The sequence below is a fragment of the Schistocerca piceifrons genome, chromosome 8 (genome assembly GCF_021461385.2).
Source record: "Schistocerca piceifrons isolate TAMUIC-IGC-003096 chromosome 8, iqSchPice1.1, whole genome shotgun sequence".
NCBI lineage: Eukaryota > Metazoa > Arthropoda > Insecta > Orthoptera > Acrididae > Schistocerca > Schistocerca piceifrons.
In genome coordinates, this window is record NC_060145.1 from 390,794,734 (window position 1) to 390,936,349 (window position 141,616).

The 141,616-nt window shown below is 43.3% G+C and overlaps 1 protein-coding gene across 1 annotated transcript; it reads left to right on the forward strand.

Annotated features, from left to right (window-relative positions):
• Nucleotides 1-39,026: 39,026 nt before the first annotated feature.
• Nucleotides 39,027-121,540, forward strand: LOC124711794 (probable G-protein coupled receptor No9). The gene is made up of 6 exons (XM_047242015.1): nt 39,027-39,447; nt 101,913-102,108; nt 109,194-109,432; nt 114,822-115,157; nt 117,205-117,434; nt 118,946-121,540. The coding sequence occupies exons 2-6, from the start codon at nt 101,936-101,938 to the stop codon at nt 119,753-119,755; spliced, it is 1,788 nt and encodes a 595-aa protein (XP_047097971.1). The 5' UTR covers nt 39,027-39,447; nt 101,913-101,935; the 3' UTR covers nt 119,756-121,540.
• The last annotated feature ends 20,076 nt before the right edge of the window (nt 121,541-141,616 follow it).

A 141,616-nucleotide genomic window follows, 5' to 3' on the forward strand; every position in this document is an offset into this window, starting at 1 on the left:
TACCGGATGCAGATACGGAGGAGCTTGTGGTCAGCACACTACTCTCTTGGCCACTGTCAGTTTTCGTTGCCAGTGCCGCTGCCTAATCAAATAACTCCTCTATGGGTCTCACAAGGGCTGAGTGGACTCTGTTTGCCAACAACACCCGGCAGACCCAGACGGTGAACCCGGACGGTGACCCATCCAAGTGCTAGCCAAGCCCAAATAGTGCTTAACTTCATTGTTACCACTGCAACAAGGTCGTTGGCCAAAATACAGGGTGTTTATAAATGAATATCGGGCTTTTGACGCTTTATCATATTTATTACATTAAACTTACAGTTATAAATGATATGTCAAATGAAAGAGCAACTCAAACAGTTGTGTTTGGCACCAGTGCGCATGCTCAGCGCGCAATGTTTTCGCCGCAATCCGCTAGACAGCGGTAGTAGCGAAGATGGCGACTAGTGAACAAAAAGCGTTTTGTGTTTCGCAGTTTGCAAAGACCGAATCTGTAGTTACTATGCAACGTGCTTTCCGGCTGAAGTTCGGTTGTGATCCTCCAAGTGACAATAACATTCGTAGATGGTATCAGCAATTTGAAAATACCAGCTGCCTTTGTAAAGGGAAGAGCACAGGACGAATAAGAAGAGACTGTTGAGCGAGTGAGAGAGTCGTTCACTCGAAAGCCAAGAAGTCAGAACCGAAGGCTAGTCGTGAATTACAAGTTCCCGTGTCGACTGTTTGGAAAGTTTTAAGAAAACACGTTCAACTATGCCCTTACCGTTTACAGTTATTACAGGCTCTAAAGCTGGCATACCATGGATTACGTGCCAACTTTGCAAACAAAATGTTGTTTCATGGCGATGAAGATTTTCTGGATCATGTTGTCTTCAGTGATGAACCGACTTTTCATCTTACTGGACACGTTAACACTCACAAAGTACGCATCTGGCGCTCAGAAAATCCTCACGACGTGGTACAATGCAACTAGATTCCCCTAAAGTGACTGTTTTTTGTTCTGCATCCCAGCGGGAAGTTTATGGGCCTTTCTTTTTTGGTGAACCTACTGAAACTGGCACTTCTTACCTTGATACACTAGAGGAATGGCTCTTCCCTCAGTTGGAAGAAGATGAGCGTTTTCCAGCAAGATGGTGCGCCACCTCACTGGCATAGCGACGTATGCGATTGGCTGAACTTCACTGTACCCAAGCACTGGATAGGCTGCAGGGGGCGCAATGAAAGGGCTTGCTTTTCATGACCTCCATGTTCACCCAACCTAACGCCATGCGATTTTTTCCTTTGGGGCTTCATCAAGGGTCGTGTGTATGTGCCTCCGCTACCAGCAGACCTCCCTGAATTAAGAAACCAGATTCAAGCAACTGTTGCTACAATCACTGAAGACACACTTATCAGCGTTTGGGAAGAACTCAGCTATAGACTTGATGTAGGTGGGTGCCATCAGAATGTTTTCGCAATCAGAGGAGAAAACTGGTGATTGAAATTTCATGAGAAGATCCCGCCGCAACGAAAAACTCCTTTGCTTTAATGATTGCCACTGCAGTTCACGTATAATGTCTGTTGCACTATCTCCCCTATTTGGCGATAGTACAAAACGTCCCGCCCTCCTTTGGACTTTTTCGATGTCATCTGTCAGTCCCACCTAATGCGGATCCCACACCTCACAGCAATACTCCAGAATAGAGCGGACAAGTGTGGTGTAAGCAGCCTCGTTAGTAGACCTGTTGCACCTTTTAAGTGTTTTGCCAAAGAACCGCAGTCTTTGGTTTGCTCTACCCACAACACTATCTATGTGATCGTTCCAATTTAGGTTATTTGTAATTGTCATACCTAAGTATTTAGTTGAATTTACAGCCGTATGATTTGTGTGACTTATCGCATAATCGAAATTTAGCGGATTTCTTTTAGTACTCATGTGTGTATAACTTCACACTTTTCTTTATTCAGTATCGGTTGTCACATCATTTTTCAATTCGTTTTGATCATATGATGACTTTATAAGACGGTAAATGAGAGCAACATCTGCAAACAATCTAATAGGGCTACTCAAAGTGTCTCCTACAGCACTTCCTTGCGGAACGCTAGATATTACTTCTGTTTCACTCGATGACTTTCCGTCTATTACTACGAACTGTGACCTTTTCGACGGGAAATCCAGAATACAGTCGCACGACTGAGGCGATACTCCATAGGCACGCAGTTTGGTTAGAAGACGCTTATGAGGAACGGTGTCGAAAGCCTTCTGAAAATCTAAAAATATGGAATCAATTTAACATCCTCTCTCGATAGCACTAATTACTTCATCAGTATAAAGAGCTAGTTGTGTTTCACAAGAACGATGTTTTCTGAATCCGTGCTGACTACGTGTAAATAAATCGTGCCGGCCGGGGTGGCCGTGCGGTTCTAGGCGCTACAGTCGGGAACCGCGTGACCGCTACGGTCGCAGGTTCGAATCCTGCCTCGGGCATCGGTATGTGTGATGTCCTTAGGTTAGTTAGGTTTAAGTAGTTCTAAGTTCTAGGGGACTGATGACCTTAGAAGTTAAGTCCCATAGTGCTCAGAGCCATTTGAACCATTTTCAATAAATCGTTTTTTTCTCAGGTAATTCATAATGTTCGAACAGAGAATATGTTCCAAAACCCTACTGCAAATCGACGTTAATGATATGGGCAAGTAGTGAACCGAATTAGTGAGAGAAGAAGTTTATGTTGCAACTCGTCTAAAAGACAAGACTGATCCATAGGACAGACCCTGAGGCATCAAGGAATCGTCAGTTTGGTAATAGAAGCGAGAGGGGATGGGGTGGGGTAGGGTAACCACAGGTTGACTACAGTAAGGAGGCTCAAATGGGTCTATGTTGCAGTAGTCAAACTGAGACAAAGAGACCTGCTCAAGATAGCTTGGAGAACTGCGTAAACCAGTCTTCGGATTGGGGATAATAAACACGTCTTACTACCTCACCACCTCGTTCGGTGCTAACTTAGTGTTTCTTGTGGAAGTGACGGTCAAGGTTACCCTCTTAAGATTGTCTAGCCTGCAAACCATGATCGTCTCAGGGCTTTAGTACCTGTAGGTTTGAACAACACGCCAATACTACGGAAATGCTTCTACTCAAACGGAAATCTCTCAAGGGAAGGCGACGTTCTTTTCGAGGAGTACTCTTGAGAAAATTTAAAGAAGCGGCATTTGAGACTAAGTGCAGAACGATTTTGCTGCCGCCCAAGAACATTTCGCGCGTAAGGATCATGAGGACAAGATCAGAGAGATTAGGACTCATGCGGAGACATGTAGATAGTCGTTTTTCCCTCGCTCTATTTGCGAGCGAAATAGGAAGGGAAATGACTAGTAACGGTACAGGGTTCCCTCCATCACGCACCATACGGTGGCTTGCAGGGTGTGCATATACATGTAGATGTAGATGTAGACACACTTCATGTAACTTACTGGTAGCCTCAGTTTAACTTTTGGATGTGGTCAGACGCGGTTGTTCGACATAGATCTGGTTCAAATGGCTCTGAGCACTATGGGACTAAACATCTATGGTCATCAGTCCCCTAGAACTTAGAACTACTTAAACCTAACTAACCTAAGGACATCACACAACACCCAGTCAGCACGAGGCACAGAAAGACATAGATCTAATGCGCGTCGTTTGTTATTAGCCTTATTCTATAAAGTGCTTTTTAAGGGCAAGTGTACAGAAAAATTTATTTATTTCCTAGTTCAAACCGCAGTTCCTCTGTTAGAGGGACTATTGTTTTCGGAAATTCAAAAGAAAAATGTTTTAACGTTTTTGGTTACGGTGCTGTTAATAATGAGACTAAGAATGAAGACTTCATTGACTCATTTCCTTGGATACTGCACACGATTTACTAATTATAAGCTCGCCTTGCGAGGCAAGTCACTGTTGCCCTACTGCAGTCCGAAGAAGGCGCTGTCTCGTTTCTCTCCCTGAGGAAGTTACTTTCTCGTAAATCGGATAAGGTGGCGCTGTATGTCAGAAATAGACTTTGCTTGAATTACTCCTTCGATGTAAGTTTTTCCATTAAAACTCTGCTCCCTTTTTAATCTAGACATGAAAGTTTGCTTTAGTAATGTCTTTATCCTGAAGCTTCTGCTCTATGAGATTTACATCAAAATTCGCTAAGGGCTGAAGGCTCCGTCATCACAACTTCTGAACAGACTATTATCTGCAGACAAGGTATTACACTTTATACTTGCGGCGCTCTGCTCACCTAATACCTGGGGAAGTAAAGGGAAGAGATTGAACTTTACGGACGGTTACATAACGAAACTGCTGCAGGAAAGAGTGAATAAATAGAAGAAATCGTCGTTGGAAAGACAAATTAAGCGTGTAGGAAACACAAAGTAACGTTCTGCGAAATTAAAAGCAAGAGCGGCAAAATTAACAATGCAAAAGGAATTCCATTGTTAAATGCAGAGGAGAGAAGCGGTGGATGGAAAGCACTCAATCAGACCCTGTACGAGGGAGAAGAACTGACTGCTGACGTAATAGAAGAAGTGGTTGTCTATATGAAGGACATACGGGTACAAATATCACATGCAGAGGTTGAGAGAGTTATGGAAAACTTGCGATTAAACATGGAGGAAGGCATAGATAACCTCCCTTCGAAATTTCTAAAATGGTTGGGGAAGTGGTAACCAAATGATTATTCAGTTTGGTACGTAGAATCCATGTGACACGAAACCACCGGGCTTATGGAAGAATATCATCCAAAAACTCCCGAATATATCAAAAGCCCATAAACGCGAAAACTATCACACGAACGGCTTAACAGCTCACTTACTTAAGTTGCTGACAAGAAAAATATACCAAAGAGTACAAACGATAGGGTATATTAGCTGACGATCAGTTTGACGTTAGGAAAGGTAAGCCGCCAGAGAGGCAAGGTTTTAAAAGAATCAAGACAAGTTCATAGGATTTGTCGACCTCGAAACAGCGTCCGACAGCTTAAAGTATTGCAAAATGTTTAAAAAATAAGTACAATCTGTCAACAAAGACGGGCAGTATACAGTATATGTAAGAACCAAGAGGGAACAATAATTATGGAAGACCAAGACAGCAGTGCTCGGATTAAAAAGATGAAATACGTCAGCCAAATGTTGAGCGGATAGGTTTCATGTTTCTCTTTTGTTGTGCTGATTGATAGAAATCTGTATGACTCTTTCATGACTGACGATAACTATTGCAAAGATCGAGCCACTATTCGTCATCTCATTTTTCCACCTATTTAGCTGCACGTTCTTTTTTAATGACTTGCATGTCTCCTTAGAGGAAGTGGATGAACCATGTAATAGGTGGTGTGGGAAGCCATTTGCGACCGCCAGAGGCGACTCTAGGGACGGAACGATTTACAAAGGGAGCTGCTTGGACAGAGAGATGTCAGAACCCTGAGCGGTTATCACCAGGTGGAATCTGCGGCCATGTATTACTCAAGGAATAGGGGTATCTTGTAAAACAAAAATAAAACTGTATCTGTCAATCCGAAACAGTTCCGATGTTGATGCTACAGCACATTACAAGAAATACTGCAAAATATTAAAGACTGTAATACGGATATCAAAGCAGATATCTTACAAGGAAAAGATAGTTATATCAGATAACAAAATAAAGACTGTATGGGATATAGTGAAGGTGGAGTCCGGTAGAACCAGACATGAATAGGGGCAAATAGCGTTAAGAGTAAATGATACGTTGATGACAGATGTGTATAGTGTTGCAGAACTTTTTAACAAACATTTTATAACTGTTACTGACAAGATGGGGCTGTCAGGTTCTGTAGATGCTGCTATGGAATACCTCAGACCAGCCAGATATGTGCATACGCTGATGACATTGCTTTAGTAGGAAGAAATACCAATACACTCCTAGATACATACCGGGCAAAGGAAACAGAAGCCTTAAAAATTGGCCTCATAGTAAATGAAAACAAAACAAAATATATGGTAATGTCACAATCTGAGGCCAGAAGAACCCCTAAAAACCTAAACATCAATGGGAAATGCTTCAATGGAGTGTCCTCTTTTAATTACTTGGGAGCCCTAATAACAAATGATAACAGTATTGGAAAGGCTATAAGAGAAAGAATACAAGCAGGAAACGGAGCTTACTTTGCAAATATGCAACTTTTCAAAAATAGCTTTGTTACAAGAAAAACTAAACTGCTAATATATAATTCCCTAGTCCGCCCAGTTATCACATACGGCTCAGAGGTATGGACGTTGACAGAACACGATAAAAATGCTCTAAGAAGCATTGAGCGGAAAATACTATGCAAAATCTATGGGCCAATAAGGGAGGAAGAAGGCTGGAGAATACGCTACAATGCCGAATTACAAGAGTTAATACAAGACAGGGACATAGTAAAATTTGTGAAATCACAGCGAATACGATGGCTAGGACACTTGGAGAGAATGGCAGAGGATAGAATTCCAAAGAAAATGATGAAAGGTATGATCCATTCAGTTAGGCGAAAAGGGAGACCTAGAAGAAGATGGATCGATGAGGTAATAATGGATATCACCAATATGGGAGTCCGGGGGTGGAAAAGAGCAGCAAATAACCGAGAAGTGTGGAGGAAGATTGTTGAAGAAGCCAAGGCTCACCAAGGGCTGTAGAGCTACTGAAGAAGAAGAAGAAGAAGACATTTCAAGTAACTTCCATAATATGAATCTGACCCTCACTACCCCAGCAGAAATAATGTCCATCATAAAATCTTAAAAATCAAAAACATCTAGTGGATATGATGAAATATCAACAAAGTTAATTAAATAATGTGATTCTGAGTTAAGTAACATATTAAGCTATCTGTGTAACCAGTCATTTATCAGTGGAATATTTCCTGAATGGTTGAAATATGCTGAAGTTAAGCCACTGTTTAAGAAGGGAGATAAAGAAATGGCACCAAATTTCCGTCCAGTTTCACTTTTGCCAGCATTCTCAAAAATTTTAGAAAAAGTAATGTACAATCGGCTTTATAACCATCTTATTTCAAATAACATACTGTCAAAGTCACAGTTCGGATTTCTAAATGGTTCTGATATTGACAAGGCTATCTACACTTACAGTGAAAATGTGCTTAATTCATTAGACAAAAAATTGCAGGCAACTGGTATATTTTGTGATCTGTCAAAGGCATTTGACTGTGTAAATCACAATATCCTTTTAAGTAAATTAGAATATTATAGTGTAACAGGAAATGCCGCAAAATGATTCAAATCTTATATCTCCTGCAGGAAACAAAGTGTGTTATTGGGAAAGAGACATGTATCAAGCTATCAGGCATCATCCAACTGGGAACTAATTACATGTGGGTTCCGACAAGGTTCCATTTTATGGCCCTTACTTTGTCTTGTGTATATCAATGACCTTTCATCAGTAACATTACCAGAAGCCAAGTTCGTTTTGTTTGTCGATGATACAAACATTGCAGTAAATAGCAAATAAAGTGTAGTCTTAGAAAGGTCAGCTAATAAAATATTTGTGGACATTAATCATTGGTTCCTAGCCAATTCTTTGTCACTTAACTTTGAAAAAACACATTACATGCAGTTCAGAACTTGTAAGGGGTGTCCCAGGAGCATATGCCTAACATACGATGACAAGCAGATAGAAGAAGTGGTGAGTGTTAAATTCTTGAGATTACAGCTTGATAATAAATTCAACTGGGAGGAGCACACGACAGAACTGCTGAAGCGTCTTAACAAATCTCTATTTGCAATGCGAATTGTGTCAGACATAGGGTATATAAAAATGAAAAATCTGGCATACTATGCTTACTTTCATTCCATAATGTCATATGGGATTATTTTTTGGGGTAATTCATCAAGCCAAGCTAAAGTTTTCCGGGCACAAAAACGTGCAGTAAGAGTTACATGTAGTGTGAACTCAAGAACATCCTGCAGAAGCCCGTTTAGGGAACTAGGGATACTAACTACTGTTTCCCAATATATTTAGTCCTTAATGAAATTTGTCATTAAAATATATCACTTTTTCAAACCAACAACTCAATTCATGGAATCAATAATAGAAATAAGAATAATCTTCACAAGGATTTAAAGTCACTTAGTCTTGTACAAAAAGGTGTACATTATTCAGGAATACACATTTTCAATAACTTGCCAGCAGCCATAAAAAGCTTAACAACCAATGAAATTCAATTTAAGAGAAGCCTAAAGGATTTATTGGTGGCCAACTCCTTCTACTCCATTGATGAATTTCTCAGTAGAACCAACTAGCTTATTTGTTTTGAGTTGTAAATATTTGTCATGTATTGTTGTTTTTCTGACATGTTCTACATCCTGGAGGACCTCCTCACTACGGATCAATTGAAATGAAAGTAAATCTAATCTAATCTAAAAACCTGCTTTGTGCACTATGACGCCGAGTTGTGATCTGAGGCCACCTTCTATAAGAATTCTGTTTGAGAATAATGTAGCGTGCCAGATCAAAGCAAAATAAATTATTTTACGAACTGCTAGCTCTGTTAAGGGGATATGCCACCCGAAAATTTAACTTTTCCTCTGCTTTGTCGATTTCAGCCGAATTTTAAAACCATGCCTTTCATGTAAATATGTAGCAATACCCAAGCTCTGAAGATCAAAGCTTTACTGGTTTCTGACTTTTAAATTTTCAACATGATTCTATTGATATTTTCAAAATCCAGCTTTGGAACTCAGACCGTAATATTCACATTCCAGATATTTTAGGTACTTTCAGAAGTCATTATTCAACAGTTCTGCGCATTCATTTTATGAGAAATATTTAATTCACTTTCAGCACTTATTGAAAGTTTGAAACTTAAATTTTCTTTAATTACCGGTACATAAATGTGATAATAAAATATACAAACTACATTTTCGATAATATCAAGACTACTTTCTGAAAAAATTGGTTAATGCTTAGAAAAACACAGTTGGCACTGGAGTTAGAAAAACAAACTTACGGGAAATTTCATTTTAAAATTTTATTAATGAATAAATGCTAGTACAAAACGCATATCCATTAACATTCGGCAGTACCGTGCGTTTTCCCTTCCTGTTGCCGTAAATCTTCTTCTTGTAATATCAAGACCAGGACAGCCTTTTTCTTGAATTTTTACTTCTCCAAGCAGTATCTTGTGGACTACTTGATCCATCGTTGATCGCTAGATAAGCAGGTTCTTCTGCGTGTTTGATGAAGGAGTGCTGGGACTCCTGCTTTCTTCAGTCTTCAAACGTTCCATAATGAAATGAGAAACTGCTTCTACAAAACCAAAATTCTTTTTTTCTTTTTCTTTGGGGCAATTGGACCGTATCACACTGTGAAAACTTAGATTTCTCATCACTGTACGCTGCCAGTAGTGTATCAGATGCAAGTTCTTAGAGACAGGTACTATCTTCACCACTTTGGCAACTGTCACTGTGCCACGAACCCTCGCACTGTTATATTTCAGATATACACGTACTTTTAATCTGAATACAGCCAAATCGTTTTGGGCTCTAAAAGTAAACACTCCAAAGATGTGGATTATCCATTATTTTTAAAAAAAAAGTTTTAGAGCTTACTCTCTGCTTAAAAGAACATTCGTTGACGAAAAGTGTTCTGAGAAACCTGAAGACAGCTCACGGTTTTCACGTGACAATGCTGTATGGCAGTTTCTATTAAAGTTTTTCTCCTTTCTGTGGGAGAGGAATAGCGCCAAGCGGACACTAGACCATGTAAACAACAAAATTTCCACTCCCCCGATGAGAGAAAGCACCTCATTCGATGGCTTAAAACTTTGTACCATGTGGAAGGTCGGAGCTCCGTTTCCTAAAATATCATTGGATAAACACTGGTCTATCTTTCCCACTGGTGGAATAAGGTTTGTGAGGACCTTTTGTGGAAAACTTTGAAGCAGAGAGGCAACGTAAAATTTTCGTAACCCTAGGATTCAGTCTTGCTTCCGCTGTGAACCACAACGTCAGAACTGCCTCTCTGGTGCCTTTACCTTTCATAAACCCAAACTGATCGTCATCTAACACATACTCAGTTTGCTTTTCCTTTCTTCTGTATATTATTTGTCTCAGCAACTTGGATGCGTGAGCTGTTAAGCTAATTCTGCGATAATTCTAGCACTTGTCGGCTTTTGTTTCCTTCGGAATTGTGTGGATGATGTTTTTCCGAAAGTCTGAAGGCATATCGCCAGTCTCATACATTCTACACACCAATGTAGATAGTCGTTTTGTTGTCACTGCCCCTACGATTTTAGAAATTCTGATGGAATGTTATCTATCACTCCTACCTAATTTGATCTTAAGTCTTCCAAAGGTGTTTTAAGCACTGATTGTAATACTTGATCCCCCATCTCTATCTTGTCGACTCCTGTTTCGTTCACTATCCAAGCACATTTAGGATGTCATTAAATTACCCCGATATTCATTGCTTCATTTTCTTCTTTTTGTATTTACAAATCACGTTAATGTGTGCTCCTGTTAGTAAGTGTGGTCACAAAGAGCGAATAAAACTGGGGTTAACCTAGACCAATATTATCAGTTCAGTAGACAGATAACTTTCCTCAGTTATTAACCGTCAATGATTTTGTAAGAACCAGCAAAAAGGAATTGCTTACGAGAGTCTTTCCTATATATTATGCGATCCGTTGCGTGAGAAATTTGATTGCGTATTTGAGTTTATGGTGAGCAATCTTTCTCCCAATCGGTCCAGCAGGAACAGATTACAAAAACAACCGAAAGGTTTCGTTAGCTCGAGTCATTGCCTTGCAAAGAGTATAAGGCACGTACGCAGTTTCTCATTTCCTGTTAGTTCTGTACATTGAGGAAGCAATGACAGAAATAAAACAAAGATTCAGTAGTGGTATTAAAATTCAGGAGAGTCGCTGATGTCCGCAGCTCGTGGTCGTGCGGTAGCGTTCTCGCTTCCCACGCCCGGGTTCCCGGGTTCGATTCCCGGCGTGGTCAGGGATTTTCTCTGCCTCGTGATGACTGGGTGTTGTGTGATGTCCTTAGGTTAGTTAGGTTTAAGTAGTTCTAAGTTCTGGAGGACTGATGACCATAGATGTTAAGTCCCATAGTGCTCAGAGCCATTTGAACCATTTAGAGTCGCTGATGATATTCTTATATTCCATGAATGTGAGCAAGGATTATAGGACTTTTTGAACGGAAAAAAAATGAAATGATCTTATGGCATTTATTGGCCGGGATATCCCCTTCGGGGTTCGGCCGCCGTATTGCAATTCTTTCTAGTTGACACCACTTCGGCGACTTGCGTGTCAATGATGATGAAAGACACACAACACCCTGCCGGAAATCGAACCCCGCCCCTTTGCGTGGTAGGTGGTAAAGCTACCGCTGCGCTACGGGGGTTTTGAACGGGATGAACAGTCTACTGAGCACAGAATATGAGTTGAGAGCAGAACCAAAAAAAAAAGGTATTAGTAATTAGGAGTTTCAGAAATAAGACTGGTGAACTTAACATAAAGAAATGTATTCGTGACCGAGAATACAGAACCGCCACAGCTGTTCAGTTTATTGGAAACAAGTGAAAATTTGCATCGGGCCCTGATTCGAACTCGGATTTCTTGCTTTATGCGAGCGGTCGCCTTAACTGCTTCAACTACCTCGTCAGGATACATTGGCTTTTGCAGGAAGTCATTAGAGCAGTGTCTTTGAAGGTCGATGAAGTGTTCCGACTGAAAATTACAGCGAAATTTACAGACAATGTCAAACACAGACGTTGCACTAATGTATTTCATCCCAAAGCTTGGAGAGAAAACAAAAAAATAATAGTAACTGTCTCCCTACGCAGGAATCACATCATTGTGTGAGCAGACACGGGGACATAAGGAAGTTTGTGTCTGTCCGTGAAGCATGCTCGGACAGCCGAAGCTATTAAGGCGATCGCTCGCAGAAGGCAGGAAATCCGGTTTCGAGTCCCGGTGCACCACAAATTTTCATTTGTTCCCAGTAAATTGTGTAGCTGTGGTTGGTCCTGTACTCCCAATCTGCGAATACATTTCCTGCTTTAGTATGGCTCTATATCCTCAGCAGTGTGTATTCCTTCGGACAGGTATGCATGTACGAAGGACCAGAAAGGGGCATAAACGTGTTCAGAGTTGCAGTGCAGGTAGACAGCGCAGATCTCTGCCAAATGTGCAGGCTAAAGGACAGCCTACCAAGGCTCTCTGATTGGCTCATAATAATTATTTCTGTAGGAAGCGCACTTTCACACATGTATCTATGTGTACCCCATTAGATAGGGAACTGTTAGAAACCTGCCGTGGAAAGAGATTTTCTGCCTTCCTCAACACGCCAGGCCATCATTGGTTAATCATGACAAAATACACGAGAGTAGGAGTTTCTTTAACTCATTTACAAAATTATTATTTCATGGAATTCGCAAGGTATGTTGCAATTGGCTGACGAGATTCCTATACCAGCAGAAACAGCTGAGTTCCGAAAAGGTTAAGTTAGAGAATCCATAAGTCTGATAGAGATAAGTAGAGGAGGAACCATTTTTAACCGTTCACTGCAGTACCTAGCCTACGCAGACGTCATGGCATTACTCGCACGTATCACTGCTGTGCTGGCTGATGCCTATCAATAACTGGAGAGAGGTTCAAGGGAACTTGGCCTGGTAGTCAGTGTCGAAAAGACCAAAAATATGGCCATGACCTACCAGCGAGACCTACCATATCTCAGGATAGCCGACAAGGAGTTTGAAAGGGTGAGAGACTACCTCGACTACCACAGACGCAAATGACATCATCAGCTAGAACAGCAGCAGGCAACAGATGCTACTTTGCCACACTACCCAAGCTTAGGAGCTCACTTCTATCAATAAAATCTAAAATCCTCATTTACAAAACAATTATAAGACCAGTTGCTATGTATGGTGCCGAGACATGGACCATGACTGCAAATGAGGAAAGGATCCTTAGCATTTGGGAGAGAAAGGTTCTGTGTAAAATATACGATCCAATATACGATCAAGGAGATTGCCGCATCTGTACGAGTGCAGAATTAGAACAACTTTAAGAAGACTGCGATGGGCAGGACACGTCCTGAGAATGGAGGAAGATAGAACATGTAAGAAGATTTTTTATGGCAAGGCTGGGGGCAGACGACGGAAGGGACGCCTCAGAAAGAGATGGGTGGACGGAATTGAAGGAGACATGAAAAAGCTGGCTGTCAGAGGATGGAGACGGAAAGCCATGGACCGGATAGAATGGCAGGATATTGTGATGCAGGCCAAGGCCTTTCAAGGGCTGTAGATCCAAGGAGTAAGTAAGTCAGAGAATACTTGTGAAGGTAGTAGTCAAGAGAACACTCTGGCTGCCAGGAGATGGAAGAGTACTGCTGCCAAGCGACCATTAAGACCTGATTTGCTGTGTAAAAGAAGGATATCTCATATCAGAACTGAGCATAGAGATCGAACCGGGCTCAGAAGTTACAGCCGCTACTGACGTCTTCCACAGGCACACCATATAGAAATGGCAAGATGATATTGTGATGCAATCACTGAATCAAGGACACGATGCCAGTTACCTCTCACCAGGGGTTAATTTCGCAGTCCTAAACTTCTATATTTGTATGTATTTATAAATATATAAATAAAAATATGTAATATTACAAATAATACATATAAAACCTATCGAAAGTAGTGTCGTTAAGCTATTAATGCACAAAGCGAAATCAGTAAATCTGTATGTCCTAGCCAAGTAAATTCAATATTACTTTGTATTTGTAAAGATTACATTGCGGCTCTTATTTCTGTCACTGTCTTAAACTTCCGAAAATACATCTGGCACTGAGTTAAAAAACTAACAGCACCCTCTACCGGTTCTGTGGTGTACTACGAAACTATCAGCGCCATTTATTGGTTCTTTGGTGTATTACGCCGTTACGATTAAACATCCTAACTGTTAAGATGAGCAGAGTATATTAGATAAAACTTTAAATTACGATATCTTTTTTTCGTGTTGCGATTTTGATAAAATAACGCCTACGTATTGTTCCAAGCTGCGCTCAAGTTACCTATAAAAAAAACTGACAATTCGTCTAGTGCTTTTAGAAATTAGCATGATCAGACAAATAGACAGACACGACGGATTTAGGTAAAACTGTAAATCACGCTGTCTTTCGTTCTATTATGCGATTTTAATTAAATACAGACCACACGTTGCCGAAAGCTACCCTCCATGTATCTGTGATAATCCTATGAAAATTCGTATAGTAATTTTGGAGATTAGCATACTCAGATAGACAGACACGGTGGTTTTACAGTTTTATTATTAGTATACATATACACTATATGTCATGCACTTTCATATCTTACATTGCGACCTGATGATGGTTTATGATTGAAACTAACAGCGAATAAAAATTGTCGGCATAACATATTTTGACTGTTTGAAAATGTCAGTCGTAAATGAGTTATTTAACTCAAATTTTATGAAAGCACTGACACAGAGCTTAAAAGAATTCAAAACGAAAGAAGTGAAGGAATGCATTAACATGAACTGAAATTGTGAACCTACGTGTAATGGTACATATTGCTTCAACATGTTTAAAAAAATTGGAATTAAAAACTGAATTATTGTAGAAAGGAACACAGGCTGCTCGTTCGCTAAAACACTGTTTGGCTGCGAAACACGGTGCCTACTGTAGCAAATACGCTGTTTACCAAAAATCTTTCGACTTCTACTGATCGTGAACTTGAAGGCAGAGACGTAGACTATCTTCCTTTGTTGGTCATAGTATCTAGGAAACACGTCGTGTTCTGCAATATAAATATTGTTATACAGAACTTGCTAATTCAAAAGAACGCAACGGAGATTTAAAAAAAAGATAGTATCGGTTTATGTCTCGTGACAGAAAAATGCCTGCTGAAGCACTATCACATCGACAAGAATATTCAGCCATCTCCGATCAAAACGGAACTTGTAGCGATCGGTACCACGCCGTGCATCATTTATGAAGCGTTCTAAGTTCCTCCTCGAGTTCTCCTGTCCCCACATTTGGCTTTTCCAGACACCGCGTTTTTTTGAGTTTATCGGCTTTGATTCAGGCAAACTGCAAGAACTTCACTCTACGGTAAATTTAACCGTTCGAAACATAGGAAGGCAATACGCTTTATATTCGTGTATTTCTGATATCCGCAGTGTGTGGACCTGCTGATTGGTGAACACATGTCATTATACACACATCCGGAACCTGTACAGAAAATTGGAATAGAGATCAACATATACATCATGTCCGCCCTTTTTATTGCTCATCAAAACCACACATTGCATGATGCACCACCATACAGCGAGACCTTCAGAGTTGGTGGTCCGGATTGCTGTACGCACCGGTACCTCTAATACCCAGTAGCACGTCCTCGTGCATTGGTGCATGACTGTATTCGTCGTAGCATACTATCCACAAGTTCATCAAGTCTCTGTTGGTCCAGGTTGTCCCACTCCTCAACGGCGATTCAGCGTAGATCTCTCAGAGTGGCTGGTGGGTCACGTAGTCCATAAACAGCCCTTCTCAATCCATCCCAGGTATGTTCGATAGGGTTCATGTCCGGAGAACATGCTGGCCAGTCTAGTCTAGCGATGTCATCATCCTGAAGGAAGTGATTCACAAGATGTGCACGATGGGGGCACGAATTGACGTCCATGAAGACGAATGCTTCGCCAATATGCTGCCGATATGGTTGCACTATCGGTCGGAGGATGGCATTCACCTATCGTACAGCCGTTACAGCGCCTTCCATGACCATCAGCGGCGTACGTCGGCCCCGCCACATAATGCCACCCCAAAACAGCAGGGAACCTCCGCCTTGCTGCACTAGCTGGACAGTGTGTCTAAGGCTTTCAGCCTCACCGGGTTGCCTGCAAATACGTCTCCGACGATTGTCTGGTTGAAGGCATATGCGACACTCATCGGTGAAGAGAACGTGATGCCAATCCTGATGTTGTTGGTCCCATCTGTATCGCGCAGCATGGCGCCGTGGTTGCAAAGATGGACCTCGCCATGGACGTCGGGAGTGAATTTGCACGTCATGCAGCCTATTGTGCACAGTTTGAGTCGTAACACCACGTACTGTGATTGTACGAAAAGGATTATTCAAGATGGTGGCGTTGCTGTCAGGGTTCCTCCGAGCCATAATCCGTAGGTATCGGTCATCCACTGCAATATTAGCCCTTGGGCGGCCTGAGCGAGGCAAGTCATCGATAATTTCTGTCTCTCTGTATCTCCTCCATGTCCGAACAACATCGCTTTGGTTAACTCCGAGACGCCTGGACACGTCCCTTGTTGAGAGCCCTCCCTGGCACAAAGTAACAATGCGGACGCGATCGAACCGTGCTGTTGACTGTCTAGGCATGGTTGAACTATAGACAACACGAGCCGTGTACCTCCTTCCAGGTGGAATGCCTGGAACTAAGGGGCTGTTGGGCCCCCTCCGTCTAATAGGCGCTGCTCATGCAGGGTTGTTTACATCTTTGGGCGGGTTTAGTGACATCTCTGAACAGTCAAAAGGACTGTGTCTGTGATACAATATCCACAGTCCAACGTCTATCTTCAGGAGTTCGGGGGCCGGGGTGATGCAAAACGTTTTTTGATGTGTGTATAAATCTGGAACCTGAAACGACTTTCAATTCTGGTAGTGGTCTGTGTGTATTACAAATATCACGTTGCACTATGTTTCGACTTCTACATTAGACTACGAGCTCGATAAGCCGGTTTCAAAGTCCGGTAGGATTACACGAACTATCTGGGAGTTCATGGAAATCTTCGTGTTCGTGACTGATTTACGTGCCTAGAAACTAATATGCATCTTCGCAAGCTACGCTCGACTCCGATGAGCAACGTCGTACAGTGGTTAAAGTAATATATGCGTATTTACATCATACTAATTTAGGTTCCCTTTGATAATCCAGTCGCTGAGCTGCTTCTTTTCACAAACCTACGTCCTATTACTTCGCACATCCAGATATAGCTGAAATAGTACGCAATAGACCCTTGATTGACCAAAAGTTCAGTTCTAAAATTTCCTTCCTTTTGCTTGCTTTTCCTTTGTTATCGATTTTCAAAACTCTCTCGGAATGGAACGATGTTTTCGATATTAACTGCAGAATGTGGTTTGCAAAATTTGTTGATATTTTAATTATTTCCAGACTTCGTCTCAATGGCAGTGAAGATTTCAACCGTAGTTCCAGCTGAATTTGTTCTACATACGCCAGAAAGGGCAGTGTAATAAGACACATGGAAAATTCGCTGTTGCGTTCACAAAACTTTTGAAAATGATTTTGTAAACAAAGTATGGATTTGATTTGTTAGGTCAGTCTATGAGCACTGAATGTAATATTCAACAATCAAGGCTCAGGTTCCTGAACGTAACATAGTTAAACATCTTTACTATCTCTGAGACTTATATGTCCCACAATATATTATCAGCATGTCATTGCTATGTATGCCACACTAGTAAAGAGAAACCTGCCGCCAGTTTGAAGAATTCGTAGAGTAACAGGTCGCACGTGTAATTTGTGCTTCTTCAAGTTTCCTTGTTAACCGCTGCTGCGGATCGTCGCATAGATTAGTTCGCGCCTGCTAATAGGCAACCTAATGAAAGATTTTCAAAGCGAGCTGCTTACGCTCCTTCCCAGACAACCCGTGCAAACTAAAGCGTAGAATGTGATAACGCTGTGTAAACTAACAGACGGCCGGCCTAAGGACAGCACACACATCCATGCCCGAGACAGGATTCGAATATGCGACCGTAGCGATCGAGTGGTTCCAGACTGAAGCGTCTAGAACCGCTAGGTCACAACGGCCGGCCAGCCCTCAAGGGGTGATACAAAATACCGCTTTCTCTAGGGTAATGATTCACAGACATTTCACGCCTGAAAACGGTAGTTTACAGTGCGAAGAGCAACAGGAAGATGTCCTTGAGAACTTTGGACACTGCTGACACGAGCTGACGTTTCAAGCCTTCCCTTTGGACACTGGAGGGCTGCATCCCCAATGAACATGATTGCTCCCCTTCAGAGCGCAGCATGATGGACGGCAATTTTTGTTCTCGTGCACTGTTTCGAACGACTAGTGACCGTTCAAAGCCATTCAACGAAATTTTAACGTGATCCGATGCACCAAAGGATAGTTATGCTTTACCAGCCCACCTCTTTTCCGCCCCCGCCACTGTAGCGTGATCACGTCGGGCTGCAACATTAACGTGTGAGTGAATAAAACGGCAAAAGGCCCTTCTATGATCCCGCCCCCCCCCCCCCCGCCTCCTCAAGCATCCTCGGTGCCACCCAAGCAACTTTCTTGAGCAGGTTGCAAATTTACATGACAGGAACGTGACTTCAATTCAACCAGACGGTTGCTTAGCAGCTGAAGGTTGGCAAACCCCATCAAACAGGTTTCGATGGGGTTGCCCAACCCTCAATCACTAGAGCAGCCATCAGGCTGCTTTGATGTCGAAATTTCTGAAGATACATGTAAGTGATTGTTTCATATCTCCACAAATCCTTACACAAAGGAGCCTGTGTGAGTTGACTGATCCCAACTGAAACACACTCATATAGTATACCAAATTTTTTTCGTTGTGTGAAGCGAGCAATTTCACATTTCTGTACATTTAAAGCAAGTTTCCAATCTTTGCACTGGCCAAACATTTGTGCTGCTTCACTCAGACAGTACTTCATTATAGATAACTATATCATCAGCAAAAAGCTGCAGGATATAGTTATTAATAATATTATAAGGTCATTAACATACAACACGAACAGCAGGGGGTTCGAACTCGCTTTCCTGGGGCAGACCCAAGTTACTGCTACATCTGTTGATGTCGACAGAAATGGACTCAGAATTTAGAGCCATTACTGCTGCCATCTTCCACAGCAATCCTCTCTACCAAAAAATCGACAATCCAGTCACAAATATCACCTGACACTGTCAGATGGCAGCTTATTCCCAACCTGTAACACAACACATTTCATAACGTTATATGCACAACCCCATGGTTAATGTAATCGAACCTTTTACACTGCATCATAACAGCAGACAGTATTCAATACTACCAGTGACGGGCCCGCTAATCCGTTCCATTTAGTACTGCGAGGGACTGTTATTTTCAGCAGCCTTGTAAGCTTCCTAACTAGCTCATGTAACGTATAAGTAAAGAACCAGGAGGGGCTATAAAGGTGTCCAGAGTTGAGAGCTGCCCTTCAGTAGGACCAGGAAGGGATATAAAGTGCAGTGCGGGTAGACATTGCAGAATTGACTTCGGCTGATTTCTGCACAATGGGCAGCCTAAGGGCCAGTCTATCAAGGCTTTCTGATTGGCTCATAATAATGATTTCTGTAGAAAGCGCAGTTTTGCACCTGTATCTATGTGTACACCATTAGATAGGCCACTGTTAGAAACCTGCCGTGGAATGGGACAGATTTTCTGCCTTCCTCACCACGCCAACCTATCATTGGTTAACCATGACAAAATCCACGAGAGTAGAAGCTTGTTTAACTTATTTGCAAAATTATTATTGGATGAAATTTGCACGGTCTGTGCAATTGGCTGATGAGATTCCTATACTGGCAGAAGCAGCTGCGTTTCAAAACGTTTAAGTCAGAGAACACTTGTGAACGTAGGATTCAAGAGAAAACTCTGGCTGCCAGGAAACGGAAGAGTACTGCTGCCAGGCGACCAACAAGACCCCACTTGCCGTGGAAAGGAAGAACGTCTCCATATCAAACCCCACTTGCTGTGGAAAGGAAGAACGTCTCCATATCAGAAATGAGTACAGAGATCGAAAAGAGCTCAGACGTTACAGCCGATACTGCTGTCGTCTTCCACAGGCACACCATACAGCAATGGTAAAGATGAGCTGGTGATGCAATCACTGAATCAAGGAGGACACGATGCCAGTTACCTCTCATCAGGGGTTAGTTTCACAATTTTAATGTTCGCAGCCACCTAGTTGCTTCCATCACGCACTTTGGCAATTCCACTGGTGTTCACACCTATTTTTCCACATTCCTTCTCTAAAAAACCACAAACCATTCTTCCAGTCACTGAACATTTTTGCGACTTAGTTTCATGATTATGCTTTTATTCATGATTATGCCTTTATTTTGTCCACTCACCTGTACCAAGGTTAAATTTCGTAATTACAATGCCTTATCGATTTATTAAATGTTCACACACATATCTCAGTGGTTAATTCATATGTTGAAGCTTTCTGATAATAAATCAAATTGTTACAGTGACCACTTGCTTCAGTTGTAGATAGATGAGCTTCTTCAATAATATATGTATGTGTGGGATGGTACCTGTATTATCATGCTTTCTTGGGTCACCCCTATAATTTATCCTTCTTTAAATTTGTGTGATCTTTGGGAAGCTTTCCTTTTCTGTAGGTCACCAGCGATCAGACTCAGAGCATCTTAAGGATAAACTTAACAGCTCAATCGGCACCTCACATTACCCTATACAATCACAATTTTGAAAATAAGTGTAGACGTAGTAGTGAGTCAAATCGGAAATCGATAAATAGCGCAACTAGCTGACAGCCTTTAACCATGACTTTCACTTCATCATGAGCGAAAAGCACAAGGTCGGTTTCGCAATTTCCCGGCGGGGTCAGGGATTTTCTCTGCCTCGTGATGACTGGGTGTGGTGTGACGTCCTTAGGTTAGTTAGGTTCAAGTAGTTCTAAGTTCTAGGGGACTGATGACCATAGATGTTAAGTCCCATAGTGCTCAGAGCCCGAGCCGGTTTCGCAATATTGCTTTGATACATAGTCCCTCAGTTAACATCGAAAATTATTTATCGGTACTAGGTGAGAACTCCGTCATTGCCAGGTTTTGTATTTGTTCTAGTTTTGTACTAGTCCATCTTCTTCTCTCTCCTCTCTCTGTTCATCTCGTCCTCCCCTCTCTCTGCCATCCTTCTCCTCCTCTCTATATCTACCTCCGCCTCTCTCTCTTTATCCACCTTATCCCCCCTCTCTGTCCATCTCTCCTCCTCCACCCTACCTCGACCTTCTCCCCCTTTTTCCATCTCTTCCCCCCCCCCCCCCCCATTTCTGTCTTTACATCTCCTACCCCCTCTGTATCTGTCCATCTCCTCATTTCCCTTTCTCTGTCCACTTCCTCCTCTCCCTTCTTTGTCAACCATCCCATTTTCTGCCCTACCCTATCTTCATGGAATGTCGGCGTCTTTTAGCCACACGGTATTTCTTCCCACATAGTAAGTAATATTTATATCAAGTTTGGTTGAAATCGACTCAGCGGTTTAGAAAGAGACGTTGAACATATGCGTATGTTACATATATTGCACACATGTATGTCTGTTACACTCCTATTTTACATCACACGTCTCCAGATAGGATGTTAAATAATTCTGTGGTACTGAGCCATGTGGGTTGATCTTAGGTCCCGAAATACTTTGGCAAAATTATTCGTTCGCCACAGTGCTCATTCTCGCGACCTGGTTGATACAGGCACCACCACAAACAAGAGACAAATTGCACTCCACATCTTCAAAAGTATACCGAGTCACCTAAATAGAGGAAATATCAACAGGTCCTCCTTGATTTTTTTTAGGTCACCGCTTCTCATCCACCATCCCCCCCCCCCCCCCCCAACAATGACAGTGGGGAATCTTACTTCTACGCGTATTTTTAGACAGGTGATGAGACATTTACGTATCAGATGCGGTTAAAATTGCTCCAGGCATTCCTGAGCTGTGCTTCAGTGTCACCCACATTTCATTTGCACATGCATGGGATGTAGGTGGTTCTTAACTCCACAATACGTCTTTTCAGACAGTAAGTGACCAGTTAACCCCCTATTGTTTAAAGAATCGAACACCTCTGTGTGCAACAGCTTCGAATTTTTAATTTCTTTACAGTTCAGTTATCGTGTTAAATATTGGAAATTAAACATGCAAGCGAGAAAACAAAATAGAAAACGTTTCAGATTAAGTTTAAAGTTTGTCGGCCGTCGCCAAGGCTTCTGAACTATGTGTCGTACAATGTTATAATATTGCAGACACATTTAGTAGAATATGTAGTTACTATCTGCAAAATGAGTTGCAAATAGAGTTAGTGGTAAAGATTAATACGTCATGCCTGATGCAGCAGTTGTGCTGTACGAACAGCGAAAATGTGGTAATATAAACTATTTACTTTCATCATTTTGTGGAGGGGGAGTGGGGTGTCAGCAATAAAAAGTTTCGTGTCGTTTTAAATGACTTATAAAGTTTATTGTAAGTCTCCAAGTGTTCTCAGATACTGGATTAATATAGTCCGGCTTTGTGAACGGCTCGTTACGCTTATTTTTTACCCCTACCCCTACCCTTTGAGAGGCAGCGGATTCTTAACCCCACAGTGCCGGCTGATGTGCCCGAGAGGTTCTAGGCGCTTCAGTCAGGAACCACGCTGCTGCTGCGGTCGCAGGTTCGAATCCTGCCTCGGGCATGGAAGTGTGTGATGTCCTTAGGTTACTTGAGTTTAAGTAGTTCTAAGTCTAGGGGACTAATAACCTCAGATGTTAAGTCCCATAGTGCTTAGAGCCATTTGAACCATTTAACCCCACAATGGTTGTTTACCGACAGTAAGTGATATGTGGTCCAAATTTGGCTGAAATCGATCCAGTAATTTATGTGGTTTTGTTGAACATACATACGTACAGACACCCATTTTACCGTGTTTTTATTACACTCAAGGACAAAAAAAAACGATGCATCACGATGGAATTATCCGAATGAGACGGAAAACGGTAGTTGTGACGTACATGTGCACACAAACAAATTATTACAATTTCATAAAAATTGGATGATTCATTCAAGATAAAGAGCTTCACAAATTGGGAAAGTCAGTGATTCATTGATCTACCTCTGATCCTCATGCAAGCAGTTTTTCGGTTTGGTATTGATTGATACAGTTGTTGGGTATCCTCGTGAAGGATATCGTGCCTAATTCTGTCCAACTGGCGGTTTAGATCGTCAACATCTTGAATTAGTTTGAGAGTACTGCCCATAATGCTCCAAACGTTCTCAACTGGGTAGAGATCCGGCGAGCTTGCTGGCCAAGATAGGGTTTGGCAAGCACGAAGGCAAGCCGTAGAAACTCACCATGTGCAGGCGAGCATTATCTTGCTGAAGTGTAATCTGAGGATGGCTTACAATGAAGGGGCGTAGAATATCGTTGACGTACCAATGTGCTGTAAGGGTGCAGCAGATGACATCCGAAGTGATACTGCTATGAAAAGAAATGGCACTACAGACTGTAACGCCTGGTTTCGGTCCGGATGGCGTGCGAGAGCCAGGTTGGTATTCCACCATTGTCCGGAGCGTCTCCAGACATCTTCGGGCTGCAGTCTCACTGACTGGAGTAAAATAATCTTCATTGGTTAGTCCCGCTTCGAAATGAGCCCCGATGGCCAGAGAGGATGATTTCCGTCCCATTCGGGTGATTCTTGCGTGGTACGACTCTTTTTTTTAGTGTATTTTGCTTTCACTTCTGTCCGTTCAGTACAATTTTTGTTGGTTTAAAGCTAACATCTGGATAAGGCGGAGACTTAAACATTTCACCTAGTTCAGATCTGGATAACAGTACAACATTAACTCGCTTTCTTGTCTGCTGGTTGGCGGAGGGTACTTCGTTTACTCTCATCATTTCGCGATGAGCTGGTTACTTGAAACTTTCAACATATCTCAGAACCGTATGCCAATGCAATATTAAATCTAATTCTTCTCTGGCGTGTGGCGCATGGTACTTTTGTGCACCACTACCATTTTCTCCTTTTCATCAATGGTTCACGGAAAGAACAATTTCCGGTAAGCCTCTGTGTGAACTCGAATCTTCCTAGGTTTTACCTTCAAGGCCTTATCGCCAGACATACTTAGGGGGAAGCAATATACTGCTCGACTGAGGTGAAGAGAAACTTAAATAAACCTGAAAGTTAAGTCAACTGTCTCGTAATCACACGAAAATGTTTGAAATCTATTGAAAAATCTCACACACACAAGACTAAAACGCAGAAAATAATTGTTTACATAACGATTTTTAAATCGGACAAAAAGTATAAAATATGTATTCCTGTCCCCATATAGATTCCTAACCCCATACAGATTGCCCTGAACATCTGTGAGTGTTAATTTTTAACAGGCCGGAAAATACTTGTGATATTTAAAACGATAACCGTGGGGTGAATGCCATGCATAATTCATGCATGAGTAGTTTACCTACCCCCCATGAACCATGGAACTTGCCGTTGGTGGGGAGGCTTGCGTGCCTCAAGGATACAGATGGCCGTACCGTAGGTGCAACCACAACGGAGGGTATCTGTTGAGAGGCCAGACAAACATGTGGTTCCTGAAGAGGGGCAGCAGCCTTTTCAGTAGTTGCAAGGGCAACAGTCTGGATGATTGACTGACCTGGCCTTGTAACATTAACCAAAACGGCCTTGCTGTCCTGGTACTGCGAACGGCTGAAAGCAAGGGGAAACTACAGCCGTAATTTTTACCGAGGACATGCAGCTTTACTGTATGATTAAATGATGATGGCGTCCTCTTGGGTAAAATATTCCGGAGGTATAACAGTCCCCCATTCGGATCTCCGGGCGGGGACTACTCAAGAGGACGTCGTTATCAGGAGAAAGAAAACTGGCGTTCTACGGATCGGAGCGTGGAATGTCAGATCCCTTAATCGGGCAGGTAGGTTAGAAAATTTAAAAAGGGAAATGGATAGGTTAAAGTTAGATATAGTGGGAATTAGTGAAGTTCGGTGGCAGGAGGAACAAGACTTCTGGTCAGGTGATTACAGGGTTATAAATACAAAGTCAAATAGAGTAATGCAGCAGTAGGCTTAATAATGAATAAAAAAACAGGAGTGCGGGTTAGCTACTACAAACAGCATAGTGAACGCATTATTGTGGCCAAGATAGACACAAAGCCCATGCCTACTACAGTAGTACAAGTTTATATGCCAACTAGCTCTGCAGATGATGAAGAAATAGATGAAATGTATGACGAAATAAAAGAAATTATTCAGGTAGTGAAGGGAGACGAAAATTTAATAGTCATGGGTGACTGGAATTCGAGAGTAGGAAAAGGGAGAGAAGGAAACATAGTGGGTGAATATGGATTGGGGGAGAGAAATGAAAGAGGTAGCCGCCTGGTAGAATTTTGCGCAGAGCATAACTTAATCATAGCTAACACTTGGTTCAAGAACCATAAAAGAAGGTTGTATACCTGGAAGAATCCTGGAGATACTAAAAGGTATCAGATAGATTATATAATGGTAAGACAGAGATTTAGGAACCAGGTTTTAAATTGTAAGACATTTCCAGGGGCAGATGTGGATTCTGACCACAATCTATTGGTTATGAACTGCAGATTGAAACTGAAGAAACTGCAAAAAGGTGGGAATTACAGGAGATGGGAACTGGATAAACTGAAAGAACCAGAGGTTGCAGAGAGTTTCAGGGAGAGCATAAGGGAACAATTGACAGGAATGGGGGAAAGAAATACAGTAGAAGAAGAATGGGTAGCTCTGAGGGATGAAGTAGTGAAGGCAGCAGACGATCAAGTAGGTAAAAAGACGAGGGCTAATAGAAATCCTTGGGTAACAGAAGAAATATTGAATTTAATTGATGAAAGGAGAAAATATAAAAATGCAGTAAATGAAGCAGGCAAAAAGGAATACAAACGTCTCAAAAATGAGATCGACAGGAAGTGCAAAATGGCTAAGCAGGAATGGCTAGAGGACAAATGTAAGGATGTAGAGGCTTGTCTCACTAGGGGTAAGATAGATACTGCCTACAGGAAAATTAAAGAGACCTTTGGAGAGAAGAGAACCACTTGTATGAATATCAAGAGCTCAGATGGCAACCCAGTTCTAAGCAAGGAAGGGAAGGCAGAAAGGTGGAAGGAGTATATAGAAGGTTTATACAAGGGCGATGTACTTGAGGAAAATATTATGGAAATGGAAGAGGGTGTAGATGAAGACGAAATGGAAGATATTATACTGCGTGAAGAGTTTGACAGAGCACTGAAAGACCTGAGTCGAAACAAGGCCCCGGGAGTAGGCAACATTCCATTAGAACTACTGACAGCCCTGGGAGAGCCAGTCCTGACAAAACTCTACCATCTGGTGAGCAAGATGTATGAGACAGGCGAAATACCCTCAGACTTCAAGAAGAATATAATAATTCCAATCCCAAAGAAAGCAGGTGTTGACAGATGTGAAAATTACCGAACTATCAGTTTAATAAGTCACAGCTGCAAAATACTAACGCGAATTCTTTACAGACGAATGGAAAAACTGGTAGAAGCGGACCTCGGGGAAGATCAGTTTGGATTCCGTAGAAATGTTGGAACACGTGAGGCAATACCAACCTTACGACTTATCTTAGAAGAAAGATTAAGAAAAGGCAAACCTACGTTTCTAGCATTTGTAGACTTAGAGAAAGCTTTTGACAATGTTAACTGGAATACTCTCTTTCAAATTCTGAAGGTGGCAGGGTTAAAATACAGGGAGCGGAAGGCTATTTACAATTTGTACAGAAACCAGATGGCAGTTATAAGAGTCGAGGGGCATGAAAGGGAAGCAGTGGTTGGGAAAGGAGTGAGACAGGGTTGTAGCCTCTCCCCGATGTTATTCAATCTGTATATTGAGCAAGCAGTGAAGGAAACAAAAGAAAAATTCGGAGTAGGTATTAAAATTCATGGAGAAGAAGTAAAAACTTTGAGGTTCGCCGATGACATTGTAATTCTGTCAGAGACAGCAAAGGACTTGGAAGAGCAGTTGAACGGAATGGACAGTGTCTTGAAAGGAGGATATAGGATGAACATCAACAAAAGCAAAACGAGGTTAATGGAATGTAGTCGAATTAAGTCGGGTGATGCTGAGGGAATTAGATTAGGAAATGGGACACTTAAAGTAGTAAAGGAGTTTTTCTATTTAAGGAGTAAAATAACTGATGATGGTCGAAGTAGAGAGGATATAAAATGTGGACTGGCAATGGCAAGGAAAGCGTTTCTGAAGAAGAGAAATTTGTTAACATTGAGTATAGATTTAAGTGTCAGGAAGTCGTTTCTGAAAGTATTTGTATGGAGTGTAGCCATGTATGGAAGTGAAACATGGACGATAACTAGTTTGGACAAGAAGAGAATAGAAGCTTTCGAAATGTGGTGCTACAGAAGAATGCTGAAGATAAGGTGGGTAGATCACGTAACTAATGAGGAGGTATTGAATAGGATTGGGGAGAAGAGAAGTTTGTGGCACAACTTGACTAGAAGAAGGGATCGGTTGGTAGGACATGTTTTGAGGCATCAAGGGATCACAAATTTAGCACTGGAGGGCACCGTGGAGGGTAAAAATCGTAGAGGGAGACCAAGAGATGAATACACTAAGCAGATTCAGAAGGATGTAGGTTGCAGTAGGTACTGGGAGATGAAGAAGCTTGCACAGGATAGAGTAGCATGGAGAGCTGCATCAAACCAGTCTCAGGACTGAAGACCACAACAACAACAATAGTTTACCTACTTAGGACTATCTGTTGTAAGACCCCAACGTTTTTCTTTTTAAATGTTACAAGTATTTTCATAGCTATTAGAAACTCACAAGCACAAATTTTCCGACTATCTGCACGGAGTTAGGAATCTGGGGCTAGGAGAAATTATTTTGTATTTTTAGGTCTATTTAAAGACATATTATATTAATAGGTTATTTTTTGTAAATTATTATTTACAACTAGCGAATGCGGCAGTACTTCGCAGATGCTGAATATGTATAGGAACTGAATTTATGTCATAATTTCCTCCTCCCTCTCTCTTTGTCCATCTCGTATCGTCTCCCCTTTCTATTTCTATCATCTGTTCCCCCTTCTCTCTGGCCTCGTGGTCTAAGCCGATTTGTCACGGTTCGTGCTGCTCTCCCCCGTCGGAAGTTCGAGTCCTTCCTCGGACATGGGTGTGTGTGTCGTCCTTAGCGTAAGTTAGTTTAAGTTAGGTTAAGTAGTGTGTAAGCTTAGGGACCGATGACCTCACTAGTTTGGTTCCATAAGACCTTACCACAAATTACCAATTTTTTTCCCTTCTCTCCGTCAATCTTCTCCTTCTTCTCTCTCCATGCCCTCCTGCCTCTCTGTCTATCCATCTCCTCCTACCCCCTCTCTATGTCGATTTCCTTCCGTCTTTCTCTGTCCTCTACGCCTTCCCCTTTTCTCCGACCCTGACCCTTGTTTATTGTAATTGCAAATTCAGATTTCATTGTAGTATTCTAATCATAAGCTGATAAGCTGTAAATACAACTTTCCTATTTTGTGTGGAAACCGACTGCGAGGATGAAAAGAAAACAACATATTATTGTGTATACAACTTTTGTTTAGAATTATAAGTCATGAGAAAGAATATGTATGGGAGAAAAAAATTCTTCGAATGGTATAAATTCCCTACTATAGCTTTAATTACATATCTGTGAGTAGCTGCACTTTAATCATAACCACCCAGTGTATTACATATCAAAATATTTATGTAATACATGAAAGCGATACGTTGTTAGCAAAAATCTCGGAAAGTTCTTGACCAGTTTACTTCATATTTATACACATTACTTAAATAAACTTATATATATATATATATACATATAGCGAGAGAGAAAACAGACAAGCACATATTCCCAGCAGAGCAAAGCACAGCAGTCGGTTTTAAGAGAAAACATGTACTTGGGTTGTTTAAAAAATTTATAGCCATCCTCCACATGACGAAATGTTTATTAAATTAATGTGTATAAATATAATGTAAACTGGTCAAGAACTTCCCGATATTTTTGCTAACAACGTTTCCCTTTTCATATTATTACGTAGATATTTAGATATGTAATATACTGGGTGGTTATAATTAAAGTTCAGCTACTCACAGAGGTGTAATTATCGTTTGATAGCGAAACTTGGTAGATATTCTAATGCATTAATACGGAACCGATACATGCTGGGAAAAAAATTGTTTCCAACTTTGGCTACCAGCTGTAAATCTGGCACTGTGAATGCAAAAAAGACATACAGAAATGTTTCCATATGCAATGGATTACGAGCAGGGTGTGGGCAGAACACGTCAAACAAGTGAGAAAGGCTTAATGTAGATTTTAAGAGCTGCTGCTCACACAGTTTTTTTTTACTGTAGGCCTAAGCACTGTAGATGTCGAAGAGGTACTGTACAGCGCCAGATTTGCACCCAGAGGCCAAAATTGTAATTCTTTTTTTTTTTTTCAGCGTAAATTGGGTCCGCGTTAACGCATTAGCGTATCTAGCAAGTTTCGCTGCCATACGATACTTACAACCCACACTGGAACCCTGTGAGTAGCTGTAGTTTAATTATAATCATCCAGTATTTAACAAACATAGAGTCTACATCCATCCGAATGTTCCTTCGGAATCAGTCAGTACTTTAATAACAACATTTTCTCTTCCTACATTAAATATGAGGGGCTCGTCAGTAAACAATGGCAAGGGACAGTCTGCGAAAAACAGAGATATTAATTGTAAAATGTCAGATATGGCATGTTTCATTGATATTAGTAAAAAGTTTCACGAAAAACCGATAGTTGGCACCACTTTGTCAACTTCCAGATTTTCGCTGTTGGCAGCTTTTTCGATTCGTGTACAAGTGAACAATGGCAAGTGCCTAAAACATGACGGAAAGTGAGAATGAATTGTCCAGTGTTCGTGTGTGTGTGTGTGTGTGTGTGTGTGTGTGTGTGTGTGTGTGTGTGCGTATGTGTGTGTGAAATCTTATGGGACTTAACTGCTAAGGTCATCAGTCCCTAAGCTTACACACTACTTATCCTAAATTATCCTAGGGACAAACACACACATACCCGTGTCCGAGGGAGGACTCGAACCTCCGCCGGGACCAGCCGCACAGTCCATGACTACAGCGCCTGAGACCGCTCGGCTAATCCCGCGCGGCAATGTTAGTGTGAAAAACAAACTTTTCAGTGAGTTTTTGAACGAGTATGGATACTTATGACTCTGATAAAGACCCGCAATACGTTCCTGAAGTTGAAAGCACCTCCAGAGTTGTTGATAATCAAACAAATATGAATATTTATTTCTGCAAGTAAACAGTGTTAAGTTGCGTCCCTTAACATTATTTACATGAATTTACTTGACCAATAATGTTAAGGACTATCCTTAACAATACTTACTTGCATAGTAAGGAATCAATATTAGTTTCTACGAAGTATTACGGTATCTGTAAATATCTAGCCGTCTAACAGCAATCGGTGTTAAGTTACGGATCTTTTATTATGGAGTTTCTCTATTCCACATGCTTATCTTTTTCAAGATTTTCTTTCTAGAGAACATGTGTGGGAGAATGTCAATGCATATGTTACATAATGAAAACTAGAGTGGATGTGTACTTTTAGGCGTTTCATTATTCTTGGAACTGTGCAGAATGTTAATCTTATGACTTTGATTTTTATGTAGGTTCAGATGTTTCTTGGAGGTAGATGGTCCCCCGAAGATACATGCAGTGGTGACAATGATGAAGCAGACACTAAGCATATTAACGATCAACAGAGCATACGGAAATGACGAAAGAGGCTAAAACGTGGGAACGTGCAAGAGCAAATGAAGAAAAACAGGAATGAAGGAAAGCAGTATATGAAATAGTACAGAGGTAAGGCTACTGTTGTTGAAGAGAAAAGGATAGGCCCGCCATGCGAATGCTCTAAAAAATGTTTTCAGCTTGTCATCGAAGTAGATAAATAACAATATTCCGAAATTTCACGGAAATGAATTGCTATGATACTCAAAATGCTTACGTACAAGGTTGTTTGCGATCAAAAACTGTTATCCGAAAAAAAGAGTAAACAGGAGATACCTAGACACATCATACAATTCTAAACACATCAAAACAAGTTTTGCGTCACCTCGGTTCCGAGAGTTCCGCAACCTGTACAGAAAATTGAAATATAGATCAACATAAACATCACTTCCGCCCTTTTTATTGCTCATGAAAACAACATATTGCATGTTGTACCACCATGTCGATGTCGTTTACTGAAGGAGGTCATTCACAAGATGTGCGCAATGGGGACGCGAATTGTCGTGCATCAAGACGAATGCCTCGCCAATATGCTGTCGACATGGTTGCACTATCGGTCGGAGGATGGCATTCACGTATCGTACAGCCGTTACGGCGCCTTCCATGACAACCAGCGGCGTACGTCGGCCCAACATGATGCCACCCCAAAACAGCAGGGAAACTACGCCTTGCTGCATTCGCTGGACAGTGTGTCTAAAGCGTTCATCCTGACCGGGTTGCCTGCAAATACGTCTCCAACAATTTTTTTGTTGAAAGCTTATGCGACACTCGTCGGTGAAGAGAACGTGATGCCAATCCTGAGCGGTCCATTCGGCATGTTGTTGGTCCCATCTGTACCGGGCTGCATGGTGTCGTGGCTGCAAAGATGGACCTGGCTATGGAGTTTGGGAGTGAAGTTGTGCATCATGCAGCGTATTTCGCGCAGTCTGAGTCGTAACATGACACCTGTGGCTGCACGAAAAGCATTATTCAACATGGTGGTGTTGCTGTCAGGGTTCTTCCGAGTCATAATCCGTAGGTATCGGTCATCCACTGCAGTAGTAGCCCTTGGGCATGTCATCGACAGTTCCTGTCTCTCTGTATCTCCTCCACATCCGAACAACATCGGTTTGGTTCACTCCGAGACGCCTCTCACTTGTTGAGAGTTCTTCCTGGCACAAAGTAACAATGCGGACGAATTGTCCGTTTAGACATGGTTAAACTACAGACAACACGAGCCGTGTACCTCCTTCCTGGTGGAAAGACTGGAACTGATCAGTTGTCGGACCCCCTCCGTCTAATAGGCGCTGCACATGCATGGCAGCTTATATCTTCGGGCTGGTTTAGTGGCATCTCTGAACAGTCAAAGGGGCTGTCTGTGATACAATGCCCACAGTTAACGTCTACCTTCAGGAGTTCTGCGAACCGGGGCAATGAAAAACTTTTGATGTGTGTATATACAGTGAAAACTGCTGGAAAGGATGTCATTGTTTGCAAAATTGCATTTCTTAACATTCATGGACTTCAGAAAAATAGAGGTCGTGTGGAGAATATCGTGAAACGATTGAAAAGTGGTGCCGTTTCACCTAATTCTAATAGCAGAGGTAAGCATTCCAGTCATCCTAGAAAATATTCAAAGGATGGCATCAACGATGTGGAAGCACTTGTTGACAAACTTCCAAAGTATAGGAGTCACTACACACGCAATGATTCATCGCGGGAGTACCTAAGTATGGACTATTCAATGCAGCTCTGTTACGACAAGTACCGGTACGTCGAGGAATGTCAGTCGGCAAGCAAATGTTTCTATAGACAAATTTCGACGAATATTTTCTGAGGAGTTCAATATAAGTTTCAAGAGCCGTAAAATGGACACTTGTCAACAGTGTGATTCAATTTGGGTAGCAATCAAGCACGCTGAGAACTGTTAAAACGAAACTGAAGTACATGCATTGCGAATAAAGGAGGAGAATCACCATCGAAAAGCAAAAGCTGGGCAATCTGCAATACATGTAGCAATGAAAGTAGCAAAACAAGACAAAAATGTGCATGTAATCACGTTAGATTTGCAACTGACGCTACTCAGGCATAAACTGACTACTGGGCCAATGTTTTATAAGCGTAAAATATGGTGCTATAGTTTTTATGTTCATTCTTTTGCAGATTGCCAAGGACGTTTTTTTTCCTCTGGAATAAAGCAACAGCTAAAAGGGGACCGGACGAAACAGAAAGCTGTTTAAAGATGTGTTTTGAAAAGAATGACATCAAAGGTGAAAAGTTGATTGCGTTTTCCGACAAATGTGGCGGACAGAACAAGAATGGGACCTTAGTGGCGCTTTGGCTATACGTGTTAAAGTCTGGTCGTTCCAGATACATCGAGCACACCTTTCCTCAGGCTGGACATAGCATGCTACCCAGTGACAGAGACTTTGCTCAAGTGGAGAAAAATGTCACCTCACGTTATCAAAGTGTTTATGGACCTGATCATTGGGAAAAAGTTCTAAGAGCATCCAAGCGACAGAAACCATTCAAGGTAGCTCGTATGACTCAAGAGTGTTTCTACAGATTCTCTTCACTGAAACAGCTGTTGCACCAACCACAAGCATCAACTGCTCCAAGCAAATTCCGTATCCGAAATTCTGTTCGGTTCGTATTTTCTGCTGAGCTACAAAGTCCCACCCCAACATTAATGTTTGGTGATACAAACAATGGTTGCCTAGAATCTATTGCCTTAACGTAGAAGACCTGCAAGCAGTTCTTTCCTGACAGAGCTTAAACCGAAATATTCTGGACCTCTTCCTGTTCTAAGAGACATTCTCTCAAGCTTCATGTATACCATGATTGGTCAGCTCACTCCAAGCAGAAGGAGGTACTGCGCTTCAGCAACAAGAAGACGAAGAAGAGAGATGGACAATCACGTACTGAGAAAACAATGTTTTAAGTAAAATAATAATGTTAAGTAAATGCATTTAGAATAAAATGTTTTCATGTAAAAATAAAATGTTAAATAAGTGTGTTGAGATTACAATGTATCGAGTAAATAATGTTAAGTACGTATTTCTGAAATTTTGAAAAATGTTTTTCGGGTTGTTATTACATACTAAAAATATGCAACTACTGACACTGTGTAATAAAGCAATGCTGTACCAGAAAAAAAATATGATTTTGTATGTATTCCAGATATCTGATTTAGCACTCCGTCTTCAGGCCACAAGTGGCCTACCGGGACCATCCGACCGCCGTGTCATCCTGAGTGGAGGATGCAGATAGGAGGGGCGTGGGGTCAGCACACCGCTCCTCCGGTCGTTATGATGGTATTCTTCACCGAAGCCGCTACTATTCGGTCGAGTAGCTCCTCAATTGGCATCACGAGGCTGAGTGCACCCCGAAAAATGGCAATAGTGCATGGCGGCTTGGATGGTCACCCATCCAAGTGCCGGCCACGCCCGACAACGCTTAACTTCGATGATCGCATGGGAACCGGTGTACCCACTGCGGCAAGGCCGTTTCCACTCAGATATCTGATTTATGGGATTGTATTGAAATATTTGTGGTACGTTTTCTCAGAACTATTGATTTGTCCCTTACCATTTTTTACTACCGAGCCCTTCATTTGTTTTTATATATCGTAAGATGACGCTGCAGTGAATATATAAAATAAGCGCGTATTCGAATGCAGTGTTGAGTCAAAAGTTCAGGGCACTCGGTGAAGAGCTTTCGGAGATTTACCCTCAGCAATACCAACGCATTTTCCATAACTTGCATTACAAAGAGGGGGGGGGGTTCTTTGTGCCCACCCCAAAAAAATTAAAAAGAAATCCTCAATTGTCGTTGAATTATAGTAACTGCATATTCTTTAAAGAGGGACTGATTTGTAAGTTGGGTCCAGAACCTGAAAATACCTTGTAACACACACTCTTAGCAATATCAACGCATTTTCAATAAGGTGTACACCGACTTTATGACAGCCACAAAAACTATAAAAAGTACAAATTTCGTTACTGTTGTTGACTTTTAGTCTCAACATAATTTTTAAAAGAGATATTGTTGTGTAAGTAAGATACTGAAGCAGGAAATACTGAATATGACCTTCATTGGGAAAAGTGACATCTACATCTACATTTATACTTCCCAAGCCACCCAACTGTGTGTAGCGGAGGGCACATTACGTGCCACTGTCATTGCCTCAAATGGTACAAATGGCTCTGAGCACTATGGGACTTAACATCTGAGGTCATCAGTCCCCTAGAACTTAGAACTACTTAAACCTAACTAACCTAAGGACATCACACACATCCATGCCTAAGGCAAGATTCGAACCTGCGACCGTAGCGGTCACGCGGTTCCAGACTGAAGCGCCTAGAACCGCTCGACCACACCGGTCGGCGTCATTGCCTCCCTTTCCTGTTCCAGTCGCGTAGGGTTCGCGGGAAGAACGACTGCCGGAAAGCCTCCGTGCGCGCTCGAATCTCTCTAATTTTACATTCGTGATCTCCTCGGGAGGTATAAGTAGGGGTAAGCAATATATTCGATACCTCATCCAGAAACGCACCCTCTCGAAACCTGGACAGCAAGCTACACCGCGATGCAGAGCGCCTCTCTTGCAGAGTCTGCCACTTGAGTCTGCGAAACATCTCCGTAACGCTGTCACGCTTACCGAATAACCCTCTCCTCTATGTCCTCTGTCAACCCGACCTGGTACAGATCCCACACTGATGAGCAATACTCAAGTATAGGTCGAACGAGTGTTTTATAAGCCACCTCCTTTGTTGATGGACTACATTTTCTAAGGACTCTCCCAATCATATAATCATACAATAAAGAATCCATCTTTCTATGTATTCGCAATACATTACAATTGTCTATGTTAAGGGTCAGTTGCCACTCCCTGCACCAAGTGCCTATCCGCTGCAGATCTTCCTGCATTTCGCTGCAATTTTCTAATGCTGCAACTTCTATGTATACCACAGCATCATCCGCGAAAAGCAGCATGGAACTTCCGACACTACCTACTAGGTCATTTATACATATTTTGAAAAGTAATGGTCCCATGACACTCCCCTCTGGCACGCTAGAGGTTTCTTTAACGTCTGTAGACGTCTCTCCATTGATAACAACATGCTGTGTTCTGTTTGCTAAAAACTCTTCAATCCAGCCACGCAGCTGGTCTGATATTCCGTAGGCTCTTACTTTGTTTATCAGGCGACAGTGCGGAGCTGTATCGAACGCCTTCCGAAAGTCAAGGAAAGTGGCATCTACCTGGGAGCCTCTATGTAATATTTTCTGGGTCTCATGAACAAATAAAGCGAGTTGGGTCTCACACGATCGCTGTTTCCGGAATCCATGTTGATTCCTACAGATTAGATTCCGGGTTTCCAGAAATGACATGATACGCGAGCAAATAACATGTTCTAAAATTCTACAAAAGATCGATGTCAGAAAGATAGGCCTATAGTTTTGCGCATCTGCTCGACGACCCTTCTTTAAGACTCGGACAACCTGTGCTCTTTTCCAATCATTTGGAACCTTACGTTCCTCTAGGTACACGGCTGTTAGAAGGGGGATAACTTCTTTCGCGTACTCTGTGTAGAATGGAATTGGTATCACGTCAGGATCTATTCCTTGGACACTTATTTCGATGTCAGCCATTTTTTCGTTCGTGCGAGGATTTAGAGAAGGAACTGCAGTGCGGTCTCCCTCTGTGAAACAGCTTTGGAAAAAGGTGTTTAGTATTTCAGCTTTACGCGTGTCATCCTCTGTTTCAATGCCATTATCATCCCAGAGTGTCTGGATATGCTGTTTCGATCCACTTACTGATTTAACGTAAGACCAGAACTTTCTAGGATTTTCTGTCAAGTCGGTACATAGAAGTTTACTATCGAATTCACTGAACACTTCACGCACAGCCCTCCTTACGCTAACTTTGACATCGTTTAGCTTCTTTTTTTCTGCGAGGTTTTGGCTGTGTAGAAATTTGCAGTGAAGCTCTCTTTGCCTCCGCAGTAGTTTCCTAACTTTGTTGTTGAACCACGGTGGGTTTTTCCCGTCCCTCACTGTTTACTCGGCGCGTACTTGTCTAACACGCATTTAACGATACCTTTTTCCATAAACACTCAACATTGTCAGTGTCGGAATAGTAATGTTTAGTGATACAAACAACAGTCGCCTAGAATCTGTTGCCTTATCAGAAAGTAGGCCTGCAAGCAGTTCTTTCCTGACAGAGCTTAAACCGAAATATTATGGGCCTCTTCCTGTTCTAAGAGACATTCTCTCAAGCTTCATGTATACCATGATTGGTCAACTCACTCCAAGCAGAAGGAGGTACTGCGGTTCAGCAACAAGAAGACGAAGAAGAAAGATGGACAATCACGTACTGAGAAAACAATGTTTTAAGTAAAATAATAATGTTAAGTAAATGCATTGAGAATAAAATGTTTTCATGCAAAAAATGTTAAGTAAGTGTGTTGAGATTACAATTTTTCGAGTAAATAATGTTAAGTACGTGTTTCTGAAATTTTGAAAAATGTTTTTCGAGTTGATATTACATACTAAAAATATGTAACTACTGACTCTGTGTAATAAAGCAATGCTGTACCCGAAAAAAATATGATTTTGTATGTATTTCAGATATCTGATTTATGGGATTTTATTAAAATATTTGTGGTACATATTCTCAAAAATGTTCAGATGTGTGTGAAATCTTATGGGACTTAACTGCTAAGGTCATCAGTCCCTGAATTTACACACTACTTAACCTAAATTAACCTAAGGACAAACACACACACCCATGCCCAAGGGAGGACTCGAGTCTCCGCCGGGACCAGCTACCATTTCTCAGAACTACTGATTTGTCCCTTACCATTTTTCACTGCCAAGCCCTTCATTTGTGTTTATATATCGAAAGAAGTAAATATATAAAATAAGCGCGTATTCGAATGCAGTGTTGAGTCAGAAGTTCAGGGCAATCGGTGAAGAACTTTCGGAGATTTAACCTCAGCAACACCAAGGCATTTTGCAAAACTTTCATTACCAAGGGAGGGGTGGGTTCTTTGTGCGCGCCCCCAAACTTAAAAAAAAAAAAAAAAAACAATAACAATGACAGTGGCACGTAATGTGCCCTCCGCCACACACCGTTGGGTGGCTTGCGGAGTATAAATGTAGATGTAGATGTCACTTTTCCCAGTGAAGGTCGTATTCAATATTTCCTGTTTCAGTATCTTACTTACACAACAATATCTCTTTTAAAAACTATATTGAGACTAAAAGTCAACAACAGTAACGAAATTTGTACTTTTTATAGTTTTTGTGGCGGTCATAAAGTCGGTATACACCTTACCGAAAATGCGTTTATATTGCTAAGAGTGTGTTACAAAGTATTTTCAGGTTCTGGACCCAACTCACAAATCAGCACCTCTTTAAAGAATATACAGTTACTATAATTCAACGACGTCGGCAGGACTCAACAGGACCAGCCATACCTCTGAGGATGTTAAACATAGTACTGGACGAAACGTTAGGAATAGAAGTATTCCATGGACCACGGCCATACAACCCGGAAGAATTATCAACAACAGGACTACTACTGAGACTTAAATTTTTCGGTTAATTTTAACAGCAAAATTTAAAAGACGTATGGAGTCTGGTAGAAGACTTGATTAGAAACAAGAAACATATAAAGAAAATGACTAGACTACAAAAGTGGTCTTAAAGTAATCCCTGCCCCCCCCCCCCCCCCCGGCCTCCTCCAACCTTGGTATTGCGAGCGCTGAGATTTTTAACGAACGAAGATTTACGTTTTTATTAATATAGATAGAGGTTTCTAGAATGAGAGCACTTGCCCGCGAAAGGCAAAGATCCCGAGTTCGAGTCTGGATCCGGCACACAGTTTTAATCTGCCAGGAAGTTTCATATCAGCGCACACTCCGCTGTAGAGTGAAAATTTAATTCTAGTAACAGCCCCCAGGCTGTGGCTAAGCTATGTCTCCGCAATATCCTTTCTTCCAGGAGTGCTAGTTCTGCAAGGTTCGCAGGAGAGCTTCTGTGAAGTTTGGAAGGTAGGAGACGAGGTACTGGCGGAATTAACAGCTGTGAGGACGGGGCGTGAGTCGTGCTTGGGTAGCTCAGTCGGTAGAGCACTTGCCCGCGAAAGGCAAAGGTCCCGAGTTCGAATCTCGGTCCGACACACAGTTTTAATCTGCCAGGAAGTTTCATAGATAGAGGTTTCCGAATATTAATGGCAAGCTCTGTAGCTGCATTCGAGGACAGCGTCGAAGTCACCAGCAGACGCGCGGCTTCCGCGAGAGAGATCTCCGCGCGAGTGCCAGTGGTGGAGCAGATAGGCAGTGTGGGGAGCTGGGCGCAGACCGGTCCCGCTCCCCCCCTCCACCGCGGCGGAGCCAGCCGGGGACAGCCGAGCGGCCGGTCTGTGATAAGCCGACGCGGCCGGCGGGCGCGCGCTCAGTCTGCCTCTGGTGTCCGCCAGTTGACGCGCCCAGTCGCTGCCGCGTGCGCCAACGTCTGCGGAGAGCCACCTGGAGCGCCAACACACACACACGCAGCACAACACGAGGCAGGCGTCTGCTGCTGCGGGCATCCACCATCACCTCACCTGCCGCTCCAGCTCCCCGTCTGTAGGTGACGTCCGTGTAAATGGGCGGTCGCGATGTCGATGACAGCTCGGTGTCCGAGCGAGTGCCTGTCGAACGCGAGACACAAGTGCGTGTGTAAAAATCTGCGCCGATTCAGACTGAGACCACTGGACTGAACGGTGTTTACGAAGTGAACCCTCGCTACGTTTACCACGGAGGAAACTACGCTCCACTCGGCGCCCACAGTGACTGAGCCACCGACGATATTAGGTGAGTACGGCAAAATTGCCGCTCCAGCTACCCGCGCGCTTTTTTGTTGCATTGTTCGCTGGGCGCAACAAGGGAAACGCTGTTGCCGCGCCAACCTGCTAAGCGAAGTGAAAGTTTTCAGTCTAAATGTAGGAATGAACGCCACAAGGCCCACGCTTAAGGGCGTTGCAGTGCGATTCGGGACTGACTAACTGTTCTTTCTCGGTTGATTATCTCAGGTCCTTCCTTTTAACCGCAAGTGTGTTCTTCAAACACGTATCAGAAGTAGCTCTTTAGTTGTTTGTCCTCACAGCTGTTTCAGAACCGGTTGCGGATGCGTGACAAGTTACCCATTGAAAGTTCAAGTTAATTATGAAACACAAGGCTCTGTGTTTTGTTTATATTTATGAAAGTCATATGTTGCGTGCAAACTTACGTAATTTATTAGGTCAAACCAATCAAATCGAGCTCTCCTTAAAATTTTAGACAAATTTCTTAGTGTTTCATGTGTAACAACCATTATTTAAATATCTAGCTCAGGCATCTGATCTCTGACAATAACAACGATTTGTTATCTGTACCTTTAAAACTACGGCGTCTAAAGACGGACGTGACAGTTTCCAAACTTTTTTTTTTTTTTTTAGTTCATGAGTTTCATAAGACTAACAATTAAGGAAATGTTGTCTGTCTGTCAAATTTTGTTAACACGCGCTTGCTTCTATGTGACAACCCTCTCACCAGTGTCCTCTTACCATAATTCCAGAAAAAACGCATATCACAACACGCTGCTTTCTGTGTGTTAGCACTGCCCTCTGTGTTTTCGAAAATGCACTGCGCACAAAAATATTAAACAGCTAGCGAAGCAACCGGTTCTGTTTTTTTATTTTATTTATTTATTTTTTTTATTACTGTACTCGCCAAGACGTAGTAGTGGTGGTTTTCGAAGCTCTGTGCCCAACTTCTGTGAAGCAAACTGTGTTTGTTATGTTCCACTCAGTATAATTGTCCCTCGCTATCACTGTTTTTATTTATTTTTTAATATGGTCCAGCCTCATGGAAGAGACAGAATGCGTGTTAGTGAATTCTGTCATGTGAGAAGTGCATTGCGTGTGTTGTAGATATTACTTGGCTTTTTTTTTCTTTTTTTTTATGACTCTCTCAAATGATGTAAGGTTGTGAACGTATCAGTACCTGCCAAAACGTAAAATGTGTACTAATAGACAAAGTAAATTTCTAGAATGACTCCATGGTCATTGTGATCTTCGTGAATGATACTGTCTATACCGCTTAATAATACTTCTAATTCTTTACTGGAAATTTTCATGACCTGTGTTGGCCAGTCCGAAACGAATACCTGTAGAACGAAGTTCAGCATCGAACTATACTGTAACTTACGGCCGTCAGTACTGTGATCAAAACGGTAATTGATCTGCACAGCATCATCAGCGAAACTTGCGTTATGATTTTCATTGCTACTGTTGCAGCCTCCCCTTGTGCATTTCAGTCCATTTTGCGTCTTTTCCTAGACTTAGGACTATGTCCGGCTTGATGTTTACCAACATCATGGTTTCCCCTGTACTGTAATTGCTTTCTGTCCCATTTACGGTTTTTTCCCTCTTTACATCATACCTCTCTTCTTGTTTACCGACGCCTTCAAACGCTGTACTGCTACTCTGTAAATTATACGTTTATAGCCGTAACAAGCGTGCTTGCCTCCCCACAATTACTGACAACTCGTGGCTATACGTCTGCCTTCAATGAATGCCACTTTCCCTAAACAAAATAGGCATTTATTTAGCTTCACGTAGCAATATGTTCGAAACTCATTCCGAAAAACAAAGCCAAGTAGCGAATATAGCATCGCTTTACGGTATGCAGTGGTCGCTAAAATTTATGCAGCCATGGTTCGCTAGAACCCTAATAATTAACAACATTAAACCTTGATGCAGATAGTGCGTATGCCCTACTTGTGATTCCGAATTGTGAGATGATTTACCTAGTCATTTACTTTGGTACCTACAGTGAAAAGTGACAGAATCGGAATAAAATTTGTATCGGGAAGGGGGGGGGGCGAGAGAAATGTAGAGTATCTGCTAAAAAAAAGTATATCACTATTTGTAAGTCTCAGAGTTGTTGGGTTTGTCTTGTGAAGCCTGCTGAGAGTGTAATACATAGTTTTCCTAACTTTTGTGACGCCTTACATTATCTTGTTCAGGTCAACTGCAATAGATTGGCCTCCAAGGCTCACCAACTTCAAGCGGAAGAGGGGTAGAACAACAGATGCAAAACTTTCCACGTTCCACAGGAAAAGGGAGTGATTATTTTTTCTGGCCTTGGTGCCCCTGCAATTTTCTTCTTCAGTCCTTTGTGCAGGACGGTGGTTACTGCGCAACTTTGCCCTTCGCATTGCTGGATTTCCCATGCATAACATTTTCTCGTTCGGTTTTTTTCCTGTAAAAGCTATGCTACCAAAATTCTCAACGAAAACAGGCACATCGATAAAAGAAAATATCCTTGGCAATTACCATGACGGAATCACTCAGGAATTTGGCATTTGTGTGTACAGGGTATGTATAGAAAGGGTCAGAATCCTTAGTTATGTTATCTTCTCGGCTACTTGCATTTTTATCTTATCGGTAATAGCCACTACAGCGTATCTCGAAACTTTACAAATTCTCACTAAAAACTCCCTTGCCACGGTTGTTGGGTTCATTCGCACCTTGCGTCGTCGGTTCGAGCAACATGCCCTCCTCATCATTTTTTCTATTACCAGATATTAACTTCGAAACTAAAATAAAATTTAAAAATTGATTCTTATACTTCGGCGAAATTTTAAAGCCCAGTGGTTTTTAATGCCAATTTGCTACTTTAACAATAATAAGAAGTATCTTTTGTTTGCAAATCTATTTGTCCCCTTTATTTTCGCTATGGACTCTTTGTTATTGCAAACACGTCCATGACTAGAATCTTGTCTTTATTTTAGCATGAACTTCAAAACAAATGTAATGTCACTTTTTTTCCCTCTGTGTGTGCAGTATTACTTAGAATCTAACTACTGGTGTCAAATAAGCTTTGCATTTTTTTTTATTTAACGTGTGTCATAGTACTGCATACTGTCTTCAGGGAGCTTTATCATTTGTGCTTACTGCCGACTGTACATTCAGAACCAACGCTTTACGGCTACTCATGTAAGATGGAGATATAGCCATCAACCTAAAAAGGAGGCTTAATATTTTAGAGTCTAAACTTGAGACACTGGGGAAACTTGCATTTGGAGCAAATGATGTTCAAGTTGCCATCTGGTCGATTAAAGATAATGTTGTAATGGTTCCTTTGTATGGCATACAGCCAGTTATCTTGGCCTATTCCAGAATGTACTAATCTTCTGTCTATCCTTTCTCCCCTTTTTTCTTTCCCTCCCCTCTGCCCCTTTTTTCTTTCCCTCCCCTCTCCCCCTTTTTTTCTTTCCCTCCCCTCTCCCCCTTTTTACTTTCCCTCCCCTCTCCCCCTTTTTGCTTTCCCTCCCCTCTCCCCCTTTTTGCTTTCCCTCCCCTCTCCCCCTTTTTGCTTTCCCTCCCCTCTCCCCCTTTTTGCTTTCCCTCCCCTCTCCCCCTTTTTGCTTTCCCTCCCCTCTCCCCCTTTTTGCTTTCCCTCCCCTCTCCCCCTTTTTGCTTTCCCTCCCCTCTCCCCCTTTTTGCTTTCCCTCCCCTCTCCCCCTTTTTGCTTTCCCTCCCCTCTCCCCCTTTTTGCTTTCCCTCCCCTCTCCCCCTTTTTGCTTTCCCTCCCCTCTCCCCCTTTTTGCTTTCCCTCCCCTCTCCCCCTTTTTGCTTTCCCTCCCCTCTCCCCCTTTTTGCTTTCCCTCCCCTCTCCCCCTTTTTGCTCCTCCATCCCCTCTCCCCCTTTTTGCTCCCCCATCCCCTCTCGCCCTTTTTGCTCCCTCCCCCTCTTCGTTCTCTTCTGTACACATAAATTCCAAATTCCTGGGTGTTTCCTCCCTATCTTTGGACGACATATATTTATGTTAGCAGGTTCGCTAGTCTGAACAAGCAAGCTGTAACTGTGATGCTTTTATGAATTTGATCATACCATGAAAGAGGATGTCAATAGCATTAAGACTCGTTATTGCCTCTTTGCCATGACCCATCTATTAAAATGAGACCTGACTTTGCGGCTTGGGAAGGACCGTTAGATAATCGAAAACTGAACAAAATGGGAGCTCGTGCGACATCTTTTCCACATCCAAACGCCCACACTCCTCCTAGATATGGGAAACACTTTTTATCACGGAAGCATAGTAATGACGAATGAATTAAGTTTCCCGATACAAATGTGGGAGTAGAGTTCGAAGAAAACCGCCAAGTGCTGAAACACAAGCACAAAAGATTTCCTTCAACGCGCACCTGGTAACGTGCAAGAAGTTGGAATGGAATGCACGCATTGCAGCTGTATCAGGGTTCCCCCGCTCCGTCACACTTGAAAGAGTAACAGACTCGCCAGTCTTGGTCAGTGAATAGGCGACAGAGCGTTCTCCGCGATGCAGTGAGGGAGACGGCGAACACGGCGGTCCGGCCAGATTGTCTTCGCTGGTCAGCATATTTCCGATTGCCCTCTTGTAATGCTCTTAGAGTTGACGAAAAGTCGGGGAGCGTTACAGTATCCTTGATACCAGCAGCCTGTAGCGAGAAAAATACGGATTTCCGCCCAAGAATTGTGGTTAAAATGGTACAAAGAAGAGCCGTTAATATTTAGACTCGTACATCAGTCACCATTGTGCTGTCGCAAGGGAAGCTAAATTAATTCACACGGTTGAACTGGTCTCTGTTACTTAATACTTGCACTACTTCACTGCATCGCAATGAAAAATGGCATACGAAACATTCATTAAGTATAGCATAGTCTGTGATCTGCCATCTGCGTCTACCGAAAACGAAGATTAATTCTCTACCCTTCTCCATATTGGACTGTGACGTAGTTTATCCGTTTACGGAAAATTTAAAGCACCTTAAGACAAGATCACTGTGACCTCCCTCCAGATAGTATCATTAAGTGCCGCTCTTACTAAGACTTAGCTTTTCCTTTCTTTCAATGAGCTCTTAAAGCCATTCCTTTAATCTCGTTTTCTAATGGCCAGTACTCGTATAGGAATAAAAATTTCGAAAGCTGAAGAAAGGATCCCTGTTTGATAAATTTGATGTGGCAGAAGCTGATTGCAGCAGAATGCTGAGTTCTTGTAAGACGGATGGCTGAAATATAATGGTGGACCAAGAAGCACGTGGTGAAAACACTAATCAGAGCACGACGAGAGCTGACAGACGATTGGCTTTAATCTTCATTTGCGCAGACTGACTTTTTTGTCTGTATCGACTACTTTTGGTAATGTGAGTCTACTGCAGCATCCCTGGACAGGCTCTCGTCTGTCACGAGTCATCTTTTTGTTAGCACTTCCTCGTCAAAACTGCGCATGTTGTGAGGCCTGTCTACTGTGCAGTTTGTAAACAGAATGGTGGTCAAAATATAGAATTAAGGAACTAAGAGGGTCAGTAATGTTTACTAATGATCTAAGAAAAGTTCATGAGTTGGATGGTAAATTCTACACACGAATGATAAATGAAAGGACAGGAAAAGTTACAATTGAAAGAAAACAGCCCTGGGTCACTATTTTTAACGAATTAACCGGGTTTCAACACTGCTGGTCTATAACATGGTCACAGAATTATGACTAAAAACGTATGATACAGAGTATAAGTACAGAATCATCGTGATAGACTGGCAATACTTATTTCATTTATAAAATAATAAATATGCCAAAAGGGCCTTAGTCACAAAGATATTTAAGATAAAAAAATTGTGATGGCGAGCCACTAAGGGCTGCTCGTTACTGGAGCGGTTACAGGTTGCAAACGGACTACAATTTTTTATCTTAAATACCTTTGTGACTAATGCCCTTTTGGCATATTTATTATTTCATAAATGTCATAAGTACTGCCAGTCTTTCACGATGATTCTGTACTTATATTCTGTATGATCGTTATTAGTCATAATTCTATGACCATGTTACAGACAATTCTTTGATTTAAATTCTGAGGCAGATACTCCTAGCAGTGTTGAAACCCGGTTAATTCGTTAAAAATAGTGACCGAGGGCTGTTTTCTTTCAATTGTAAGTATTCACGGTCTCTGATCTTGCAACCATGTGCAAAATTTTGCGACAGGGAAAGTGTTAGCCAAGCATTTCAAAACATCAGCATCCATTTACTCGGCAAGATATAAAGGTACAAACACATTCAGAAACGTTTATAATGCAGTAAAGAGTCTATTTACTTTATCCTTTGTATCTCGTTTTCTTTCTACTTGCCAAATAACTTCGAAAGGGTATTTTCCTCATTCCTTAGATTTGGTTTTTGCACTGTTGGTGCAATTTTCATTAAAATGTTTTCCGGCTACTTAGCTTTTATTTATGTATTTTCCACATATTACAAGTAACTTATTATTCAGATATTTGACCTTCTTACAGCAGAAAACTAGTAGAGAAGATATGAAGTCCAATGCAGCTTCTGCAATGAGTCACGGAACAGAGCAAACAAAAAGACGAAGATTAAGAAGAGATAAAAGCATAATCCATAACATCAGTGAGCGCAGCGAGAATAAGTTAGCAGACGGGTCCAGAAAAACCTATTACACCGCAAGCACATTCTGCAGCATTGATTGTGCCGACTGTCGAATTCTAGACACACTCAGTGGTGTCAATTGGTAATTCTCGTCCGTGACGCATCGCGACGTTGTTGGTGGCCGGTTTACACGCGCCCACCACGAGGAGCTGATTTTGACCAGAAACTCACTGGTGTAAAAAGGGCTTCAGTTCGAAAACGTTTATGAGCTGATCTTCAAATAGCTGACAGAGCGTCTTTCAGTCTTAACGTTCCTCTCTGTTACAGGGAGGCGAAAGCATGCGCGACGCTTGAAGGCCCGCCCACTTCTAAAGCCCTCCGCTACACACACACACACACACACACACACACATAACAAACAGTGGGCCCACGGCGGGAAGAATGCTCGTCCCCGATTCGAGGCGGCTCGGTCTCCGTGTGTACCTCCGCCGCCGCCGAGTCTGCCGCGTCCAGAATACGCAATCAACCGGACGGTCGGTCGGCTGTGGAAGTAGGAGGCAGTTCGCCGTTACGTGGCCTCTCCAGCCTGAACCAGATCGCCGTACGCTGCTGGAGCGCTGGAATCTCCAAGCCGACCTGTTCGGACGCCTCAGGGAAGTACGACGCCATAGGTGGTGCCTGTCGTCGTAGCTCGCGTGTTTCCCCGCCCCGGGAAGGTTCTGCCTCGGTGGATGGGAACACGGCGCGGTCGGAATTAGCTCTCAGGCACTGAAATGACCGCTGCCAGTCACGTAATAGTAGTGCTTCCGCTTGCGCATAATAGCACGCCGCATGGCCACCGGAGGGGGAAGATGATACCGTATTTGCGATTGTTTGGTTCGAAGGGCAGAGTTCTCTTTAAAGGTGCCATTCCGCCTCTTCCCACAAACTCGAGGAACCTGTATGTACCGGGTGATCAAAATGTCAGTATAAATTTGAAAACTTAATAAACCACGGAATAATGTAGATAGAGATGTACAAATTGACACGCGTGCTTGGAATCACATGGGGTTATATTAGAAGCAAAAAAATAGAAACGTTCAAAAAATGTGTGACAGATGGCGCTTGATCTGATCAGAGTAGCAATAATTAGCATAACAAAGTAAGACAAAGCAAAGATGATGTTCTTTACAGGAAATGCTCAATATGTCCACCATCATTCCTCAACAATAGCAGTAGTCGAGGAATGATGTTGTGAACAGCACTGTAAAGCATATCCGGAGTTATGGTGAGGCACTGGCGTCGGATGTTGTCTTTCAGCATCCCTAGAGATGTCGGTCGATCACGATACACTTGAGACTTCAGGTAACCCCAAAGCCAATAACTGCACGCAATGAGGTCTGGGGACCTGGGAGGCCAAGCTTGACTAAAGTGGCGGCCGAGCACACGATCATCACCCAACGACGCGCGCTAGAGATCTTTCACGCGTCTAGTAATATAGGGCGGAGCGCCATCCTGCATAAACATCGTACGTTGCAGCAGGTGTTTATCACCTAGGCTGGGGATGATGCGATTCTGTAACATATCGGCTTGCCTCTCACCCGTCACGGTAGCAGTTACAAAACCAGAATCACGCATTTCTTCGAAGAAAAAAGGCCCGATAACGGTAGATATGGTAAATCAAACCCATTCCGTGACTTCCTCGTCGTGCAATGGAGTTTCCACGACAGTTCTAGGATTTTCGGTAGCCCAGATTCTGCAGTTGTGGGCGTTGACAGACCCTCGTAGAGTGAAATGAGCTTCGTCGGTCCACAACACGTTACTGAACCAATCGTCATCTTCCGCCATCTTTGAAACGCCCACACCGCAAATGCCCTCCGCTTCACTAAATCGCCAGGTAACAGTTCATCATGCCGATGGATTTTGTACGGATAGCATCGGAGGGTGCGCCTAAGTGCCAACCAAACAGTAGTGTATGGAACGCCAGAGCGATGTGCGACTGCACGAGCGCTGACTTCCCCGTGCATAGACGAACCCACTACAGTCTCCATTTCTTCCTGAACTGTCTCAGCAGCATTACGCCTCGTTCTCGGTCGGCCACTACGGGGTCTATCGTCTAAACAACCAGTGGCTTCGAACTTCGAAATCATTCTCGCCACAGCTGCATTTGTCAACGGACCTTTACCCGTTCCAATCCCCTTCCTATCGTGATAGGATCGTAACGCTGAACTAGCACATTCCCCATTCTGATAATACAGCTTCACTAAAAGCGCCTTTTCAGGTAACGTCAACATGCTGCGACTGCTGGCGCATCTGATTCTCTCTCTCAATACAGCTCCTTTTATACACGATTATCATGCGCAGTCACTGTCGTTTTCCTGTCCAGCGCCATCTGTCGGACATTCTGTTAACTTTTTTTTTGTTCTAATAAAACCCCATGTCGTTCCAAGCATGTGTGTCAATTTGTACCTCTCTATCTACATTATTCCGTGGTTTACTAACTTTTCAAATTTATACTGACTTTTTGATCACCCGGTATATTGCCTTCGCCGAGTTATATTCCATAGGCTGGGGAGTTCGGCAGTTTTCGTCAAGAAAAAAGTCTGAATTTTTCTGCCCAGTAATTTCCGGGTGGTGCTCGGTATCGACCTGGTGACTGCAGCGCTGTGGCCGTTTGATGTTGCGAGCACTTGCACTCACGGCGCCCTGCGTTACGAGGCGGTCGTAAAGGCGGGCTGCGGCGCGGCGCCCACGCGGCTGAAAAGCGGCGCCCGCCGCCAGCACTCCCCCTAGCCTTAACGACCGGCGGCGGCTGTGGCTGTGGCTGCCGAGGGCGAGGTCGGGGGAACGGCCGCCAGCCACTGCCAATGCCGGCGGGCCGCGTCCCGGCCGCCGAGCCGAACCCCGCTCCCTCCGTGCGCCCGCGCTTTCAGTCTCCCCAGCCCCATTACCTCGCCCTGCTACCATCTCATTACGTATTTTTCGCGGTGCTGAAATATCGTGTCAGCAATCGAGTCTGCAGAAGCAGATTATCGTTGTCATTTCAACAAATGTCGCTGCAATTGATTTTGTCTATACGTACACTACTGGCCATTAAAATTGCTACACCACGAAGATGACGTGCCACAGACAGGAAGAAGATTCTGTGATATGCAAATGATTAGCTCTTCAGAGCATTCACACAGTGCTGGCGCCGGTGGCGACATCTACAACGTGCTGACATAAGGAAAGTTAAATAAAATATGGCGCTTCAGTCTTCGATCGCTATTCTTTATTTTGAATTAATGGTTTCGGGCTAGCTGCCCATCTTCAGATCTGTTAGACAAAGTTAACAATGTAATTAATAAGAGAGATACAGTTAGTGATAGAAATATCTTAGTTTACAAAAAGAAATTTTGGAACGTATTAAATGCCAACATAACATATATTGTAGTTACAGAGTAACTTGTCCGTACAGAACACTCGGTTCGCTGTCATAAGTAAAGTAAATTTCAATCTGTTAAAACCTTATATCGCAGTTTTTAGGAGTAACCTGATTGGTAACAGTAAAAAGTGCCCTCTACCTATAACAATTGTGCATCTGTTATTATTTCTCCGTATATATTATTGGGGAACATTCATTTTAATAATTTATTATCTTAAAAATTGTTTTATTAAAAAGAATATTCCCCATTAACATATACGGAGAAATAATAACATGCACAATTGTTATAGGTAGAGGGCACTTTTTACTGTTACCAATCAGGTTACTCCTAAAAACTGCGATATAGGGTTTTAACAGATTGAAATTTACTTTACTTATGACAGCGAACCGAGTGTTCTGTACGGACAAGTTACTCTGTAACTACAATATATGGTATTTTGGCATTTAATACGCTCCAAAATTTCTTTTTGTAAACTAAGATATTTCTATCACTAACTGTATCTCTCTTATTAATTACATTTTTAACTTTGTCTAACAGATCTGAAGATGGGCAGCTAGCCCGAAACCGGTAATTCAAAATAAAGAATAGCGACGAAGACTGAAACGCCATATTTTATTTAATGAACGATCGCGGAATTCTCATTGAGACAATCATGTCTAGTTTTGATGAGGAAAGTTTCTAACAGATTTCTCATACACAAACCGCAGTTGACAGGCGTTGCCTGGTGAAACTTTGTTGTCCTCGTGTAAGGAGGAGAAATGCGTACCATCACGTTTCCGACTTTGATAAAGGCCGGAATGTAGCCTATCGCGATTGCGGTTTATCGTATCGCGAATTTGCTGCTCGCGTTCGTCGAGATCCAATGACTGTTAGCAGAATATGGAATCGGTGGGTTCAGGAGGGTAATACGGAACGCCGTGCTGGATACCAACGGGCTCGTATCACCAGCAGTTGAGATGACAGGCATCTATCTTATCCGCATGGCTGTAACGGATCGTGCAGCCACGTCTCGATCCCTGAGTCATACGATGGGGACGTCTACACGAACAGTTCGACAACGTTTTCAGCAGCATGGACTATCAGCTTGGAGACCATGCCTGCGGTTACCCTTGACGCTGCATCACAGACAGGAGCGCCTGCGATGGTGTACTCAACGACGAACCTGGGTGCACGAATGGCAAAATGTCATTTTTTTTCGGATGAATACAGGTTCTGTATACAGCATCATGATGGTTTGGCGACATCGCTGTGAATGCACATTGGAAGCGTGTATTCGTCATCGCCATACTGGCGTATCACCCGGCGTGATGGTATGGGGTGCCATTGGTTACACGTCTCGGTCACCTCTTGTTCGCATTGAGGGCATTTTGAACAGTGGACGTTCATTTCAGATGTGTTACGACCCGTGACTCTACCCTTCATCCGATCCCTGCGAAACCCCGCATTTCAGGACGATAATGCACGACCGCATGTTGCAAGTCCTGTACGGGCCTTTCTGAATACAGAAAATGTTAGACTGCTGCTCTGGCCAGCACATTCTCCAGATCTCTCACAAATTGAAAACGTCTGGTCAATGGTGGCCGAGCATCTGGCTCGTCACAATACGCCAGTCACTACTCTTGATGAACTGTGGTATCGTGTTGAAGCTGCATGGGCAGCTGTACCTGTACACGCCATCCAAGCTCTATTTGACTCAATGCCCAGGCGTATGAAGGCCGTTATTACGGCCAGAGGTGGTTGTTCTGGGTGCTGATTTCTCAGGATCTATGCACCCAAATTGCGTGAAAATGTAATCACATGTCAGTTAGAGTATAATATATTTGTCCAATGAATACCCGTTTATCATCTGCATTTCTTCTCGGTGTAGCAATTTTAATGGCCAGTGGTGTGTGAGGAGAAATACTTTAAATGGTGTTCAACCTGCAGGCCGCATGAAGCCAAAGAAATTTCCTCTAAATTCTGTTTATGAAAGGTTGTGATAAATTAAATCTTCTCAATCTGAAACTCCAGCCATCACACCATGCCCTTCTCTGATTGGTCCAACATGATTTTTATTTATTTTATTTTTTTTTTTGCAGTAAAACATAAGTTCAAACAAAATAGTATTGATAATTTTAATAATGCGAACGATCGCTGTCGTTCTGTTATGATATCAAAAATTATTGCCTCGGTTTCTGCTTAGCCACTTCTAAAAGTCCAAATGAACCTGTGCCTACCTGTGCCTGCATCACAAGGAGCGGCCAAAGTTCTGAACTTCAGTTCACAGAGTGTGTCGACTAACAATAAAAAATACACTGAAGCGCCAAAGAAACTGGTATAGGCGTGCGTATTCAAATACAGATATATGTAAAAAGGAAGAATACTTCGCTGCGGTCGGCAACGCCTATATAAGACAACAAGTGTGTGGCACAGTTTTTAGATAGGTTACTGCTGCTACAATGGCACGTTTTCAAGTTGCTTTGAATTTGAACATGGTGATATAGTCGGCGAACGAGCGATGGGACACTGCATCTCCGAGGCAGCGATGAAGTGACGATTTTCCCGTACGACCATTTCACGAGTGTACCATGAATATCAGGAATCCGGTAAAACAGCAAATCTCCAACATCGCTGCGGCTGGAAAAAGATCCTGTAAGAATGGGACCAACATTGAGTGAAGAGAATCGTTTAACGTGACAGAAGTGCAAACCTTCTGCAAATTGCTGCATATTTGGGTGTTGGCCCATCAACAAGTGTCAGCGTGCGGACCATTAGACGAAATATCACCGATATGGCCTTTCGAGCCGAAGACCCACACGTGTACCCTTGATGACTGCACGACACAAACCTTTACGCCTCGCCTGGGCTCGTCGACACAGACAATGGACTGTTGATGACTGGAAACATGATGCCTGGTACGACGAGTCTCGTTTCAAATTGTATCGAGAGGATGGGCGTGTACGGGTATGGAGACAACCTCATGAATCAGTAGACCCTGAATGTCGTCAGAGGACTGTTCAAGCTGATGGAGGCTCTGTAATGGTGTGGGGCATGTCCAGTTGCAGTTATATGGACCCCCCCCCCCTGATATGTCTAGAAGCGACTCTGACAGCTGACTTGTACGTAAACATCCTGTGTGATCACCTGCATCCATTCATGTCCACTGTGCATTCCAACGGACTTCGGCAGTTCCAGCAGGACAATGCGACACGCCACACGTCCAAAATAGCTGTAGAGTGGCTACAGAAACATTCATCTGAGTTTAAACACTTCCTCTGGCCTCCAAACGCATCAGACATGGACCTTATTGAGCGTATCTGGGAAGCCTTGCAACGTGCTGTTCAGAAGAAATCTCCACCTCCTCGTACTCTTACGGATTTCTGGAGAGCCCTACGGGATTCATGGCATCAGTTTCCTCCAACACTACTTCAGACAGTAGTAGAGTTCATGCTACGCCGTGTTGCGGCACTTCTGTGTGCTCGTTGGTGGGGGAGGGGGGGGCTACACTATATTAGGCAGGTGTACCAGTTTCTTTGTCTTTTCACTGTACCTATATCTGAATAGATCTTTATTTCGTAGAATTTATGGAAATAGTTGAGCTTTACGGATTCAAGACAAGCAACGGGGTGATGAACGGCAGGCACGGAACGTGTAGCGGGACAGTCAGGCGGTCATAACGAACAGCCGGGACCGTTAAACCTGGAAACTAATGTCCGGCCGCGTTTAACGACGCAGTCGCTCGTGAAACTTTCTCTGCACTCCCAGCGGCATAAAGTCTGTCTGCTCCGGTTAGGAAAGAAGCTGAGGGAGTGTTAGACACGTGCCGAGGGAAACATGTGAGCCTCCGGGCCGCCTTAATTTTAGTTTCCGAGCGTCACGTGACTGCAACCGTCGGGTCTCATGTCGGCGCCAGCTGAGTATGCACAATGTGGAAGGCCGTGAGGCGTCAGAGGTTGGCACTACTGGCCGCTGCGAGATTAATTGCCGTACCGTTCGTGGGGACGCGGGGTGACAACCTCCCAGAACGAAAACAGATGCGGGTGCTAGTGTCGAGGTCGCAGACGGTGCAACACGGATAACACGCGCGCTGTCCTAGCACAGTGCGGAAGTTCTTCGCACCGAATCTGTAGACTGTGACATCGGTGTCTTCCATTGAGTTTCCACTTGGCGGAGCTCGAGAAAATTAAGTGTTAAGCGTGCCCGTTGTCTAGTGGTTAGTGATTAGTTACTGACTCAGAGGTACCTCGTTCGATGCACAGTGATCAACTTCGATCTTTCTACATTGGAGTAAAGTCAACTCTTTGGAGGCAAATGAAAATCTAGTTTAATAAAACAGCAAACCATGCACCCCCACCGTTAGTCATTGTCATATACCGTTCACAAGTGTCCATAGTTATTGAGCTGAGACTGTATGATTAAAGATTTCAAACACGATGTCTGATACAATAATTTGACAGACCAGGGAAACTTCAAGCTGTTTAGGATCGCCCATATTCAAAACGTTCGTCGTGCTGTATGACCGGAAGCAATAGTAAGAGACGCAGCTTCCAACTTCCGCAAACAAAGTTTTCTCTGAATTCTACACGAACGGATCTACACACAGATAACGAGTCCCCGACTTCTTGCAGTGCATGGTATTTAGTCCAAAACAAAGGTGCCACATGGACCACTTTGTCCATAACATGGCTAGCAGCACGTCACCAGATAAATGATGTGCTGTTTTCATTATTACTTTCTATTTTAGATCTATTCAAGCCTACATACATCATTCTGATTATTACGCTCCTGGACAGCAGGTCTAGCAAAGAGAAGTATATTTCTATGTATGAGTCGAGAGAAGGAAGATTTTTTTTCACTCGCAGGTAGACCTCTTGGGTCTACAGAGATATTTACTAGCAACATATCTATGGAATATTCCACGCAACTCCGAAAGTTAGCACGGCTATGTTTTCAAGACGCAGCGACCTCAAATCTTAATCCAGACATTACGATTTAAGTTTCCTCTTGTTTGCCTAAATTATGTTAAAGAGCTCCTCCGAAACGGACATCGGCGGCCCTCTGCCGGTAATCCTGAAAACATACCGTGGCACTGTTTGTAACGAACACTCGTCGACACATGTTTAAAATCTATAAAAAGAACCAAAGAAAATAGACTGGAAATCCTTGGAAGTGGCTGTTCACACAGCAAAGTAAAGAGAACAGGAAAGAAATATATAGAAGTCGAATAGTTTATTTATTAGAGTATGCATTACTCTCCAAAAGAGAACAAAAAGCTCGCTAGTGGTATGTGGATATTAATTGTGTTTTTATTGTGCCGGTCTGCATAATTTCCTACACTGCCTATTCGCAACCCTATCTTACAGCGAAGGAATGATGGTACATTCTGAATGGCGTCTGAAGATGACCTCCGCAGCTGGTTTTCTCGTCGTGAACTTCATTCCAGAACGTTTGCCTCACAGCTACTCTAATGAGAAGAAGGTAGAATGGACATACGTTGCCATTTGGCGCTGAAGATATAAACAGAATCGTAACTAAGCTGACACCACAGTGTATAAGAACATTTGTCGAGACTGTTTAACACAACTTATCTTCGGTAGCTGTTATGTACATTGCAGACGTACTTGATCCTTGTTCTGAACTCTGCGTATCTCAACCACCATGACTGTTGTTATGATGTCTATTTTCATCACTAACTTCCTGTTCCCTTCTCCTTGCAGTTGTAAAGTGTCCGCTGATTTTCTTTCACGTCCATATTAATTTATTTTTAATTTATTTCCGTGTCGTATGAACTACTTATTTTCTTGTCTTTTGTGTTTACTTTCCACCTGCCTCCACGTTAACTTCTAAGCTCCTCCTTAAACGCTCATTGGTCTCAGATAAATGAACGGAAGTTGAATGTCCGCGAGATAAATAAGAATAGATGTGTCCAGGTGCAGCTTCTGTAATAAACAAATGAATATCAACCAGAAATTAAAACTAAATAGTCCACGCAAATATTATGTTTTGTATACTTCCGCTGAAAGTCAGTTCCCATAAAATTCTGCTTTTTTAAAAATATTGCGTCACATTGCAAACTGTTTAACCAATACTGTGACTGATATTGCAAATAGCCTTCAATAGGATGTGTAATAATAGGGTTATATTAAATATCCTTGTGAATTACACTTTCAGCAATAACCAACTGATTGGTTAATCTTCAATAAAATTCTTCAGGGTATCAGACCGCATCGTCATAATTTAAAATGCGCCAACGTTTCGGCCAGCGTTGCAGCTAGCCTTCATCAGGGCCTTACGTTAACTGCTAAATGAACACACTTGGTTCCTTAAATAGCTGCACGAGAAAACCGTGTCGTTACTTGATTGGCTGTAAAAGGAGGAGGAGGAGGAGGGGTGAAGGGTATGCTTTATTGGTGCTTCCTTTATTATCTGTCATTGGCTGAAATAGCTGTTTTCTATTGGTCTTTATATTAATCCACCCCATTGGTTAATAGTTGCATAATATGGCGCTGTCTACAGCCCAGTAGTAGTCACGGAAAACGCTCATTGTTGCCTTGCGATGTCACATACATTTCTGTCTGTTCTACTGTAGTGAGAATTACGTACAAATGTCATAATGACACAAGATGTCACCTAATAGATGAGTATGTAGATCAAAATTACATTGTGCCGGTGCCAGGATCCGAACGTTTAACCATTCACGTATCGTCGACTTGAGAAGGGAGGCGTGCAGGAGTACTGCGTGCAGTTGCGCAAAGCCACTGTGCCAGGGTGGTGTAGTGGTTAGCGCACCTACCTAGTGAGCGGGAGACCCGGGTTCGAATCCCAGTATTGGTACAAAGTTTCATTCGTCGCCTTAGTCTGGATATAAACATTATATCGTCAACTTGTTCCAACTAGAAAGGCTAAGTAGGCAGTCACGCAAAATATTTTGGCGCCTGAAAAAGCAGTGAGAGTTATCTATAGAGGAGCCACAGTGAGCGTCCAGACGCCGACGAGGAAGACCGTGCGTCAGATAACGAAAACTGAAAACTCCTTCCCTATCTCCACAGTTTCTGCGAATCTGTTGGGGAAAAAAAGCGGTTCCTAACTTCGGTAAACAATCCAAATGGGCTCTCAGGCTGTGGAGAGTTGATAACTGGCTCACAAATACTGGATAATAGATAAATGTAAGTGATGATAAACATGGAACTGATTATTACACGTCACACGAGCAACGCGGTTAAAAACACCGAAGCGTGTTGGGGAGGAATGGGAAATCCCTTCACAACCATCTAGACGTATATTTTTACCTTCTTCCATCACATCACTTCAAATACGGTCATATTTTCATAAACATTCCACAGCCGTTTGCTTCCTTGTCCAATTCGTTTAATTCATCTCTAATGGCTTCAACGTCAGCGAACTATTAAATTCTAACCTTCCTTCTGTAATCATGTGGTCATGTTTGTATTTTCGCTGAGTAGGCGCTTCCGAATTCCGGCTCATCTAAAAATGGAAAAGGTCTATCCTTCCGCGTTTCCGAGCCGGAAGTATCCATTTCAGTCAGAGCCAAAAAAAAGGAAAAAAGGTTGGCGCGTGAGTAAACAAAGAAAATACAAGGCGATTTTATTTCTGCTCCAGACAGAACGACGGCATTTCCGCATACCTGGGAAGGAATACGCGTCTGACAAAATGACTGATCAAAGTGGCTCTAAACAAACACCTCCCAATCAATCGTTCTGCTACTGCACCTGCGTATAGAACAAACTGTCCTTACTGAAAGGTCACGCTTGTATCTGTCTACCGCCAAACGCAATAAATACGCGACGGAGTTCAGGATATTTCCAGAAGCAGTGGCTCCACAGCTATTGCTAACATTTGGGCTCTGCTCGCCGCATACGATATGAAGGTTGTCATTTCCGTGCGATTGTAAACACACAGATGCTGCAGGAGGGTCGTGTGGTAGTAACGTGCTGACAGGCTGTTGCCTTCCAACGATATGTTTATCTTCTTTCAGGGTACACCTGCGGTAAAGTGGGAGAAGAGCTCGGCCTCTGTACCAGAAGGCAGTGTCTGTAAAGGTTCTTCGAATTTGTTTATAAAGCATTTCGTTTGCTGTTATTTCGTCGTAAGGTCATTTTAAGTGGTTCTTGAAAGGATGGGTGGAGGGAAGGAAGAGAGAGAGAGAGAGAGAGAGAGAGAGAGAGAGAGAGATTGAAGTTGTCAAGGGGAATTTCGATCTTACTATTGAAGCACCAGTGGTGGAAGACGTCCAAGACTATTTTCCTCGTTTGGAACCCTCACAAAACGGTAACCGGCATCGGAACCGTAAAATGAAATGATCACGACGACTCGTAATGACTTCGAAAACGATCTCAGTTTAATTTGGACATCAGAAGAAGCAATACCACTTAGAGACAGCTATAACTCACATTATAAGTAAAATATGGTAGGTCCTTGTATTTTTTGTTTTCACCTGCCGAAACACATTTTTTGTGTTAACAATTTGCTTTTTGGTGTATGTAAATAAAACAGAATAATCTTTGGAAAATTACAGTTTTGCATTTTAATCAGAAAAGTAAAGAAAAAACTCGTTTCTCTCTCTCTCTCTCTCTCTCTGTCTCTCTCTCTCTCTCTGTCTCTCTGTCTGTCTGTCTCTGTGTGTGTGTGTGTGTGTGTGTGTGTGTGTGTGTGTGTGTGTGTGTGTGTAGTACAAACTTTATATTTCTCAACATTTGAAGGAAGAAAGGTAACTTCCCGTTGACAACGAGGCCATCAGAGGCGGAGCAAAAGCTCGGATTGTTTCAGGATTGGGGATGGAAATCGGTCGTGCCCTCTTCAAAGAAACCATCCGGACATTTGCCTGGAGTGCTTTAAGGAAGTCACGGAGAACCTAAATATAGCTGTCTGGACATCCTCCCGAATGCTAGTCCACTAGTCCGCTGTGCTAAACACTACGCCACAACATCCAGGTAATCGAGGGAGAGGGGGGGGGGAGGGGGAGCAGTTCTTTTTCAACTATGAGAACGTTCACGCAGCGTTTCGCAGGAGCTTGTTTCTGTCGTCGAGAAACTGGACGGTTGCTAGAACGTTCCGTTGTTTACAGAGACTTGATAACTATATTGAAAAGCACTATCATCTCTCACTTCAATAAAAAGTTCTTGGCCTGGCAGTAATGTGTGACTTAATTCCTGATGTCTCTTCTTACTTTATCCGAACTGGCCTCGAAAGGACCAACGGTACCGACCGACCGCCGTGTCATCCTCAGACGATAGGCGTCACTGAAGGGGCATGTGGTCAGCACACCGATCTCCAGGCCGTTGTCAATTTTCGTGACAGGAGTAGCTACTTCTCGATCACGTAGCTCCCCAGTTGCCCTCACAAGGGTTTAGTGCACTGTGCTTGCCGACAGCGGTCGGCAGCCCCGGACTGTGACCCATCCAAGTGCTAGCCAAGGCCGACGGCGCTTAGCTTCCTTAATGTGACGGCTTCTAATTATATGCGAGGTCATTAATACACAAAATGAACGGCAAAGGTCCCAACGCACTGCACTGTCCTTAAGAGCAACGCCATCTTAGAGGCTCAATACTGGCTTTTATTCCTGTCCCGAGAAAACTGTCGCCGCTAAGTCTGCGGTAATCCGGTGATGGTGTTAGAGCCCTTGGGCAGCCTGAGACCCGATACGGCCGCCCTCTTCTACTCGCAGAGGCGTCGAGACCTCGCGGTCCCGACATCTGAGAGGGTGCCATGGAAACGGGTCAGGGCCGGCCCGGTTCCCGCAGGAGGCTACGCAGACTTCTGGCGGCATTGAGCCCCCATCAAGCCACGGGCTACTGGGCAGTGGCGGACGCCGGCTAAATGCGCGGCGGCGTCTTAAGGCCGGCAATATCGCGTGCCGCTCCCCGGAGAGCAACAGCCGCCTGCCTGCACTGTGGCCGGGACGCGGGCCCTGCCAATCTCCAGAGCGCCAGCCCGAGTACTGCGTGGCCTCCACCTCGCGAGCAGCTTTCCACCCGAACAATATTAGAAGCGCACAAAACGGACCGAGGCTGCCGCCGACTTAATGCCACAGTAAAACAACGATAACGTAACCTCTATATACTAGGTTGTTAAACTGAATGGCAGCTACTCACAGAGGTCCAGTGTGTGCTCTATAATATGGCAGCGAAACTTGGTAGATATTCTAATACGTTAATGTGGAACCGATTTACGAAGGCAAAAAAATTAGTTCCAGTTCTGGCCACCAGGTGCAAATCTGGCGCTGTGAATGCAAGAAATTAGGAATGGGGCACAGGCAGTAAAAGTCAAACAAGTGAGTAAGGCATAATGATGATGATGATGATGATGATGATTTTATTATCAACCACCGCTTACAAAGTTTGCTCAATATGAGCACCGGAGATGTACACTAGATGCTGTACAGCGCCAGATTTGCACCTGGTGGCCAAAATTGGAACTATTTTTTTCCAGCTAAATCGGTTCCGCATTAACGCTTTGGAATGTCTATAAAATTTCACAGTCATACAATAAATACAACTCAACTGGACCTCCATGAGTACCTGCAATTGAATTGTAAACAACCGGTATAAAAGGAAATGTCCTGATTGAGTCAGTGATCATCATCGCCCAGCCCAAACCGCTAAGGATACAAACTTGAAATTTACACACGATGTTGATCTTCGGCATAGTGTAAAAAGGGATTTTTCAAAACTTCACCCTTAAAGTAGCGAAATACGAGAAAGATCGCGAAGAAGAGGTAACAGAAATTGGAGATCGCACGGGGGCCTATAGGCTGTCGTTTCTCCCTCACTCCATTTGCGAGTGGGACGGGAAAGGGAAGGAACTAGCAGAGGTACAAGGTACCGTACGCCATGCATCTTATGGCGTCTTGCGGAGTACTTGGGTAGATGTAGTAGACGTGGGGACGGACACAGGTGTCCGTTTCGTTGGCACTTTCACTACTAGCCTCGACGTGGTATCGATAAATTCATTTCGTTTTGTTGTGATGTGGGATTCAGTATTATAGTTATAAATTCCTTTTTTAAGCAATAATCGTTAAAACAACGTATGTGTAATCCAGACTTCGATGTTCCACAATTACCCTAACTGGTTTCTTTTAAAGGATCTATCTCATTTCCTTCCCCATCCGCGTCCCATCAGAGACTGTACGCCTTAATGAAGTCGTCGACTATGTCAGATACGTACAAAAACATCCATAGGCAGTGATGTTAAAGTCACAGCTCGGTACGCTTTGCGTTGACTATGGCGCTGACTGGAGCTCTAAGGCTTTGATCTGTTGGATCAGAGCAATAAATGAAAATGCTTGCATCTGATGAGTGAAATCACGCAAATAAAGTATTGCGTAAGTCTTGGCGGCTTACGTGTAAAAACGAGTAGAGCGTTTACCTTCGTTAGCCTGGGACGTTGTGTCTCACGATAAGTTACCAGAGACAGAGAAGGAATCTGCTTCATATTACTGCAATACATCAGTAAAGCGAAGACTGCTAACGATTTGTAAGATTCTTATAAACAAGTAATTACAGCTTGCACCTGTAGGCTGTCCTGTCTTCGTTGTTAATCCTCTGCTCCACTCCGACGATTTCTGCGTTGCCGTTTGCCAGCAGGTGGTGTCCCTTTGGCATCGCCACTGGTCTTCCCTTCATGGGAACAAGCTCCGGGAAATGAAACCTCTCCCAGCTGCTTGGCCGACCCTCTCTCGGCCCTCTCGCCGCGAAGAGATCATTTTAGCTAGGCTGCGTATTGGGCACTGTCGTTTTAGCCGTCTGAGGTATCGGCCGATTTAGCGAACGACGCGTGGGGTGTATACCGTGTTTCGTTTTTATCTGCCATAGCAATATGGCGAAAGACATTTAATCTCCAGTTCAGGACCTCCGCTGTGTCTAAGGCGTATTTTATGGACCTTTCTCCAAGAGGAAGTCCTTGGTTTCAGCTGTCTTCCCTTCCGTCGATTGGCCTTAACGTGTAGCCGCTTTTGATCCTTTTTCGTCATAGTGTTCTAAGGTTTCGACATGGGTGCGTATGACCTTAGTTGTTTTTGCGCCCTAGAATAGAACAAAACAAAACAAAACGCCTCGCACTGTTGCGTCGAAGTAGTTCACGCCTGCAGATAAGCAACCCAATTAACAGATACGCAAAGCGGGCTACTGTTGCGCCTTTCCATAAAAGCTGTGATAATTTCACAGTCATTCACGTTTGCCGCTTAACATTCAGTGCCCTATCTAGCACCAGTAACGTGGGTTAACCACTTGGACAGATGTTCTGTCCACTGATTTGCGTACTTTCGCAGTGTCCTTCCGAAACCCCAGTGGTACTTACAAGTAACCCTTAACTCAGTATGTCTTCTCCATACCCGCGCTGAAGAATGAAACTTCGGGATTTTTATTTCATATTGTTGCTTCCGAGTATGACATCAATTAAAATAACCATACGTTGTCATTTACCCCGAAAAAAATTGGTTCTGAAGGGGATAATTGCAGGTTAAGGTCATAATTGTATTTCTGTGCTGTCATTACCAAGTCCGTCTCGACAACGATGTTATTGGCTGCCTTCCCTGCGAGAAAGGACTTCTCACCTTTCTCGTACTATTAAACACCAACGCGAACCGGTTATTCCTGCACAGACACCCCCCCCCCCCCCCCCCACACACACACACACACATACACACACACAGAGAGAGAGAGAGAGAGAGAGAGAGAGAGAGAGAGATATCGTGGCAGTTTTCCAGAGCGGTGGGCGAGTTGTGGAGACCTAGCTGACGGAGAAGTATAATAAATATCCGAACGTGTGTGTGAGGAAGGGAGGAGGAGACATCTGTAGGAAGTACCGGATGTTAGGTGTGATGTCAGACGTCGTTATAGACCTCGCGTATGAGGCTAGAAGAGTTTAGCTCCAAGAGAAACGTTCGCGTCCAGGCTAGAGAATTAGAGATACGAGCAGCATCAAACATTTGAAAGTCATCGATCGATTGAACGTTGATGCCCTGCAATGTTCTCGGGAACAGTGTGAAACTACAATGAAACTTCGGGCGATAACACAATAATCCGTCTGTCAATCTCAACTTGCTTTACTTTACGTCAGTGTAGTATTATGTAGTACTAACGTAGGTCACTTTTTCATCAGTGTTAGGGGGCTATATGACGATTAAAAAAGACTAACAATGACATTAGTTTGAGTAAAGTAAAAGAACAAGCGTAAATTACCAATCATCGGCTGGGAAACGAAATCATATGTTGGAGGCGAAAGAGACAACCACCTAACTTACAAGACGGAGGAAGGATGTTAGCAAGAATACTACAAAACAACACTACACACTTACATTTTGTTTCGGACCATACTAGCCTGTTAAGTTACAGCTTTATCACCATTACGTAACATACTGGACTATGTTTGCATTCTTTCACCTCGGGTTACAAGAGCGTAGTGTGATGCTGACAGACAATTGAGTGAGGTTTCATACTACGACTGCACGTTTATATTATTGAGCTACACCCTTACTGTTTGCACTGCTCAACTCAGTTCCTGAACGTAAATCACAGATCCAGACTTGCATCCATTTTTCCAGAACACATTTCTGCCTGCTACAAGCAAATCTCTTCAATGTCTAATTGTGAAGCCTGCCTTCGCGTCGAGTAGCTTCGCCTTGGTATATGCTTGTTATCACTTTCACGTAGCAGAAGCGGAATGATCGTAGCACTCACCAGACACAGTCTTGCGCCAACTCTGCAAGTAGCAAACATCCGCATTACAGTATCAGATGTGGGCTAAACTACGTCAAGAGCTACATCCTTGCATCTTTGCTAAGTGTGAGTTATGGTTGTAATGCACTCGACGTGGAACGGACAGAAAGAGTGTTAAATCTGGTCCGGCGAGGCGGTCACTGGGTTATATACGAGTGATGTCAGAGAGATGAAGCAAAAAGCACATTTGCTACATAGTGAATCGAATTGGGAAATGGCCCAATAATTGGTACAATGGGACGTACCATCTGCCATCCACTTTACAGCGGTTTACAAAGTATAGATGTAGATGTGGAAACATGAATCGCAACATCCTTATAGATAAACTGAGCTTTTAATGAACTGATGGTATATCCAACCAGTGAATAATCAACGAAAACGACACAGAAAGCTGTACTTAATAATTAAAGCAATTTCAGCAAGGGAAATTCTTCTGACTGGGGAAACTTCACTTGCGGGGTTCCACAAAGCTCAGTTTTAGGTCCACTACTGTTTATCATATTTGAAAATGATCTTCCGTCTAACATACATCAGGCAAAATCAGTTCAATTTCTTTAAATGAAATAAGCTGACCACATAATACAGAATCCCAGTGACTAGTTGTTTGTTTCCCTGGCCATAGATCACACGTATAACTTGTGTTGAAACGATGAGGAACGAGTCAGTTTGTTATGAATATATGTTTCGTGTGTGTGGCTGTATGCAGGCCATAGCAGATTTGAAAATAACAGAGTGGATTAAACGTAATAAAATGAACGCACTGGCTACTCATGAAATTAGAAAAACAAGAAATTTAACAAAAACGTTAACATGCAGTTTGTCTTCTGAATTACACATACTATCATCTTCTGACTACGATCGCGTCTTTAGAGTAGGTGGTGCCTATAAAAACTCCAAAATTTGGTTTGGCAGCTCTCAGAGATGTTACCCATTTTTTCAAAATGCCGAACACTTACTATGGATGCATATTGAAGAACAGTTCTAGCAACATCAGCGTTGAACGAAGGAAGTTTGCATTAATGGACATTACTACTACTTTCAAACTGTCATCGATTACGATGAATTTCATTATCAGATGTACACACATTGTGAAGGTACTGTTAGAAAGTTACCTAGGAACTTTGTTTTCATGGACGAGGCAAGAAAAGCATAAATATGTGACTGCATGGACAAAAACATTGCACAGTTGAAAACTGCAGTGGAAGAACCGGAATGTAATTGATATTTGGGACTGTAGTATATCATGAAGAATTGAAGAGTGACTGGAAATGTTGAGAAGAGACGTATTTTGAAAATGTTTACAAGGGAGTAAGGATAAGTAGGTGGCATTGGAGACATCACCAACAGCATCCAAGGGTAGTTAATGTCGTCAATCGAGAAATTAAGTGATTAGGTATAAAATGTTGTGTGGTCATCAATCCATCATTCAAGTCAGATAGCAGTTTTCGTTTCACTGCCAAAACGAAATTTTCCGTAAGTTCCTTACGCGCTCTGGGGACAGGGTTCATGGCCACACATGTGGCCGGTGTTGGAAGAGATTGTAACAGGAAGTACCAGTCGGTAGCTGTTTGCTGTCGTGTTTTGCTTCTCTGCCTGGCTCTGCGGCCACCGCCCGTGATAAACAAGCGGTCAGAGGGCGTGTGGAGTACGCGACGGCCGTCAGCGCGATGCGCTGTGTGGTACCGCCAAGCACCGAACGAAATTCGGGGAATCCGTGAGTGATTGTATAGGGTTCCTCGGGGGCGGGCTTCAGTCGCGACGTAGTCAAACTGTCAGAGTGGTTAGCATTACTTCGTCTGCGCTAGTTCAACAGCGCACTGTAAGTTAGGAAACAGAAACTGTGCTTCCTATTTTTCGCTAAATTTCTGTATGTTCTGCTAATTACACGAGTAGCTAATGCGTTAGTTTATACCATGTGGTGAAAGCAACAGTGTTGGTTGCAACCAGGACTGTTATTTTTACCACACTGCATACTGGTTGCTGTACCAACACGCCATGAAGAGGAAACCATTTTTACGACTTTTAATACAATCTGCTATTGTGATGTCCGAATAGAAGTAGTGCTCTGTTGATGACGTTGTACGATGATTATTAAATATTAGCAATAGATGGGTACAGGTCTGTTATCTGAGCTGAATACAATCCCTTAATGTTGCTGTAGGAACATTATGTGATGAGGTAGTGGAAATCAGTATTAGCCAACATATAAAGCGGGTAGTCGCTATAGCTAAGTGCTTCTTCAATTCGTCTCTCGGAAATTAAACCGATATGACGCAAAGTACGAGGTTGCCTGTACCACCGAACTGTCGTTTACGCCATATGTTCACCAGAGCGAACAGAAATAGGGATACTTCGTCCTGACGAGATGTCATCATCGGCTCACCCAGCCGTCTCGGGAGAACACAATGGTTGCATTTGTGTGGTGGCAGATTCGATTTTAGCTCCTCGTCTACGATGTTGCCAATGATGGAGCCTCAGTTGCACACAAGTTAAGGAGGGGGAAATCGCCTGTCGTCTACTTGAATGAACACGGGGGCAGTGGGTTAGGGACACCACGGAAAAGTGAGCATTTCAGTCAAGTGGAAATACAAAAATCTTTCGTATTGAGTCTAAAGCAGTTTAACCTAATTCCCAAAAGAATTTTACACTAACGTAACAATGTCGGTGGAAAAGGAAGTAATTGTAGTTTAAAAATTGCTCAAATAGCTCTGAGCACTATGTGACTTAACAGTTGAGGTCATCAGTCTCCTAGAACTTAGAACTACTTAAACCTAACTAACCTAAGGACATCACACACATCCATGCCCGAGGCAGGATTCGAACCTACGACCGTAGCGGTCGCGTGGTACCAGACTGAAGCGCCTAGAACCGCTCGGCCACTCCGGCCGGCGTCGTTGTAGTGCCCAATTTTAAATCCCATGTGGTGGCTTCGTTAGAGGTAGCAAGAGCCAAATTGAATTGGTTGACTCTTTGTTTTTTATGACTGTCGTTTGCGATGCATCTCAACACATGATTCTCCCATGTTTCGAATCATTAGTAACGATTTGTCTGCAAGAGGAACTGCAACTCGCTTCAGTATAAATTTAGTCCTGATTTCATCTGTTGAAAAACTATCTCTAGGTCGTAACTCCTAATGCAACTGCTATTATAAATCACGTAGCCAGTTGCTGTTTGCAGGGCACTCTTATTGGTTCCATATGACAGGTGCTTTATCATACTAGCTGCATTAGATGCTGTGATCCGAAGATGATTGCTCTACAACTGAGTCGGTTACATAACTGCTTATTGCGAGCAGGAAAGGGAAATGCATAGCGGACGAAGACTGATCGCGCGTCTCCTCAGCTGAAGATTGAAGACTAAAATATGGAACTCGGTTCTTCAAGTTAATAGTCTGAATTGACGAACAATTTTAAATGCAGATGTCGACCTCATTTTTTTTTGATTCCAGGTATTTAGCCTACTTAACAAACTATATCTGTAAGAAAAGTTTAAAAAAAATTATTTTATGGGAAGATCAAACTCGTTTTAGTCAGTTTTTCAAAGCGTAGTCGACACGTCGTTGTAGCTTCTTGACTGCAGCAATTTCAGATCAGGTTTGAACTTCGTCCTTTACTCGGACACGATTTTTCTGATGGACAACAACGTTGCAGACATACCAGTAAGTGATTTCGCGCCAATGTGTGCGCTCCGTTTCCAGCGATTGTGAGCCCTTCTACGTAGCTCTCCACGGGAGCTGCCACTGTCGGTTCCCATTGTCCGGCATATCTGCCCAGGCCGGTGGATGACATACGGGCGGTGACCACGAGTCTTCATGCGGGCGGAGCCACCTCGCTCGTCTGCAATTCCCGTTAGTCGGTTGGAGGACGCTTTGCTCGCGAGAAAAATGAGGGAAGATTCCGCCAGACACTGCCGGTAAACAAGGAAGGTCACTTTCCAGAGGAGGTAGGTGTGTCGTAGGCACAGTCTTCCTAAACTGTCAGTACACACTTGAGAGAGAGAGAGAGAGAGAGAGAGAGAGAGAGAGAGAGAGAGAGATATGTATCATTGGTATGCGCTCCTATCCGTATACTGCATTAGTGGCCACGAGTAGGGGGAGACGCGATACGCGAGGTGCGGTTGCGACGAACAAGGCCCGGAGGTAAACTTTCTACAAATTTCTGCACGCTAGCGCGGCGCTCCCTGAGGCGTACGATGGCGGAATCCATGCGAGACGCCAGAGTTTGCCGTCTTGAGTTCGGAGGCTCTGCTTTACGTACATCTGTGAGCAGGCGTTGGGAGTAGTTCACACACTCTGACTCACCACTCTGATTATTAACGAGTTGTGGATGCTAATAAAACTATACTACAGTGACGTCAGCAAGTAAACCTGAACTATTGTTGTTGGCGTTCGTTACTTGTAGATGCTGGTAGGAGGTTTAGTTTACAGTAACTAACTGTCCGACCTACCTTCCTTCTGATGACGAATCCCACACCCATTACATCATTTTCAGTTGCTGTCGGTATTGCCCTACACTCATCTGGCCAGAAAATTTTACTTTTCCTCACTTCACTGACCACCGCTGTATCTAGACTGCCTTTTTTCCCTTCTCTTTCAGATCTTCTAACCTCCCCATCGCATGCAGACTTCAGACATTCCACTCTCCGACTCGTAAACTGTTGCCCTTTCGCTGATTATTCAGCCTTTTACTCATGATCTCCTGCTCCTTGGAAGTACCTCCCTGGTGGTCCCATTGGGGGCTACCCCGGAATCTTTCGACAATGCAGAGATCGTCACACAACTTTCTATTGTAGGCTAATGTTCTGTGGATAAACGTCGAGTGTCTTTAATCCAGTTGCTTGCGTTGCCTTCTACATCCTCAGGTTGTCGACCGTCGCCGATTCTTCCGCCTTTAGGGGCAGTTTCCCACACCTAGAGCAAGAAGGTGTCTCGACCACTGTTCGCTCCTCTGGCCTCATTCAAAAAGCCGTTGGCAGAACAAAGGTGACTTGCTTATGCCGGAAGTCTTCGTTCGCCGTCGCTGATCTGTTTTATTTGACATTTAACCAGTGGATGTTATCTAATTAGAGATCAAGGTAGTTTTAATTATTAGTCAAAGACGTTACTCTTAGATCATGGTCGCTTTTTGGGAAATAATGATATGGCACAAAGCTGGTGTGTGACTTCATTAGAACTCATGGTTTGTGAAACAGCAAACTATCCTCAGGCATGGAAAACGAACAGCTGGTCGTATGAAGTGAAGCGCAATTAATTTCTATTTTCATGTATCAGAAAGATACGTTGTCTGACGGAAACTGGCAGTTTTAATAAAGAAGTGTCACGTAACTATTGTGCCAAATCTCGGTTCTTCCATAAACTTGTTTTACATTCATTCTGGTACGGAGGCTGTAATACTAGGGCTATCAGGAAAGTAAGTTCCGATTGATGGAAACCACTTTGAAAATCACAAATATTTTATCTGCAACGGTTAGCTACAGCTTACAGCCACTGCTCCACATAGTCACCACTCCGACTTAGTCATTTGACGTACCGTTGTACCAACTTTCCAGTGCCCTGGTTATAGAAGGCAGCCGCCTATGCTTCCCGCCAATTCTCTACTCTCATCTACAGCTCGATGCCTGTGCGAAAATGTTGTCTTCATAGCCAGTAGTTAATGTGAGCAGAGATGAAACACAGAGGGATCCAATTACGGGCTGTAGTGCGGGTGATCAAACACTTCACATCGAAAACGCCACAGGAGCATTTTCATTGCCCTTGCAGATTGCGACCGAGATTGTTACAAAGAAGAAACAGTATGACAGTTCTGTGATGTGGGCTGCATAACATCAGGCGAAATCTCTCACCAGGACCTGATACTTGGCGGGAGACACTATTTTCTAGACTGATGACCATAGATGTTAAGTCCCATAGTGCTCACAGCCATTTGAACTATTTTCTACACATCTTTATGTGCTCACCATGCGCTCAGAACTGAAAAGAGATAAGTGATGTAACCGACAGGCATACTAGAGGCAATGTGCAAAGCTTTATTAGATTTTTCACAGTGGTTTCCATTTGTTAGCCGATTGGAACTTACTTTCCGAATATCCCTCACAATATATTGAATATCTGTTGTTAAAGTCATACTAAATGGATGGCATAAAGTTTGTAACATCCGTTGTGAGTTTGTCATCCATTTTGTTCTGCAGATTGAATAACTGTCAAGGTACTGGTAGGAATACAACTAAAAATACACAGTAACAGTTATCAAAAGGAAATATGAAATACAAACTCAAGGATGTCCGAATCCCTAATCACTCTGATCACAAACGATAATGTTCTGAAGCACTAAGATATAAATTAGAGAAATGTAATATTTTAAGCCTTGCTACTGGTAGAACTATTTAAGTTTTTATGAGGCGCTATTATTCCAGACAATGCACTGTGTGTCGCTACTATCGTCTCCTGCGTCAGTACAATCTAGTTAGAGAACTGACGTCTACTGTAGTCAAACTGTCTGAAGCGGATATTCAAACGCTATATAAATCACACAAAGTAGTAAAAGAAGAACCTTCTCGGGTTATCAGGTGATTGTCAATGTAGCCGTTGTGCAACGTATTTACAAGTTTCCCGCTTTCCCTCACCAGAAGATGACGAGTACGAAATTTGTGGAAACGTTGCACCGAAGTGACATTGTAACGCCGCTGGAAGCAAGAGGCGATTTCGTCAGTGGAATTCGTAGCCTTAAGTTTGCTTCTCTCTCCAGATAACAGAAACGTTTTGTCAATGTCGAAGGATTGACGACGTCTCTTTTAGGTTCTACAGGTGTATTTAGAATTCGATAAATCGCTTTCATTCAAGATTCATCGTGTTTTGAGGCTGGTGACAATGACTCCCGGTTCGCGGAATATTTGTCCGGTTGATAGTTGTGATGAAGAGCGCGCTCCAATCATAGTCGGCCTGGAAACGTCCGCACGGCGACCTGGAACGAGGCAGCCTTGTGAGCCGTGTTGCGGTCACGGATAACCGCTTATTACATTTCAGACGCCGGTCCGAGACGCATTACACGGGCTCCGACTCTATCCCTTATGATCCGCTTAGGCGCTGAGGTAGCATGCGGTTCCAGTTGCAAGTCGCCACTGCGTTGCGGCATTGCGCGATCCATGGCGCATTGTTAATTTGATTGAATTTCCATTTCGAGAGAGAACTTCCAGTTATAGGTAAGTAACCTATCTTGTATTAGGGGAAACAGCTAACACTAGAGTTGCGACAAGATGGATAGTATCTAGTAAGAATTTTCCTGTAAAGACACATCCATTAGTCAGTATGGAGATACAGTGAGGGAACACTTCACAGACCCAGCGACAACGGGATAGTACAGACAGGACCTAAACACAAGGCTCAGAGAAGGAAGTCGGCCGTCACTTTTCCATAGGAGCCCCTCCTGGATACTCCTAAAGTTTGGTATGTTTACAAGCTGCCGTGGTCGATACAGATAACTAAGCATTGACGATTCGTCAACGTTTAGTTTCCTCAGAGAGAAATCGGTAACCGTTTGGTATGTATTATAGTTATTTTTAATGGTGATGATGTGCATCTTTCTTCGTGGTTTGTGAAGAATATAGATAGTATAAGTTTTCTCCTGTTATCTATTGGCTACCAAAGGATACTGCAGGCTGCGAGATACATAATGCAACGAACAACAGGAATATTATGCCTGAATTTAACAATGAATAAATGACGATAACGGGTAATATGTCTGGCGTGTGAACTGGACAAGAAATATTAAATATCTCAGGACGACCTGCGACATGCTATCCACTTTCCACGATGAACATACTACCGCGCTGCTACTGCATAGTCGATCGTTCATTCATCGTGTAATACGAATAATTTAAGCACAAATGTATAGTCGTCTGGAGCTTTGTACAAACAGAATCCTCCCGACAATATTTGCTACATTATGTCAAGCTGCAATGTGCCAACTGTAACATTTAAAGACAAAACAGGAACAATTACGGTAGAAATAAGTCAGCTAAAGAAGTGGCAGACATTGAAGGACGCTCAGAAGAAAATTAGTCGAACCTCACATATCTGAACAACAAAAATAACAACAAAGTGAAAGTGATGATGGCGGTGAATATGCTCGAGAAGAAGAGGAAGAAGAAGAAGAAGAAGAAGAAGAAGAAGAAGACGATGAAAATTTACTGCTGGTAGTGATATGGTGTACTTCCAGCCTTTAAAGGAAAGAAATGGTAATTACTGTGATAACAAAAACATGAAATTTCTTTAATGTGCTGATAACAAAGATAGTTTTGAGTGTTACTTGACGTAGATATATCTGCAGTGTGTTGAAAGTGATGAGGGAATTAGATTAGGAAATGGGATACTTAAAGTAGTAGATGAGTTTTGATATTTGGGAAGCAAAATAACATGATTGTCGAAGTAGGGATGGTATAAAATGTAGACTGGCAATGGCAAGAAAAGCGTTACTGAAGAAGAGAAATTTGTTAACATAGAGTATAGATTTGTCAGGAAGTCCTTTCTGAAAATATTTTTATGGAGTGTAGGCCGTGTATAGAAGTGACACATGAACGAATAACAGTTTCAACAATAGGAGAATAGAAGCGTTTGAAATGTGGTGTTACAGACGAATGCTGAAGATTAGATGGTAGATCACGTAACTAATGAGGAGGTACTGAATAAAACTGGGGAGACTAGAGGTTTGTGGTACAACCTGACTAGAAGAAGGAATCGATTGGTAGGACACATTCTGAGGGATGCAGGAGTCACCAGTTTAATACTGGAGAGAAGTGTGTGTGTGTGTGTGTGTGTGTGTGTGTGTGTGTGTGTGTGTGTGTGTGTGTGTCGGGGGGGGGATAAAAATCGTGAAGAATGTAGGTTGCATTGCAGAAGTTACTGGAAGAGGTTTGCACAGGATAGAGTAGCAAGGAGAGATGCCTCAAACCAGTTTTTAACTGGAGACAACAACATGTTGAAAGTTCCTACAGTTACTTTTCTTACATTATTTTTGAAACTGTGTATGAAAAAGGCAGACAATCAAAAGATCTCGGGTTCACCCCCTGGTCAAGTTCAGGATTTTTGTCATAACTTCTTTCACTTCTGGCATTGTTTGTTAATGTGAAATCGAGTTGCACCATGGTTCATAGTCCGCATTAAATTGTAGAGCCTCCTCTAACTGGCTGATAAGTCAGTTCAAAAGTCGGAAGAATTCAACGCATACCATCTGCAGTATGACAGTACCTGGACAAGCAGTGCAGTATTCATACCAATCTTCATTTAAGGCCATGGTTCAAAGGTTGGAGACAAACTAAAATGTAAAACCTTAATGATGAGACCTTAGTCATTTTTTGTGACGTCCTAATCTTCCGAGAGGTCAGCCACTAGACTCGACAGTATGGACACGAGCCGAGAAAGAACCTCAAAGAGCGTCCTGCAGCGTTGTGAAGCTACTGTGAGCATGGAGAGTGCTGGAGAAAGCGAGGATTGGCCAGTGGTTACGACGGCGGAGCTTCCAGCCAGCCAGCAGCTTAGGTAATGGTGCGTGCGTGCCGATTGCGTGGCACACATCGGTGCCCATCGGTTTCCGCTGCTTTCAGTGCGGCCGCCACCTCTATGGAAGTGTCACGCATACTCTGCTCCAATTGATTCGCTACATCCCGCTTCCCACGTCTCTTGTCTGCTCACTGCCTCACAACCGACAGCCAATTGAGCCGTTCTGTCTCACTTCCGGTGTCTGCTGTAGGCTCGACAATACTGAACCCACTTCGCGGCGGATACCTCGTGCACCCTCACGCTAGTGACCCTCTGACATGTTGCTGAGAGCAAACTTCCGGTTGTGAGAAGGCGGGGGGAGAGGAGGGTTGGCGCCAGAAAACTTCGCCGCTCGAGTCTCGTGACCGTACATTTATTTGACTCTTCCCGGAAAGCTTTCATTGTGCGTAACCACTGTCAAGGGAAGCACGTCAGCGCCGAGACTAAAACCGTATGACGAAAGAAATGAAAAATAAGTCAAACGGTTTGTGAAATGAGTTGTCTACAATCTTTTTTATTTTATTTATTGTTATTTTTTTGCATGGAGACACCAACTGGTGTCTTTTGCAAACGTCATAGAATTTTTTTTACAAGTTTAGTACAGTCATATATACACATGTGATTACATATAAATGATACAAATGTACCATTTTACCTAATAAGGCACAATATTGGGTGTTACATCGTACCTATTACAAATATTCAGATTTTACACAAATATATATAAAAACAAATATGATGTGACTTACCAAATGAAAGTGCTGGCAGGTCGACAGACGCACAAACATACACACAAAATTCAAGCTTTCGCAACAAACTGTTGCCTCATCAGGAAAGAGGGAAGGAGAGGGAAAGACGAAAGGATGTGGGTTTTAAGGGACAGGGTAAGGAGTCATTCCAATCCCGGGAGCGGAAAGACTTACCTTAGGGGGAAAAAAGGACGGGTATACACTCGCGCACACACACACACACACACACACACACACACACACACACACACACACACACACACACATATATCCATCCACACATATACAGACACATATTTAAATATGTCTGCTTGTGTCTGTATATGTGTGGATGGATGTGTGTGTGTGTGTGTGTGTGTGCGCGCGCGAGTGTATACCCGTCCTTTTTTCCCCCTAAGGTAAGTCTTTCCGCTCCCGGGATTGGAATGACTCCTTACCCTGTCCCTTAAAACCCACATCCTTTCGTCTTTCCCTCTCCTTCCCTCTTTCCTGATGAGGCAACAGTTTGTTGCGAAAGCTTGAATTTTGTGTGTTTGTTTGTGTGTCTGTCGACCTGCCAGCACTTTCATTTGGTAAGTCACATCATCTTTGTTTTTAGATATATATTTCCTACGTGGAATGTTTCCCTCTATTATAACCATATATATATATATATATATATATATATATATATATATATATATATATATATAAATGATTTATTTTAGTTTCATATTAATATTTACTTAAAGAATATAAACACTTGTCAATCAAGAAATATTTCAGTTTCACTTTGAATAGGTTCCCTTTGTGGCACCTTATAGAGCTCGGTAATCTGTTGTACCATATTTGACCACTAATGCATGGACTATGGTCTGTTGTTTTTAATTTTGTTCTTTGTCTGTAGTAGCAGTCTTTATTTCTTGTATTATAGGCATGCATATCAGAGCACTTTGTTGCTTTGTTTTGATGTGTCACAAAAAATATAATTAATTTGTAAAGATACAGTGAGTAGACTGGGAGGTATTTATGATGAACAAAGATTTCCCTGCATGAATCTCGATACCCTGGGCATAACATGCGTAATAGAAACATATGACGCGCCTTTCAATGAAGTTCGAAATCGTGGGCAGGAGGTAAGAAGCCGATCGAGAATTTAAAGGCTGATCATAGTCAATTCTTTCTTAAAGACACAAACTACGGTACTAAGTAACTAAGCAATACGGCTTTTCCACCCAGTCTGCGTTCTTCGTGAGGTCGAGTAGGATTCTGATATATTAGCACCTGGGGTACCCTTGGAGTCGCAGGTTATCTCGTAAAAACAGCTTAGAATGTTGCCCTAGCTACACACAGAGGTCGGAATTTAGAGTGGTTAGTGTGTTTTTAAACCACCGGGGAGCATTTGTGACTGCCCAGCAACATTCGTCGCTGTCTCGGTGGCCGGCATTCGTCACTCGACTTGTCTGCCAACAGGAATTTTCAGACACTTGGCAGCGTTTTGGAAGCGCTGGTTTAATTCAGGAACCAGTCGCTCAGTCCCTGAACGTCCAGCCGTAACCGGTCGAGAACAAAGACCGCTGACGTCTTTTCGTTCGACAATTACAGGACGTTTCTGCTGTTCTATAAACGACGCCTTATCACTGGCGTCAACGTTTCTTTTGCCAATTACAAGGATTTCCTGCTGTTCTTTAAACGACGCCTTTATCCCTGTTAAAGAATGTGTAGATAGTTCATTGCAATTACGGTTCTACGAAAATCTTTATCACGAGCGCAGTATGTTTTACACCTCAAAAAATTTAAAAATTTGACAGTTTGCCTTAGCCCAGCAGGTAGCCTAGTGTGCGTCTTAGGTTAGGTAAGTTTGAACTCTCTTTCACGAGTTGGATGAATGAATCCTACTTGCTTAAAATGAAAGACATTGCTTGGGAAGATCAAATACTTGTACTTCGATACGGCCTATCTGACTTCTGGATTTATTTTCTGAAAAATACCAAATGGTGTGCCAGAACCAGTTTTGAGAGACTTCTATGCCATTCGCGGATAATACTCTGCAAGTGCATCGTCGGCACCCGTCTGTATAGACAGAGATTCTCTAAGTGAATTTTATCCATACTGGATGCAGCTGAACTCTGACTGTCCCGTTACAGATTGTAGAATAGGAACAGCACGTCACAATAGAAGGCGATTTAAAAACACAACCGGTTTCGAGCTCGTCCCAATCATCAGGTAGTTTACGTTCATTTACATGTTTCCATACTCAACGTTGGACATCACTGTTTAAATAAAAAAGTGAATAATGTTATGTCTAGACAGATACTACTGAGCCAATTAGAAGTGGCTAAGTGACATGTGTTGAAAAATATTACAATAAGAGTACATACATAATGCAGGAGTATCGACACTTTTTCCACATCATACTTAAGATTTAGATTTTTTCCACGTTAACTGTCAATTAGTCATCATTGTAGTTATTGGTACTTCCATGTTATGCCTTTGATAAAAGTTATTAGTAACTTCATGCGGCAATTTCCCACAGCTCTACATAAACCACGACAGAAGTTTCACTGTAAGATATCGGAAACACGCAGATGCATTCCAGCTAAATCATTTCGATAAATCCATTTTTACAACACATCGGAAGGAACACGACCACTTAGCCACAGCCATTACAGGCAACCTGCGTATACTACGTACATCAGCAAAAGAACGAAAATGTTGAAGACTCAAAATTGACATCCATAGCTCCAGCTCACCACATTTTATTCTCAGTCAATAAGTAGACCTTGCACACAAGTAATTCCTACACACCTTTAATGAAATATATGAAAATGAAAATTGTAAATTATTTCCTCCTCACAACCATAAAAAAATTGATCATGACCATTAACCCTCAAATAATTTTCCAGCAATCACTCTGATATATTATCAACGCCAGTGTGATTCCAAAATCATGTACCACTTTAATGTTCATCACTTGTAATACCTATTATATTTCTGTGCTTGTAACGTCTGTGCTTCTTAGAACGAAGCTCTTTGACCATAGCCTCTGTTTTCAAATGACACACTTTGGAAATTGAGTGCATGTGCTTCTGAAACTAACAACATCTGCCACTGTTGTATCAAAGGCGTGATATGGAAGTACCAATAATTACCATTGAGACTAAAATATAGTCTTGCAAAAACTCTAATATTTCTGTAAAAACTGTGATGATTGTAATGTCGAAACTATATGGATACTGCAGATGAATGTATATACTATTAATATTTTTCGACACAAGTCACTGAGCAACTTCTAATTGTTTCGGTTTTATCTATTTAGTTTCGTCGCATTCTCTCTCCCCCCTCCCCCCCCCCCCTCCCTCTCTCTCTCTCTCTCTCTCTCTCTCTCTCTCTCTCTCTCTCTCTCTCTCTCTAACACTGATATCCAGCATTGAGTATGGAACCATGTAAATGAATACAAACCACCTGAAGATGGACACAAACCTGAAACTGGTCGTATGTTAAATAAAATCACCTCGTATTGTGGCTGGTGGCTATTATTATCTTACACCCTGTAGATATTCCTAGTTTTGTAGAAGTCATTACGAGAGATGTTTTTGGGAGGAAACCATGTGTTGTAGACTCATACTGGAATGTGAGACGTCGAAACTTTTGAATGTATCGCCGTTCATGATGCACAGTATCTTTCCTGGAACGTCTCTCATGAGTGTTTGTTGAGCAGATCATCACGATGATTTACCAAACCCTTGACGAATCGTGTACGTCTTGTTCGATCTTTTTCTTTTCTGTTGTTTGTCCAACATGGTTCAAATGGCTCTGAGAACTATGGGACTTAACATCTGAAGTCACCAGTCCCCTGGAACTCAGAACTACCTAAACCTAACTAACCTAAGGACATCACACACATCCATGTCCGAGGCAGGATTCGAACCAGCGACCGCAGCATTCGCGCGGTTCCAAACTGAAGTGCCTAGAACCGCTCGGCCACACCGGCCGGCTTGTCCAACATGGTTGGAGTATATATTGACAAAAAACATTAAACACTTCGTCGAACGAAAGTTTTACCTCCATTCTTACAGTAAAGTGCAAATATTTTGATACGACTTTTTATAGTATTGGACAAACAGGTACAATTTTTAGTTTGTCTCAGTAGTGGCTAAGCAGCTCGTGATGATGAGTTCCTATTAGATGAGAGAAGTATATGTTAAAAATCTGTCAAGGGCGTACATATTTTACTTAGATTTGTTACAATAAAATGTTTCAAAATGGCGTGTCTGTCTAGAAGTGTTACTGAAAGTGTGGATTTCATTTTAGTCTACTTCGTTGTAAGCTACTTTTTCGTGATGTATGGTACGGAGGTAGAGGGAGACAGCAAATGTCCTCATACATATACCGCTAGGTAGTTTATACAATACGCGCCAGCGTTGTGCGAGCTTAGTAATGCTTGCTGTACGTGGTGATAGCTAAATAACTGCTGTTTTTTAATGCCGGATGAGCTGCACAAGTAGAAACACGTAGCCGCGCTGGCTTTTGAAGCTCTAACGGTTTCTAATTATTCCTAACTAAAGAATCCTTGCGCGGAAAAGCTTCCTGCCAACCACAAACTGAGTTTGGCGAAATTCCTGCTCCAAAGCCGCGATCGCTTAACGCTTGCACGTATCGGTTGGGATTTGCCGCTCGAGCAAATCCAGTGTCATAGGTTGCGCATCCGTCTCTGTACGCCAGAGCAATTGTCGCTAGGTGTTGGGAACCCCTGCCGGGACTCAGTGCCGTACGCATGCGCAGACGTGTCCCCCCCTCTCCAGACGAGGTGGCATCCGGGCTGGTCGTGCGTTTCCATGGCAACGGCTTTCAACTGTGAATGGGGTTAGCGGCCGGCTCCGCTACCCGGGCAGAATGCGGATTGCGGGAGAACTCCCACCCGCCCAGGGGTGTCCAGGCGCGCTCAACGATCTCGCGGCCAGGCCTGCCGTTGCCGACGTAAATCTGGAATTACCTGGCGTGCCAGTCAGTAAGCCGGCTGAATAATATCATCTCCGTAGTGGCTGTGGAGAACGAGATCTGTGAACTGTGTTGACTAAGCGAGTATCTTCAGGATTATTTATTTATTCAACCTGATCAGGTATACGCTAATGATTGTTACTCCGTGCACCACCAAGGAAGAAAGCTACCATAACTGCGGGAGCTTCTAGTCTTCAGAGGGGTGCTATGAATTGCATGTAAAGTGAATAACAAGCACTCCCATACCACGTCAATAGATGTGTATGTATCGACTGGACATCATATCCAGCTGCAGTTATGTGATATTCATTCGTCAGTCTCGTAACGTCGGAATAGCGGCAAAAACTACACGGTTCAGAGCTGTTGTTTTTTTTACAATACCGATAATGAGGGCGTTCCCAAGAAACTCTTCGCGGTACTCGAATAAAAGATAACACTAGATGGTATAGATATAAAGTGGCACAGGTGCTCAGTGACATAATCCTGATACTTAGATTGTGTGGTTATGTAGTGGGTTTTTAAAAAGGGCTATAGTAGCTGTAATTTTTTCCTTCCTGGACAGAGAAGCGATTTTATGAATGCAAGTCTCAATATTTGTACAGTTCCAATTTGTGTTTTATGCACTACGTTAGGTAACGCGATTTCAGGTTTAAATGAATTCCACTACCCATTCTACAATAGTTACGGTGTTGAACTCTAAACTTACACCTACGCAGTGTGATGAAGTTGTGCAAATAATTCTTTAAAGGACGGAGATATTATTTGTTTCTTTCGTTGATATAGCTAGAGACTATACGATGCAGTGGAAAAAATACGTGGTCCATATAGATCAAGTACTGTCTCTTGGTGCTGTTGTATAATTTCGGAAATCAGCACTGGCCATTTGATTACTATTTACCACCTCCGAATGCCATCTACAGAAATGTGACCCGTTGCAAGCAGAAAGGATTGTGCTCCGTTTCGAATCGGTGCAGAGCAGAAGAGAGGAGAAACAAGCCACAAGCTCGGTGAAAACAACCAGCTCTGTCAGACGCTCCTTACAAGGGTCTGATGCGAGCGCTTTCGGATCCTGTGAATAGCCGGCCCTGCAGGGTAAAAAAAGGTGAAAAGGTTGCGCTACAAGTCTTCCTTCCGCATTTTCGCGCGCGAGGTGGATCGGAATTCTAAATACGGCGCCCACGCGATGGTTCAATGGCATCGTCAGAAAAATTCAGGATGTGGGAAGCTTTATAGCACTGTTACGTCAATTCACGCTTTTATTGAAATTCTTCGCCGCCATAGACGTACCGAGGAAAACTGCAAAAGAAGCATAGTACGGACTCCATTGAAGCTCTCATGACAAATAAAAGACGTGATTTGTAGCTATTAGATTCCTCCTATTGTCATCATCTCACTTTATTGCCGTCGAGTGAGGTAGCGCATTGGTTAGGACTCTGGACTCGCATTCTGGAGGACGACGTTTCAAATCCGCTTCCTACTATCCACATTTAGGTTTTTCCGTGATTGTCCCAAATCTCTTAAAGCAAATGCTGAGCCCCTTTGAAAAGGGCACTGCTGATTTTCTTCCACCCTTCGAGTAAGTGCTCTGTCTCTGATCAATTCTTCGTCAACCGGACGCGTTAAATTCTAATCTTCGGTCTACTTATTTTCCTCGGCGTAGAAGTCTCGTTAAGTGCGGGAGATAACAGTATAATGGTATGCCTCGGTCTCCCACTTGTCGTGACCACTAGTAAACGGTTATCACATAGACAACGCCGTAACTGTAACGTTGAGTCACTCAGAGTTCATGATGTTGCGAGTCACAAATGACGACGCGGATGGTATGCGGTTTCGCAGCACCGCAAGTATGCGTTGGGGCTTTTGTATGGTATACTTCCTACCTTCACAGGACGATCTCTACAGATGCTTCACCATATAAGAAATACTAAGAGCCCTATATTCTATTCCCTACTGCTCTGAATTCAATTTTTTTTTTTTTTGTTCCAGAACACTTCTGTTGTCTCTGACAGTATCTTGTTCATCCCTGAGTCATAAAACAGAGAACGGCATCGTAGAACGATTTTTGAGTGAGGCTATGGACATATCGAGCAGGAAAAATGAAAGTACACATTAAGAAGGCTTTAAAGGGAGTCCGTACGTCGCACACCTACAGTGTTAAATTTGCAATATTGACGAGCCATTTTCTCAGAACCTTCGACAGATTGAGATCTCAAATTTTTGGGAGGTATAGTTTCACTCCTGTTGTGATTAGTGGCTCAAATGGCTCTGAGCACTATGGGACTTAACATCTATGGTCATCAGTCCCCTAGAACTTAGAACTACTTAAACCTAACTAACCTAAGGACAGCACACAACACCCAGCCATCACGAGGCAGAGAAAATCCCTCACCCCGCCGGGAATCGAACCCGGGAACCCGGGCGTGGGAAGCGAGAACGCTACCGCACGACCACGAGATGCGGGCTGTGATTAGTGAACTAGAATAATAATACACAGACAAATAATTAATTACTTATGATTTTTTTAAATTTATGTTCAATTTATCAACTTTTGCTTTTGTAGGTAAAAAGCCATTATAGATATGTTTGTGGTTCAGCAGCAGCAGTATACGAAGAGGTAACACAGTGAAAAATTAGATATACGTATCAGTAATAGTTCCTGAGTTAATGGGTCAAATATTTAAAAAAGTAAGTCACGTTCAGGAAATCCTGTTTAAAAGATTCATTTGATATGAACTCACATATGGAGAGGCATGCCAGCACCTAGAAACAGCCAGGCCCATAATCAGCATTATCTGGACCTGTTCTTGATCATACGTCAAATCTAAAAGCTTCTTTTCTTTGCCTCTTCCTTCTTTAGTCAATTCCTGAGTTTTCATGATACTATGTCGATCCATTCGCCGAAAGGCTTGCAGTGTGTTGGCTCCTGGAGTTAAACCAAGTTGCTCTAGTACCCTGATTCTTCCCTTACTACCATCATAAATTTTATTAAAGCGTCACATACACCAAGCACAGAGTTTTCATTCGTACAAAGGTCTTTCTTGGTATGTGGGTCCAAGTGACAGTATTAAAAGACTCATTCGGTTTTTGCGTTCGACTATGGAGACATTTGGAAAAAAGATCAAGATGAGCTAACTCTCTGTAATTGGCTTAATGTCTGCCATCACTGCAAATGGTATGCTATTTTTGTGCCTAAGTTGTTCCTCTGTACCCGCTGCCTGAGATTTGTGGTACTTGAACCATGAATCAACACCAGTTGGGCAAAGACCATGTATAAGTGTATCACCAATAGATAATTTTTGTGGAAGAATGTAGCCCACACTGCTCTTTTTACCCCTTGTAGGTCATGTGTATTGTTCCTTACTGCCATTCTACAATATTGCTGGAGTTCATCAACTTTTTCGTCTGTAAGTCTTCCTTTACCATTTAGAGTCCCCACAAAACGCATGTGCATTATCGCCATTTCTGTTTACACACTAAATCCAGTCTCTTAACACGAACATTGACACGAATTCAAGGAAAACCACAGCTTTCTAGATTAAATAGTACCTGACATAGAGGTAGTTACGGAAATCAGTGCAAAATGTATGTTTTTTACACTTGCACTGTTAACTTTGATATAATAAAAACGGCACTCCGAATTGGAATTAGTCGATAAAAGATGCATCAAGTTATTCAGGAGACATCAAGCATTATTAAGAGATAATAATCGGAAAAATGTCACTTTTTGACCAATTTCATCGTACGTACTCCCCTAAAGGCAATCCAAAGAACTGACTAGGAAGTTAATTAGCTTTTCTCGAGTGACTTAAAGGTAGATTGGCTACGGACTTTGTTGCTAAGATTCGCTTATGACAAAACCTTTCTAGAGATGAAAAGAAAGAATTATGAGCTATGCTGAATAGGACAATTAGCTTATTGCAGCGAAATGGCGCTTTGGAGGGCAAAGAAAAGTTAGGATGAAAGTAATGAAGAGTAGTAGAGACGAGAATAGCAACTTGGGAAACATCCGAACTCCTCATTGCCGAGGATGTTGGGGGAAACAGAAATGAAAGTATGAGAACGAGTTAGAGGAAGGCGCCAAATCAATAGAAATGCTATGTCAATTATTATTTGCTTTCTTCCGTCTTAAGTGTACTGCAATTTAAGAGTGTTTCCACCATAATTGTTCCCATCAGCAAATAAAGAACCTATAATGTGTTTGTACGTTTTCCTATTTATACATAAAAAGTTCTTTATTGAACTGGTGTGCAATTTACCTGCGGTTTTATTGCTCTCTTTTTCGTGTTCGGAAGTCGATAGTAAAAGACGGCAATAAATATGCAACAAAAGAGATACTAGGTATTTAAAACGCAATACCACCTCCAGTTGTACGCTGTGTGGCAACGGAGTGTTGTGTAGTACATTCAGCTATTCGATTCAAGAGTTTCATTTATTGTACTAATACTGTGCACTTGAGACTAATACGAAGCTGCAGATGGGTACTATTGCCTGAAACATTTTTCCGCGCTTTCTTACATGCCAATGATACGCCGCACTTTTATTCTCACATTAACAGTCTGATATATATCAACTAACTTGTTTCTAAATTAAGAGGTTTCTTGGATTAGCCTTCCCCTAATGGGCAAGGGCACATAGCTTTCATAATTCCTTAACGTAACGACACTAAACGGATTATTGTAAACTATTGCTTCTGCTGCAGGAATTAGTGCTGGTTATAGAAGACTCGTGGAATTCTAACAATTTTTTTTTCTAACAAAGCGAGGCAGTCTCTGGTTTGAAGAAGAGGAGAGAGATGTGTACGTTTCTCCAGCTGGTACAAGCCAGACAGTCTTATTAAACTGCATGACGATCGATTTACGGACAGTAGCGTTCCTTCCTTGTCGAGATCAGTGTGTTCAAGTGCTCCAGAGCCCTCCCACGGCTAAAATTTACTGGCCGAACAGCTATTACGGGCGAAGCGCAAACAAGTGTCTAAAATTAGCGCATGTCCGAACTCTTTCCACCCGAGTGATAATGAGCCGCCGTAGCTGCAAGTCGACAACAAGTTGTCAAAGTAGTGCGAAACGCTCTACCGCTCCACCTCTGTGTATGCCTTACGCCCACGCAGCTCTTACTGTCGTACGCAAGTAGCTGCGACGGCCTTACACCGCCACTTCTCCACGGAAAGAACAGTCACTGAATCACCATCTCCGACTAGTTAAGCGTCGACGGAGCGTTACACTCTTTAACCCTCCTTACTTCCTTACACTGACGCAAAATATGCGCATGGCTCACGACTTTAGGTAATGAAACAAAGGCTTGAGTTCGGTTTAGGTTAGGCTACAATAACAGTATGTAGAGAGGTGGGAAGATTCAGTCTTCGAGGTGGGAGGACAGTGTATCTAGTACCACTAATTCTGAATGTGGTTTGCGTATCATTTCTTGCACCAGTGAGTGAGTGACTGCCCCGTTCTCAGAGTCTACTCCAGAGTATTAAGCAGTGATCCGAGTGCTACTTACCGAGTGAAGTGATGCAGTCGTTGTATGGGGACGGGAGGGCGGTGGTGTCAAATTCCCATCTGGCCTGCATGGTTTTTACGTAAAGGTCTGTGCCAGACCATTCCTGTGAAGGGATAAAACTGATTTCCTTGCCCATCCTTCTTCAGGCCGACCCGCCTTCGATTGAACGTTAAATCAGAATCTCCCATTCTAAGAAGATGTTGCTAGGTCAACGCTCACTAGACTACCACTCCTACTATCTTGAGCTCTGACTCTGAAGATTCAGTGTTAAGAGTTGATACTAAAATGGTTCCGCTGACAATCCCTTTTAAATGTGACAGTTAAACTGCATGCAGCACGTTTCCCCTTCTTCCGTATCTGCCTAGAGAAGATGTGTAGGAAAATAATCCCTTAATCTTCAGACACACTGTAATTTTCGTAACATCACACTATATACATATATATATATATATATATATATATATATATATATATATATATATATATATATGTATATATATATATATATATACTCCTGGAAATGGAAAAAAGAACACATTGACACCGGTGTGTCAGACCCACCATACTTGCTCCGGACACTGCGAGAGGGCTGTACAAGCAATGATCACACGCACGGCACAGCGGACACACCAGGAACCGCGGTGTTGGCCGTCGAATGGCGCTAGCTGCGCAGCAATTGTGCACCGCCGCCGTCACTATCAGCCAGTTTGCCGTGGCATACGGAGCTCCATCGCAGTCTTTAACACTGGTAGCATGCCGCGACAGCGTGGACGTGAACCGTATGTGCAGTTGACGGACTTTGAGCGAGGGCGTATAGTGGGCATGCGGGAGGCCGGGTGGACGTACCGCCGAATTGCTCAACACGTGGGGCGTGAGGTCTCCACAGTACATCGATGTTGTCGCCAGTGGTCGGCGGAAGGTGCACGTGCCCGTCGACCTGGGACCGGACCGCAGCGACGCACGGATGCACGCCAAGACCGTAGGATCCTACGCAGTGCCGTAGGGGACCGCACCGCCACTTCCCAGCAAATTAGGGACGCTGTTGCTCCTGGGGTATCGGCGAGGACCATTCGCAACCGTCTCCTTGTAGCTGGGCTACGGTCCCGCACACCGTTAGGCCGTCTTCCGCTCACGCCCCAACATCGTGCAGTCCGCCTCCAGTGGTGTCGCGACAGGCGTGAATGGAGGGACGAATGGAGACGTGTCGTCTTCAGCGATGAGAGTCGCTTCTGCCTTGGTGCCAATGATGGTCGTATGCGTGTTTGGCGCCGTGCAGGTGAGCGCCACAATCAGGACTGCATACGACCGAGGCACACAGGGCCAACACCCGGCATCATGGTGTGGGGAGCGATCTCCTACACTGGCCGTACACCACTGGTGATCGTCGAGGGGACACTGAATAGTGCACGGTACATCCAAACCGTCATCGAACCCATCGTTCTACCATTCCTAGACCGGCAAGGGAACTTGCTGTTCCAACAGGACAATGCACGTCCGCATGTATCCCGTGCCACCCAACGTCCTCTAGAAGGTGTAAGTCAACTACCCTGGCCAGCAAGATCTCCGGATCTGTCCCCCATTGAGCATGTTTGGGACTGGATGAAGCGTCGTCTCACGCGGTCTGCACGTCCAGCACGAACGCTGGTCCAAGTGAGGCGCCAGGTGGAAATGGCATGACAAGCCGTTCCACAGGACTACATCCAGCATCTCTACGATCGTCTCCATGGGAGAATAGCAGCCTGCATTGCTGCGAAAGGTGGATATACACTGTACTAGTGCCGACATTGTGCATGCTCTGTTGCCTGTGTCTATGTGCCTGTGGTTCTGTCAGTGTGATCATGTGATGTATCTGACCCCAGGAATATGTCAATAAAGTTTCCCCTTCCTGGGACAATGAATTCACGGTGTTCTTATTTCAATTTCCAGGAGTGTATGTACTACCAGTTTTGACTTACGAAATGTGAGAAATGGAGTTTCGAACGGTTTTCCGTTAAAAACTAATGATCTCTCAGTGATCATCGGAGAAATACATGATACGTATTCTCGGAAGAATAGGGACGCAAATGGGAGAGCTTTCTAGCTTAAGAAGCAATGAATATGTATCTGATATGGGTGTAACAGTAGCTAGGCGAACAAAAGGGTTATGGAATAGGTAAGCTCCCTGCCGGATTCCAAGAGATAACAGAAGACCAAGATGGGGGGGGGGGGGGGGAGGAATTTAATTAAGGGCAGATAAATTACACTAGAAAATATGTAGTCCATAGTGTGTAGCCGAATAACGAAAGACAGCAATGTAAGCAGAAGTAAATGTCGAATGCAACATCATTAGTACAAAATAATTCACATACAGACCGTGTTACACTATCTCTTTTTTTCAGCTTTTTGCAATACTGCGAAACCTCCTGCTAAGCACCTACAGTAGACGTGGAACACGTGAATTTATATGCGATGTTCGGCGCTGATAAAAGATTAAAACTGGGCGTTGTCTTTTAACATGAATAGCCACTATATTGGAATGAGTGTCAGGTAGCGGGAAAACGGCATACGGCTATTTGAAAGCCCTGTTCACGTGTTTAAGGCAATTATCTCAAGTCTGACATGTTTATCTTGCCTTAACTATCTTATTTCCCCTTCTGTGTGTTATCAATAGTTAGAAACAAAAGAATTCCAGGTGCCTCTAGATGGTGTCAATACGTATAACACAAACCAGGTAAATACCGGCGGTATTTTAGATACCTCCTGGCTAGACACCCGAAAATACAAGAAGTCATTATAATATTCGCAATTTCTATCAGTCCTCTTACACGTTCCAAAAAATACATGATCGAGATTTCTAACCAGTAGCAATTTTGCTCTCTTCTTATTGGATACTGATTGACGGAGACATTGTTCTCGAGCCAGTAATGAGTTTACCTCCAAAAAAATATGCGAGCCTTATTTTCACTGTACTCCAATTCTTGCTAAACTTACGTGAACGAGAGAGTTCAGAAATGCGTCCTGGAGTGATACGCCTGGTGCTGCACAGTTTCTTGGAACCTGGAACTGATTGCAACATCCACGGGACTTCACCCTAGCCACACTAGCGGTTGAGGAATGGTGCGTCATGCATTACTGCAGAACAAGGTAAACAGAAACAGTTCGCCTGAAGAATGCGTAGAAAGTGGGGTGATACGTCGAGTGAAAGACTTGATTCTACTGTGGCAAGACCTCTACAGTACGTGCTGCCAACCTGCCAGCAGAGCAGTCCCATAATTTTGCGAGCCAGAAGATTATCTTGAAAGCTAAATTAGAAATAAACGATCCCTTTCACCGTCTCGTTAATACTATTTGCGACGCGGATCGACTGTCTGCATATGACAAAGTGGCCTCTGGTTAGCAAAGCCAGATCAAAGCAGAAATACTCAGCTGCCTAGGAATTCCATTCGGCGATGCTGTTTTCTTTCCTCCAGTGTGAGCACTAACAACATGACTAAATATTGCTACTATCATTTCTTAAATCGGGAAATACACAAATACAGTGAAGGTAGTCTCGTCTGGGTGCAATACCTCAAATAGATTTTCTAGTCAGAGCCAGTAATGCGAAACTTTCAGCCATTCATACCACCTCATTAGTGTTTACGTCACAGGTCGTCCTTGCTCCTTGCTGTGTTGCATACTAGCTCCTTGAAGTTGCTGTCTGTGAATTTGGAGTGGGGTAAGGGCTTGGATGTAGGGAGCAGATGAACTGTTAATTTGGTTATGTTAGCCACCACATTTTAGCTGCGTCCGACCTTCATCCCAATGCCATTTTCAGCTACTGAAGATGTAACGAAGTCTGTAACATCGTCAGGTGGCTTGATTCTATATTCTGCAAACCAGTACACCGAGGACGGCAAGGATAACATTTTCGGCATACCACAGGGCAGGTGGCAATCATGAAGGTTTCTTTGTGATTTTGCAACAACACCGAGATTCTTGTACACAATGATAGGCCAGTTTTTTGAAGGCCAACTTACTCTTTGCGTAATTATCAAAATCGTTGTGGTGCGCGTAAGTGGCGCGAGACATCAGTCAACGATCGCCGAGGGTAAAGTTCGCTACCCAGATGATAAGAGAAGGGGATTAAACAAATTATTTCGAAATTCGACTCCTTTAGAAGTCATATCGTCACGTTCTAACATCCCTTTTTGAAATCGCTGATTGCTGATGGATGGGTTTAAACGGTCGCAACATTAGTTGTAAGATTTTTGCAAATTTTGTGTGTCCCGTACTTCTTAATTCATGAAATGCTGATAAAAGTGTCGTCCAATGTTTTTGTTCTGTACTAGTCTCCTCACCTCTTCTTTTTTATTTACTGACTAGTATCAATGTCTTCAGTCCATATGAACTTTACAGTCTTGCTTTATCTTAACCTCAGCTGCGGAACTGGCTCATACACCATGCCTGTCGCTTCTTAATAAGGATTTCCCAAATACTCCATTTGCTCATCGGCGTTCCGCATGTCTTTCCACTTACTTTTTAACGAAATTCCCCGTAGCGGTCGCGCGGTTCCAGACTGAAGCGCCTGGAACCGGTCGGCTGTTAATTACAAGGTGCCTGAAAGGTTTCAAGGAGAGACAAAATCCCAAATAATCAGGAACTGAATGAAAACCCACACGTACCTCACCGAAGGGGTGGAAAAACGGCGTTTAAAATGTCACGGGAACGAACGATGGCCGAAAGAAACTGCTGTGTTGGCATCCACCTTAAACAGAAAAAGAGGAAGACTGCAGAATGGAAAAATCAAGTGGAGAAGTATACGCGACGAAGAAATTTGAAAGAAGATTTATGCAAGGGTCGTGTGGCTTGGATATGAGGTTGCGAGAAAAGACCTGAAGAGCTCTAAATGGTTCAAATGGCTCTAAGCACTATGGGACTTAACATCTGAGGTCATCGGTCCCCTAGGCTTAGGACTACTAACTAACCTGAGGACATCACACACATCCATGCCCGAGGCAGGATTCGAACATGCGACCGTAGCAGCAGCGTGGTTCCGAACTGAAGCGTCTAGAACCACTAGGGCCCAGCGGCCGGTAAGAGCTCTAAACAACTTGAAAAATGAAATACAATATCTGAAAATGATTGATGATCGAAACCGCTTGTGAATAAGGAGTTACTTATCAGCAGCTCTAGACGGTTGAAATGCTTTCCAAAGGTATGCAGTCATTAGAAATTATTTTGCATAGTTCTTTCGGACGTTGTTGTGCAAAATCAGTTTACGGAATATCGATTAGAAACATGATTTAAAATAGAAAATTGCATCGCGCGTACCACAATTTGTATCATCCTTTGGATAACTTTTAAATTTGTACCAGAGAAGTGAACAATCGATTGTGAGAACGGTACGGAGGAGGCAGTGCGCCATCTGCAGCTGGTCACAACTCCTCCGGTTCGCTGACCTTTCAACCTTGACCGGTCTGGTGTGGGGTGGTCGGCGGGCAGCGACTGGTCCGCTGCAAAGAATTCCACGCCACTGCCCACCATCAGTCGGCAAGCAGTCTGGTCTGCAGGATGGGGCTCTCCACGTCTGTGTGTGTGTGTGTGTGTGTGTGTGTGTGTGTGTGTGTGTCGGCGCGCGGCTGTTTTTGAGCTCACAAGCCGAGAGATTAGCATACAATGGTCTCTCCGCTAGCGACACCTGGAGTGGGCGATGCACCCGATCAGCCCTTGCACTCAGCCAGACAATCAATGAAAGTACTCGTGTCGCGCTTTTTTTTTATACGTATGCTTAGCGCCTTTTTGTAGCCGTCTTGATCATCAACTCCTCCTCAATCTATTCCTTCCACACACTAGTGGTGTGCATTTCGAAAGTTTCCTCATTGGCACTTCTGCTCATCAATTCCTCCTCCTCTTACATTTCTTCCTCTTCTCCTTATTTTTCTGTTCTGTTAGACCCCTCACTCGATCCCAAGGTTGCCTTGCTTCCATCAGTCAGTTTTTCTATTCAGGGACGAAACGGGCAGAGGCTGAGGCCTCTGCCAAGTGCGTGAACGTTTTACGATCTACAAAGCCGTGTTCGTTCGGCCTTGGACGTCAGTTCTTGACTCTACAAAGTCTGTAGGCGGAACAAAGTTACTAGTGGCGGAGAAAATCCGTACAAAAATAATACACAGAAATCATCCAAAGAAAAAAATGACACAGTTATAAGTACATGTGAATTTATTCTGAGCGGAATACATATCAACTATTTTACGATTACGACATGTTTCTCCAGTACATATTACTTGTACATTTACGCGCAGGAATTTTTTGTACCGCGGTGATCTTGGATATACGCTTTATTGAACCACCTAAGAGCATTTTACAGAGAGGAGATTCCGTTGTTCCTTCTGAATGTTACGTACCGGAGTTTGTTACACCTTTGTGGCGACAAAAATGTGATCTCTCTTACCAGGCTAGGTCCTTCGAACGATGTAGGATGAGTCGAACCAAATCTTGTATGATTTTCATCCTGGTTAAGAGTTCCCAAAAGCCACTCTTATCCAGACTGCTTCTGTATGCATAATGTTTGCCTAACTTCGTAACAATGAGTGTTTCATTACTTAGGCACTGTACTGGGTGAGACCAACAAATGTGTTGGAGAGACTCTTGCCAGTGAAGTTTTCTGTGTCCCCCGTGCACAAAACACAGTAGATTTCGTTATCACTGACTTGATCATGTCATAGCGGTTAACATGCGATCATCATCATCATCATCATCATCATCCAGTCGTCATTCATCATCGTCATCCATTCCTCATTTTTCAGGGCCTATACCTCATTTCCCAGCATCGTGGGAAATGTATACGTAACACTTCCAATAATTCTCTGTACCATCATCATCATCGTCATCATCATCAAAACAATCGTCGCCATGGCATAGCTGTCTCCGCTGTTGGCACTGTCGTCGTCTTAAGCACAAGTCCCATAACTCGCAGCATAAGATACATTACACTCTTATCGACTTAACTCTAAGGCATACCCACACATTTATCCTTCTTATATACTAGTACAGCGTACTGTAGAGAATGAGTCAATTTCCGATGGAATAAAACTATACTATCGCGATCTCAATCGGTGTGAACGGTAACGTAGTCGATGACCTAATTCTCATGCATCTGTTTCGCAGATTTGGCACCAGTGCGGTTGCAGCAAGTAATTAACACTCGTTTCAGCCAGTTTACCAATTGCACGTACCGGTTGCGTGCGGCCAAGACGTGTCTTTCCCGAAATGACGTGTCGGCTGAGATCATCGACCGCTGGAACATTCTCGTCCTTTGTCGTTCAGACCCGCTAGCATTCCGGCGACAGCCGAATCCAAGCTGACTTCTGCAAGCTGCTACAGCCAGACGCCACTGGCGCTGCAATCGGTGTCACACGTCTTGCATCACCGGCTGCATAACCGCCGCTAACTGTGTGTGTTCCTCTGCGTTGCGGTTTTCTGGGGGCAGCCTCGGAGTGTTTATTTATAGTCGGCTTCGGTTTCGTTTACCATCGACGCTGAGGGGCAAGGAGCTGAAGTGTCTGGAAGAGATGTTTCTTCTACACTCGGCGCTGGGTTGATGTTTTCCCACTGATATGTTCCCATGACTGTCCTTGCTTTGTCCAGGCTGTTCCCATAACAAATGTACTTTCCGCTGCATCTCCCATTCTTTTCAATTGTGCCCTGACAGTGCGTCGAACGAATTCGCTTTTTAATTCAGTTTAAAATTCTGCCGGAGAGAAGTAGCACACCCCCGCACTGGCCGCTTCTCTTCCGAATAAGATCGTTTATTCAGTGTGGGTTGCGAGTTCAGAAAGAAGGAAAATCGGAATTAACGTTCCGTGGGCGACTAGGTCGTTAGGGATTAAACACGAAAACGGTTTCGGAAGGAATGGGATTGGATTTCGGCTGTCTCCTTTTTAAATGAACCATCTTGCCAATTGCCTTACGGGATTTGAGGGAACAACAGAAATCCGGATGGGTGGAAGACGATTTAAAAAACCATCTCGCAGTGAGAGTCCAGTATTTTAACTACAGCGACACCTACGTTAGTATGAGCTTCAGTTTCTCCTACAGAGCGAGATAGCGAAGTGGTTAGCACGCGGGACTCTCATTCGGAACGACGACGGTTCAAACCAGAGTCCGACAGCCCCTAAATCGCTTCGGGCAAATGCCGGGATGATTCCCCTGAAAGGGCATGGCCTATTGCCTTCCCAGCCAGAGCTTTTGCTCCATCTCTGATAACCTCGATGTCGACATTAAACCCAATCTCCCTCCCTCCTTGATATAATATGTTGATAATATAACAATTTTCTCAAGGTGCCAACCTTGCACAAAGTTTCTTCAGACTTTGTTATAGCAGGTTGTAAGGGGGCATCAGAAATCACCCACGGTAGTGCAGCAAAAAACAGAAAACTGAAAAACGTAGAATATCTATTTACAGTGTTTAGTTATTGAACACGACGCTATGAAAACTTGAGTGTTAACAACGAGGAATACCAGCGGGGAATAACACACGAGCAATTAGTGTTCCAGTTACACAGGCTAGGTGAAACCAGTGTAGGCGTGGTCTTTCGGCGTGTGGAAATTTCAGAGTTCGCCGACTCGTGAGCTAATCACAACTGCTAATGGGCGAGCTAACTGCCTTCTCTGAATCTGACTTCTTTCAGCAAAGAACAGCGGGTGTTTTTCCGGGTCGACTCGCCACACATTAGACAAAGCCCTGGCATTGTGAAACCGAACAATGTACATTGTAATCGCTTCCTAGAAGAAATGCATATGTGGCCCTAATGAAGTCTGTTTATCAACACTGACATGCATACACTTTTTCATTCAACCGAAATATCTCGAAAAAGTCTCCACTCATTGGTGACTCTTAAGAAACGTTTTCGATGTAACTCCGCAGCCGCACAGAAGGTAGCAGTGGTTGCCGACGTTAAATAATATTCGCATCTCGAATTATCTGCGTCCCAGAAACCGGTTCCTCGTCTTTCGCAACTTCGTACATGCGTTCCACGTGACCTGAGCCCGGTCTTACGCCAGATACACGGAACATATAATACCGTGCTTGGTCAATATATCTTGCCGTGAGAAACACCCTCCGACACGTACTTACGTAGCTGATTATAGACTCATAATGTCACTGCGAGCTAACAGGAAGCTTTTGAAATTCGGTCCAGTTCTACAAAACAAAATAGCGCTAGAAAGTTAATAATAAGGAAGAAAATTGCAACTCTTTTATATTGCTAGTCTAGGAAAAAATAGCGACATTGCAAATTCCTGTACATATGTTAAGATCGGGTCACTGACAGGGTGAGTTGTTTGTGTTTTACGGGGGCGTTCTTTATCGTTACAGTCATCAATGTATTACGAAAACAGGCGTGTTGATGGACAGTGGTGGAACAGTGAGGAATGTCAGGAAAATAGATTTCAAAATTCCGTGCGTTTCTATGCCGCTTGTACGGTCCTTAGGATGCCAAGCGGGCACGGCCTCGGTGCAAGGTCATCCGCGCTGTAGAAGTGGACAGCAACAGACCTTGGAAATATCGCTTAGGCGCAGCGAAGGAACCCCGGCTGTCCGAAACAATGTTCGTATAACTGACGCCCTCCCCCCCCCCCCCCCAACCAAAAAAAAAAAAAGAAATGACGATCGGAAAATGTGTTGTAAATGTGCTGTTTACGTATGTCGAATACCATTCATAGTTACATTTCTTGGGTGTTTCCGGAAGAATGAGTGCTGACTGAACGACAACATTACCTCTGTGCACTGCAGCCTGAAAGCAAAGAATCCGGGTCGAGGGGGGCCAGAATTTCATGTACTATAACAACAGTGCAACACAGGAATAAACACAGGCTTAGCTGATGCTCACTTTAGTGTCGAATATTTCTCGTCCACGAGTAAGTCATTCTGCAACATACAATAAGTGTGTGTGTGTGTGTGTGTGTGTGTGTGTGTGTGTGTGTGTGTGTGTGTGTGTGTTTGTTTGGGAGAGGGGGCGGGATGAGAAGTATAAAGCAAATTAGTACGGCCGGAAAATATTCATATTTTTTCTAGCAGAAGACCTGAAACCTATAAGGAAATAAGGATATGATTAAATATACGATGTGTTACAATCATCGCATAGTAGCAACTTACCACACCGCGTGGCTTGGTGAGACTGTTACATATCCAAAGTAACGCGCGTAGTAGACTAATGAAAAAGACTTTTCGCCGATTTAAACAACTCTTCGTTCCGGCGTCACTTAAAACTCCATATTGGAAGACATATGTATGAATTCAACTACCCAATACATGCTCCTTAGCGAAGAGTCCGTAATCTCATAAACAGGCTGGTGAATACAGCCAGAGATATTTGTTACTCCTTTCTTTTTGTGGGTCTGTTTACTCGTTACTACCAACTGTGTCTCGCTCTCTTACACACAGTAAGAATGCAGACCTCCCCCCCCCCCCCCCCACACACACACACACACACACACCTCTCTCTCTCTCTCTCTCTCTCTCTCTCACACACACACACACACACACACACACACACACACACACACACAGGGAGAGGGAGAGTACCTTATTAAGACTAGGATCCAGATCACGGCTATAGTGGTACTTGTACTCCTGTACCCCGTAAGCCATACGAGAATTCCCAACTTAAAACCTCAACATTCAGATAATTTCTGTTTTTTATTTGCCAGTAGATCGCCTGCGTAGCTGAATGGTTAGCGTTGCTCCCTCCGGTGCGAAAAGACCCGAGTTCAATTCCCGATACCTTCTCAGATCCTTTTCTGAGGTACGGAGCTCTAGAACGGGTGCGACGCAACGTCACGAGGTCAAATCAGGATTACTTGAATAAAGAAGAAGCAGCAGCAGCATCACCAGGATGCATCTAATGGCAATAACGGCTGTTGGGATTGGTGGCATGCTGTGCTCACATGTCCGACGATCACAGGTTGCTCTTCGTACTGGTAGGCCAGTCGGTGCGGGCCTAAAAACTAATCCGTGGTTAATCTGCCGGTGATGTAAGCAGATTTTTCATGGACTCAAGGAGCCAGGCAAACTCCTATAATTTAGCCACCAGAACATGTTATCAGATGAGAGGGACTTGCATGAGATTTTCACTATGCAGCGGAATGTGCGCTGATATGGAACTTTCTGGCAGATTAAAAATGTGTGCCGGACCGAGACTCGAACTCGGAACCTTTGCCTTTCGCGGCTCTACCATCTGAGCTACCCAAGCACGACTCACGCCCGTCCCCACAGCTTCATTTCTGCCAGTACCTCGTCTCCTACCTTGCCCGCGAAAGGCAAAGGTCCCGAATTCGAATCTCGGTCCGGCAGTTTTAATCTGCCAGGAAGTTTCGAGAGGGACTTAGACCAAAAATGAGAAACACGTTATAAATATAACTAAAGATGCTTGGTTTTGCCCACAAGCGTGATGCGCTGGTACAGAGTTATGTCACTGTAAGGAGGACAGTTCGCCTGCTCACGAGTTTTACTGCGAATTTTCTTAAGTGGTCGCCATCCGTTATTTCGGTCGCACGTGTTCCGACGTGGGCTGAATAAATCACAGCGTGGCTGGAACTGTTGGCAGCCACTAGCGAATATCTCTGAAGAAATCGGCCATTTGCATTCTATAACCAGTGTTACCAACCATCGCGCCCTTCTCTCCTTTGCACCAGTTCTGATAGTTCTGACCGATCGAGGTCCACGTAGTGGTTAAAACACTGGACGCGCATTCGGGAGGACGACGGTTCAAACCAGTGTCCGGCCATCCAGATTTAGGTTTTCCGTGACTTCCCTAAATGGTTCCTTTCAAATGGCACGGCCGATTTCCTTCACCATCCTACCCTAACCCGAGCTTGTGCTCCGTCTCTAATGACCTCGTTGTCGACGGACGTTAAACTCTAATCTCCTCCTCCTCCTCCTCCTCCTCTTCCTTCCTGGTCGTACTGGATTCACCTTCCAGCAGCAGATTTCGATTTTTAGCCTTTCGACGTGTGATTCGAGTCTTCTTAGGACTGGAGAGAGTTTCCTCGAAATGACTCCATAAAACTATTAGGGGCAGTCAAGTGAAACCGAAACAGATGGAAGAAAAGGAAGTTAACTGTTTATTATTTCAAAAGTAATCGTCATAACTGTTAATACATTTATACCACTGTGAGACAAGACGGCAAACGCTTTCATGGAAAAATGTTTGCAGTTACCTACGGAATCATGATTGTATCCAGGGGTGCATCTCTTCGTCTGAAGCAAATCTACGACCACGAACGTCCTTTTTCATGGCCCCAAAAATCGAGTAGAGGTCGGGGCTATATCGTGTGTGTGTAAGGGCTTCCCACTTTCCGCAACGTACTCTAAGCAACCTTGGCAACAAGGGGTCGGACGCTTAGTAAGCGCTTTTTTCCATGGAGGCATTGACCGTCTTGTCTCAGTGAGATTAATCTATTAACAGTTTTGGAGATTACTTTTTAAATAACATTCAGGTTACTTACTTACTTTCTTTCCATCTGTCTCGTTTTTATTTGACGGCTCCTTATAGATTTAAGAATTCTTCGCGGGAGCAATCACGATAGTACCACTCAATAAACTTTGATTTGAAAAATTCAGCTTTGTCGTTGATACATTAGCATGTATTTGCTCTCCATGTGGAAAAGTGATCCATCCTTTTACTTGATGTCTCTTTTTAATCTTCGTGGAACACAGACAGCGTGTAAGTAGGAGGAATAACGCCAATGCGTGTCGATCATTTTCCATCTTTCAGATAAATTATTCCTACTCGCCACGCCGTTGACCAGGAATGCGAATTCGATGTAGCCCTAATTATCACAGAAACGGTGCTTGCTAAGAAACGGAATACAGAAGCTTCCGATGTTCTGGATTAATGCGGAACCGAACTGAATGGATAAGTGAAAAATACGGATTACCCAAAATACATTTGTTTTTAACGGAAGTTGCCGTTTACTTTATTTACATAACATGCTTGAAAGCCCACTACATTACGTACGCGTCAAGCGTCGAAAACTTGAAGCTTAGTTACTAAATTGCTCTTAAAACGCACTGTAAACCATCGGTCCAAAAAGTCGAGAGACTGATTTAATCCCTGGCGTGTAAGCGAGATCAGCGCAGTAACTACGGTGGCATGTTGAACTAACAACTGTAAACAATGACAGGCGGTGTTAAGTAGTGGGCGTGCGGCCGCAGTGTGTCAACGTCGCTGCCTCACAAATTGCAGTGGAGCAACACCTCTAAATCATGTGTTAGACATTCTCCAGAGTGTTCTGAAGAAGAGGAAAGCGTCTGCTGAGTTTGTCCCCCGTAGATTATCGAACAAAAACTACTACACGTCGACGCCTGCCACGACTTAATTGACATATAAAACGCTGGCAGGTCTTCTTGATAAAATCGTAAAGAGCGTTACCAATACCAACCTACCAGAAACGACACAAGGTGCAGAAATTCACATGAATGGTCACACGTTTTGCCAATATAACCGACGTTCAATCCAATGTGTCATGCGATTTGAACAATATCCCAATGTAGGATTTTTCTGGCAGTTTCTCATGATTGAACGTTCTGTGCATTTTACTCAAGTCATGAGACTATGTAGAACACTGGTGCACTAAAACCACGCTCTTAACGAATCTTTATTTTTTATTAATAGTCTCGGAACTTCTTTGCTTGATCATTTGCTTTCATTTCGTGACAATGATCGTCAATTTTTTTTCCGCTTCTGTTTTCCAATCACTTTTTTTTTCTGTCGACGGTTTTCCCTATGAGTCAAAACAACGGTATCGCTAAATTTGGTTCACGCATACTCTCATAACAGATCAGCACATTTAGTGGTTCGAATTGTGTCTTAAAACATTAGCCACGTGCATAGTGGTGTATTCTAAACAAAAAATATTCGTCATAATTCTAACAGCAGCAAAACTAGTGGAAAGCAGCACGGATAATCCGCAATGCTGAATATCCGCACGTATTCGGGAGTTCGCAAAATTTTGAAACACTTTTGCCTTACGGATTGAACGGAAGACAGAGCGCCATCACGTGGTAAGGTGAAAGTCTTTAACTCCCATTAGAGTGACAGTTGTGACTTACTTGTCCATAAACCATTAAATATCGTAACTGATCCTGGCACGAGGCAGTATATACAGACTGCTTCGCTCCCCAAGACCATTAAGTTCCCGGCAAAAGTATTTTATAACCTGGCGTTCTCCAGACGGCACAGTATATTAGGAGGCCTCTGTCCTAGATACGTCTGCCGGTATGTTTAAAGCCGTATGTTAGGGAACTCACCCCGCCGCCCACAGCCATCGACACCTACAAACTGCAGGTATCGTCCCGCTTATATAACGCGCTCTACACCGCAGTAGGCCAAGCACAGTAAGGAAGTCTGCGGGATGTCCACCGTCGCGAGTTCAGTGGAGGAGAGATCAGCTGTCACACAAAATCTAGACTATTTGCAGTACAGTACAAGAGGGCATTGTCGTCGGAAGATACGATTCTCTCCTGCCGCCAGAGCGTGTGCTACTTAATAAGCATGATCACGTAAACTACTCCACAACGAATTTACAGTCTGCCGCGGAGTATACAGGGTGTTACAAAAAGGTACGGCCAAACTTTCAGGAAACATTCCTCACACACAAATAAAGAAAAGATGTTATGTGGACATGTGTCCAGAAACGCTTAATTTCCATGTTAGAGCTCATTTTAGTTTCGTCCACCTACGCTCAATGGAGCACGTTATCATGATTTCATACGGGACACACTACCTGTGCTGCTAGAACATGTGCCTTTACAAGTACGACACAACATGTGGTTCATGCGTGATGGAGCTCCTGCACATTTCAGTCGAAGTGTTCGTACGCTTCTCAACAACAGATTCGGTGACCAATGGATTGGTAGAGGCGGACCAATTCCATGGCCTCCACGCTCTCCTGACCTCAACCCTCTTGACTTTCATTTATGGGGGCATTTGAAAGCTCTTGTCTACGCAACCCCGGTACCAAATGTAGAGACTCTTCGTGCTCGTATTGTGGACGGCTGTGATACAATACGCCATTCTCCAGGACTACGTCAGCGCATCAGGGATTCCATGCGACGGAGGGTGGATGCATGTATCCTCGCTAACAGAGGACATTTTGAACATTTCCTGTAACAAAGTGTTTGAAGTCACGCTGGTACGTTCTGTTGCTGTGTGTTTCCATTCCATGATTAACGTGATTTGAAGAGAAGTTGAAACGTCCCCTTTGAACAATTATACAAGACTGTGCTTAAACTGACACACGATATTTTTAGCGCAACGCAATCTGACTTTCAATAATCCCTACAAAAGAATGGCCCTGACTACCATTAACCTATACCTTTCACAAATCACTTACCTCACAAAAATCTTCGTTACTCGAACTACTGCAATACAGTGAGCGCCACTACTGCCAGCTAAATAAAAGATCCAAACTACGGAAGGCATAGTTAGCAAATGAAAGATTTTAATAGAGAACAAACAATGTATTTACCTTAATAGTGTTGAAAACTCATAATATACATACCAGTTCATGACATCCAGTCTCAAAAATTTCAAAACTCCGCCATCTCTCTCCCCACATCCACCACTGCTGGCGGCTCACCTCCAACTGCACAACGCTACGCGCTGTTCACATCCAGCTGCCCAACACTACAATGGCAGACAACAATGCAAACTAGCCACAGATTGCACACAGCACAGACAGTGATTTTCATACAGAGCGCTACGTAACGTTGCCAATAAGAAAACATAAACAGCCTACTTACAAAGTAATAAAATGAGCTTTAACATGGAAAGTAAGCGTTTCTGGACACATGTCCACATAACATATTTTCTTTCTTTGTGTGTGAGGAATGTTTCCTGAAAGTTTGGCCGTACCTTATTGTAACACCCTGTATATCGTTTTGAAGCTTCCTGGCAGATTAAAACTGGGTGCCGGAGGGGGATTGGAACATGCGTCCTTTGCCTTCCGCCTTCCTTCCACCGACTGAGTAACTGATCGTGTTGTCCGAGATGTCTCGTCTCAGATCACATTTATTACGTGAACTGTGGTGTCGTCGTACGTGTCCAATACATTCTTACATTTCTAAGCGATATGCTACATCACAGCTGTTAAAAGTAATTCTGGTGTTATTATTTTGTGAAATCCGACTGACACCTCACGCACCCTCTCCTCTTTTTACCATTGAGATATTTTGATGAGTAACGCAGTTACGCCGATTGTGATGAGTTGTATACAAAATGTGAGAAAGTCACACTTTAGAGCCACCAATAGCTGCTTTATGAACCGGTTTCGATCGTCTGAACACCTTCAGACATCATAAAATTATTCAAAATAGCCTTTTTCCACATGTTGTATCTGTGGTGGCCCTGTCTTCACAAAGTACATTGATTATTATGTAGTATAATTATTATAATGTGAGAACGCTTCACCGCCAAAACTGATAAATTATGAAAGCAAAAAAATGGTTATTTTAATTTTTCAAATGGCAGCCAGCGTGACACTAAATTCGTGGCTTTAGTGGACACTGTTGCAGTTGTATGAAAGTTCCAGTGATGTTATAATGCAGTGGGAGAATAATTTACATCATTTGTTCGTTGGAGACAATGCGATAGCAATGAGGATTTAGACCAAGGAATCATCTTAAAATAACCTGTCTAGAATGGATTTTGACATTGTCAAATTGTAGCGCGCGACCTGTTTTCGTAAGTACTTTATTTACTATTGTCCTGTTGGCACGGGATGGACTAGTGACATTACGCCACTTCATTTAGCTGTCTAAATAAAAATATTTACGTTGAGCCACCTCTGAAATTAAGTGAATCGCCACAGTTGAACTAGTTTACCCTGTGACAGAAGGATAATTTTTTAAATAGGAATCTCACATCCCTCTGACAGTCTCGGCGCCGGCCGGAGTGGCCGTGCGGTTCTAGGCGCTGCAGTCTGGAGCCGAGCGACCGCTACGGTCGCAGGTTCGAATCCTGCCTCGGGCATGGATGTGTGTCATGTCCTTAGGTTAGTTAGGTTTAATTAGTTCTAAGTTCTAGGCGACTGATGACCTCAGAAGGTAAGTCGCATAGTTCTCAGAGCCAACAGTCTCGGCATCCGTTCATAGGATCGGTGTGCTGTAGGGGTATCAAAGCCAGAAAATTGATAACAATAAAATTAGGCAACACAAGAACTGATTTAACCATTCCAATTAAGCCCCCCCCCCCCCTAAATGTACCTTTACAGGCATAAAATTTACCAGTTTCGACTCTTATGACCTGTATCTTGGTAGAAAAGTAGCACGTCGAACAATCACTTAATGTCTTTGATGGTGACTTGACATCAACTCAAGTCAAGCGTTGAGTTCATGCCGATGTCAAGAGGCCAACACAGTCGCTGAGTGTGTGACACGCTACTTTACTGACAAGAAATTGGTTCTGATGATGGCTCATAACAGTCTAAACCTGCAAAGTGCTGCTATGTCCATCCAGCACGATCAATCTTGGCCTTGTCTCCCCATCGGCCATGTTCTACCCCTTCCTTTTCCCTACGTTTTTTTCTGATCTTTTATGCCGTTTATTCCCCATTTTCTTCTGTCTTCTTCCCCTGGTATTGTCCCCATTGTGTCGTGATTATGGCATGGTGCCGGGATCGAGAAGGGTCGGCGGCGTTGCTGAAGCCCCATCACGCGTACCGTTTCTGGGACGCCCCTTTTCCTGTTCTTCACTCTTCCTGCTGCCCCGACGTTCCTTTTACCTCTTCGTTCGCCCGTTTTTCTCTTTGTCTTGACTGGACTGTGCTGTCTGTGTTGTTCCTTCCTTGGTTGCCGCCACCTTAGATCATGGGACCGACGAGCTCTGTGTTTGGTCCACTCTTCCAACCAACCAACCATCCAACGCGATCAAGACCATTGTAAATTAAGTGTTAAGACCGTCTAGTTTTGGGAGTGACGACGGCACCTCAACATCAGGGTACCCGAAGCGAGACTGACCGGTGATGGTGTCGGTGTTGCAGAGTCCAGTGAAGGCCCTCGGCGAATGGCGTCAGGGGCGGCTGTGGCGGCGACTGCGACGGCGACGGACGCGGGGGCGGCGCTGCTGGTGGCGTGCGACGTGGCGCTGCTCTTCCTGTTGGTGGCGGGGCTCTTGGCCAACGCTACCGTGCTGCTCGTCTTCTACCGGCGGCCCGGCCTACGCACCCTGTCCAACAGGTGAGCCCAGCCCACAGCCGGCCCACTCTGCTCAGTTTCATTTCGCTTACGTCAGCCTTCCACAACGGCGCTCGCCTATAAATAAGCGGTCAATTGAGAGCTGAGCAACTGAGCAGGTCCAGGCTCTCGAAGTTTCCCATACGTTTGCTGCGCAACCTCCCAATAAATTGGTTCACAATCGCTTTTCGAGAAGGTAGGGAGACAGCGGAGAAATTTTAATCTACTAAAAGCTTTACTGACAGAATTTCCTCCGGGGATGAGGATACCAAAGCTTCTACGAGGGCACTTTCTTAACCAGAGTCCGATCGGTCGCAAAATTAAAACGACAGTAAAAATCCGATGACGCTTTGCGCATATGGGTTGCACAGTATCTTTAGTATGCCCTCGATCACGTAAGGTTGCATTTTTCAGCAGTTTCCAGTTCTGGACAGATAGTGAACACGTAAAGATGCCTAGAACAATGTGAAGCGGGTGCTGTCATTCGATTTCTTCATTTCACGCCGAGGGTTTTTGCCTGACTTCCATGCGGCTCGAAAACGTAACCGTCACGCGTTAGAGACGACTGTGGCAATGGTGCAGGAACTTCGAAGCAGGACGTACAGACGTTGATGATGCAGGCGGTCAGGGAATGAGGCGAGCGTCAACCAATGATCTTGTTCAGCGAGCTGATTAGGCGGTTAGAGAAAATCTCCTACGAAGGGCAACTCAGGACAAGTAAAGTGGACTGTTGTCCTCAAGCATTGTTGTTCATGACAGTGGTGGGCCGACACTGCAGCTGCAAGAAAGACGCTCCTGTACTGTGTTCTATGGAAAGTGTCTGGTCACCCAGCAACAGCTCGGACTTGGCGCCCTCCGATTTTTATCTTTTTGCTCACATGAAACGCTAGCTATGAGGACAGCATTTTGGCACAGACAACGAGCTTCAGATCAGCATCGAGTATTGGCTGAAAGTGCAGTCGGTCTTGGGAAGTTGGTACCACTCTACGACATATGTCTTTAAGTCGGGGAAACGACTACGTACAAAAGTAGTTGGAAAGTGTAGCTAAATGTCGCAAATAAAACGTTTTTCTTTTCACTGTGATTTCTATTTCGTAATCTTGAAAAAGAAAAAAAGACCCTCTTATCAAACTCGTGTTACACTGCCAACGCCCCCACCACAGTGATTTTTACATCTGCGTCAAGTTTTATCCTTACGTTCCATCTGTGGACGTGACTGTATTCAATACACATTCTTCTTGTTTCGCCAAATTATACGATACATTTCGTATCCGGTGGTCCCAATATCAGGCGCAAACTGAATAATACATTATTTACGTCTGCTGTTGAGCGACTGATGCGAAATGTACGCCCCAAAATATATTTTGGGATGTAGCTTTCGCATCACCTCGCTCAAGAGCAGACGTAAATAGCGTATTGTACTATATGCACCTGATAATGGATCCATAGGGTCTGGAATGCATCGTATAACATAAATTTTTATTTAATTGAGGGTGTTATACTCCTGTGTTAGACCTGCAAAGTTGTTGGTCGGTTTACGCACCACATGCAAGGTGACGCAGCTGAGGCAAACTTTCTGAAATATATCGAGAATGATTTAGTGTAAGTAGCATTCAAAATGAAACGAACCAGAGGCTTTAAAAGCGATGAAGGGATCGTAATGCCATTGCCTACGGAAGAATGCATGATTAGTGTAAGAGCGCTGCGACCCCAAACACGCCTCTAGGGGGACATGGGCGCACACGCACGCGACAGAGCGAACACGTGCAATCGTCGACCGTCCACTGCACTCAGTACTGCTGAAAACAGAGAAAAGGAAGCTTCAAAAGAAGAGCAATGGGACGTTTTGTGTTTCCTGACAGTGGAAGGAGTAGCAGGGAACCGAAATTCATTAAAGAGTGGCACAAGTGTACAGAGAGTACTGCTAGTCCATTGCAAGGGTCATCACACATGAGATTCAAGAAAGGACTGACGTCGTTAGCCGATGACTCACGATCTGGAAGGCCACACCGCATTACAGACACCATTGCCCCGTATATGGATGCCCTCATTATTGAAAACCGGCGAGTTACAGTGGCAGACGTTGACCCAGAGGTCGGATTGACCGTCGTAGTTGCAACGGACATGCTGTTCCCTCCGTACACTTGTGCCTGTCTTCAGTGGATTTCCATTCCCCGCATTCTTTTAGCTGTAAAGGAACGCGCTGCATCCCTTTGCTCTTCTGCTGATGCCCCTGTTTCTGCGTTTTCGGCTCTAATGAGGGCAGCGGACGGTCGACAGTGCAAGAGTTGGCTCTCCTCATGTAGTGTCAGGCGAGTTTGGGGCTTTGCCCCTCTAAAGGGGCAACACCTTCTACCGTAGGCAATGTCAGTACCATCTCTCCAGCGGTTTTCATTTTACAGCTTCAGGCTCGTTATTTTTCAGTGTATTTTATAAATCGCGGAGTGAGTTTCGCTAAATTATAACAATGTGGTTAATTTTCTGACATATTCTATTTTTTTTTTTTTTTTACTTTTATAGCGGCCAAATCATGACAGTCTTTTAACTGAACTATATCCGTTTTTTCGGTGACACTTAAAACACTCTTCGAACTAAAACGACATACCTCATGTGGAACTTGATCAAATAGCAACAAAGTGACGACACTGCAAACCACTGACCCGACGACCGTGGTCTACACAGTGGATAACTTCCAACCGTTACACAATGAACAAACGATCGAATGGTAGACTAGACTACATTTGGGCAATATACGAGGGATATTCGGAAAGTAAGTTCCGATCGGTCAAGAAATGGAAACCACTGTGAAAATCTAATAAAGCTTTGCACATATGTGTTAGACATTGTCTCTAGTATGCCTGTCGGTTGCATCACTTCGCTCTTTTCAGTTCTGAGCGCATGGTGAACACATCAAGATGTATAGAAAATAGTGTCTCCCTCCAAGTATGAGGTCCTGGTGAGAGATTTCGCCTGATGTTATGCAGCCAACATTACAGAAGTGTCATACGGTTCCTGCTTCGTGACAATTCTCGGTCGCTACCTGCAGGGGCAATGAAAATGCTCCTGCAGCGTTTTCGATGGGAAGTGTCTGATCACCAGCGCTACAGCCCGTAATTGGCTCCTTCTGTGTTTCAAATCTCTGCTCACATTAACTACTGGCTATGAAGACAACATTTTCGCACAGACAACGAGCTATAGATGAGTGTAGAGAATTAGTGGGAAGCATAGGCGGCTGCCTTCTATGATGAGGGCATTGGAAAGTTGGTACAATGCTACGACAAATGTCTGAGTCAGAGTGGTGACTATGTAGAGCAGTGGCTGGAAGCTATAGCTAGCTGAGTCAAATAAAATATTTCTGATTTTCAAAGTGGTTTCCATTTCTCGATCAATCGGAACTTACTTTCTGAATAGCCCTAGTATCTGGTGTGTAAAATGACAGACCAATGCCTCGAAGGTTAAATCCATGGTAAGCCTCTGCACGCACTTTGTGATGACATTGTATCTGTAGTGACTAGGACTCGCATTCCTCGTGTTTCTTCAGTGGCCCGTTACTTGATCGGGAACCCGTAGTTAATACTATTACTCTCGTTTCGTAACTAATTTATGATATATGTCATTACTGTATTTAATATCGCTAAGCTGTGTAACGAAATTTCTACAGTACCAAGTCCCACGACAGACACAAGACAAGTTTACCATTTCGCAAAAAAAGTATAGAGTTCAGTTAAAGTTAAGGATTGCCACCAGTAACCGAACACTACCTCAATTTTGCAAAGGTATGTTTTTGTAGAACGGTTCTAAATTTTTAGTAGTTTAACGTTCCTCAGTAACTAAGAGTAATTATTGAAGAAATAGGTAACCAGTTCTACAAAAGAAATTTTATTTCTTGACCGGTTTCAGACACTTAGTGTCCTCCTTCAGAAGGTTAGAATTATCGCATTATTAGTTAGTCAAAATTATCAGGCATACGCAGCATATTACCGTAGTCGCAACTGTAGTTGGCATAAAACAAATATGGTACAGAGAAACCAAACAACTGTAGACATCATGCCAGGACTGCTAACGACCCGTAGTGAGATTTAAAACTTAAAAGAAGACTGTATCACACTAGTTGACCTGATATTTGAATTGTGATTGTCAAGTACGTCTCTAACAAACTCGAAGTCGACGGTAGATTAATGTGTAATCTTACTTCTTTATTCCGTCAAGTAAGGATGCAGCAAGTCACTGTCGCCGTATTAGGAATGTGCATACTCTGGTACCACTGATTGCTTCGGTATAAAATTGTGCGCCTACGAAATGTCAATATTAAACATTTACGAAAAATTTTGGAAATAGATAACGCCTCTTACCTTTATTCCCGTAGTATACGTTCATTATAAATATGACCATACATCGACAAGATCACAAGTTTGTGTTGTGCTTATAAGTTTTTATAGGTAATAAAACTTTACACAATGGAAATATTCAGGCGGAGAACGCCGAAGGTCTTCTCTGCGATCAGTGGCGAAGATCTGAACACACATTGTAAGGTTTCTTGGTACGTTCTTGACGTCAGAGGGAATACCCAACAAATTAGAACGTGAATTCCTTTAAATTAAGTACATCTGCGCTGAGTTTTTCCATAACAGAACCAGTATGCTAAGCAGGGCAGTGTCCAAGCCACAGTTTTACGGACTGGGGAATTTTCGTACCGCGAAATACGGAGTGTTTGACATCGTCAACAATACTTTGCAGATGGCTGACGTAATTCGATGTGATGACCGTCGCAAACCCAAATAACACAGCACTTCCTGAAGAATTAGTTTGATTCACGAGATGATTGTATTGCACCAATGGTAGAATTAATTGAGAGAATATTACATTTCAGTATTGTAGTACTTAACGTAGTACAGCAGCGCAGTAACGGGGACGAAAAATGCTACGTTCCGAACGTTTATTGTGAAATCATCTTCGGAACATAGAACTAGTTAATTTTTGCCACCATCATCTGTGACTTTACGGTTTAAGCCCTAAGGCTTTTTCCTTCAAGCTTACTAGTGCTGAATGCCCATTTCTAACTCACTGTTTCCCACAAAGCGCCACATGGATCGCTTTTTTTTTTTAAGTTGTCATTCTTTCGACTAGTTTGTGGCTGCTATCTATTTTTCATCTAAAATCTTTTTTCACATTATAGTCTTGGTATACGACTATTTTCCTTTCTACTACTCTTTCCAGGGCCATGTTAACCGCGACTGGACGCGGTACCAGATGTCCCATTAATCTGCCCCTTCTTCCATTAAGTGTCTTCTGCATATTTCTATCCCTCCCTATTGTTTTACTCACTTTCATTTCGTATTTTATCTGTCCACTCATTCTTTTCTTAGATAGCACCACATTCCAGATCTGGGTTTCCGATGTCTACTTAACACTTCAACATTATACTCCAGATATGTGCTTCACGAAATTCTTCATATCCATACGAATATATGATACCAAAAGAGCTCTCTTATTGAAGAGATATTTAATCACCTGTAGTAATCTGATTCCAATATCCGGCCATCCTTTGTAGTCTTGCTTCCAGATAGCTAGGTTAAATCTTTCACTTGAACTTCGGTATCTATCGCCATTTTGATGTTACGCAAGTTGTTATTCTCGTTTCTACCACTCTTCATCGCAATATGCACTAAATTTGGATTATGTATATATTTATACTCCCGCAAATCGATGTAAAGTGCGTGGTAGAGGGTACTTCCCATTGTACCATTTATTAGTCCATTCACGCAGGAAGAATGATTTGTTAAACGCCTCTGTATGCACTGTAATTAGCCGCATCTTCTTTGTAAAATTCTCGGGTGTCATCCGGGATGAATTCGCCAACAGACTCGTTGCATCTTCAGGTGATTTCTGATCAGCGCTGTCCTGCTCGGATCGGCGTTCTACATAAGTTTGGTACTACTCCCTCCGTCACTCCAGAGTGATGGAAAGGGTAACGGCGAACGTATATAGGACGTCGACCCGAGCAGAGCAGCACTGATAAGAAACCACCTGAAGATGGCATCGAGTCTGTTGGCGAAGTATCGTGGAGAATTTACATAACGGGAGCGGGCGCCCTACGGTCCTGTAAGTTTGAAATATGCCACGAAATCATAAGGTGGCAGTCTTGCCTCCGCAGTTTCTAGGGAAGCGATATGTAGAAGATGGGGATATGTTCCTAGAGTCATCACTTCATGCTGGTTCTTTGAAACTTTGTAAGCAGGTTCTTGCAGAGTATTCGACGTCTGTCTTCAAGTGTCTGCCAGTTCAGGCTCATTAGCACGTCCTCGACACTCCTTCACGCGTCAAATAAATCTGTGACCATTTGTGTTGTCATTGTTTGTATTCGTTCAGTATTCTAATATATAAGAAACTATCAGCCTCGATTGCGGTAACGAAACCAACCTGTACCTACGTTTCAGCCCAAATAATTGAGCCTTCTTCAGAAGATATTCCTGAATCTGTAATTTGTCTAAGAAGGCACGGTCTAGAAATAAAACTAAAACGGCCTGAACAGGTGTAGTCACATTTTAAAAATGCGGTAGATAAGTACTAAGTCAACACTAAGACTTCGTTGATGGTGGTAGTTTGTCCTAGTCAGTGGGAAACCTCTCGATAAGCCATAACGTTTCTCGGTACGTTCTTGACGTCAGAGGGAATACCCGACAATCTTTAGGTTAATCGTATCTGAGCGCCACGATCTTCTATAATACATTAATCAGGGCAGTGTCCAAACGATAATTTTCCAGACAGTGGGTTTTCGTACCACGAAACACGTGAAGATTGCGAAAGACGCTCCCTTTGTTAACCAGACGTCATAGATGGCTGGCGTAATTAGAGTTTTTATCCATCATAAAGCAGATAGTTCCCACGAGTTACTTTTGTAAACAATGTCGTTATTACACCGACTGAATTTTCCACGTATCCTAATGCACCGAAGTCTTCCACATGTCTCACCCAGCGTCCTGGGCCTGTGCGACATCTTAACCCCTACAAATTGTTGTATCCAGTACCCGACCGACCGGCACGAAGTTGTACGGCGAGTGACGCCTGTGCTCTGCGGCGATGCGCAGGTTCGTGCTGAATCTGGTGGCGACGAACCTGTCGGCGTGCTGCGTGTTCCTGCCGCTGGCGGCCGCGGACTCCGTGCTGTCCCGGCCGCTGTCCGCGCTCTGTTCCGCCGGCCGAGCCGCCGCCGCCGCCACCTGCGCAGCCTCAATCCTTGGAGTACTGCTCATCGCGCTCGACCAGTACTGCGCAGTCGTCGACCCGCTGCACTACCACTCGCGCATCAACAAGCTGCGCTCCGCAGGTAAGCCACTCCCATCACTATCCGAGCTGGGGTGACCAACCGTCCCGTATTTCCCGAGATCTGCCGTATTACAGCAATATATATAAAATCTTTGGGTTAATAGGCCGCGTCATGTTTCTTCTAAAATGATCGACGTTGCGACCCCTCTGATGGGATCTTCTTCAGGATCCCTTGGTGTCCACTACTGCTAGACCAATCAGTGTTCTAGCAGTAGTGGACACCAAAGGATCCTGAAGAAGATCCCAGCAGAGGAGTCGAAACAATGATCATTTTAGAAGAAACATGACGCGGCCTGATAACCCAGAAGATTTTAACTTCAATGACAACGGCCACGAAAGCCTGCAGACTTGAAATTTTTTTTTAATCCTCCCGCATCTCTCGTTGACCACATGTTTCTCCCGTATCTCTCTTCAGTGATCAGTGTTATTAATGTCGCAAAGTGGCTCTGTGCACTATGGGACTTCACATCTGTGGGCATCAGTCCCCTAGAACTTAGAACTACTTAAACCTAACTAACCTAAGGACATCACACACAACCATGCCCGAGGTAGGATTCGAACCTGCAAGCGTAGCGGTCACGCGGTTCCAGACTGTAGCGCCTAGAACCGCACGGCCACACCGGCCGGCAATGTCGCAAAGTACAGGCTGACACACGGGAGACAGACGGTTTTGAACTGCGTAGTACTGAGGGCGCGGTGGTGGGAGGTGGTCGTGGTGGGGATAGTTCTGATCCACACAAGACGCCATTTCATTTACTCAGTCACTATGGAGCAGTGGGACTTGCAACGTCGAGTGTTTGGCAGTTTTATGAAAAGTGGTGAGTCTATTGTTGCTACGCAGCTATTGTTTCGTGCGCGGTTTAATGTCGGTCGACATGGAGCTATTCCGAGCCGTAACATAATCCTCAGCTGGGTGGAAGGAAAACTTCAGGTCAACTGGAAACCTACTGGATAACAAGCATCCTGGCCCAAGACACAGAGTAAGGACACCAGAAAATGTTGAAAGGGTAAGGCAAGCGGCAGTCAGAAGCCCAGGACGGTCAGCTAGACGTCATGCTAGTTAGTTACGAATCAATCGTGAATCGGTTACACGAATTTTGCATAAAGAATTAAAATTCCATCCCTACAAAATGCTCATTGTCCAACAACTGATTTTGCTGCAAGAGAAGACTTCGCTTACAGAAAAGTGATTTTGGGATCGAATAAAAATGAAATTTTATTGATGACCGATGAAGCCCATTTTCATTTAAACGGGACCGTGAATAAGCAAAACCTACGTTACTGGGCTCTAGAGCATCCACACCTTATCCACCAGCGTCCTCTCAGAAAAAGTAAGTCTGGTGTGCTCTTGCCTCTGTTGGCATAATTGGACCTTGTTTTTTTGAAGATAACGGGGCCTCAGTTACTGTTAATTCGGTTCGTTACATTCGTGTGCTTGAAACATTCCTGAAACCAGAGCTAAGAAGACGACGAATCCCTTTAAAACGCGTTTGGTTCCAGCAGGATGGGGCAACATCGCACACAGCGAACACTTCAATGTCAGTTCTTCGACGAATGTTTCCTGGCCGGATTATCTCACGTTTTGGCAATGTTCCTTGGCCACCCAGGTCTCCCAACTTGTCAGTATGTGACTTTTTCCTGTGGGGGTACCTTAAGAACTGTGTCTATAACCACAAACCACGAAATTTGGACGAGTTGAAGAATGTAATCATTCAAGAAATTGCTGCCATCCCTGCAGAGATTTTAGTCCATGTGATGGAGGATTTTGAGAAGAGACTTGAGTCCTGTATTCGAAATGACGGACATCACCTTGACGACATTATTTTCACAAATAACTTTGTTAACTAAAATGGCAAATAATGAGCTTTGATTTTGTGTAAATAACATGCATTAATTTTAAAGTTGGCTGAGTATTATTTCATTAAAAACCGTCTCTCTCTCGTGTGTCACCCTGTACTATGGATACTTCAAACACCCTGATCGACAGATATCGAACAGTTGTCAATAATAATCGATACTACTCTCGATGTATAGACCAATTTATGGTCGCCTTCTACTGAGGGAGGGGCAGGAGGTGGGCGGGCCAGTGATGGGGTAGTGACGGTAGCAATGTCGATCAGTACTGGTAATCCACGGAAGCGCCCGCCTCGTACCGATCAGCAGCTATGGCATAACTAACACACCCAAGTGATAAGGGCTCGCGAAAGCTGATTATAGAGACGTTAGTGTTTAAGCCTGCTCCTTACATTATTTACCAATTGACCCGCACAACACAACATTTCGCCACGCTTTGAAAGGGCCAGTACTGATAGATCGCATTAATTGGCAGCAATCGAGAACAGAGAAAATTCAACCCGAAATGTTCAGATTTGTGTAGCATTCTTTCCGTAATGTACGTGCTATACTGTTCGGCATTCATTTGTTTCTAAAGTGAATCAATTCTCATCACGTGCTCTCGCAGTGGAATGACGATCTAGAGACTCCCAAGATTATAGAAAATTGAATACTTAACGCGCGTACTTGAAAAAGTGGGAAGGGCAATATTCTTGGTGAAGGCCCACGACCTTCAACATTTACCGAGCTTACCATGTGCTATGCAAGCGTGACTTCAGCACTGCTGAGTCTTATTAGGCACTTAAGTACTCTAAAAACCTCCTCTCGGTTTGTGGAGATATAATGACATAGTGTAAGACATAACAGAGTAAAGGTAAGCAGTTGGTATGTTCAATTACCCTTCTGGAACTGCGCGTTTTACTAACCAGATGGAACGCGGAAGACGACGTATGCTACTGCAAGTCCTTTCGCGTACTCTGTGTCGATTCATATATTCCATCAGGTCAATTTACCTTAGCTCTGTTGACAGTTTTTGTTGCTTTCATATGCCGAGACCCTTATTTCAGTACGTCAGTTTGGTGTTCGTGTAATAACTGAAGCGAAGAACTGCAGTGTGATTTTGCTCCCTCACTTAAGTATCGGAATCACAATAAGAAATATGGTAACATGCTCCGAATTATCTTCAACAGAATGGGTGTAGATTAGGAACTGGATTCCTCGTTAGAGAGGGGATGGGTTGGGTCACTTTCCCGACCCTAACCTCACCTGCAAGTCACACATGAAAAATAAAACAGTAGTACAGCAGATACAAGAATATGACGGCAAACATCTGGTGTCTGATATAAAGGAAGATCTTGAACTCCCTAAAGATGCGTTTAGAAGGCTGAAACTGACAAAAAATAACAAGGCAGTGAAGGACTTTGTGATGTCGCTGTTCGGGGCTGCTCTTCTGTCCACGTAATTTACCCTGGAAGGAACACAAATCAAGGATTTACTGAATGATTAATTTGGGTCTGGGAAATGACGATGAGGAACCTCAGGCTGCAGAAAAAGAAAATGTGCATGCTGAACTGCCACCAGGTGAAGGTGACAGTGAAGGTGCTGAATGTGTGCTACTGCTTAAGATCCCTCATTCTTTGATGCTGTAATTTATGGCTGCAATTATGTCACCTTATTTGTCATTTCATTGTAGCCATTTTTGTTACTGTTTTTGTTTAATAAAAAGCGCGCGTCATAAAAAAACATCAGCATAGCAAAGCTTTTTCTATGCGACTCTAATGCTCAAACAAACATAATCCACGGTGTCGTTGACGCCACTGTACTCTGACAGGCAATTCACAATCGATCAAGCAGCTGTTTTGACGAAAGCGTTTCACCATCGAGAGACGCATGAAGCTCCGAGTGGTGACTCATCCAGCCTACCGCCATGAACAGAAGATCGCAATTTTAAATCCACCGATTATAATGACAGTCTTTCAGAAGAAACGGAAAATTTATTTTGCCGTCCTCTCCTAATTTGAGTATTTCACTTCTAACGATCTCGCCGTCAATGCACGTTAAATCGCAGTCCTCATTATTTACTTTAAGGGAGGTTACTACAGTCGTGAGTTACTGTGTGACATAAATCGCACAATTTTTGTATAAGATTTTATACATTCATCTTACAGCGTTTGCACGCGTGTACACATTACTGTAGTGGTTGTTAGATTAGATTAGTTTTTCGTTCCATAGATCTGTGTTGAGGAGATCCTCGTGGATGTGGAACATGTCAATTTTTTTAAGCTGAAATAATAATAACAGTATGAATATATACAATACATCATTTGTTTCTATTAAAACATTCGTCAATGGAGTAGAAAGAATTGGCCACTAGTGAGTCTTTCAGGCTCCTTTTAAACTGACACTTATTTGTAACTAAATTTTTTTTGTTTGCTGGCAAATTATTGAAGATGAGTGTTCCTGAGTAGTGGACTCCTTTCTGAACTAAAGTAAGTGCTTTTAAGTCCTTGTGCAGATCATTTTTGTTCCTGGTATTGTATGTATGAACTGAGCTGTTTGTTGGAAAAAGAGATATATTGTTTAGGACAAATTTCATTAAGGAGTAAATATACTGAGAGGCAGTAGTTAGTATACCCAGTTCTTTGAAGAGGTTTCAACAGGACGTCCGTGAATTTACTCCACAAATAATACGTATTACACGCATTTGGACTCTGAAAACTTTTGACTTGAAGAGCTACCCCAAAATATACCATACGACATTATGGAAAGAAAGTAGGCAAAGTATGCAAGCTTTTTCGTTTTTATGTCGCCTATGTCTGCTAACACTCGAATTGCAAATACAGATTTGTTAAGGCGTTTCTGCAGTTCTGTGGTGTGCTCCTCCCAGCTGAATTTATTATCAAGTTGTAATCCCAGGAATTTAAGACTGTCAACCTCTTCTATCGGCTCTTCTTCATACTTTATGCGTTTGCTGGGTGGAAACCTCTTACAGGTTCTGAATTGCGTATAGTGAATCTTTTCGAAGTTTAATGCTATTAACCTCTCGCCTTTGGCCAGTAACAGATCGTTCCAGCCGTAGCTACTTGTTACTTTATAGTGATCTTGCTTGAGATAAATTACAACTACTATGAAACACTTTGAAAGAAATAAGCAGTCTCGAGGATGACGGACTTCCACAGTACTGCTTACCTACCGCTGCCGGCCGGAGTGGCCGTGCGGTTCTGGGCGCTACAGTCTGAAACCGAGCGACCGCTACGGTCGCAGGTTCGAATCCTGCCTCGGGTATGGATGTGTGTGATGTTCTTAGGTTAGCTAGGTTTAATTAGTTCTACGTTCTAGGTGACTGATGACCTCAGAAGTCCCATAATGCTCAGAGCCATTTGAATCATTTTTGAACCATCCCTGCCGCTTCCAGCGTTGTCTCTGCACATCACCGTCCCTCTACCGACCTTTTCCAGCAAAGTCTGGTGTCAATTTGTCGTTGATAAGGACGGAACGCTCGCCTCCGCCCTTCCCTTGCCAGTAGTCAGTGTAACACGTATTTTTATGACCGGCAGCCATGATGCTGACGGCGTGGAGTGTGGCGCTGGTGTTCGGCGCCCTGGCGGGCATCGTCCCGGTGGAGGACTCCTCCGGCTCCAGTCTGTGGCAGGCGTGCTTGTACCGGCATGCGCGTTCCGCTCCCAGCACCAACACCACCGCCGACAACACCACCAGCACCATCAGTGTGGAGGAGCCACAGCTGGAGCGGGCCGATTACTCTCTCTACAGGGAGACCTTCGCCGCCTGCTACGCCATCTTCATATTCGCCATCCCGTTTGCTGGTATCGCGTGGATCTACCTGTGCATCTACTCTGCGGCACACCACAACAGCAAGCGGACACGGCTCACTGGTGAGTGACTCACTTCTCAATGAGCCGGCCACCAGTGGCCGTGCGGTTCTAGGCGCTTCAGTCTGGAACCGCGTGGCCGCTACGGTCGCAGGTTCGAATCCTGCCTCGGGCATGGATGTGTGTGATGTCCTTAGGTTAGTTAGGTTTAAGTAGTTCTAAGTCTAGGGGACTGATGACTTCAGATGTTAAGTCCCATAGTGCACAATCTCTTTCTTTCCCTTTTGGTCTCCAGGGACCTTATCAATTCAGATCAGCTTTCTTTACGCTTTACCAATATAATTTGTTATATGTATTATATGGGTACGGTGTCCGTTCATTTGGACGTGTACGCCTGAAAGAACAGACACAATTGTGACGATATGCAGATACAATTTAGATTAAATAAATTTCCAATTTTCGTCAAGTAAATACAGGATGATTCCGCTGCCCGTACCGATCCTTTTGACAAGCATAAATTTGTCTCCTTCGTAAGGAAAATGGACTGAAAAATTATTTTTTCGAAACCATGGGAAAACGGTAATACCTTTACTTCTGCAACTGGTTGGCTGTTATTTTCCAATTCTATCAGATTTCTACCTGCGACGTTACTACAGCGCAACCATGTTCAAAATTTTAAAACCTCGTACACCTTTAACTGCCAGTCGTCCAAACATTACTGTGTGCTTGATGGGTCCATCTGAGGCGGTACTTCCGTGAGTCCTTCACTTTGGACACCTTCAAGGTCGACCACATTTGAATTCAGAAGCCCTAACGTTACCAGTTGAAAATGAAGGAGCAGTGCTTATGAACAGTCATCAACTTTGAATATCCATTGGCGATAAACTGGTGGCCTGATATTTCAGTTTACTGTCACTTTCCTTCAAATAAAACGAAAATAAATAATTCTTCTTCACTTTTGTGAATAACTGTTGTGGCTTTTTCTAATAAACTCTTATTAACCAATGTTATTGTTGTGGTCTTCAGTCCTGAGACTGGTTTGATGCAGCTCTCCATGCTACTCTATCCTGTGCAAGCTTCATCTCCCAGTACCTACTGTAGCCTACATCCTTCTAAATCTGCTTAGTGTATTCATCTCTTGGTCTCCCTCTACGATTTTTACCCTCCACGCTACCCTCCAATACTAAATTGGTGATCCCTTGATGCCTCAGAACGTGTCCTACCAATTGGTCCCTTCTTCTAGTCAAGTTGTGCCACAAACTCCTCTTCTCCCCAACTCTATTCAGTACCTCCTCATTAGTTATGTGATCTACCCATCTAATCTTCAGCATTCTTCTGTAGCACCACATTTCGAAAGCTTCTATTCTCTTCTTGTTCAAACTATTTATCGTCCATGTTTCACTTCCATGCATGGCTACACTCCAAATACTTTCAGAAACGCCTTCCTGACACTTAAATCTATACTCGATGTTAACAAATTTCTCTTCTTCAGAAACGCTTTCCTTGCCGTTGCCAGTCGACATTTTACGTCTCTCTACTTCGACCATCATTAGTTATTTTGCTCCCCAAATAGCAAAATTCATTTCCTAATCTAATTCCTGCAGCATCACCTGATTTAGTTCGACAACATTCCATTGTCCTCATTTGCTTTTGTTGATGTTCATCTTATATCCTCCTTTCAAGACACTGTCCATTCCGTTCAACTGCTCTTCCAAGTCCTTTGCTCTCTCTGACAGAATTACAATGTCATCGGCGAACCTCGAAGTTTTTATTTCTTCTCCATGGATTTTAATGCCTACTTCGAGCTTGTCTTTTGTTTCCTTTATAGCTTGCTCAATATACAGATTGAATAACATCGGGGATAGGCTACAACCCTGTCTCACTCCCTTCCCAACCACTGCTTCCCTTTCATGTCCCTCGACTCTTATAACTGCCATCTGGTTTCTGTACCAGGGGATGGAAATTGCTTACAGATGTTCATTAAGAGTGTCGGCTTTGTCACAGCCTTTTTCGAAACCGCATTGCTTGTATAAGGAAGGGACAGGCAGCAGGCGTTTGGTGGCGCAGAGCAGCAGCGACTAACAGAGCCCCCGTATGTCGGTGTGCGCAGGTTCTGGTCCAGTGGCAGCCAGCTCGCAGCTGACGTCACAAGTGAGCACAGCGGACGCGTCGGTCGACGCACAGATGGCGGACTGCCAACCGCTGGCGTCGGTGGCGGAGGAGGCATCGTCCGGCGACCTGCAGCCGCCGCAGCTGCAACAGCAGCCGCAGCCCACCACCATCACCTTCTCCGTGTCCGCTGCGCCCGCCTCGGAGGACAACACGGCCCTCCTGCAACAAGTGAGTCTTCCATTAGCCATTAGGAGACGTGATCGTGAAGTTAAATTATCACCTCAAAAACAGACATGCCTCCTTGCTGTGGTGCGGGGAGCTCGATGTGTACTAGGACTCCAAACGCGTGCCTGCAAGGAATTTAAAAAAAAATAGTTACGTAACTTTATTTATTCAAGCTGATATTAAATTTCTGAGTATCACTCTTTGGAATAATTATCGATGCATCGCAAACTAAGGGTGAAGTATACTGGTGTGCAAAACCTAAGGATCAAAGTGACTTTCATATGATACGACGTCCGCCCCCGGTAGCTGAGTGGTCGCCAGCACGGTAGCTCAGCGTGTTCGGTCAGAGGGTTAGCAGCCATGTATGGAAGTGAAACATGGACGATAAATAGTTTGAACAAGAAGAGAACAGAAGCTTTCGAAATGTGTTGTTACAGAAGAATGCTGAAGATTAGATGGGTAGATCACATAACTAATGAGGAGGTATTGAATAGAATTGGGAAGAAGAGGAGTTTGTGAGTTTGTGGCACAACTTGAGTCGAAGAAGGGACCGGTTGGTAGGACATGTTCTTAGGCATCAAGGGATCACCAATTTAGTATTGGAGGGCAGCTGGAGGGTAAAAATCGTAGAGGGAGACCAAGAGAGGAATACATTAAGCAGATTCAGAAGGATGTAGGCTGCAGTGGGTACTGGGAGATGATGCAGCTTGCACAGGATAGAGTGGCATGGAGGGCTGCATCAAACCAGTCTCAGGACTGAAGACCACAATAACATGAACGGCGTACTCCATGACCGAATTAATGAGATTCAAAACAGTAGGAAAGGCAGCATCAGTCGTAAGTGAGATATCATTGCACTGAAAATAGCTATATAGCAGTTGAAATCAATCTACAATAAACAGATCAAACATATAAGAGTGATGCTGCTCTTGAATAGTACATCGGGCAGAAGCTACTTTCGTCCTTGAGTTTTAAACGTCAGTGTAGTTACAGGCGTTCTTAATCGCTATATTCGTTTTTGAGTATCCTGTATATCTATACTTAGTGTGTGTGTGTATATATAGTTAAGGCTCACCGGCCACTTGACCATCTTCTTCTGTGCGAATGCACAAACAGTACCCGAACTCTTACGGGAATCAGCAACGCGCCGCGAGTAAAGAGTATAATGGGCGGGGGGCACTACGAATGTAGTGCGGGACAATACGTTGAGAATGTGGGTTTCGCGGAAGGCGTGCCAGAGATAAATCCCTGCAGTCGCGCTATCCTGTGTGTCCTCGGTGGCTCAGATGGATAGAGCGTCTGCCATGTAAGCAGGAGATACCAGGTTCGAGTCCCGGTCGGGGCACACATTTTCATCTGTCCCCGTTGACGTATGTCAACGCCTGTAAGCAGCTAAGGGTGTTCATTTCATTTTATTCTGTATATAATTACGCAATCGCAAGTGACCTGACTGATGCGTATACCCAACATTGTGACCTGTGAAGCTGACAGCAGCTGCCTCTTTGAATTCGCAGGTGACAGTGACGGTGACGCCGCCGAGCTCCCCGCAGAAGGGCGGCGGCCCTCCCACCTGCCAGTCGTCGCCCGCGCCTTCGACGCCGCTCTCGCGCGCTGCCAGCGTCCGCAGCACGTCGAGCAGCATCGTGACGTCACTGAAGCACCGCATCTCGAACGCGAGCGTGTTCCGCTACCGCGAGGAGACGCGGGCCGCGCGCGTCTCGGCGCTCGTCGTGGTGATGGCGCTCTTCTGCTGGTTCCCCTACGTGGCGGCGCTGCTGCTGCACTCGGGGCTGCTGGTGGCGCTGCCCGCCGGCGGCGTGCCGCACTACGTGGACGCGCTCAGCCTCACCATGCTGGCCGCGGGCACGGTCGCTTCGCCATTTCTTTTCGCCCTCCGGTCGCGCCGCGTCCAGCGCGAGGTCCGCCGTATCTTCGGGCTGCCGAGGCCGTCCGAGGCGGGGTCCGGTACCGCCACGTGCCGTCGGAAGGCGCCCACGTTGAGGCGTCCGCCGTCTGTGCAGGTCCACCACCCCCAGCAGACGCATCTCACTGCAAACTACAGCCACGTGTCGCTGGACGTAATGGCCTCCCTGGCGGAAGGCGAGACTGACTCTCTGTCCAAAGACAGTTCCTCGTCGGTACTGCAGTCGTTGCTCAGCAAAACTAAATGGGGCTACAAGCAGCCCAAGTGCCGGACTATGCTGTGCGACTTCGTGCCAGTTCCCGATGCGGCCCTCAGCGTGGACACTTGTCGCAGTTCCTTCTCCAGTGGTGCTAGTACGCAGTACACGTCTTCCACCGTGGACACTGGAATAGATGACTGAGATCGCCAATTTCAGTGGTGTCGTTCGACTGTGTGATCGTAACGACTGTTCGAAAAGACACTGTACAGTGCCGCATTGTGTATTTGGCGTTTTCTGTATCCGTAGCCTGGAGTGCGAGTAAAACTGATACTGTCAATGCACAATTGTGTACTATATTCCACTAAGTATTCAAACCGTCAAAAAATAACTAACACGTCTGTGTTTTTTGCTGTGTTAGAAATTTTGTAGAGCATTTACAATTAGGAACTTCAGTAAGGATGCTCTGGAGGCTGATGTGTAACAAGTGTACTGTTTAGGGGAAAGAAGCTGAAGCACAGTCTCAGCTGAAAATGGCTGCATACTGATTGCAGACTCTTCCATCGAGAGAATGATACACTAGACTAAAATCAATGCTAGAGCATCACAAGTTAATTGTGACATACCTCGGACAAAGTCGTTGTAGTAGTAGTAGTGCTGTAAATAGAGCATATTCGAACAGTTAAGATATGTATAGTGCAGCATGTCAGTATTCCTTACAATTAAGTTCCTGAAAGTGCTTAACTTTCTCAGAAGAATGATGAAGAGGTTGCTGAGGGTACTGCCAGCATATAACAAAATTTGCAGGGTCTTGTGATAGTAAGAAATTCCATTACTGTGAGTTCATTAAGGAAGAAAATTTATTGTGGAGACTGCTATAGGCAGCCAACATTTCAGATTTTCTAAAATTTCAGTATTCCACAGCTTGGTAGTGAAACTTCAAGTCAACAACTACATTGCTGAATATGAGAGAGAGAGAGAGAGAGAGAGAGAGAGAGAATGATAGTGATATTAGAGCACTTTCACATTTATGTAGATGGAATATGCTCTCTACATTGGTACAGCAGTATGTGATGATACGGTTGACCAGTGCTTATTTATATGAGCTCAAATTCTACTCACTGTAACTAACAGTCTTACCATGTGACAGGTACAAAGCTTGGCTGGGAATTAGTTATTTCTCACTGAGCATTTAAGTTACAATATCATTACTAAGTAATGTTACCCTTGCTGCAATGTAGCAGTACAGACTCATGCCACTGCCTATTGTTATTACTACAGCTAACCAACATGGGGAATTTGAAACACATTGTGCATGCTCCAATGTTCTGAAAAAATCAATGAAAATAAATATTATCCTAACAGATGGTCAGTTACTGTTGCTTGTAATTAACAGATGTTGGTAGATATTATTGTCAGAAATACTGGCATAATAAATTATTGAGTTAATATTAAGATTTATATCCTCAGCCTGTTTCAGCAAGGTCAGTCAAGCTAGTCAGAATATTAGTTTCTTTCAGACATCAAAAATTAGGCAATGATCAGAAGCTGATTACATCAAAAGAATACTGCTGTACCTTCTGAAACGTCTAGAAAATTATGTAGCAACTTATAAACTGTGTGTTCACATCCCTGCTATAGTGGGCTGTTTCTAAGTACAAATGATGTAAACAAAAAGTGACAACTTTAGAGGAACAGCATTCTTTCAAGCCAAATGTTTTGCCTGTCAAATTGTAAAATGCTATCAGCATAGTGATATTATATATAAGTTTTGAAAAGACTGATTTAAAGTAATATTAAACTGTTGTTTTAATTTTTATAAAAAACACAATTCATCAAGAATTGCAGAAATAAATTTTTATTTTAAATGTTAGATATTTGATGGAGATTGTGCAGCTCAAAACTCACAAATTACACTTTTCTAAATTCAAAATATGTTTTGTATTAAACACATTTCAAATTAGAGGCAATTAATCTTGAATTATGCAAAACTTCGGCTGTGTTTTTATTAATTGCTTTGGCTAAAAATAAAACAATCTTCCTATTGCTAAATACTCGTCAATTCATTTGAAATTCCTCATCCTGTTAAAATTTAATGCTGACACCAGCTGGTTCACTAAGTAAGAATAGTTTTTCTTAGAAAAGTTTAATGAGTTACAGTATTTTGTTGTTAGTTCAAAGCAGGCTTTATCTTGCAGTCTTGTCATTTCTTTTTTTATGACGGTTTTTCTCTCTATCTTTGCCTGTATTCTATAGTTTCTTCATCTGTTTACCTGCAGCAAATTTATTTCTCCAATGAATAAACTGAACAGTAACAGAAGATGTGTCATAGTAAACAGAATGCAATGTGAAACTTGTCTAAAAATAACGTCACCCGTACATCATTTTAACAATAGTTTTCAGCCATTAGTTGAAAGTGAGAATTTAATAGCAACGGCAAAAAGTCTCATAGCTGCAGTATCATTGTAAAATGGCTTCCACTCTTACAGCAAATGGACAATTCTCATTCTTGATAAATAACTGTGTGGTGATGCAAATAATAGTAGGCAAATGGTGGTAGGTAGACAACAGTGATTCAATGTAACTGGGGAAGCAGCAGCTTTAATAAGTATCAGCTTTTCTGTTTTTATATCTACATTTGCATCAGTGATGAATCTCTTGCATGAAAACTAAAAACACAACGAGTAGATTGACCACAAACACAGAGTTCACATTCTATAGTAAAATAAAGCTTCGTGGAGTCTGGGGGAAAGATTAAACTGTCGCGTCAATATAAACATACCTCTGGAACTCCATCTTGTCTGAAAATGACAAAACATCTTATATATATTGAGCTGTTTAATATCAGTGTGTGAAGTGCTTAGTTTGCTAACATCTTCAACATAAAAAATCTCCTTTATTGTTTTTTTATACAGAACTGGTACAGAGTTTCATGTTAATTATCAAGTGCAATACTTCAAGTAACATAAAATATTTCGTGTCATGCATGGGTGAAGTGCTACAACAAAATTACACTACAAATAGTTTCATGCCAGTGTTCATTGGATTACATATTAAAAAGGTGACCTCAACAGCAACCAATAACACCAGTACAGGGTCATTCACTGTGAGATCATGAGATCTCTCATGAAAACATTTAATTTTATTTACCAGGAAAGATGTATAAAATATGTCCCAATCAGGATAAAGTCTCAGTTGAAAGATAAAGTTCATGTTTGAGAAACATAGCAACCAGTCACTTTTTTTATGAGTTTTACTTCTGTCAGTAGCTGCATTTTAATCATACCCCCTGGGAGCATCCCTTGCAAGTGTGAACGCCAGTACATCCAGCAAACACAGTGCTGCTTCTTGCAACCCTGCGTGGGACATATTAAATGTGTACATCTGGAGCATTAAGTTAAACCAGCATTGGTAGCACTCAGCATCAACAGAACGTACATTACAATTTGAGAAAACAAACATATCGTGCCAAGCTTGTCGACTGTGGGAGAGCATCATAAGTGGTCAGTTGAGATAAGGCTCCAGCACAAGTACGTCGACAGGATGGGGGCAGCCTGCTAAGTTCAGAATGGAACTCTCCACCAGCAGATATACACCAAGAAGGTAGACAGCTGTTGATGCTTCGTAGTTCTGGACAAGACTGAATGCACAGAGAGTTGAACAGTTGTCTGTGCTCCCCACCAAACCCTGCATCTGGGGCTCATATTGTTAGCCAATACAGATCATAATAATTCTTATAAAGTCTAGTTTTTTGTTGAAACGTGCACTTTTTTAAAATGTTACAATACCTATTAACATTAAGATGCCAAAAGAAGGATAAAATAGAATGTAAGTGAGGTTTATTGCAGCATTCTACGGTAGTATGAGTCGCTTACAGGATATCGTATTTTGAAAAGTTCCCACATCGACACTTGTATAATACCTGTGCTAGAACACACTAAAGAAGAACACACATGCGTACGCTAGTTATCTAACCAGTAACGGGACAATTGACCAACACAGGTTGTGTTCAAAATGACCTCTGGCAAAATCAATATACGCTTCCAGTCTAGTATGGAATGACTGCTGCAGAAATGTTAGCATTTCAGCAGAGATGTCCGAGCAGGCTGCAGTAAACGTAATTGAATATCATGGGGTGTAGTTGGTAGCTCCTTGCAGAAACTCTTTCAACTTTTCCAACAACAAAAAGTCTACAAGCGTCAAATATGGGGAACGGACCAACGAAGGTACAGGTCCTTTGCGTCCAATCCAATTATCTGGAAACAACTCTTGAAACAATGCCATAGTACTTCGTGTACCATGGGCTGCACAGCGATGATGTTGGTACTGCAGACTACTCTCTTAGTCTGTATGCGTGGAAAATAGTCTGTTAGGAGGCTGCAATACCTGTGCATGTTGAGTGTTCTGTCTATGAAAAATGGGTGTATGAGCTGATGGTTCATTCTCCCACACCACATATTTACACTTCATGTGCGCTGACGTTCCACCTGTGTTAGTGGTAAGTTCCTATGGGACCAAACTGCTGATGTCATCGGTCCCTAGTCTTACACACTTCTTAATCTAACTTACGCTAAGGACAACACACACACCCATGCCCGAGGGAGGACTCGGCAAGGTGCCTCAGACTGCGCATCTACCCCACGCGGCTGACATACTACCTGATGAGGCCAATGGAGGTTGTCAACAGACCAATAGTGCATGGTTATGCTGTTTACCAGGCCATGGTTGGTAAATGTGGTTTCATCGCTAAACAAGATAAAGGATGCATCTGGAATATACAGATTTAATGCCAATGTACAGTAGTTAATGCGATTCTCATAATCGTTTCTATGCAGTTCTTGATGGAGGGAGATGTGATAGGGATGGAGCCTATGTCAATGGAAAATGCGTAGAACACTTGCCTGACACATGCTAGTTCCTCATACGATTGTGAAACAGCTAACGTCCGGATCAACTGCAACAGCAGCAAGAACATTACTTTCCCCCCCTCTTCTGTCGTTATTTGTGTCCTTCTGTTACCTTGTCTAGGTGTTACAATACCATTTTTCACGTACCTGGTTCAAGAGGTTGATAAATAATTGCCGAGATAGTTGACGTCTGTTGGGATATCTTGCCGCATACACCACACAATAACGAACTGCATTCTTCCTACACTCTCCATACACTACGAGAATGTGGACTTTTTCTGCACTGATAAGTTCCATCGTCCACTCACGATCTATTGCTTGGACTGTTACACTCTTACTGATTGGCAAGTCACACTGCACTCAAGGAGCACGCAAGCACACTGTAACCAAACATAACTTCGTATATGGCAACTACGCAGGTTCAATGGCATAAACAAGTATCTGTGTGGAAATTTCAAAATGCTATATCTCGTAAACCATTCGCACTAAAATCCTACAACAAGCACCACTGACATTCTAATCTACCCTACTTTTAGTTTTTTTAAAGTCAGCAGGCATTGTTCCATTTAAAAAAGCGCAAGTTTGCACAAAAATGCGCTTTCTAAGTATTACTCGTATTACCATTCCGTGAAAACCACACATCAATAGGATTCCCATTCCCGTAGTATTTGCAGTGCAAAGTTTACCACCTCATATATTTCCGAAATGAAACAAAAGGGTGAAAAATTCAGTTGGAAGCACATACGTCAGAGGCTTTTTTTTTTTTTTTTTTTTTTTTTTTTTTAGAGAGAGAACGGAAGCTAGAGCCACAGTTACTGATCCAGACTTGCTTTCAGTGTTTCAAACCTCATACGTTCTGAAATACTTAGACTTTAAATCAGGCGCCGCCAAACAACAGCCCACGACGTCTACTCATCCGACCCACCGACGGTACTTGGATTTACTCAATGTGGGACGCGAGTCGCTGTGATACAGTCTAAATTTAAATATTATCTGTAGAATACCAAGTGATTTTCACACGTGCGGAAACCACCTGGCTCTTGTGTGCCTTAAATTTACCATGTTCAACGATCAGGACCCGTTGTAAGATATGGAAATTTCGAACTCTCCTTTCATACACTGCATCACACATCACATGGCATTCTGCGATAAAGACATACATTCCTTGTGTACTGAAACCAGTCGTTTCTGCTGTGAACTTCATTCGTGGATATGGCGCTCAGTCACCGTCAGTCCAAGGCTTTTCTTGAAGAGAGTGATTCTGAATTCTGTTACTTGCCTTATCATACAACAGTGAGGTGGCTCAGCAGCGGTGAAGTTCTGTTCCAGTTTTAAAAGCTCCGAAACAAAAAGTTCTCACTGAAAAACACAGAGCTGATCCACAGTTGTCGGATCCTAGTTGGCAGACAAAAGTTGTAATTTTTGGCCGACATGACATCCCACACGAATGAGCTGAAGTTTAAAATTCAGGGTAAGGATAACCTCGTCTATATCTCTACAGAATCATCAAAAGAGGTCAGACGACGCTGTCATTATCTTAAGCGTAACCGTAAGGAGAAACTTATTCTCATTGTCACTAGTTTAAAGAGGTCAATCTTCGAAAAAGTCAACCTTGATTTTCCGTAAGAAGTTATTCGTGACTTGAAGAAGCGTCTTTTGGAGAGTGACATTCTTTTGTTCCAGAATTCGCTTGAGTGTAGCCTCGGTGATGTGGTAATTGTATTACAGTTGAAGCTCATTGATTTGGAAGCAAATGTCTTGTTGAAAGAGAAACACAGAGAAAGAAAGCTTGTTGAGTTTCCGAAACTAAAGAAATTTGCGATGGTATATAGCACCAGTGTTTGGGACAACTGATGTCTGTGAGCAAACGTTTTCGAAAATGAGGTATGTTAAGTCAGCACATCGAATGAGACTGACAGATGAATATATGAAAGCAGTTATCTCGACTGGATACGGCAACACCAAACTAATCATTAATGATGTCTTGGAAGCCAAACGTCAGTTTCACAAATCACACTAACGTTCTTTTGCTGCTTAGTTTGTGAGATTTCGATATGTGCATGCAAGATCTAATGGAACTACCGTGGAAGAGGAGTTTATTGTTTAACGTCCCGCCGACAACGAGGTCATTAGAGACGGATGTAACTCTCTTTTTGCTAACGTCACCTTCTCTAATAACCTTTTTAGCAAATAAATACAGCGTGAGTCAGGAGGAAAGGTACTTGCTTTGAGACGCGGTTGTATTAGTGATTCTTAACAAAAAACTTCAGAGTGACATACGCCCTATTGCGAATGGTTTCCGAGATAGAACACGTTTAATATCACTTTTGTACGTTTTTCTTTAATAACTCGAAAAGCGCACACTCCAACGAAAACGTGTCTCGGTACACAATTAAACTAAATTAAATTTGCTACAGAAAAGGTCCTATTTATATTTTGATTAGGACTAACAGTTTGCGCGGAGAGAGAATATTGAATCATCTGGCGCGATGCGCATGCGCTGTAACTTAAGTACTTTTTGTAGGCCAGTTTGAGGTAGTTTTCCGACTTGATAGACCACAATCATCTCGTATCAAAATTTTAGTCTCACCTTCCTCTATATTACTGTGGTACGTTGTAAACAATGACAATGAATAATGTAGAAAATAAAGAGAAACGTACATTAAAAGTGTTTTATCTCGGAAACCACCCGGAATAGGGCATATGTGCACATCAAGTTTTCTGTTCAGAATCAGTAATGCTATCACCCGTCAAAACACGTATGCTTCCTCCTGACTCACCCTGTATATTGGTTGCGTGCCACTCACACATTATTCACGCGGAATGCTGAACTTAGTTTCCCGTCTTTTACCCCAGAGCTTTCTGTATTATACAGAATGATGACGTGGTCCGCGCTAGTTATTTTGCCAGATATATGGCAAGTTGTCAAAAAAGTTTGGTGTCCTCTGCTTTAAGTAATTGGAAACGGTGCCGCGGTTTCTGCCGTAATGCTGTAATGACGTAATGTTGGCTGCCTGCACTGTTCTGGGGCCTGCTCTTCGCATTACGGGAGAAACTGTGACTCCGTTATCACCCTTCAGAGTCTGGGTATTTCAGAAGGAATGAGGTTTAGAACAGTGAAAACAAGTCATCCGTCACTAATTGTACCTCTGATTTTCATTGCCATAGAAAAAAAAGTATATGTGCCATTTAAAAAAGAAGTAGCCTTGTGTTGAAAGTGATGTTTATTTGTTTTTGTGGATTATGCATTCCCGCCGATTGTGAGAGTCCCTGACGTAGCTGCATTCCTGCTTAATTTTTCACATATTGGTACGTTTCGGAAATACATGAGGTGGCAAGGCTAGATGTCACACCCTATATATGGGCCACCGGCACGTGTCTCGACACTTCGTCGGAAGATCGTGAAAGTGACACTCATCGGAACGTCACAGAACTTCAATGCAGCCACCTGGCTGGAAGCCCGAGAAGATTTCATCAGTTCCGCCTCTATACCTTACTGTTTTCCAAGTCAGCATGAAATTCAGTGTAAGATTTCAAAGATATTTTACCCCTGGTGCGTTACATTTATCGTTGTCAGTCTTTTTTCTTTAATGCAATTTTTTTTAATAAAATTCACCAGGGAACAAATGCACTGTAGGAATTTTGCAAGGATTCGAGTTTTTTAAAGCAAATGCTTACAACGTGGGTCTCGTGACTGTCATGCAAACATGGAATCCATGGCTTCAGGAGGGACATACTCATCGCCGTGCAAGATTCCAACAAATCCACAAGAGTAGCGCCCGAGAGGACATATTCATTAGGCCACGCAGGATCGTACAGCCGCGTCATGTATCATGAGTAAGTGGAGCTGAAGCAAGAGATTATCAACGCGTTATCATATGGAGCCTCACGGACTGTCAGCACGACGATCAACCTTTCAGCTTCCCTTGGCAGCAGGAGAGACGTTGTCGACAATGGTGCATGTGATAACAACAACTGGACACAGGAGTGGCACCGTATCATCTCCAACGAGACCCACTAGTGTGTTAAGGGTCACAACGGACCTATAAACGTGTGGAGGATCCGAGGAGAATAAATGTTGCCTCACTGGCATTCATCACCGTCATACGTCTCCTTCACCTGGTATGATGGTATGGACTGCTGTTGGGTAAAAATCATAATCAACTCTCTGGTTCAAATAGCTTGTAATTTCCACATCAGTGATTAAATTATTCAAATGGCTCTGAGCACTATGGGACTTAACATCTTAGGTCATCAGTCCCCTAGAACTTATAACTAGTTAAACCTAACTAACCTAAGGACATCACACACATCCATGCCCGAGGCAGGATTCGAACCTGCGACCGTAGCAGTCGCGCGGTTCCGGACTGCGCGCCTAGAACCGCGAGACCACCGCGGCCGGCTATTAAATTATTGACGTCTTAAAGCTGTCAGCTGTGCCCTGTCTTTGCATTCTCTGAGATGTCTTTCAGCAAGATAACGCAAGACAATAAGGGTCATTGCAAATTTTGGTGATAAACATCTTAGTAAATTAGCTTACTACGCCTATTTTCACTCATTGCTTTCATATGGCATCATATTTTGGGGTAATTCATCACTGAGAAATAAAGTATTTATTGCACAAAAGCGTGTAATCAGAATAATAGCTGGAGTCCACCCGAGATCATCCTGCAGACATTTATTTAAGGATCTAGGGATATTCACTGTAGCTTCTCAGTATATATACTCGCTTATGAAATTTGTTATTAACAACCAAACCCAAGTCAAAAGTAATAGCAGTGTTCATAACTATAATACTAGGAGAAAGGATGATCTTCACTATTCAAGATTAAATCTAACTTTGGCACAGAAAGGGGTGAATTACACTGCCACTAAAGTCTTTGGTCACTTACCAAATAGTATCAAAAGTCTGACAGATAACCAACAAGTATTTAAGAAGAAATTAAAAGAATTTCTGAATGACAACTCCTTCTACTCCATAGAGGAATTTTTAGATATAAATTAAGAACAAAAGAAAAAAAACACAAAAATTATAAAAAATAAAAAAAAACACAAAAAATAAAAAAGTTGTTAAATTAACTTAATTATGTCATGTACTGGAAAATTTGACTCGTTCCACATCATTACGAAATATCGTATTCATGATCCATGGAACTAGTATTAATCTAATCTAATCTAATCTGCATGTTGCCCGTGGTGTCCTGAGCTGCCTCAACAAGGTATGTGTTCGACTACTGCCTGGCCAGCACGACTTTTCAGATCTCTTACCGACTGAACTCATCTGGTAATAGGCTGCCGAGAAACTGGCACAGAGTTGAAGAAGTATGGACTGAAATACATGCATGTGTCACTCAAGCCCAAACAGACGTGATGACCAGCTGAGCTAGAGCGATTGTTGCTGACAGAAGTGGACTCCTTGCATACTAAGTTTCGCACCCTTATAACTTCAAATCACCTACCATGTATTCTTGCTACTAAAAGGCACTGTCAAACGAAAAAGAAACATGCGAAAAAAAAAACAGTTAAACTATTTATTATTTCAAAAGTAATCGCCATAACTGTTAATACATTTATTCCACTGTGTGACAAGCCAGCCAATTGTTTCACGGAAAAATGTTTACTGTTGCCTACGGAGCAATAATTGTACTGAGAAACGCCCGTCTTCGTTCGAAGGAAATCGACGACCATTGATGTCTTTGTACATGGACACTTAGCAAAAACTGGAGCGCGCCGTCAAGTCCAAACGCCCAGTAATGTTGGCGGACGACATCATTTTGTTGCAGGATAATGCCCGTTCACGTGTTACCAAGGTTGTTTTGACTACATGGCAGAATGAAACTTTCACTCAGCAGCAGAGTGTGCGCTGATATGAAACTTCGTGGCAGATTAAAACTGTGTGCCGGACCGAGACTCGACCTCAGGACCCTTGCCTTTCGCGGGCGAGTGCTCTCCCAACTGAGCTACCCAAACACGACTTTCGCCCTCTCCTCACAGCTTTACTTCCAGCAGTACCTCTTCTCCTACCTCCCAAACTTCACAGAACCTCTCCTGCGAAACTTGCAGAACCAGCACTCCTGGTAGAGAGGCTTTGCCATAGCCTGGGAGACGTTTCCAGAATGAAATTTTCACTCTGCAGGCAAAGGTCCATAGTTCGACGCTCGGTTCGGCACACAGCCAGGAAGTAATACGGCAGAAGTTTCGCTGGGAAGCCCTTGCACATCCTCCATGCAGTCCCGATCTCTCCCCATGTTACTTTCATATTTTTTGAGCCCTGAAGAAAGATATTCGTGTCCTTCAGTTTGCTTTGGACGAAGAGGTGCGGACCTAGAAACAATCAAGGATCTACATGCAACCGCAACATTTTTCCATGAAGGCATTGACCAGCTTGTCTCACAATGATAAATATATCAATAGATATGGCGATTACGCGGGGGTTCTTGAAAGTAACGGCACAGAATTTTTTATTGTGTTCTCAAAACTGGCTAAAGTATTACAAGTCATGCACATTGCTCGGCCGGCTTTCCTTCTTCAGTGCCACAAGTTGCAACCCTCTGCCGCTAGAGGGCTCCAAATTGTTGCGTGCAACATGGCAGTGTGTAATGTAACTGTGTCGGTGGGTGAGAAATAGGGTGATGTAATCGAGTTTCTCATCGCAGTAAATGTGCTTCCAATTGAAGTCCATAGACGAACGATAGCTGTACACGATATCCATTGTGCCAGCATCAGTAATGCGCGTATTGGGTTTTCGTGTTCGTTATGAAGGAAATTGTGCTAAACTCAATGTGTGTGGCAGATCTCCAGTGGACGGAAGCGTATGGCAAACGACGAGACTCATCGGAATCGGGTTAATGAACTCATCAGAGAAAATTGTCAGATAACACCGACACAGCTCTCAGATAAGTGTGCCATGTGCCTTGGGTTAACTGTCATCGATCATCCTCTATACAATCCCGACTTGGCCCCATCCGATTGTCACCTGTTTCCAAAATTTAAAGTACATCCACTAGGACTTCACTGTGATAGTGATGAAGCGGTGCAAACAAAGCTGAGGTTGTGATCTGTCAACAAACTCAAACATTCTGCAGTGACAGTATCAACATTACTTTTCAGCATGCCCTCGTACGTTTGAAATACTAAACAGTTTTTTTTACTTTTTCCATCTGTTTCGTTTTCGTTTGGCTATACCTCATATAACGTATGCGCTCGGCAAGTAAAATTCCTTTATTTGCTCTCCTTTCTCATGCTGAAATTTTAGTGGCCCGCAGTGTACTTTGTGAAGCATCGTATGCTTCCTGTTATTTGACCAAGAGAAGTAAACAGTAGTAAACGGTAGTCAGAACTCTGAACTCACATTTGGGAAGGTTGTGGTTCAAATCCCCGTACTGTCAAGCAGGTTAAGGTTTTTGGTGTTGTACCTAAATCACTTAAGGCAAATACTGGGATGGATGTTTTGAAAGAGCGTGGCCGATTTCTAATCTTGCACATTGTGTACGGATTTCGTCTTCCATTTCTAGAAATTTTACTACGAAACATGCTTACATTACAAGAAAATTTGTTCAAATGTGTGTGAAATCTTATGGGACTTAACTGGTTATCAAGGTCATCAGTCCCTAAGCTTACACACTACTTAACCTAAATTATCCTAAGGACAAACAAAAAAAAACACACACACACACACACACACACACACACACACACACACACACACACATATGCCCGAGTGAGGACTCGAACCTCCGCTGGGATCAGCCGCACCGTCCATGACTGCAGCGCCCTAGACCGCTCGGCTAATCACGCGCGGCAAGAAAATTTGTGACGCACTCCAATCATTCACGTAATGTACCTTGTCAGATGGCTCAGATTAAAAAAAAAATTACTTTTTTCTAGCTATAAAGATGACCTTCGACTACGCTCCTTGAAGACAAGTACATTATTAACGCAATAGGACTCGTTTATTTACGACATTCGTAGCAGATTGCCTATGGAGCCCGTTAAGATTTGTTTAGGTTGATGGGTAGGCTGTCTAGTTATCAAGACGTTTGTATAACATTACTGCTGAGAGGGCAACTGTCTAGCAGTATGGTGAATTTTATGCATTCTTATATGTATGAAAATGCAGAGTTTTGTCACTTGCTCGAGTAACGATGCAGCTGGTGGACCTATAGGATTCTGTAGTTCGCTGCATGCTCTCTGACAGTGACGTGAAACACGATGGCCGCGAAGGAATGCCCAACTACTCAGGGAATGAAGTACATTATAAAATTGTTATATGTCACTCCTGTATAGACTCGTACAAGGGAAACAAGTATGCTGCGGGCGAGATACATGTATTCTTTGAATGTAATTGAACTCAGAGAAATCAGGGAATACTACGGCACATAATCTGGATATGAGAAATTCACAACATATGAACAACTGTGTTAGAGCAATTTGGGACTTGTGATCAGTAGCTTGATGTTTATCGGAATGTATTAAACAGTGTGTTGGCTCCGACTGAAGTTTAGTGTGGAACAGTTTCATTTTAATTAAGGACGAGATAGATTTACGTAAAAGTGACAGAATACTTATTATGTGAAAAGGCTGTATGTTCTGACGCTGTCAGATAATTAAAATTGAAACATATCAAGACTTGTTAGCAGCTGCAGATAGCGATTATCAGAAGGTTTAGTTTATGTCCCTGTCGTGTGGTATTTGATCTGGGTTAGTGACGAAAATTTTTTGCCTCCGACTCAAGTAGGCCGTTTGATGGACTATAGATCAATCGCCAATGATAATTAAGGGCCACACGACAGCAGCTTCACCACATATTGCTCTGACAAACGACCTTTTTACGATATGGAAGCTACAAACTGTGGAAATAAATGCACTTTTTTGTTATTATTTTTGTTAAGAAACATTCCAGAAAATCATAATGTTAATATTTCAAACTTGATTTGCACTGATCGATTATAAAATGTTAAAGAACATAAATGTACTGACTCAACAGGAATGATTCCTTGTTTGGAAGAGCAGTAGTAATGGCATCATCCAAAATCCGCTTCTGAGGATACAGTGATCAGATGGAGCTTTCACGTCGGTAGTGATAAGCGAGAATGATAAATTCGCACAGACTAGTCCTCTACACGTCTGGTCGGTCTGGAACTCTGTCATGACATAGTAATTCCTCCACAACGTTTTAAGCAGTTCTGTGCAACATAAATCCCTAGTTTTCATCAGCAGATGACTAGTTTTAGAAACCGTTTCTTTTTGTTATTACACTCCTGGAAATGGAAAAAAGAACACATTGACACCGGTGTGTCAGACCCACCATACTTGCTCCGGACACTGTGAGAGGGCCGTACAAGCAATGATCACACGCACGGCACAGCGGACACACCAGGAACCGCGGTGTTGGCCGTCGAATGGCGCTAGCTGCGCAGCATTTGTGCACCGCCACCGTCAGTGTCAGCCAGTTTGCCGTGGCATACGGAGCTCCATCGCAGTCTTTAACACTGGTAGCATGCCGCGACAGCGTGGACGTGAACCGTATGTGCAGTTGACGGACTTTGAGCGAGGGCGTATAGTGGGCATGCGGGAGGCCGGGTGGACGTACCGCCGAATTGCTCAACACGTGGGGCGTGAGGTCTCCACAGTACATCGATGTTGTCGCCAGTGGTCGGCGGAAGGTGCACGTGCCCGTTGACCTGGGACCGGACCGCAGCGACGCACGGATGCACGCCAAGACCGTAGGATCCTACGCAGTGCCGTAGGGGACCGCACCGCCACTTCCCAGCAAATTAGGGACACTGTTGCTCCTGGGGTATCGGCGAGGACCATTCGCAACCGTCTCCATGAAGCTGGGCTACGGTCCCGCACACCGTTAGGCCGTCTTCCGCTCACGCCCCAACATCGTGCAGCCCGCCTCCAGCGGTGTCGCGACAGGCGTGAATGGAGGGACGAATGGAGACGTGTCGTCTTCAGCGATGAGAGTCGCTTCTGCCTTGGTGCCAATGATGGTCGTATGCGTGTTTGGCGCCGTGCAGGTGAGCGCCACAATCAGGACTGCATACGACCGAGGCACACAGGGCCAACACCCGGCATCATGGTGTGGGGAGCGATCTCCTACACTGGCCGTACACCACTGGTGATCGTCGAGGGGACACTGAATAGTGCACGGTACATCCAAACCGTCATCGAACCCATCGTTCTACCATTCCTAGACCGGCAAGGGAACTTGCTGTTCCAACGGGACAACGCACGTCCGCATGTATCCCGTGCCACCCAACGTGCTCTAGAAGGTGTAAGTCAACTACCCTGGCCAGCAAGATCTCCGGATCTGTCCCCCACCGAGCATGTTTGGGACTGGATGAAGCGTCGTCTCACGCGGTCTGCACGTCCAGCACGAACGCTGGTCCAACTGAGGCGCCAGGTGGAAATGGCATGGCAAGCCGTTCCACAGGACTGCATCCAGCATCTCTACGATCGTCTCCATGGGAGAATAGCAGCCTGCATTGCTGCGAAAGGTGGATATACACTGTACTAGTGCCGACATTGTGCATGCTCTGTTGCCTGTGTCTATGTGCCTGTGGTTCTGTCAGTGTGATCATGTGATGTATCTGACCCCAGGAATGTGTCAATAAAGTTTCCCCTTCCTGGGACAATGAATTCACAGTGTTCTTATTTCAATTTCCAGGAGTGTATTTTCTGTCGCTAAGAAATTAAGTGTCAGCTACAAATCGAAAGTTTCGGGGTTCAATCTCAGGCGGTTCGAGGATTTTTTTCTGTCACTTATTGATGATTCAACGCCAAGTTGAAGGCTTCTCAATAACTGGCTGGTTCGGAGTAATGCAACGACACCCCATCTCAAGTAGCACCAGGCGTCCTAACGCAGTGTGGTACTGTAACAGTACGGTAGCATTATCCTAACAGCTCATTTACATCATCAAACAACGAGAAGCCGTCGGTAGAGGTCTGGTAAAGGCGTGTTTACACGTGTGCGCCTTGCGGCTGGACGGCGAGCGGCTACGGTTGCACACACGCGTGTAGGTGCACGCCTTTTCCACAATATGTGCGCACGAGTGATTCCAATCGCACCTGCGGACACACTGGGCGCTTTTACATGTGTGTGTGTGTGTGTGTGTGTGTGTGTGTGTGTGTGTGTGTGTGGCAAGCACAGTCGCACGGCGATTAGCCGCAAGGCGCAATGGTGTAAACGCGCCTAAGTTTATGCTTAGGCACGGGAGCAGAAAATCAATCAATAACGAACACAGCGTCTTAACCTCTGCAAGTGGGTCCACAGTATGAGTGTATCATCTCCATTTGTGTCTGAAATAAGGACTCCTCATTTACATTATTTTATTGCTATTCAACTGAGGCCTGATGACAGCGCGTTAGAGCACACGGTTTGTCATGACGTACCAGTTATAAATAGAATCGAAATAATATCCGTTGAAATGTGTAAGTTCCAGAACGAAAATAAAAGTTAAAGTAGTAGCAAGAACAACAATGATGATAATAATAATGGTGTATGCCGGAATTCACATTCACATATGACATTCACGAACCTAAATCAGGAATAGAAAGACTGAACAGCGAGTATCCAGCTGGGGAGGCGGGTAACACATACTGCACTGCCGCTAAAAGGAGGATCAATCGGCAATGATAGACAGCATGAGGATGCAGAAGGCAATGGAAACCACTGCATTAATGACACATAATATGTATCGACAGGATGTGTGGCCTGTAACTGAAAAGTGCCATGACGATCTCCCTATAGGCAAAAGATTCCGCACTAGTTCCCCATTCGAGACTCCGGGAAGGAACTGCCAAGGCGGAAGTAAATATGAGAAAAAGATGGAATATAAAACTTTCAGAAAGTAAGGTTGCAAAGAGGAAATGAATAATGGAAGTTACTAGTAGACACAGTGAAAGACAGAAATGGATCAGGGAAGAGACTGTAATGAATGACAGGGTTATGGCTGTAATGAAAATTAAATAAAGACGGAGTGGACATGTGACCTGGTGGGTGCGTGGCAGATAAACCAAGTAAGGTCTCTGCTGATTTCCAAGAAATAAGAAAAGACTTGAGTGGACGTTATAAAATAGATAAGAATGACACAGATGAGTATTACAGTGAAAATATTGCATGGAAGAATCTACTGTATACAAAATACATCAAAGCATTGTGCATAAAATGACAAGAAACCCAGCCGGCCGGGTTGGCCGAGCGGTTCTAGGCGCTAGAGTCTGGAACCGCGCGACCGCTACGGTCGCAGGTTCGAATCCTGCCTCGGGCACGCACATCCTGGATGTGTGTGATGTCCCTAGGTTAGTTAGGTTAAAGTAGTTCTAAGTTCTAGGTGACTGATGACCTCAGAAGTTAAGTCGCATAATGCTCAGAACCATTTGAACATGAAACCCACTACGGATGATTTAAGAGAACCGAAACATATACAGGAGATAGTGAAAAAGAGCAAACACTCCGTTTTGTTCAAGATGGAGTCATCAAACATATTTTTAAGGTGTTGACAAACACAGACGTCAAAAGTGAGCTTTTTGAGAAAACACTTCAATGTAAAAAGTTGACTGTCATAGACAATTTTTAAAATACATCACAGTATTTTATAAGTGTACTGAAAGTTTTCAAAGAAGAGTTTAGTACTACATTTGAATTACCTTGAATCATTCAGGATGTGAAACTTTATGACTGGTCAAGAACGCTTGTGAAAAGCCTGGAGGCAGAAATATTGCTACTGACTAGAAATTACATTAATTCAGGTAGAATTTACTTGGTCGTGCTGAAAACTAATCCTTCCGAATTTTTGTGTGACAGCTCTTTAAGCTTGTTAAATAAAATAAACGTTATTAATATTCTGCATCTTTATTCTTAACACCTACACATTTAAATTCTCAGCATAAACACCGTGGCTACGAACACGTTTCTCCCAACGCGAGACTGTTTATTGATACCGTCCTGTAGACCGTTTGACTGTGCTGGCGAAGCGACAATGTCACCTCCGCTTGCGCCACTTCATAACTAACAAAGTGAAGTCTTCGAAGGTGTTCTTTAAGTTTTTGAAACAATAAAAATCGGATGGCGTCAAGTCGGCACTGTACGAAGGATGGCCGATGACAGCGAAACTAAGGTGTCGGGGTGTTGTAGATGTCGCAACGTTCGTATGTGGTCTGGCACTGCATGCTGAGGAGAGGCGGCTCCGCGTGTGGAAGAGCTCTAACACGCATCGACGTAGTTACGTCACAGATCCTCTCGTTACACGCTACAATTAGGAGTCTTCTAGCGACAAAGTGCTGCTAATGTGCGGACATGAAGAAAATATATATATATATATATATATATATATATATATATATATATATATATATATATATGGCCGAGCCATGCGGTATGAAGCGCCTTTTCACGGTTTGCGCGGCTTCCCCCGTCGGAGGTTCGAGTGTGTGTGTGTGTGTGTGTGTGTGTGTGTGTGTGTGTGTTGTCCTTAGCGTAAGTTACTTTAAGTTGTATTAAGTAGTGTGTAAGCCTAGTGACCGACGACCTTAGCAGTTTGGTCCCATAGGAACTTAACACAAATTTCCACAAATATTAAAAAACAAAGATGCTGTGACTTACCAAACGAGAAAGCGCTGGTAGATAGACACAATAAAAAACACACAAACACACACACAAATTTGAAGCTTTCGCAACCCACGGTTGCTTCATCAGGAAAGAGGGAAGGAGAGGGAAAGACGAAAGGATGTGGGTTTTAAGGGAGAGGCAGTGGAAAGACTTACCTTAGAGGGAAAAAGGGACAGGTATGCCTGTGTCTGTGTATGTGCGGATGAATGTGTGTGTGTGTGTGTGTGTGTGTGTGTGCTGTCCCTTTTTCCCCCTAAGGTAAGTCTTTCCGCTCCCGGGATTGGAATGACTCCTTACCCTCTCCCTTAAAACCCACATCCTTTCGTCTTTCCCTCTCCTTCCCTCTTTCCTGATGAAGCAACCGTGGGTTGCGAAAGCTTGAAATTTGTGTGTGTGTTTGTGTGTTTTTTGTTGTGTCCATCTACCAGCGCTTTCTCGTTTGGTAAGTCACAGCATCTTTGTTTTTTAATATATTTTTCCCATGTGACATGTTTCTTTCTATTTTATTCATATCATTATATATATACCTTATCAGTCTACCTGATTTTGAATACTCTTCTATAGCACATGATTAACTTCCAAATCTACAACCCCTTCACTTACCAGCGCACACTATTAGTCCTACAGAAAAACATACAGAGCTTTTTTGTTGGAAAATTTAATGTTATTAAATTTTGTACTGGTGTACATTTTGCTGGAGACCACGGCTGTCGAGTTACTCAAGGAAAAGGCGTTTGAAGGCCACGTTTGCGTAAAATCCATAGTATTTCTTTGGATGTACTCCAATACCTGCCTTCCCCAACAGTTTTTACCCTCTTCAGTTCCCACGTATCATTTTGTCCCTTCTTCTTGTCAGTGTTTACATAACTTTCTTTTTTTCACCGATTTTGCTGAGGATCTCTTCATTCCTTAGCAGCCCACTTGATTTTGAATACTCTTCTGTAGTGCCACACATAAATCACTTTGATTCTTTTCTATTCTGGTTTTCCCACTGTTCATGATTTACTGCCGCACAATGCTGTGTTCCAAACGCACTCAGAAACTTCTCCCTGAAATTAAGTCCTAGGTTTGAAACCAGTGGACTTCTCTTGGTCAGAAATACCATCTTTGTTATGATAGTCTGCTGTTTATGTCACACTTGCTTTGTCCATCACAGGTTATTTTGCTTCCAAGGTAGCAGAATTCTTGAACTTAATTTACTTCTTGAACACTAATTTTGAAGTTAAGTATTTAGCTGTTCTCATTTCTGCTGCTTATCATCACTATTGTCTTTAACTGGTTTACACTCAATCCATATTCTGTACTGATTAGACTGTTCATCCATTCAACAGATCCTGTAATTCTTCTTCACTTTCGCTGAAGATGGCAATGTCATCAATATCATTGACATGTTTTTAGCCTGAATTTAACGTTCCATGTATTTCAGTCATTGCTTCTTCTATGAATAGACTGAACAGCTGGGGACGAAAGACTGCATCCCTACCTTACACCCTTTTTAATTCGAGAAGTGTTACTGTACCCTCTTGGCTCCGGTACTTACTGGGTACTATCCGCCTTTCCCTATAAATTGCACCTATTTTTCTCAGAATTTCGAACATTTTGCACCATTTTTAACTGTCGAACGCTTTTTCTAGGTCCATAAATCCTGTGGGCGTCTCTTGATTTTTCTTGCTTTGCTCCAACTAACAAGCGCAACATCAGAACTGCCTCTCTCGCGCCTTTACCTTTTCTAAGTCCAAAGTCTTCTAACGGATTCTCAATTTTCTTTTCCATTTTTTCTGAATATTATTCTTGTCAGTATCCTGGATGCATGAGCTGTCGAGCTGATTTTGTGATATTTCTCACAAGTATCTTTTTGGAATTGTGTGAATAATATTTTGCCGAAAATCTAACCGTACGCCGCCGATCTCAAAGAAACCACACACACAAGCTTGAATAGTCGTTTGGTTACCATTTCCCTCGTTTATTTCATAAATTCTCATGGAATGTTATTTGTCCCTCTTCTTTTATTCGATCTCAAGACTTCCAAAGCTCTTTTAAATTCTGCCTTTATTACTAGATCTCTACATCTTCCTTATCGACTCCAGCTGCAACTTCTATCAAATCATGAGCCAAATCCTCCCTCTCATGGACAGGTCTTCAATGTACTCTTTCTACCTACCCGATCCATCCTCTGCATTTAACCGTGGAATTCCCAATCCACTCTCAATGTTACCATGATTGCTTTTAATTTCACCAAAGGATCTTTTGACTTTCCTGCATGCTGAACCAGTCTTCCCGACGGTCATTCCTTTTTCGATTTCTTCACTTCTTTGCTAGAGCCCTTTCACCTTGGGTGCATTCTACGTCCAGTTTGTTCCATTCTTGAGGAATTTACACTGAAGCGCCAAAGAAACTAGTATAGGCATGCGTGTTCAAATACAGAGATATGTAAACAGGCAGAACACAGCGCTGCGGTCGGCAACGCCTATATAAGACAAGTGTCTGGCACAGTTGTTATATCGTTTACTATTGCTACAGTGGCAGTTTACCAATATTTAAGTGAGTCTGAAGGTGGTGTTACAGACGGTGCACGAGTGATGGGACACATCATCTCCAAGGTAGTTATGAAGAGGGGATTTCCCCGTACAATCATTCCACGAGTGTACACTGAACGTCAGGACTCTGTTAAAACATCAAATCTCCGAAATTGCTGCGACTGGAAAATGATCCTACAAAAATGGGACCAACAATGACTAAAGAGAATCGTTCAACGTGACAAAAATGCAAGCCTTCCACAAATTGCTACATATTTCAATGCTGGGCCATCAAAAAGTGTCAGCGTGCAGACCTTTTGAAGAAACATCATCGATATGGCCTTTCGGAGCCAAAGGCCCACTCGTGTATTCTTGATGACTGCATGAGGCACAGCTTTACGCCTCACGAGGGGCCATCAACACTGTCATTGAACTGTTGATGACTGGAAACATGTTTCCTGTCGAACGAGTCTCGTTTCAAATTGTATCAAGTGGATGGACATGTACAGCTATGGAGACAACCTCATGAACCCATGGATTCTGCATGTCAGCAGGGAACTGTTCAAGCTGGTGGCAGCTCTTTAATGATGTGGGGCATGTGCAGTTGGAGGGATATGGGACCCCTGATACGTCTAGATACTACTCCGACAGGTGACATGTACGTAAGCATCCTGCCTGATCTGCATCCATTCATGTCCATTCCAATGGACTTCAGCAATTCCAGCGGAACAATGCGACACCCCAAACGTTCAGAATTGCTACAGAGTGGCTCCAGGAACACTCCAAATAGTTAAGACACACTTCCGCTGCCCACCAAACTCCCCAGACGTGAACATTATTGAGCAAATCTGGGATGCCTTGCAACGTCCTGTTCGGAAGAGATCTCCAACTCCTTGTACTCTTACAGATTTATGTACAGCCCTGCATGATTCATGGTGTCAATTCCCTCCAACTCTACATCAGATATTAGTCGAATCAGTGCCATGTCATGTTGCTGCACTTCTGCGTGCTCGCAGGGGTCCTGCAC

Excerpts from the sequence above, each read along its gene's own strand:
- LOC124711794 (XM_047242015.1), top strand. The coding sequence starts at position 101,936 with ATGGCGTCAGGGGCGGCTGTGGCGGCGACTGCGACGGCGACGGACGCG. Across the intron at positions 102,109-109,193 it reads CTACGCACCCTGTCCAACAG|GTTCGTGCTGAATCTGGTGG; the intron begins GTGAGCCCAGCC and ends GGCGATGCGCAG. Across the intron at positions 115,158-117,204 it reads CAAGCGGACACGGCTCACTG|GTTCTGGTCCAGTGGCAGCC; the intron begins GTGAGTGACTCA and ends CGGTGTGCGCAG.